Source organism: Drosophila erecta, unplaced genomic scaffold (assembly GCF_003286155.1).
Source record: "Drosophila erecta strain 14021-0224.00,06,07 unplaced genomic scaffold, DereRS2 tig00000055-arrow-pilon, whole genome shotgun sequence".
Taxonomy (NCBI): domain Eukaryota; kingdom Metazoa; phylum Arthropoda; class Insecta; order Diptera; family Drosophilidae; genus Drosophila; species Drosophila erecta.
This window is the reverse complement of record NW_020825200.1, coordinates 5,865,100-5,993,031: the sequence shown is the minus strand read 5'-3', so window position 1 is coordinate 5,993,031 and position 127,932 is coordinate 5,865,100. Positions and strand designations below refer to the sequence as shown.

Genomic DNA, 127,932 nt, shown 5'->3' with positions numbered 1-127,932 from the left:
CAATGCAATGTACCTTTAAATGATGGCGTACTTAAAACAAACTATTTTTATAAATACCGGAATGTTGATTTAATTTTTTAACTTAATAATTCCAGACTTAATAATTCCAATTTAAGTGAGATATTATTTTCACTCGTGAATATCTATATGGATTTAACATTTGTTCAAGGGTATCTCACCGCCGGGTATCTACTCCTGAAGCTCCAAGAATTTAGTTGCCCAGGACAACTGAAAAAGGCAACTTGAAAGCAACAACAAATGCAAATTGCTGGTTCGCTTACTCTCTCTCTCTCTCCTCTCTTTCCCTCTCGTGTGTTACAAATGAGTGCAATTGTTTTCCATGTGCAGCAAATTTTTTATGATTATCCCTCTTTTTTTTTTTGTTGACGGTGACTAGGAATCCCCCAGCATTCTGCCGTCAGCTTTAAGTTGTTGCGAAATTTGGATAACTAGGTGCATGGCAGGATCCGGAAAATGGAGAAGAAAGCGGAAAGGAACGGAAAGGAAAAGCTTTAGCGGAGCAGGATTAACACCTGTTTTGTGTGCAGCGCCAAGCCTCGAATTTATTGTGTTTGTTTACAAGCTTTTTGCGTGCGCAAATTTTGCGAATCGTACCAAGTTATGAGTGCCAGCGCATTTGGGCCCTCATTTCCCGGGCTCACGCAGCAGAATTTTCGCCAGCGGCACCTTAACGCAGAATTATGGTGCGCCCAGATAATGTGAAATGGAAAGTGCAGCAGACCAGGTTCTCAGGCCGCATTTCGTTTGCATTAGCAGTGACATTCTAATATGCACGAAGCCGTGGAAAAATGGAAAGTTTGCGATATCTGGGGGATTCCTGTGGCAATACCAAGCTTAACGAGATCTGGAGTTTCGGAGTTTTGCAAGTTGATAGCCACAACGCAATTCGCACAAAGGGTAAATCGCATGGCAGCTGAAAGATACCAAACTGCACTTTCCTCAGATACTCGTTTTGAAATTGTTAGGCAGAGTTTAAAGTTCTTGATTGGCTTATTTCGTCAACCTGATAATTGAAATTATTTTAACGATCGATCGGTGGACTATATTCATGCCTATTTTCAGATAGTTCGATAATTTCAAACCAAAAATGTTGATGTCTCCAGTTAAACAGCAATTCTTCTATTTTATTACATACTTTGATATTAGTTTCTAAGGAAGTGAATATATATAGCCAAATGTTTTTTAAATATTTGATAAAATAGCCATTTTCCCGCCTCCTCCGGGGATTTACTGGTGGCTACATAATTGTGGTCAGATAGCACACATCTTTGCCGTAACCGAAAAAATGAAAATGAAGCAAAATGGATGCCTGTGAAAAAACTTTCACTGGCATCTACCGCACACCCCCCTTTCACACATAACGGCCACAACAACCTTGTGAAAAAGTTGCATAACAAAATTTATGCGCGCAACTGGGCGCAGTGAAAGGAAAACTGGTGAAAAAGTAGCAGAAAAGTGGGGAACGGTTGGAAAGCGAGTCTCCCTTAGTACAACTTTTAAATAAATTTCTAAATACTCAAGTTGCGCTTTCTCCACTCGCCTCGAGACGATCGCAGGCAAACGTGGCAAAGTTTAAATGGCTGGAAAGAAATGCTCGACTTTTTCAATGATGATGATGATGATGATGGGGGTTAAGGTGCTGGGTACTGGGGAATTGGTTGGTATTCTTGCCCAGCACTTTTGACTTTTGCGGTGGCAAAGTTTTCCTCCACCTGGGCAGGAGTTTGGGCCCGAGTTCGAGTTTGGTCTCGCCTCCTCGGTGTTTGTACAAGAATTTATGTTAATAACTTTTCGTTTAAGTGTGTTGGCTTGGGTAAAGTTATGTTGCTGATAATGGCATTGATAACGTTGTAAATATCCTATACATTGGTGTTTTTACTTCACGAGTCCCGCTAACCACTTTCTGACTTCTTGGCCAGTAAAGTCAGTCGGAAACTGAAAAATCTTTGAAACATTTTTGCAACGGGTACACACTTGTGCAAAGCTCTCACTTACTTTAAGCTCACCAATTGGTAAGAAGTTTGGGAACACGTTGAGCTGAGCTTTATTGGTGGCATTTCGAGCTTTTTCAGTTCAGAGCTAAACTTTTTCAACGAAAATGTGTGGCCAACTTGGCGGATGAGTAATTTTTATGGGAGTTCGCACTTCCTTATAAACACATTTTAATTAAAACATTTTAATCATGGCCTAACATTTTTTCAAATATTTTTCAATTTACTCAGCTTCTAAAAGTGATTTTCCTTTAAAAACAAGCATTGGAACTCTATTCTTAAACTATAAAACTCATAAGTTAACTGCATCCATGTGAGTCAACTGTTTATGCTATTAGAAGCTTTCATCATACGCACTTTGCACTTGAGCCCATTCCAGTAACTCAATCTAAGCCTATGCATCCACTATGGTCAGACACGCCCCTCCGTTTCAGCCCTCATGCTTATGGGCGGAAATTACATGGCAATCAAAACATAAGCGCTAGTTGACTGCTGTTTTGGGCCCAGTGCCTATGCAAATGTCTGTGGTCAATGTGCATACCAATTTGGTGCATAACACCGCCCAGTGCAGCAAAGCGCTCCTGATACCGACTGAATCAGAGATGAGTAGCTTGTGTAGTTCACCGTGCTTTGCCATCCATCGTAATATTACTATAGTGTAATAATTAATATTATAAACAATATAATTATAGTTTTTACTTTAAGCTGTTATGCAAGCTATGAACAAGCGCAACTTGTTTAATATAAGTGCTCATTTTTTAGAGCATCACTTAATCACTTGAACACTAATTAAGAATTTTCCTAAATCGCGGAGTTCCGATTCCTTTCTAATAAGTTAACCATTAAATCATTAAATGCATTTCGACATCTCTAGGAGTGGCATCTCACAGTGGTCTGATTTGCTAAAATGCGAAAATAAAATATAATTTTACAAGATAATGCTAATAAGCACAGCTAAAATTGCCTTATTTATGTGGAAGTCCGAGCATATTTGTTACGATCATAAACTTTTGTGTAAGGTATTGAAGAAAGTCGCTCTTTGAGTGTTTAGATGCTAAGGACCACTGTGCGGTGAATGGATATCAGGCCCATAAGGACGACCCGTCATCGTCGATGGCATTTGGCTTTAATTGCCTTCGTGTATAGATGGCTCTCACATGCTTGTTATGACGTTTTGGTTTATGTGCCCCAAACCATGTTAAACTTGCCAAAACCCTCAAAACTGTTGATGTATAGGTGTGAATATGATTGGCTTATGCATGTATACAAACTCATATATGGACGTGGTAACTCTGTGGGTTTATCGCTTAAGCTGTATTAAACAAATCTCTATTTTGAAAAGTTCTAACTATATTGAAATTTGATATATGCTCATGCCCCAATACTTTACATTTTAATTGAAAGATTTTTGAGTTCTGGATCAAGTAGCATACGAGCCACTTGAAAGAATTCTTCTGTTTATATTGCTGCACCGTTGCCGTTCAATCTACAAATTACATTGTATGGTGAAACGAATCAAAAAATTTGCCATAGCACATATTTGCCTGAAAGTTTGAACAGCCAGCAAAGGCAAGTCTAAACTACGCTTCGGGTTTTAGTTTCCAGCCCCGTACTGCGGGCCAAACTACTTTTGATTACTGCTGCAAGTACAATGAAGCCTCACCCATTGGCTGCAGCAGGCAGTCGAGCATAACTTTTGACTCCATCGACTGCCAATCCTCCCCTGAAATTCGATAGTTTTGGGGGCATGGCGAAAGTTTCAGGGGAGAATGCAGGGGGCCAAGTGTGGGGTGGAGCTGCTCCGTGGAGCGCTTATGCAGCGCATTGATTAAATTTGACTTGAATTGCATTAGGCAGGCATTTGCATGGGACGGAGTGTAGCATCGTTTTAGGCGCTTTCGCCTGAAATTGGATTCTGTTAGACACACTGGCTCAATTGTTGGATGCTGCTACTGCTGCTGCTGCTGCTGCTGCTGCTGCTGCTGCAGCCACTTGTTGACATTCGGGGAATGTCGAAACTGCTTTTTGAAGGGTTTTATTTATTGGTTTAATTGAGTGCCTTGAGCAGGATGAAGTTTTTACCATTCACATTTTGTGGCACACTTTACGAGCTTTCCTTCAAAATTTTCGTATCAGCTCGTGCACGTCGGAAAGTTTCCACTTCCACTTTTGTGAGCGGGTGCTTAGTCATCTCCAAACAGCTCAATAATTTCCCCATCCACTCGCGAGCCATAAAAAAGCAGCCAGGACTTAGTTAAGATATCGTGTGTGATGCGAGTGCTGGGTAATGGTGGCCACAATGCCGTCATAACTGCGGCTCCGGTTTTTGCTCTGCCCCCGAAAGTTTTGTCTTCCAGCAGCAGTAGTTTCCGGCTTATTGTTATTTTTGTGGCCGCGTAATGTGCCACGTACATTAGGAAACGTTAAAGTGGCATAAAACCCAGAACAAGGAAACGGCGCAACAGTCAGCGACAACAATGTGACACCTGTTTTTGTCCGCCATTTTGTCAGGCTTTCTACTGCGATGCCAGATGCCAGTGTGTGTGTGAGTGTGTGTGTGTGAGTGTGACATTTATGTGCAGCTCGACATTTTATTTTCAGTTCGATGCGCGGCGAAAATTGCTCATGAAGTGCAACATGACTTGCCATTGCGACTGCAGTGCAAAAAGAGCACGATGAGTAGTGGAAATGACTTCCATCACATATAAAACCTAATTCAATGATTGGGAACATTTATTGGCAATTCAGTGGATCAGCAAACATATGCGCTGCAATTTAATAACCAGCCGCGCTATAAGCATTCCTTGAAAGGCAATTCTCGTTTTTCTTGAAGTGTAAGGGGCATCAGGTCTTGAATTTGCTTCATCTTCATTGCATATTTTCTTTATTCGCGCTTTTGGTTTGCGCTCCTCGCTGATTTTTTACGCGATTGCCAGGTTCGTTGTTTTTTGTGTTGCGGAGTTTCATCAAATAGTGGTGGATTTTTATTAAAATCCAAGTGCAAAGAGCAAGTAGGTCTGCTTGGATAACTATTACTTGCACCATTGTCCCGCGGCGGCGTAAAATCTTTGCTTAAAGTTTTCTGCTCATTTCTGCACTGGCTGCCAGCTAAGAAAAGCACCATGAAAAATACATGGCCAAAGTTTTCCCATTTCGGCGCCCCAAACAGCTAATGAAACATAATCATTATGTAATAATTAGTGGCGCACACTAAGTCACCGCCGGAAGAGGATAATCTGGCCCCCTCTTACACAAGACGGCAGTGTAAAGCCGCTTTTCCGAGAACAGGCAGAGAACCATCTCGACAAGCTAATAATGCAAACAACGTTCTTGGGAAGGGGCTCTCTGTCTGGTGGGCGTTGTGACTGGGGACTCTTGGCCTGTTGTTATGGCCAACCATTCGGGGCCGGAATTGGTCAAGCGAGTAATTATCGCAATTGTCGTTCAGCGTAACGCTTTGTTGACTCCTGAGGTGTTAACGGGCCGGAAATTCATTCGTCTTAATGATGTTAAATGGATTTGGAGAGCTCGTGTTTTTCCTCAGCTTGTCCCACGCGGCGAATACTTAATATATGACCAATGCATTGCGCATACGCCGCGTTGGACAGGCGCACAATTTGCGGTACGGCAGTTTAGCCGTAAGTGCAATTTAGTTAATTTAGCACTTAATTAACTTAAAGTTTTACAGGGAGTGAAGTGCCGGCTGGGGGAAGTTCGAAAGCAATTGAAATGCGCATTGGGGCCAGTGGCTGTCGGAAAAACTCAGCAAACAGCAAACAAAACTTTCCTTCATTTATGTATTTATTTTTTCTGGTTGGCTATTTAACTGGCTGGGCAAAGTTTTTTAAACAGCGCTGGTGTTTGCTGCTCGTTGTTCGCTGTTAGTTTTGTTGTGGGTGTTGTTTATTTGCGGTCAACAACCAGCACTGCTGCCAATACGTCTTTTTTCCCGTCAATTCTTGGTGTTATCTCCGTAGGATAAAAGAGTATAAGAGATTGAGGTTTGAAATAGAAGAAGCGATAGAATGCAGAGTATCGCTGCTCAAAGAGCTCATTTGGTGCAAGTTCAAAATATGTATCAAATATAATGGAATTACTTACAATCATTTCTCAACGTTGGGTTGTTTTTTTCGCTCATGAAAAGAGATGATTTCTTAATGGTATTCAGAAAATGGGTTAACTTAAAAGTTAACAAAGCTTTATGCTTCCAAAATAGCCCCAAATTACAAAATTAGTCCTATAATTTTAAGCCAATTTCTTTTATAAAATGCAATTTTATTCGAATGAACAATAAGAAATAGCTTGAAATGTGATACCTGAAAAAGGTGAAGGTGAAATCGGTTTTGACGTTATCAAATTAATTTAATGGATTTTTATAGCATTTTTCGGTTTTTTCTATCGTTTTTGCATATTTTGGTATTCATTGCATTTTTTCACTTGCACGTGAATTTTTGTTAAGCTAAGTATGCACGGAATCTGTGCAAAATTGTTTTGTATATCGCCGAAATGCGGCAGTTTGTGGGATTTCGTGAGCAAAAGAGAAAAATCCATTTAAATTGATTTGTGGTGAGGAATGTACACTTTGCTGGATAGAAAAGAGCAATTAAAATAAGAATTAAAATTATTTATTATTTAAAAGTATTTTCGGTGTGTGTGCTGTCGCTGCCAACTCGTAGCGCTCAATTGTGTTTTTCCTGTTCCCAGCAGAGAAAAGAAAAGCATGCCAAAGAACAGATTTCCGCCCAACAGTGCCAAGTTTCCACACTCGCTATGCTCATGTAAAAGTCTCTTGAACTCTTTTCAATATTTTTAAGATGCACATATATAAACAAATAAATAATATGTCTTGCCCAACTCTTGGTTCGATACCGAAAAAAAAAAACAAGAAAACAAAATATGCTGAATAAATGGCAAGAGCCTTTTGGCTCTGCCTTTTTGACACAGATATGAAGGGTGCGAAAGCGACTTGGATTTGCATTTAGTAATTGAATTTTGTTGTGCAATTTATTTCTGCTTATACTCGTGCCAATGCAGTCCAAAATAAATACATATAAGTTTCCATTATTCGTTAAATTTATGATATCGACTTAAATATACATATATGTATATGTTGCGGTCTAAACATGGGATTTAAAGTGACGTAGCAAGTATCCGATAGTCGAGACACTTGACTAATTGGTTAGATCATGAAGAGACTTGGGATGCAAGCCACGCTTATCAATTTTTAGCTACAATTTTATCACCTGCACATTCACATTAAATTGGCTGAAATTGGATTGCTGCACATGCATTCAACATGTTGCAATTTCAGCTCGGAGCAGTTGCTCTCTATGGCTCCGCCTCCCAAGAGACCTCAATTGAGGCCAGGATATTGGAAGCTGATTTTTACGATAATGTAGATGAAGAACTTGCCGCGGGTCAGATCGTTAAGTTCGAAAGAGTCAGGAGGTTCGACGTCCGAGGGGCTACTTTAAACTCCATTAGGTCATATTTACGGCACAAGTTCTGAAGTGGGCTGAAGTGGGATGTCCTCGTTCGAGTCGTGGGCAGAAAGTGTTAAAGCTCCCATGCAGCTAGAGCAGCAAAAGGATAATAAAAAGTTGCCGGGGCTTGCAGCTCATGATAATAAAACTGGTGGCACGTGCTGACTCCAATGGACACGCAGCCTGGTCACGAATCCCATGGTCTCGAGACACTTTTTGCTTGCTGTTGACATTCCACACCACCTCACACCCCATTTCCTTTCGCTTTTTGTATTTTTTTTCTTTTTTATCTCCCAAATAGATTTCAAGCAGCTTCAGCAATGTGAGCATTCCTCGCCTGCAGCAATTTGTTGCTGAATGATGTGTGAAGGACATAAAAATGCAGCAACGAGTGGAGCGTGTTGGGGTGCGGTGTACATTCGAGTGTATACGCGCAAAGTAGACAACTGGGGGCATGCAACGCCCTGGTTGACAAACGTGCTTATCGCTGGTAATACAAATGGGCAGCATCATTTATAAGTTCAAAATGACTGCAGCGGAACGAACCAATTATAACTCTCTGGCCAGCATTTCTTAACCAAGACAAACCATTAATAGCAATCTGGTAACTAAACGAAATGATTTATTTGAAAATTTGCGCGCAGCTGCAATTGAAGAAATTCGGATTTTCAATTATCTGTTGACACTTCTTGGTGGCGCTTGCCGAAACGAAAGTTAATTTGATTACAACTTGAAATTTCATATTCGTTGCGCCTGCACTTTCCAATTTTACTTTATCCAAGTTTTATGCATTTCACTTGCAGCCTACTTCGGTCACGCCCCCCATGTTTTGTTTACAACAACTTTGCGTCATGCCAGGTCGGTGGAAAACTTTTCCCTCTGCCGCTCGTCCTGCCTCTCGTCCTTGTCGCCGCCGCAGCTTTTCCTGCTGTCTGTCTTGACTGCACTTTGCGGGCAGACAGGGCGGATGAATAATTAAATCTTCACACAGAGAGAGAGAGAGAGAGAGGCAGAGAGAGCGGAGAAGTTTTGAGAGAGAACTCACATATCCTTGAGCTGCACTTTGTTTACGAAGCAGAATATCCTCAACTTTGTACTTTTTATCTTAATGTTTTTCCTCACCCTTGGGCTTTCTGGCAGCTGAATATTCTTTTTCCATTATTTCATCATTTGCATTTCCCATTAGTCCTCATCAGCTGTCTCACCAAGTTGAACGGCTCGATGCAAAATATTTCGAGAATTCCCTTGTTTATTACAAGTTCATTAAAGCAACAAACGCCAATTGGAAGTGCCTATTTGCCCGTGGACATCAAACAAACACGGCCAACTAGGTAAGCTGCCTGTATTTGCTTAGCCAATTAGTAAGTTTCTATCCTGACTGTGGTAGCACTGGTTCAATATAAAATATTTAAAGATTGAATTGGGTATCAAAACATGCTCTTGCTGGCCGGCGGCATAATTCTGAGCAAACATGATTTCCCGTATTGAGTCGTGAACAAAGACATTTAAATTGCAGCCGGCAACTAATTGTTTGGCATACTTTTGTCCTGTTTGGAATTGTGTTCTTTGTATGCGAGGCAAGTAGCTTTGAAAATTTACACAACAAAATATACTTAAGAGATAAACGATTTGGGAAGTGGGGGCATCATGCAAATAAAGCAGAAAGTACCCCTAACAAGATTTTCCGCACAAAGCTAAGGAGGCAACGTGGAAAAGTGGAAAAGCTGTCTACGTGTTTGGCGTCAAAAGAGCCGCGTGTGGAAGGGTCGGCGAAAGCAAAAGGAGGAAAATATTAAGTCCGAATGCGTCGCCTTTCCTTAATATTAACTTTTCTGCTCAGTTTCTTGCCTCTTCTGTTGCAAACTTTTCCAACGAACTTCGGCTCCCCCAAAAAAACAACAGCGGCGGAGATAACAAAAGGGGACTGGCAGAGTAAAAATTTCTGTTTATTTTGCCAGTCATGCATAAAATAATAAATTATTAGTTATGAACTGTAACAAGCCAACCAAAATTATGGTTGCGATGGATGTCGAATCATTTTTGGGTCCATGTGGGCGCCACAATAGCAAATAGAATTTATACCTGAAAAATTCAGTTCAACGCAAAACAATAAATAATTTGGCTTTCTAGTGTCAAAATCATGATAATTGCGTTAGATCGCTAATAGAAATTGAGTTTAAGTGCAACAATACATTGCCATATTCAAACTTTCAAATTGTATAACAAAAACAGAGATAGAAGTGAAATATGATATATTTTGTATATTATATCCGATCTGTGACACTTTATAAAACATTCAAGGGTGCCTTTTTTAACTCTAATTTATTTACCAACCATTTGGCAATTAAATCGTTTTCCGATTCTAAGAAAACACTGTGGGCGTCCATTGCAGCTGGTGTCTTATTGAAAAGTGGGAAGTTCAGCCTCCTTGGGCATTCTTTTCAATGCCGCAAAGGTGGCCACAAGGAAACCAACCGCTTATCTCCAGCGCGTCTTCCGCTTTTCGCAATGGGAAACCGAGAGGAAAATGAAATGAAAAATGACGCCGAGTGAAACTAAGACTCGGCCCAACTAATGCCATTATAAAACGAAAAGCAAAGAGCATGCCGCACAATTTGATTAAGTGCCAAAAAGTAGACTGCGACTGTTGTGTTTGAACTCTCCTCACTTCAGCCGCAAATTAACCCAAAATATCGCTTTACTTTGGCCACAGCGTTAACGAATTCAACTTGATTAGGTCGAGGGTTCTGACCGCTTTGGCATGATTTCCTATCAGACCTGAGACATGGCTAGTTAAAACAATCGATTGAAGTAACACTGTTTCTGGCAAGGACTTCAATTTGGTCCTAACTCACGGATCTTACGAACAAGGCTAAAATGAGCACAATACAAAGCTAAAATCTGTATTCTATGCCAATGGCAAACTGAGGTAAGCTACTCAGTTAAATAAAGTTTTAATGACTTACTAGTTTCAGCTCCTGGCCAAAAAGTACTTGACTTTCCTTGGTGCCGCTGAGCTGACAGCCCTCGCTGTATTAAATCGCTGGGGCACTTGGCTCGATATGAGTTAAACCAAGTGTCACTCACTTGTAACCCATCGTTGGTGGTTGCACAACCTGCGGAAATTTAATGAAATTCTTTTTCCTCACACACTCTTTGCTTGCATGCCGCTTTGTCATCATCTAGGCCATAAATCAACCGCTCACAAGCCATTAGCCTAGCTGCCGTTTGAACGCCTAAATAGCTGCCACAATTTATTTCCGCCGCGTTGTGCGAGAGCTGAAATATCGGGATCTCGATGATTTTAAATTGGCCACGCTGCGAAATTCCCTTGCTGCACTGCATCCCAGTGGATTCAAGTTCCTTCTAATAACATTAATGCGGGGATGCAGGAATAAAATTGGGCAAGGATGTGTCCAACAGAAATTCCAGCTAGCTTTTGGGCTAAGCTATTAGGCATTCTCGTCGTTCCTTGCCCCCTCTCCCTTTTGGCCATTTATGATTAACACTGAGCAAACATGCAAAGCTTCTTGTAACGGCCGTTTTTCATTAGGACACCCCCTCACAGCCCAAAACTATCAGCTGCAAGGAAGTCCTGGCGGAGGCTTTCCTACAGGCTTTCCCGGTCTGCCTGTCTAACGAGCATTTGTCATTTCTGCTCCTGACAAGCCGACCCATGCACATTGGCAAATAGTTGGCCTATTTCATTTTTTTCCAGAGCCTCGTTATGGCCGCTGTTGTAGGTGTGAAATTATAAATTGCTGAGAATTTATGAGCCCATATCCAAATGCTACCATTAGCGCAGGTGGAGCGCTCAGTCTTGAAATGCTTTATATTTTCGCTGACAACCAAGTTGGTTTTATTATATTACTAGCTGAAATATATTCGCTGATGCCCATAACAAATCAATTTATAATACAACATTCAGGAGTTTTTCCAGAGACCTAAATAAAATAATAATAAAATGAAGGGCATAACCCTATGCTCTCGTAATCACCAGTTAGCCAATGCAACACGTCCTAAAGATTTGCATAGTCTCGCATAAATTGCTTTAAATTAGAATTTTTATGCTGTTGCTGTCGCTCACGGCATTGTAAATTCCAAGCCAGCTTGTCGCCTGCTAATTGTGAAAATTATGAGCCAGTTGGCTTAAGGACGTGGTCGAAATGGGAAAACGGACCTGCAGAAATGGGAACCCTGCGTTGTTGGCCACGCTTCGGCATTTGCTTTGATGTGCGCCATGGGGAATCCCCCAAGGTGCTGAAAACAGAAGCTGTGAAAAATGCGCAGAAATAGTAGCAAATTAATAAACATGAGGGAATGTACAATGTACATGAGCAACAAAAAGCTCAATTTAAAACAAATGCAGAGACTTGGCAGTTACAGAAAGATTTATTAAACGTTTGAGTGTAGGCAAGGCATTTGATTCATAGCGTTACTAACTTTATTTACTTGTGAGCCTCACAAAGGTAAGTCTATCAATATCAGACCACATAAATAGCCGCTTATTTATGTATCAATAACTAATAGGTGGGCACGCACTGGCACACCGCCAATAATTAAGTAATCAAATTGGCATTTACCAACGAAAAACGATTAAATTGGGGCGGAAATAGTAAATACCGAACGCATAATATTTCAACGGCAATGACTGCATGATGACGATGTTCTCGAAATTATTTTCAAATGCATTCGTCTAACACTGAGCCAATTCCAAGCAATTAGAAAGCTCCTTTCTAGTCTGGACAACTGGACATCTGGACATCGGGGACAGTGGGAGAGCCTGGGGATGCCAGTTGAGCTGGCATAATTGACCAGGAGCCTTTGGTGCCAGTGCAGCTTCCGGAAAACACGTCCCCCGGGCACTCAGGACCCCTAATTAATTAATGTTCATTAGCAACTGTAATTTCTCAGTCTGAGTTACGGTTTGGATACTCGCACAAATCAAAATGCGTGCGGCTTGTCTGATTGCCGAGCAGTGCGGGGCAAACTTTTCCCATCGACTTTTCCCATCTTTCCGAACTCATTTGAGGTCGGACAAGGGCTCAGGAGTATCTAACTGAAATCAGACGCTGATAATAATGGTTAATTACGTGTTTAATTATGCATGAGATCTCTCACGCCGTCTTGTCGGACTCAGTTTGCTGAGCGGAAGTGGGCGCTCAAAGTCTCGTTAATAAATTATGTAAATTGTAGGCGCAAAAGTCCCTCTTTGACTCTGGAAAATGAAGATTTCTGCCTGGCCTTCACGGGGAAAGCGGCGGAAAATCAAGAAAATCATGGGTGGGACGCGAAGTGTCTTAAGCCGAAACGGAAGTAAGCAAATGAATGAGATGAGATGTCATATTTTAATTAAATTATGTGCAAATTATCGTTGCTAATACATTAATGCTCTAAATGGTTTGCCAGCAAGCTTCCACGTGGTATGGTTTTTAAACAGCGGGATTAGAATCAGTTTTATAAGGCTTAATACGGTGTCTATTTGACCAATTTGCAGTCGTGATAATGAGAACCACTTCGACTTGCGGCTATTTCCTAAACGGCTCTTCCAACTTTCGCCAGTTCTCTACTTTGCAATGCAGTCTTAAACTTTCGAAATATTCCCAACCACCTCTTGACCTTCATAGCTTGACATCAACCGACTTTCGCAAGTTTTGAGGGGAACTTTCGCTTTAAAGAAGTTTGCACTCATAGCTATCCCTTACCCCATTCGATGCATGACCTCCAGGTCAGAATTAGCTGAAAGAATGGAGTAAATAAGTAGGTGTATAAAAAACAAATCCAAGTAATAATCAGAACTTCAGTGGAGGCAAACTTTCTATTTAATTTTAATTAGAAAACTTTTCAGCTTAAATTCAACTTGTAAAAGACATTTACTTGCGATTTTTGGTTCCAGGCTACACAGGAATTAAAATAAAACAAAACTTTTGCTCGGCGAAACTGAATAAAGATTTTGAGGGCACAGCACAGTAAAGGAAAGTGAAAGAGAATGAAAACCTAATGCAGGACGATTTTTCACAAAAAACTGCATAGATTGTAAAAGTATACAAATTGAAAGTGGCAGAGAGAAAGTACGGATAAGTTTCGCATTGGAAGTTTAAAGATTAAACATAAAAGCTAAAGGAAAGCTGATTAAAGCCTTGAAATGCAAAAAGCTGCAGAAAACGGTACTGCCTTCAATAAAATTGTATTTAGCGTACTCATTTGAAATCCTTTTATTATATTAAGGGTAGGAAGTGAGTTATTGTAGACACCCAGACACAGTTTTATTGCATTTTTTATCTGTGGTGACGTTTGTGCTTTTGTTATATTTTTGCGACTTGGCTCTTTTTGTTTGATGAGGGTTTTATGAGCTCGCCTGAGCAGATTTTTATGAAAAAATATCTATATCGAGGATTCCGGGGCTTAAACAAAATAATTACAAAAGAAAATCCAGCTTATCTTATCACACCTGGCACCGCTCTGCGAAAACGAACTAAAATCGAGTTTTCTTTCCATTTCTATTCCGCAAAAACTATATGCCAGTTAAGCTTGATTCAATTTAACTTGACAAAAGGCAACACACAATCTGTTGTGATTGCGCATAGAAAAATATGCGGGTGCGGAGGGATTGCGAAAATGTGGAATATTCATTTGGCAGATGGACAGGTCCATGGAGTCCATGGAGTCCAGAGCTCCGGAGCTCCGGAGCTCCGCCTGGCTTTAATCACAGTCACGAGTCGAGTCGAGTCGCCCAGTTTGGCAGAGACAATCATTTGTTATTTGATTTGCACATCAGCCGGATGTGGACGCGGATACCCAAGCAGCCGGACAGCCGGGATGGCAGGCAGTCAGTCAGCCAGGATGTCAGGACATCGGGTAGCCAGGGGCCGGCGGCCACTCGGAGATCCTCGGCACAAACATTGCAATTTCCCGGCGCCACTCGATGGCCGGACATCGCTGATTGTTGCTGCTGTCCATTTTCGGTGACTCCAATTTAAAGGCCGTGTCGCCTGGCCCGCAGATACACACTCAGATGCAGATACCCGTGGCGTTGACGGAATGGATTGCAGCCGGTCGGCGGGAGAGGCTGGAGAGGCACCAGATGCCATCGCCGCGTCGACGAGGTGCTGATGAGCCGCAGCTGGAGTCCACTAAAGTCACATTTTGTGCCCAAGCGATTGGGCTTCTGTGCGAAAGTGTCCAGTTAACTTAAAATTTGTGGTCTAATTCCTATTGTCTGCGAATGGCGTGAGTTATTTGTAATATCATAAGCCACCTGGGAAAGGAGCTCGTCAAGCTCGCAACCCTTGCCGTGTTGCACTTGTCCATATCGTTGACATGTGTTGCGTACGCTCTAATTTAATTAAAATCAACTTGGGGCAGCTCCGGCAGTCGACTGCAATTCCCCGCCCATGGCCAATTTGTTACGCTTTTAATTTGTTAATTTATTTGCTGGCTGCATGGCGGGCTCGAGAGATAGGCAACAGAGTGTATCCTTTGGCCGCCTCTCTCCGCGTCCCCAGCCCTCCGGATTTTATTTGCTGGAAACATTTTTCCCAGCGCCCAGCGTTTTGTGGCCCCCCCCCCCCCCCTCCGACTGCAACAAGTGCATCAAGCCGCCGTCGACCTGCCACACATGGATGCACATCCTCGCCCACACACCCACACACCCACACAGCCGCATTCGCATTCGCAGGCACAGCAACACTCACACATAGAGAGCTAGTCCAAACACACAGATTCGCACACTTGGATTTGCAGGCGCTTATCCCGTGGTTGATTTTGTTTGTTTTAACTGCTTTCACTTTCCTATTTACCTTAGTGTGTGGTGCCAGCAATGGAAAATGAAAAATGGCAAAACGCTGTTTATTTGCTCAGCTAACAGCAGCCAGCACACACACACACACACACACATAGAAAAACACACTTTTACGGGCGTGTAGGAGCTTTAAATTTTCCACTTTTCCATTGGCTGCTCGTCCGCATCGCCGTAATAAAGTTGCATCACACTTTTATGCCGACACACAGCGTGCTTTATAAATTTTATATATTTCTTGATATATTAACTTTTAGGCCCAAGGACGGGGCGTGTCAGGGCGCTGTAATCGGATTTTGAGGCAGCCAGATACAAATCAGGTGGGATGCGCAGCTCGTAAAGTGAGATCTGAAAGCTGGGCATTATCCGCTATCACATCGAGATAAATATATATTTTAAGTAATTCCGCATCAGATCGGTTATAAAAATAGCAAATTGTAAGTTATATACGTGTTTTTAGGTTTCTGTTTTTGCTTATATATACTTTATAAGAAACTGTTGTGGTAATAACAAATATATTATTATTTTATTGTACATAGAAGATCATTCAACATTCGTTGCTACCTCACTGATGTTACCCGTTGTTTTCCAAATTAAATTATTTGCTGCATATGCCAAGACATTCGACGCCATGTGGCATGCAACATAATTTTTTATTTACCCCGCCACTTTCCCAGCGGGAAAGCAATCTTTGCTCCTGGCTGTTTGATGCGGCTTTAAGATAGAAAATCTAGAAGCCAGGATGGCTTGTCAATGCATTTTTAAGTGAAAGATACTGCCTTTGCTTAACTAAGAAGATTAGAAAGACTGTTCATTTTTTAAGATATGGCAAAAGTATATTTTACTGGCATGTATTGAAGTGAAAAGATGCGGAGCAGAGCACCTTTAAGCAAACTGAGTACAAAGAAATAGTAAACGACTGTTTGGCCATTTCAGCGAATTTTATTTACCTTGAAAAGGCATCAGCACAAAAGTCGGTTTAGCCAGATACAGGCGAAAGCCTCTCTCCATCTCAATAAAAATTCAGGAATTGACTTGTTTGCCCCAGCTAGAAAAACATAAGCAAATCCAACCAGTACAAATGATTAATGTTGGCTGTGTCAGCCGAAAAATATGTGCTGCCTGTCTGCGCTTTCCCAGATAGATGGCTTTTCCATGGCCGACGGCACGGCCCCATGGACTCCACATAGATCAATTGCGTACACATCTGCTAACTGCTAGTGCAAACAACAGCCAACTGAAAGTTGGCTAACTTATGCTGATTATAGCCCACATTGGCCGCAAGTTATTATCAAATGTCTCCCCAGAGTGATATATATCAAGGCATACGCATTCGGATATCGCCCCTTTTTCCATGTTATTGGGGCGGTCGATTTTGGTGGGCGTTCCAGCGTTTAACCCACTAATCGAGTTTTCTGCCTTGTGGCCAAGCCTTTGGTTGGCCAAATGGTTTTGGCCTATGTGTATAAGCCGCCTTTGCCAGGGGCCACGGATATCGGGGCGTGCGTAAAAACAAGTGCCATTAAATGACCTTGTTAATCATGTTCCTGTTTGCCTGTGTACATGATTTATGCTTATTTATATTTTATGAACTAAACAAAAGACGGGGAAAAGTGGTTGGTACATTTGTTTGGATTGGGTACAGCAGGGGAATAAAATGGACAAGTTCTATCCGTGTTTTTGACCAAGAAGGGCGCACAGTGTTAACGCTATGGATTCCGTAGTGCTATTATTCACTGGTATGTGAGAAATTCTCTTTTAATATTGATGTTTATATAAAAAACATTGTTAGTTCACAAGCTAAACTTGTTTGTTTTGCGTTTTTGCGTTAGATACTATACATTTTTTGCGTTTACCCAAAGATAAATATATTATTAATTGATATGCGAGAAAAAAAGAGCTTCATAAGTAAATATCTCCAGAATAAATAGAGTCAGAGCTCTTGGCCTTTACTAATTTAGCTGAAAAGTTCTGCGAACGGTAACTACCTGTATCCTCATCGAACTACTGACCAATGATTGGAACTGACGGGCTGCGAAGGGGGCGAACTTAATCAGCTCGTCACTTTCACCAGCTGAGAGAGTCGCTGCACTTAATAAACGCAATTAATCCAATTAAAATGTCATGTCCCATTAACGCGAATTAAACTGCGCGCAAATGCTCGGCAATTAAATAAATGCACTTAAACCAATGAGACGCATACATACGCAAATTGGGTGGCTGGGTGGTGGGGTGGTAATAGCCATTCATATCGATGGCTCAAAGCCGCTTGACAGCTGAAAGATGAAAGAGGGTTGCGGACTCAAAGGATCCGCCGGTGGGAGAAGGGAGGGGGTGGAGCTTGCAAATTTACACGCCGCGATAAACATCGATGAACAATTAAATGCAAGTGCAGTTGTGGCCTTGTCAAGTCGCATTTACCCACCAGCTAAGCCCCCCCGCCCGCTCATTGCCCCATCTTGACTTTATTAACATAATCGACTGTGTCAACGCGTTCGGTCAATTTCTCCTCTGGTAGCAACTAATTAAATATGGTAAAATGAAATAAATATATTTCCGATCCGAGCGGCGGTTGTGCGGGGGTTGCCCCTCGTGTGCTGGTGTTGCACAAACAGTTTTCCATTTTTCATTTTTCGTGTTTATTTATCATCATGGAATTACCATCAGAGCCGCAAAGCATGCAGCGTTCAATTAATATGCGTAAATTACACGTTGTTTGGGCTCGATACATTTATTGTTTGCGGCACGTGGCAACAGTTGGTGGCATGGAATGTTGGGTGGCACTTGCATGTGTGACTTCATTTCACCAGAGCTGTGATCGCCATTTGCGTATTCTTAAACCAATTAATTGGGGCTTCATTTTTTTCAAAATAATGAATTATGCCATTAAATGTATATATACCTTTTACGTACTTTATTGATGCAGTCGGCTTATTATTAAGACTATAAATAATCGCATCACGTCAGTTATTTGATGAGCTTAAAATAAGAAAACCAATAACCCCAAATAGCGGCTTTGCGGTTCACTATTAAGTATTTTTTGCCAATCGTACAGCACGCTTCCTATTTCAATTAAAAACCTAAAATCCTCCTAATTGAATTAAATTTGCTAGAGCAAACTATTTGCACACGCATCCCTCCAGCAAACAGTACCAAAAATCAGCCATACAAAGCCACAATCACACGCATGCAGACGCTCACAGATATAAGTCAAATACAAATATTTGAAAACCATGTTCATCATCCTGTTGACAGAGTCGTTTATAAAATAAATTTACTAAGCAACATGTTTTCATTGGATTTAAATTGTTTATGTCAACTTCAATTGGCACGAAGGATGGGTCCTGATCCTTAAAACACGCACATAAATAGGTGTGCTCCTTGTTTTAGCAGCGTACACAAAGGATGTACTATGATATATGATTAGGTATTAATAGCACATGCTTAAACTTGGCTACTTGGTAACCTTAGTTTGGTATGGGAAAAGGGGTTTAATAACTCTAGAAAGAAAGATACTCATACTCCTCAGATATGTGGATATATGATATATGGAAAGCACGTATATCACCAGATTTATGGGGGGTTAAATGTCAGTTTATTGTAATTTCTGGGCTGTCAGGACGACACCTTGACGAGCTAACACTGCATATTTTTTGTATTTGGTGGTATTGGTTGTGCCAGGCAACGACAACGGCGAAACTAACTCAAATTTATGTTATTTATTTTGTAATTTATGCTACTACACGGCTTTTGTTTCTGTCAATCAACTTGACAGGTGCTTTAATCATTTTTCCCTCATTCGTTTTCGCTCACTTGTGTCATGTGGGCTCGTATTGATTGCAGTTCGACACTTAAAAGCCTTGCAAAGACTTTTCCATAGTTATCTAAGCACTTTCACGCACTCACATTCCATTGTTTTAAGGACGACTTACAGTATCACTTGAAATTGGAATACACGCCCACAAATCGCACAAAACTGTCACGCCCACTCTTTTAAAATAATTTTTATTTATTTACATTTTATTATTTTATCCCCAATTTCTACCGATACTCAAAAATGTTGAAATTTATCGTTTGCACTTGCACTAGCTGAGTAACGGGTATCTGATAGTCGGGAAACTCGACTAGCTTGTTTTCTGTTACTCCGTGATATTATAAATACATCAAGGAAAACATGCAGAAAAATAGCTTTGAGCAGCTACTATGTGGCTTAAATTAGATATGATTTTCCTGCTTAGTAAAGGCAATAACTAGGGCACATTAGTTGGGCATTCCTCAATGGCAGGATTCGAATATTTGGAGAAATCACTGGGATGCCCCAGGTAGTCATTCCACAGGAAGTGGGCTCCAAGTTTTACATATGCACTCTTTTGTTCAATCTCTGGCCCGGATTTGGCAAATTGTTTGCAGGAGAAACAAAGGACACAGGAGGCGGCGGCCAGGACGAGGTTGAGAAGGCTGCTTATCCTTGCCCGGCAATCCAACTTCTTTCGTGTCGGAGCAATTTATGCTGCTAGCCCGACTCCTCGGGGGCAATTGTCTGACTGCTCCTCGGATGGCTGGAACCTCGCTCCTCTCCAGTCTTCCTGGCAGGCAATCTGCTGCTCGTTGTTTGCAGTTTAAAGGTTGAGAGTAGTTCAAATTGTTTGCCAGGTATTTGCACTCCAGCACTTTTCCCAGCTATTTGATCTGTGATTGAGCTGAATGAGCAAATAAACTTGTGGCCCGACTCCATTGAGCGTGCGGAGACATGGAAAGGTTAATGCGCCCAAATGGATTTGTGGCTAAACTTAAAATACAATATTTTAACGTGCTCTTAGCTGGGATAAGTTTCGAAATCATTCGGCTGCACTTTGACTTTTGAATGTGCGAATGATTGGGAGCACAGCTAAAGAAAATGGGCAATTTTCCAGTTGATAAAAAACCTTTGTCGATGTCTGCTAAAGATAGTGGATGTTCCGAAATTAATTGCTTTTGCCATTTTATTGGCCCCGTCTTAATTTGATTGACCTATCTTGTTTCGCAACTCGCTTTATTTATTGTCCTTCGGGAACGGCTACACTGTTTTATCATTTATCAAAAATTATGCGGCAAAATATCTGTGCCACGTCAACGTTTCAATAGGCGGCCAATAAAATTTATGGCCAGTGCAGTGGCCCCAATCGAACTGCAACAGCAACCAGTCCTGACCACACCAACCCGACTCCAGTGGCAACTTCGACCAGCTCGTCCTTCGATGCCGCACAATGCAGTCGGGTACATTTGTCATGGGTGTGTTGTGGCCAGACTTATTAAACGGCTTTTAAGCGCCGGCCGGGAAGATCCTTATTATGCGCAGAGTGTTTTCTATATATCGCTGCCGAGATTTATGCCCGCCCAAATGACTTTTGCGGTTGTATTTCGCAAATGATGCGGTATTTTCTGTATGAATAGAAAAGCCCCATCTTTGGGGCAGACATAAAGGGGCGCATGCCAAATTTGTCCTTAGCCACTAATGACGGAGCGGCTTTTGAAGGAAATGCACTACTTGCTTCTGAGCTGCGTTCTGCGTTCAGTGTATTGTTATTGCCAAAAGCCAGATGAAACTATCTTATAGTTGAAAGGTAATCACAATTTTATTTTCATATTAGTCTTGAGTTCCCTGGGCTAAACAGATATTTATCTACATTGGTCGCAGCCATTTCCCCAAGCTTCTTCTCCTCAGATACTTTCAGAAGAGTAAAGCACTTGAATATTCCTCAGCCTGGACTTCAAGGGCGTATTAGGCAAGTACCAAAGGATGCCACGAAAAAGAAAGTTCTACAGACATATCTAAAATAAACTGAACTGAATATATGGACAAAACAAAAATATAAGAATATCAAATTTGTCTTGCAACCACTTTGCGTATGGAACGTATTTCGCAGCAGGACTGTAAGTAGCGGGTAGCCAATAGTCGGCATGGCGACTTAGCCAGCAAAGTATATTTAAAATTTACGAGGCCAGCTCAACTAAATTCAGCAGAGCACCGCTCCGAAGGAGCAGAGCCCGAAATACAAATGGGACCCAAGCTGTTTATGTTTTTCGAACGTGTTTGGATGTCGAGCAGTTACATTTGCACGCAGCTTGTCCATTTGTAATCCCCCATCCCAAGTGGCATGGGTGTGAGTGAAAGTGGAATGTTGCCCAAATTAAGTTGTTGCCTTTGGTAAATTGTCAGTCTGCTGCGTAGACACACACACGTGTGTATGTGTGTGAAATGGGGAAAGAAGTGGAAAGTAATGTGTGAACCTGAGGAGATGGGTCGACTAAGCCGCTTTAAACTGGAGCCGGCAGCCCAGAAAAGTGTTTCCTGCCAGATAACAAACAGCTGTAATTAGTAGGGACATCGGGACGACCACAAAGAGTGCTCTGCGCATAATTAAACAGCAAATTAAGCATTATCATGGGGCGTCAAGAAACAGGCTACACTGCAATAGGCAATGGATACGCCAATCCCCAACTGAGTCGAGTGGACTTGGCCCCATTTGGGTTAGTGTAAACTCGGCCGGCCAGCAGCAGGTTACGCACAAAGGACTCAATATTAATAATGGTTAATTGGCAACAAGTGATCGGGGTCGAGTGTTGCCTAGTGACCTTCGGGGACATTTCATCATCTTAATGGCGCCCAGCCTCGGCCAGCCTCGGCCAGCAGCAAATCTGTGACAATGCACGCGTGAACCTTGACAGCCCCACTCAAATTAGAAAGCCCCCGAGAGATGGGCGTGCGCTCGAATGTCCTTCGTCCTAAGCGGCTTTGCCGCACCCCCTTTGCCACCTGTCACTGCGGTCTGGAGCCCGTCAATAGCACTTAAGCGGACACATAAGCAAGCGGACTGGGGCAGGGGTCAGAGGGTCAGGGGTCAGCAGGTTGAGCTGCCCACAAGGCTTGGCTTTTGATGGAGTCTCGTCACTGGGCTTAGCTGTGTATTTGTGTATGGCGATTGAGCAATAGTTTATAAGCCTTCGAGCGGGTAGATCTAGCAGTTCTCAAAAGAACCAAATATTTGGATATTTTTCTGTTTCTCAAATTTTAGCTTTCGCCAAATTGGCAATCCCTTTAACTATTCAGTAATTTATTTAGCTCTTTTTGATGACTTACAAACATCATCAAACTATTTTGTTTTCATGAAATAGAAGAAAGAGTAAGCTATCCCCCAGGTTCCACGGACTTAGCACCCGATTCAAGAATGGGCCATCCAACCCTTATAATCACTGTAATTAGTAATTACATCGGCCCCCTCCCACCTTGCCACATCGCCATGCCACCCCGATTCACACCTGTCCTGGCACTTATCCCTTTTAATTAGGCGCCACCAAAAGGCAAATTTTTCGAGCCCAAGGAGGCAGCCAAGTGGTAACGGCAGCTCCAAAACCCCGATCCTTCTGCCCCAACCCGACCATCCTGCCATTTCCCTATCTATCTGACTGTCTGTCTGTCTGTTTGCCTTCCTTTGGCAGATGCTTCGACTGGCAGCTCAGTGCCCGATGCCTTCGGCCCATTTCAGATTTTCATTTTAATTATTGCGAGTATTATTCTGAAAATCAAGTGAGCGGCAACTTTGGCAATTGCCACCCGCCTCCCCACGGCGTGGGGCGTGGCCGGAGTCGCTGAAGCAGCTGTTGCAGCGCCCTGCTCCCTTTTTGCCCAACTTTGCCACCTGCCAGCAGCGCTTTCTCCCTTCGGAGCTCGCTGGTGTCTGCATGTTTCCGTATCTGTGTGTTATCATATTTCACGCCTATTAGCGTTTTAATTTAATTAACATTTATGGCGACAGTTTGAGCCGGCTGCACTGGAAATACGAGCTGTTTAGAGGAGTTCGAGTTGGGAGCCTGTAAGGTGCAGTCGGGAATTCCCGTGCGCCCAAAACTTTAAGAAAAGCTTTAATCAGTTCAGCTGCATTGTTTGACTTTGAGGGTAAGCCGACTGGGAACTTGGCAACTTCATTGCCAGTCTGCCAGGGGAGCTCAAACGGTGCTATATTAGTTACCGATTCCGGAAATAATTTCACGTAACTATTTGCACGTAATGCCAGCCAGACAGCTGAGCCGCTGTGAGAGTCGGATTGCCAGGATAGCCAGGATAGCCCGGATAGCAGTCCATCCCCGTCCGCAGGACTAAATTTATTGAAGGTCCCGCCCGACATGGACATGGCCAAGGCAACTTGAGTTGGAAATTACATCCGCTTGTGCCTGCCAGTCGCACTCGCAGTTACGGCCAAGAACTTTAAAGCGATTGCTGGTGGAACTGGGGCGGAAAGTTGAAAATATTTCCGTTGCCTATTTGCCTCCCATAATGACATAATTAAATTCACACGCCCAAACGCACAGACACCGGGCGTTTTGCAATAACATTTTCAGTCCGTCGCCATGGATGCGGCTTTCCCGCCAGTTCGCTTGTTGTGGCTTAGCAAACCATCCAGTTCGACCTTAACAATCTGTCAATTGTCACGAACTGAGGGCCGTGGTTGCTTTGTGTAGTTTGAGCATATACATACATAGCTGCAAAATCGCGACATTAAATTGCTTATTTAAAGTGATAAGTGAGAATAAAAAAAAAATCTGGTGCATCGACTATAAGATACCCTGTACTATCAGTGTGCCAGTGAGGCTATAGCAGCCGGTCTGATTGCCACCTAATGTGCTTACAAGTTGCATAAAGCTCTTATAACTTATACCAATTCTGAGAAGTGGAATTGAGTAGAAATTGCATACTTAGAGGTACCCTTTAGGTTTTGCAACTTTTAAGTTCTGTCTGCATTGCTTGGTGCTCTAACCTGTGTATTTTCCCACAATAATAGTTCTCCATTTCTCAGCCGTACTGCGCCATAGGTCAGCTGCGAAGATGGAAGGGCTTTTCCCGCAAAACCCCCTATCTTGCCACGTTTTTCCGCTTTTTGTTAACAACAAAGGCAGCGGCAGCAAATGAAGAGGCTGGGAGTCGGAAAGAAAGGAAAACATTGCAAAGGAAATCGAGGAGGGCATTGTGCGAGTCGACTGAAACTGCAGTATTTTACCTTGGACTGCAGGCAAGCATGAGAATTTAATGAGCAGCCTGCAGAAGCTTTGAAGTTGAAGTTGCACTGGCAGTGCAAAGTTTGAACTGTTTAAGCCTTAATCGCGTTATTGGCAGGCGGCAGGCGGCTGGAAGGATACCAGAATGAAATCGTCTGTTTTGGGCAATTATAAATGCACTCAGGGCCCATTTTATTGCCCAATAATTGCCGGAAAGTGCATTTAATTTCAAATTTAATAATTCCCACGACCAGGCCAGCTATTTTCAATTTGGCTATTTGTGGTCTTGTGCAAATTCAGTTTTGGTCAAATTGTTAGACATATTGCATTTACACGCATTTGGCTCGGACTCTGGAGTTTAGGTTTCGGTTTCGGTTTCGCTTCGGGTTGGTTTGGTTTGCTTTGATGGCAAACAATGGAAGGCCATTTGTTGTTTGGAGCATTGAAATTTGATTTTGTGTTGTGTATGTTCAAGCTTGCATGTGTAATTGCCAGAGCCTACGGATTATGTGGTTAAGGCCAAGTAAATGTTTTTCTAAGCCTTATAAATTAATATTTAAGCATATTCATCAACTTAAATGAAAACACGAGCGGCTGGCTTCCTGGGCAGGCGGACGTCTATACAGGATGCCATTATTTGATCTGTTTACTTTTGAAAATTTTACTGCAAATATGTTTATCAGCTGAAATGAAAAACTTGGGCTTAAAATAATGTATGAAGTGTAAAATTTGTATTAGTTGAATTTGTATTCATTTAGAAGTTTGTATTAAGCTGATAGATTGTAATTTGCACAAGAATTGGCATTATCTTTCATAGCCAGGTGCCCGTTCGCAAACCTCTTAGTTCTTTTTAGGTGAAAATCTTGTTGCCAATTAGCTACCCAATAATCACCTTTAATTAATTGAATCCACCGCCGCCTGCGGTCGTCCAATCACAATCGCACTGCAGTCTCGACCTCTTTCGAGGCGACTTTCACTCCTTTGCTGTCTCTCCCTCCGATTTCCATGCTAATCACAGGCAAAACTTTCGACTGCATTTATCCTCGGACTGTCCCACCCGCTCTCTTTCAATTAATTCTGGCAACCACTAAAGGCTATACCTTGCTAATTGAGATTATCCATTATCGGGCAATCGGCATTTGAATAATTAAAACGTCAAATCTAACTAGTTTGCCAATTGCCGGACTTTAAATTGGATGCAGGGGCTGTTCGCCAAAGAAAACAATTTTTGGCTTTTTCAAATGCAAATTTCATTGCTCATACGACATGTGTTCCGTTGCCGTACGTGATGCGTTTGCTAGTGAGTGTTCGAGTTTCGGGCTCGATTTAAATTGATTTTTATTGTTGGGAAAAGATCCTGACCAGTGTGGCATATTTATTTTTGGATCGCTTGCAGCAATCGCTTGCATTTTTCCCACATAGCCGGATAGTTGGGAAAAACGAGCTAAGAAATATCTCGGCCAGATGTCAAATAGTTATTCAAACGTGACAGGCTCACTTATTATTTTCACTCAGTGCTACTGCGAAGGCTGACTAATTGATTTAGGGAGCGTCAATATTTTTTTGTCCGCGTTTTGCATATGATTTTAGCTTGCTAATCACATACTCGTATTTTCCCAGTCGCGCAATGCATATGAAATCGGACACTCCCCACCAACTTCGCTCACTGCCACATTGCTAAGCTATTGCCTTGGTTATGAAAAACTTTGCTTATGCATAAATTTTCCCCCACCGTGCGGGGAAAATTGAAATGCTTAAAAGCGCATGAAAATGTTGTTACAAGTTTGAAGTTTTTGCTGGGTCGCTTTTTATGCGTAGCACAAACTTTAAATGCACGTTAAGAGTATGTGTGTGTGTGTGTGTGTGTGCGGTAAAGAGAGGCTTGGCTATTTGTTAAGAGAATTTCTATAAAATGTTCAAGGCTTTTGTTATGGAAACTTTCACTGCGTGCCGGCGCCCAAAAACTGCATAAAACAGTGTTCCCGCAGGCCACTTCAGGTGAAAACTTTCGCTTACATCTTAAATATTTGATATGTATGCGTTGCGATCATAATTTGCATTATTTAAGCCCATCCAAAGCCGAGTAGTAAGCCGCCCAAGAAGGCCACGCACAGGCGACCGCTGGTTGCACACGCCTTCCTCGCCTTATCCCCAAGTTCCTGAATGCGATTGAGATTCACTGCCTCCAAGGACATTTCTCTGACTTGTGGCTGCCCCCGGGGCTGATCCTGGTCCATCTGTGAGAGTGTCTTGAGCACATCCAGCCTGACGAGTCCCGCCTGCCATGCCAGCTCGATCGCCAGAATGGTGCCGCCCGCGGCCACGGCCACCATCTTACTGGCCTTCAGGAGCACGAAGCCGGTGAGGAAGCCTCCGGCAGCTCCCATCCCGATCTGGCTATACGGCGACCTCTGGCTAAGGCTATTCATGGCTGAGGTCGGGTATTATAGCAGGTGACCACTGTGCTGCGCCGATTCTACATACGTACTGCTCTTCACCACTGGTAAGTCACTCATGGCAGCTGCTTTGCTTCGCCCTCCAGCTGAGGCTGTGATTTTACATACAATTTGGGTGACCCCTTGTGAAAGCTAGCTCACAGCATGCCACATGCGCCCTTCTATGCGCTTCTCACACTCCCCAGCTGCGCTCAACTGGCAAATGTCCGCCAGACCGTGAACGTCTAAGCCGACAAAAACATCAAAGTTCGAATGCGCCCATGAACGATTGGGGTGGCGTTACGGAAACGCCGAGCCTTACATTAAATGGCCTTAAATTTGGTGTAAAAGCACATTTTGAAAAGTTTTTAATTAGCCATAAACTCTGCAAATCATTCCTGCACACAATCTCTGCCCACCCATATTTACATTAAACTTTTCATGGCTAGTCGGTAAACTCTTTAGTTGATACGATGGACGCTTTTCACTGATCTGTGAAGCGTTTAAGCTGAAGGGATATACATCAACGTCTAAAATCATTCTAAAATGTTGTATTGCACAAATTTAAAAGATATAGATATACTTCAAAACGTCAATGGTGAAATCGCTGTTACATACTTGAGGAGTGTAATTCTTTCAGTGATTCATCGCCCTACCAGTATTCCAGCTGAAGGCTTAGTTGGCAGAGTTCAGGCTTACAGTTCAATTGGATGGGACCCCCGAAACGGCAGCGGGCTTTAACGATTGAATGCGTTTTGGGGTTTAGACTCACCACGGCTCTTATTTAATTTATCGTTCAATTATGCGCCCAGCCACGCCCAAACCAAATAGCTGAGGCCCCAGGAGCTGTCGAGGTGTTTTTCGCTTATCGCTAGCCGAGAATCAAATTAACAATGAGCACGCAAATTGCCACAAATGACTGCGGAACTGGACTCGAGCGGAAAAGGGAATTCAACTATTTTCCGAGCGATTATCTAGGAGGAGTAATGCAGTCTTTAAGTGCTTTTGTGCAAACAATATCTCAGTCGGACAACGGCAGTAAACACCCCTGGGTGATTCTCTGAAAGCAAACTAAAGTGTTGGAACATTTAAATTGACATTAATAGGAAAAGTAAAATGTGAAATCGTCTTGCCCAGAGGAAACGGAAAATAAAAACCACACATGAAATATAAATGAAACAGAATGCAACTTGACCATAAAATGTGAGCTCAACTGAGCGAAAAAAGGGCCAACACAAGCGGAGTAACCGACTAACAATTTCAACATCAATGCGAAACGTGTTGGCCATGTGGCGTATTCTCTTACGGCGGTGAAGTTGGCAGAAGAAATCCTGCTATTCGAAACTTTCTCCCCCTACCTTATTTTTTCCTCAGCAAGTCCTGATTTTATGTCCATTGTTTAATACAGGTGTTTGTGTAAGTACGTGAGGTGGTTAGGAAATGCTTTCGTTCGACTTGTCCCATTTTAAAATATTTGAATATTGTCATATGCGACGAACATTCGTAATAAACAGAAAATATTTGTACGTACATGTTTATTTAAAAATAAAGCGCTTAAAGACTTGGCTCTTGTTTATTTTCAGTGAAAAATAGGACAATTAGACCCGTTTAATGTCATCAATCGATGTACACGTACACTTTTTGAAATGATAAATTTTCTTTACTATGTTAGCGTCTTTTGTTAAAAAGTTAACGTCGGTTTGCAAGTTTTCGGATGGCTTGCCTTTAGACAAATTTGAATCAAATATAAGATTGTTATTGTTATAATCATATTGCATTTTGCCATAAAACAAAATTCAGAGTCGTTGGAAAGTATCCAAACTATTGAAAACTGTACAATTGAGCAATTTTTCTTTGCAATTCAATGCCGCATAAAGTTCTTCATCATTACTGGCAGAAACACTGAATTCTGCTCCTTTCAGCGAACACAAAAATATGCATCATTGCAAGATGCGCATAGCAGGCGCAACAGTACGTATACGCAATGCATATCTACCCAATTTAGAAGCCAAGTGCAGTATGCTCTTTCCAACCATATGGTTAATGTGATGTGGGATACTGGCTCCGACTGGACCCCAGAAACTTTGGGTGCTTGTACCAGCCCTCGTCCGTTGACATGTTGTAAATTTGAAAACCGTCATCCAGTGGATAAAGTGTTGCATGTTGGCTCAAAGCAAACGAATTGCTCCTCCAGCCGCTCGTTGGCTGCTTTATTTGTGTGCGGGCTTGTACAACAAATTAACTGCGGTGGGGGCGGGGGCTTGGGAGCTGGGAGGTGGGGGTTGGGGGAAAGGTGGTCTTCAGGATTGGCAACGTTGTTAGTTGCAGCTTGCGAGCGATGAACGCAGCTTTGTGGCTGCCACCGAGGAGGTCAGGGCTGCCTGGTCGACAGTTCGTTGTCGAGTTAAATGGTTTGTCTGTTTCGGAACATTAATTTAGATGCTGCAAGTTGATGCAAATAAGAGATACAATTGAAGAACACACTTGAAATGGCTTAATATTTTTATGATATGTTCGCAAAAGGCGATTAAGTGACGTTGCAGTTCCCCTACAAAATAACGAATATTTGCCAAAAGTCGTTTTTCCGCTTTTCCAACATATAATTCTCCGTTTTTTAGCCACATCTTTAAAAGTAATTGTCTGAATATGGAATGTCATACCTCGTTGAACTCGTATTAAAATTCTTAATCGAACGGTGTTCAAAAATAGTAATTCAATTTTTTTGCCATTTTTTGCAAATTTTGATGATGTTACCCCTTACAAAAAATGATAAAATCGCAAAAAAAATTATTTTTTCCAGATCCGTCAAAAAGTGATAGGGATGGTTAGCGTTGGTAATTAGCTATTCAAAACTATTATCCTTTCATCTTTTTGGTCATTTTTAAGGAAGCTATGATAAAAAAACCCCTCGAAATTATCGAATATTTGCCAAAAGTCGTTTTTCCGCTTTTCCAACATATAATTCTCCGTTTTTTAGTCACATCTTTAAAAGTAATTGTCTGAATATGGAATGTGATACCTCGTTGAACTCGTATTAAAATTCTTAATCGAACGGTGTTCAAAAATAGTAATTCAATTTTTTTGCCATTTTTTGCAAATTTTGATGATGTTACCCCTTACAAAAAATGATAAAATCGCAAAAAAAATTATTTTTTCCAGATCCGTCAAAAAGTGATAGGGATGGTTAGCGTTGGTAATTAGCTATTCAAAACTATTATCCTTTCATCTTTTTGGTCATTTTTAAGGAAGCTATGATAAAAAAACCCCTCGAAATTATCGAATATTTGCCAAAAGTCGTTTTTCCGCTTTTCCAACATATAATTCTCCGTTTTTTAGTCACATCTTTAAAAGTAATTGTCTGAATATGGAATGTGATACCTCGTAAAACTCGTATTAAAATTCTTAATCGAACGGTGTTCAAAAATAGTAATTCAATTTTTTTGCCATTTTTTGCAAATTTTGATGATGTTACCCCTTACAAAAAATGATAAAATCGCAAAAAAACTTATTTTTTCCAGATCCGTTAAAAAGTGATAGGGATGGTTAACGTTGGTAATTAGCTATTCAAAACTATTATCCTTTCATCTTTTTGGTAATTTTTATGGAAGCTATGATAAAAAATCCCCTAGAAAATATCGAATATTTGCCAAAAGTCGTTTTTCCACTTTTCCAACATATAATTCTCCGTTTTTTAGTCACATCTTTAAAAGTAATTGTCTGAATATGGAATGTCATACCTCGTTGAACTCGTATTAAAATTCTTAATCGAACGGTGTTCAAAAATAGTAATTCAATTTTTTTGCCATTTTTTGCAAATTTTGATGATGTTACCCCTTACAAAAAATGATAAAATCGCAAAAAAAATTATTTTTCCCAGATCCGTCAAAAAGTGATAGGGATGGTTAGCGTTGGTAATTAGCTATTCAAAACTATTATCCTTTCATCTTTTTGGTCATTTTTATGGAAGCTATGATAAAAAAACCCCTCGAAAATATCGAATATTTGCCAAAAGTCGTTTTTCCGCTTTTCCAACATATAATTCTCCGTTTTTTAGTCACATCTTTAAAAGTAATTGTCTGAATATGGAATGTGATACCTCGTTGAACTCGTATTAAAATTCTTAATCGAACGGTGTTCAAAAATAGTAATTCAATTTTTTTTGCCATTTTTGGCAAATTTTGATGATGTTACCCCTTACAAAAAATGATAAAATCGCAAAAAAAATTATTTTTTCCAGATCCGTCAAAAAGTGATAGGGATGGTTAGCGTTGGTAATTAGCTATTCAAAACTATTATCCTTTCATCTTTTTGGTCATTTTTATGGAAGCTATGATAAAAAATCCCCTCGAAAATATCGAATATTTGCTAAAAGTCGTTTTTCCGCTTTTCCAACATATAATTCTCCGTTTTTTAGTCACATATTTAAAAGTAATTGTCTGAATATGGAATGTCATACCTCGTTGAACTCGTATTAAAATTCTTAATCGAACGGTGTTCAAAAATAGTAATTCAATTTTTTTTGCCATTTTTTGCAAATTTTGATGATGTTACCCCTTACAAAAAATGATAAAATCGCAAAAAAAATTATTTTTTCCAGATCCGTCAAAAAGTGATAGGGATGGTTAGCGTTGGTAATTAGCTATTCAAAACTATTATCCTTTCATCTTTTTGGTCATTTTTATGGAAGCTATGATAAAAAAACCCCTCGAAAATATCGAATATTTGCCAAAAGTCGTTTTTCCGCTTTTCCAACATATAATTCTCCGTTTTTTAGTCACATCTTTAAAAGTAATTGTCTGAATATGGAATGTGATACCTCGTTGAACTCGTATTAAAATTCTTAATCGAACGGTGTTCAAAAATAGTAATTCAATTTTTTTTGCCATTTTTTGCAAATTTTGATGATGTTACCCCTTACAAAAAATGATAAAATCGCAAAAAAAATTATTTTTTCCAGATCCGTCAAAAAGTGATAGGGATGGTTAGCGTTGGTAATTAGCTATTCAAAACTATTATCCTTTCATCTTTTTGGTCATTTTTATGGAAGCTATGATAAAAAATCCCCTCGAAAATATCGAATATTTGCCAAAAGTCGTTTTTCCGCTTTTCCAACATATAATTCTCCGTTTTTTAGTCACATCTTTAAAAGTAATTGTCTGAATATGGAATGTGATACCTCGTTGAACTCGTATTAAAATTCTTAATCGAACGGTGTTCAAAAATAGTAATTCAATTTTTTTGCCATTTTTTGCAAATTTTGATGATGTTACCCCTTACAAAAAATGATAAAATCGCAAAAAAAATTATTTTTTCCAGATCCGTCAAAAAGTGATAGGGATGGTTAGCGTTGGTAATTAGCTATTCAAAACTATTATCCTTTCATCTTTTTGGTCATTTTTATGGAAGCTATGATAAAAAATCCCCTCGAAAATATCGAATATTTGCCAAAAGTCGTTTTTCCTCTTTTCCAACATATAATTCTCCGTTTTTTAGTCACATCTTTAAAAGTAATTGTCTGAATATGGAATGTCATACCTCGTTGAACTCGTATTAAAATTCTTAATCGAACTGTGTTCAAAAATGGGAATTCAATTTTTTTGAATTTTTTGCAAATTTTGATGATGTTACCCCTTACAAAAAATGATAAAATCGCAAAAAAAATTATTTTTTCCAGATCCGTCAAAAAGTGATAGGGATGGTTAGCGTTGGTAATTAGCTATTCAAAACTATTATCCTTTCATCTTTTTGGTCATTTTTATGGAAGCTATGATAAAAAATCCCCTCGAAAATATCGAATATTTGCCAAAAGTCGTTTTTCCGCTTTTCCAACATATAATTCTCCGTTTTTTAGTCACATCTTTAAAAGTAATTGTCTGAATATGGAATGTGATACCTCGTTGAACTCGTATTAAAATTCTTAATCGAACGGTGTTCAAAAATAGTAATTCAATTTTTTTGCCATTTTTTGCAAATTTTGATGATGTTACCCCTTACAAAAAATGATAAAATCGCAAAAAAAATTATTTTTTCCAGATCCGTCAAAAAGTGATAGGGATGGTTAGCGTTGGTAATTAGCTATTCAAAACTATTATCCTTTCATCTTTTTGGTCATTTTTATGGAAGCTATGATAAAAAAACCCCTCGAAAATATCGAATATTTGCCAAAAGTCGTTTTTCCGCTTTTCCAACATATAATTCTCCGTTTTTTAGTCACATCTTTAAAAGTAATTGTCTGAATATGGAATGTGATACCTCGTTGAACTCGTATTAAAATTCTTAATCGAACGGTGTTCAAAAATAGTAATTCAATTTTTTTGCCATTTTTTGCAAATTTTGATGATGTTACCCCTTACAAAAAATGATAAAATCGCAAAAAAAATTATTTTTCCCAGATCCGTCAAAAAGTGATAGGGATGGTTAGCGTTGGTAATTAGCTATTCAAAACTATTATCCTTTCATCTTTTTGGTCATTTTTATGGAAGCTATGATAAAAAAACCCCTCGAAAATATCGAATATTTGCCAAAAGTCGTTTTTCCGCTTTTCCAACATATAATTCTCCGTTTTTTAGTCACATCTTTAAAAGTAATTGTCTGAATATGGAATGTGATACCTCGTTGAACTCGTATTAAAATTCTTAATCGAACGGTGTTCAAAAATAGTAATTCAATTTTTTTGCCATTTTTTGCAAATTTTGATGATGTTACCCCTTACAAAAAATGATAAAATCGCAAAAAAAATTATTTTTTCCAGATCCGTCAAAAAGTGATAGGGATGGTTAGCGTTGGTAATTAGCTATTCAAAACTATTATCCTTTCATCTTTTTGGTCATTTTTATGGAAGCTATGATAAAAAAACCCCTCGAAAATATCGAATATTTGCCAAAAGTCGTTTTTCCGCTTTTCCAACATATAATTCTCCGTTTTTTAGTCACATCTTTAAAAGTAATTGTCTGAATATGGAATGTGATACCTCGTTGAACTCGTATTAAAATTCTTAATCGAACGGTGTTCAAAAATAGTAATTCAATTTTTTTGCCATTTTTTGCAAATTTTGATGATGTTACCCCTTACAAAAAATGATAAAATCGCAAAAAAAATTATTTTTCCCAGATCCGTCAAAAAGTGATAGGGATGGTTAGCGTTGGTAATTAGCTATTCAAAACTATTATCCTTTCATCTTTTTGGTCATTTTTATGGAAGCTATGATAAAAAAACCCCTCGAAAATATCGAATATTTGCCAAAAGTCGTTTTTTCCGCTTTTCCAACATATAATTCTCCGTTTTTTAGTCACATCTTTAAAAGTAATTGTCTGAATATGGAATGTGATACCTCGTTGAACTCGTATTAAAATTCTTAATCGAACGGTGTTCAAAAATAGTAATTCAATTTTTTTGCCATTTTTTGCAAATTTTGATGATGTTACCCCTTACAAAAAATGATAAAATCGCAAAAAAAATTATTTTTTCCAGATCCGTCAAAAAGTGATAGGGATGGTTAGCGTTGGTAATTAGCTATTCAAAACGATTATCCTTTCATCTTTTTGGTCATTTTTATGGAAGCTATGATAAAAAATCCCCTCGAAAATATCGAATATTTGCCAAAAGTCGTTTTTACCGCTTTTCCAACATATAATTCTCCGTTTTTTAGTCACATCTTTAAAAGTAATTGTCTGAATATGGAATGTGATACCTCGTTGAACTCGTATTAAAATTCTTAATCGAACGGTGTTCAAAAATAGTAATTCAATTTTTTTGCCATTTTTTGCAAATTTTGATGATGTTACCCCTTACAAAAAATGGTCAAATCGCAAAAAAAATTATTTTTTCCAGATCCGTCAAAAAGTGATAGGGATGGTTAGCGTTGGTAATTAGCTATTCAAAACTATTATCCTTTCATCTTTTTGGTCATTTTTATGGAAGCTATGATAAAAAATCCCCTCGAAAATATCGAATATTTGCCAAAAGTCGTTTTTCCGCTTTTCCAACATATAATTCTCCGTTTTATAGCCACAACTTTAAAAGTAATTGTCTGGATATGGAACAGATGTCAACAGATATATTAGATGTACTCCAGTATTTGTTCGAGGTAAACGGGAGAATGTATATAACTTAAATGGATTTTTGTGCGAGCACTGTACAAGCAATAGTCTAATACAGAAACACAAAAATAAAAAGACACTGTCTTAGAAAGTCGTATGAATAATCCCTGAAAATACCTAAACGAGTTACACAGGCCGCAAAGAAATGTGAAAAGTCCTGTGAGTCTGTGGCTCCGAAGCCTATTGCAGATGGAAATGCAGGCTCAAACGCATGGATGCCAAAACAGAAATTGTGGTAAAGAATGTTGCAGAGCTCGAAGCTAAAGGCCAAATAAATAATTATCCAGATTGCGGTGCATGCGCACTTTGGAATGGAAAACCGCAGGAATACCACCGCTGTGCCGGAGGAGTATGAATTTGGCGACTAAATCAAATTTTATTTTAATTAGTGACGCCAGCCTGCGGTTGATTCGATGTGTGTTTGTGTCCTGTGGGATTGACTTAACTAGGCTGGTTGTGCAATTAGTCCCTGCTCCTGAAGCCTTACACTTAAATTGTGCCCAGAGAGCAGGTTCTTCTTGGGCCTTCGGTTCTATGGAGCTCCTTTTGTGGCTCGTGAATTATGTAGAATGTAGAATGAGCTGGGGAACTATTTCCATCTCGGGTGATCCCGACGTTGCTCAAATGGTTTATATGAGTTTCGTGCGGACTGAGTCCTTTTGGGTCAAATTAGTGGGACACGCACCACAGCTTAATGCTGGAAGAAGGTCTCACATTTTGCATAAATGCATGGGACACCGACTTTACTTTCTTTCGGTTGCCGATTTTTTATGCATTTACTACGTGACTCCCCCGGAGAGCTTTGCAATTTGTTTCCCTCGCCCTGGCCAAGTGTGTTTAATAAATAAATTACAAAAGGCGAGAAAGGTTCTCGGAGCATAATTGCACCATTCGGACTGAAGGTGATAAAAACCAGTTGCTCATTCAATTTGCAAAGCTTTTGAAAATGCCACAGCGCAACGTTGACAACTTCTGTGAACTCAGTATTGTGCTCTTTAGCCTGACAAATAAGTTTCGTTCTAAAATAATAATTTAGGTAGACTGCCATACTGCATTGCAACAAATAAACCAATAAATTATTTGACCCATAAATTAGTTTTCAGTCTACAGTTGAGTCCTCGCATGAGAGCCGAGGTGTAATCAATTTTTCCAAAAACTTGCTGATTTTGGCTTCCCAGCTGGGAGCCTGCGGTCCTGATGCCCAAAAATATTTCATTTCACTGATTTCATTGCTGGCCACCTGGCAGAGCTGGCTGCAGTTGGCATAACGACGCCCCTTAATTAGGAGAAAATATGCGCAAATCGAAAACCAAGCAAAATGGCAAAACTGGCTAATTGGAGAATTTCAGTGATGTTTCCCTTGTTTTCCCAGCCCAACTTTAAAAGGCTCTCGCATTCGCGTGCATTCCCGCTTGGGCTTTCCGGAAATCTGGGAAAAACTGTCCCCGTCCTCAGATTAACATTTGATTAATGCATGAAGCCATGGCGATGGGCAGCTGACTGGGGTCATGTTCGGCCCAGTGATGCATTTGAATGCAGCTCACTGCCTGCTGTGTTCTATTAACACCCCACTAACAGCTAACTGCGGCTCAGCCCCATCCTCGTCTCCATCACCATGCCCATTCCCAACTCCATGCTCATTCCGGATTCGTTTAGCCTCCTCCTACCCGAAGGCATGCCATTTTTGGGGCCTTTCTCGGTGGCGCTGTCTTTAGTGTAACACATGTCGCCACTTAATGCGTTGAGTGCATACAGAATGAGACGAAATGGAAAATTCCAGCTTGGGACGGGCGTCGTGGGGCATGAAATATGGCAACAACGCGCCAGCTGGCAAAATGCAACACGACGAAGGAGGCGTCCAAGTTGTCGCATCGCACATTTCCACTGCTGACAGGGTGGCTTTCGAGATGAAAACCCGTTTCGCCGGCTATCCATTTTCAAATTGATGGCATTTTAATCGGCTCCGATACAGAGGCGACTGGGAATTTATATAACTTTAAGGCTGCCGATGGATAGATGCGTTCCATTTAATTAACTGTTCGGTTAACTGGGCTGACTTCTCGCAACTCATTTACTCTTTTGACTGGCCGCACTCGTAATGTTTGTCTTACTCTGATTTCGCAGCTTTGGTCTCGATAATTAAGAGGCCAAATTGATTAATTGCTGCAGAGTGGGTGAACTGAAGCGGCGACTCGCCAGCGGCTTGCAATTAATAAAGGGGCGAAAAAAATCTGTGGTAATTGCTGTCCATCCAATCAATGCGTTCGATAGTCCTGCGCGTCCTGCGTGTCCTGCAGTGCGGCTAAAGTGCTCAACTGCAGCTGAAATAAAGTGCAACTTAGTATTAGTGTTCAAATACAAGCTTTTATAATAAAGAGGCTGTGTAGGGTTTCGGAAAGAAATTATGGTAAGCGCACGCTTTTATTCTGTTGATTTCTGCCGCTGTTCATTCATCATCATCAAGGACTCGCCAGTCTGCCTGTCAGCACGCAGGACCATTGCGAATTCAATTATTCGAAATGCAGATCGGGCAGACACATTAAACACTGTTGGCCTTTATAAATTGGAGTGAGCTCGAATTTAGAATTGGCAGGTCAGCCAAAGGGGGCCCCATGGGGCCCAGGCATCAGGAAATTAGAAACGCATGCCACTTGGCGACCAGGACATCGGGGCACAGGCCGAAAGAGACTGCAACAATGAAACCCAGAGCCCGAATGCAAGGGTATCGTTGCATTTCCTGAGCGACTGGTGATAGGGTTGAGGTCTGAGCAGCATTGTTTGTGTTGGCCAACACGTTTGGCCCCCATTTCCGTTTATGAATTGCCGCCCGATGGACAGTTTTGGGATAACATCTGGACGGCAGTTAAGCGTTTAAGTCTACGGTGGGAAAGTGGCCTTTAAAGACCAGTGCGAGCACGAGTATCACAGAGTCAAAGACGCGCCGCATGAAATTCAATTACGAGGCAGGCCAACAATTCGACAACGACTGGGTTGCCAGAGAGGCACTCGTGTAAATTCATAAAACGAATTGGTTTATGGCCCAGCCTCCTAGAGTTGAAGGAATCTGCGACATGGAGCAACGCCCCAACCGACGACGAGTGCAACCGACAACAGAAGTCGAAGGCTCTCCACATGTCGTCCTGTTCGCCAGACTGGGGTCCTGCCAAAAACATGGAAAAGCGAAACGAAACGAAACGAAACGAATCGAATCGCAATGAAAGCCGGCAATATGTTTATGGCCAAAGTTCAAAGACTTTTGTTTGTCTTTTGATGGGGTGCAAATTGAAATTGAATTTGGCCGGGTTAAGCGCGAACCGAACACCCCCACCGCCCATCTGTGCCATAAAACTAGTGGGTGCTGTCGCAAAAAAGCAAACATTTGCAGGAAGCGCGCCCGAAATATTTCTGCCACATAAATCATAACAATGGCCATATTGTATATGTAAAACTGCATGTTACAGCGGCAACTGCTGCTGCATGCCGCTTCAGCTCGAGTGTGTGTGCGTCTGTGTGTGTGTGTGTGTGTGCCACCACAAGCAAACAAAATTCAAAATCAAATGCAATATAAATCTGGCCAGCTCTCGGAGAATTCGCGTCAGATGACTTGGGACACATTTTCAAAGCGCCAGATAACTGGAATGGACCCAAAAGCAGAGTGAATTAAGCATCACAAATTTCCATTCATTCGTATTGAAAACTGGGTAATTTGTGTTCGACTACATTGTTTTTTCGTTGACTTAAAAACTAAGTTTAAGGGACTAAGGCGAGAAAATTAATTAGAATTTTAGCCGCCTCAAAATCCTCTAAATGAAGTAAAAGAAATAGCAATTGCTTAGGCTTTGATTAACTATTGTACTGATTCTTTATAATTTTCCACTTCACATTGCAATTTCGAATAACTTCACTTGCAGTGAGGTTTCCATTTATCTGTAGACAGTTTAAATAGCTCTACTGTGAATCCCAGTGTAGAATTCCATTCCATTGTGCGGGAACTTTTTGGCTAAAAAAACTTTGCCTTACTTCACCGCAGTCCCCGACCGTCCGAGCAACTCTTGTAATAAATTGTCAATTTTTGAAATGTTTGCCATGTAGGCGAGGGCAATTTTATGGCCATTTCGGAGCTGATTTAATGCGCTAAGCGAACGGGATTAGCCGGAGTCGTAAATCTGACGTTAGATGGGGCGTTATGGTGGCAAACGTGCCGGAATCCCCAGCCCGGACAGCCGACACTCAAAGCGGCCTTTTTCATAATTAAGTGGCGCATTGTTGCAGCCCCGGGGGCTGGGATGCGTTCTCGTGTAGCATCATTAAGACACGTGGGCGGATCATCTTCCTAACAGGCACTTGAACATCACACGGCAAGCAGAAAGTGCAATTTGCGTTGACAACATAAACAGCCAGCGGCTGAAGGCAGGGGATTTTGGGAGGAGTGGGGATGGGATGGCAGGATGTTGCAACAGCAGCGACTCGAGTGTAAGCAGCGCCAAGGATAAGCCGCAGGAATAATGCTCAACATGCATAGAGTGCTGAAACGAGGAGCAACGAGGTTTCAGTATACGCTCTGTTACCCACTTGGCCCGCGGGCCCAAGCGATTTTCTTAGCCGCTTTCCGACGATGAGCCCAAGGATGAGGATGAGCAAGAGCATGATAATGGGTATGGGGCTGAAGAGGCCTGCATACGCTTAGCGCAAGGCCAAGTGGAAACTATCCAAGCAGATTTCTTTCCGCCCGAAGGCCGCAACGAATGCCATTATAAATGTCGCAAAGTTAAGCAGCAAATGCATGAAAGTCAAGTGGCGGTTTATTATTTCTACCCTAATCCTGTGCCCGTGCCCGTCCCCATCCCCCCAGCACAATTAGAAAAAGCCCGAAAGCGTACTCTGCTGTCCCTGGTCCCTGACTGCTTCATATTTCATAGCGAAATGCAAAAACGGAAGGGCCCGGCACACGGAACACGGAACACGACAAAAACTGCACCAAGTGGCTGGCACAACAGGGCAACTGTGACAAAACACAGCAAAGGACATGTGTAAAGAGCGCTTCCAGGACAACAGGCAGACTGTCAGTGGCGGGGGCGCTGCACAGTGACAAAGAACTGGGGAAAGGCATTGAAAAGTGGAGCCACAAAAACCATGAGAGGAAGCATTGGCAATCCTTTTGCACAAACTTATTATTTTTCGATTTAACTCCACTGATTATAGAGCACATCACAAACGTGAAACCAGCTCATGGCATTGTGGTAAAAGTGTAAGGCAACCCGCTCGGCGGCCAACCATCAACGTTTCCGTGTCTTGAATTTGGGGCAGGATAGTCGGAGCAAGGGATGCTGCGAGGACTACATGCCCATTCCGCCCATGCCCATGCCGCCAAGGGCGCCCATTCCGGCTGCCGCTCCGGCAGCTGCGGCATCCTCCAAAGGCAGCTCGGTGACCACAGCCTCGGCGGTGGTCAGAAGAGAGGCGACTCCGGCCGCGTCCGAGATGGCGGTGCGCACCACCTTGGTGGGATCGATGATACCGCGCTCGATCATGTTGCCGTACTCGCCCTTCAACGCATCGTAGCCATAGTCGCCGTCGAAGATCTCCACCTTGGCCACCACCATTGCGCCATCCACGCCGGCGTTCTTGGCAATCGTGAGGCAGGGCATGCGCAGGGCACGCCGGATGATCTCGATGCCCATGTTTTGGTCCTCGTTGGCGCCCTTCAGGTCGTTCAGCTTCTGGATGCAACGCAGCAGGGCGGTGCCGCCGCCGGGCACGATTCCCTCCTCCACGGCAGCGCGGGTGGCATTCAGGGCATCGATGACGCGATCCTTCTTCTCGCTAACCTCCACATCACTGGAGCCGCCCACTCGCAGCAAGGCCACGCCGGAGGAGAGGCGCGCCAGGCGCTCCTGCATTTTCTCCTTTTCGTAGGAGGAGGTGGACTCCTTGATGGCCTCGCGCAGGCCCTCGACTCTCTTATCCACATCCCCCTTCTGTCCCTTGCCCTTGAGCAGCATTGTGTCGTCCTTTGTGACCACCACCTCACCGGCACGCCCAAAGTCGCTCATCTTGATGTCCTCGAGCCGCACCAGATTGGCCTCGTCGCCGAACACGATGCCACCGGTGGCCACGGCCATGTCCGTCAGATTCTCCTTGCGATTGTCCCCAAAGCCGGGCGCCTTCACCGCGCACACCTGGAGGCCCACCTTCAGGCGGTTCACCACCAGGGTGCTGAGTGCCTCCGCCTCCAAGTCCTCGGCGATAATCACCAAGGGCTTGCGCTGCGCATTGGCCAACTCCAGGGCAGGCACGATGCTGGGTGCCGACTTGATTTTCTTCTCGCAGAAGAGGAGCAGGGCGTCCTGGAACTCCACCTTTGCTCCTTTGGAGGTGTTGATGAAGTACGGCGAAATGTAGCCGCGGTCAATCTTCATGCCCTCGATCACCTCCAGTTCGTCGCACAGGGTCTTGCCATCCTTGACCGTGATAACCCCGTCCCGACCCACCTTTTTGATGGCCTCGCTGATGAGGTTTCCCACCGACTTGTCGCCGTTCGCAGAGATGGTCGCCACCTGGCAGATCTCCTCGGGCGTGCTAACTGGCCGGGACAACCGGCGTAGATTGTCCTTGACCGTCTCGATGGCCAGCATCACTCCGCGACGTATCTCCACCGGATTGGCACCCCGTGAGATCTTCTCGAATCCCTCCTTGGCAATGGCGCGCGCCAGCACGGTGGCCGTGGTGGTGCCGTCGCCCGCCTCCTCGTTTGTATTGTTGGCCACATCCTGCACCAGCTTGGCTCCGATGTTCTGGAACTTGTCCTTCAGCGCGATCGACTTGGCCACCGTCACGCCGTCCTTGGTGATCTTGGGGGATCCCCAGCTCTGCTCAATGATCACGTTGCGTCCTTTTGGTCCCATGGTCACGGCCACAGCATCCGCCAGCACGTCCACTCCCTGCAGCATCATGGCCCTCACCTCTGGCCCGAACTTCACATCCTTGGCGTAGCTGCGGGCCCACAGGACATGACTGATCCTTGCGGTGTGCTGCACAGTGTTGGTGTAACTGGTGAACATGCGCATCATGTTGAGCTGTGGGAGGATCGGAAAGATTGATCAACTGGTAGCAGGGCGGTCCGGACCGATAATCCCACTCACTTATGTATATTTGCCTTTTCTGGTCGGAAAGCGATGTTGAAGCTAGAGCGGTCAAATGTAAAATGGGCAACTCAAATGCCAAGTGCTGCTGACAAGCTGGGCCACAGGATTCCAGCCTGCTCAGTTTCTCAAACTAATCTCAAATCAATCAAGCTCTCCATATTTGCCTAATGGGAGTTACAAACTATCAGCAGATAGTTAGCAAACAGGTACAGCCAACTGTTTTCTGCCAGAAAGTAACCTAGTTCCTAGTCATTGAATTAGAGCACCACTACACCACGCTATCGAAGTGAGTAAGGCAGACCATATCCAGTGAGCACTTACCTGGGTCGACAATTTGTAGCCGAAAAGTGAAAACCATTTAAATAGTCGTAAAAATGTGCGACGACAGCGACCGAAATACAATAAAAGCCAAAGTGGAATGGCTTTCCCTCCCCCGATTCCAAGAAACATAAGCTCTTCGCCGGAGTGGAGTATCGTTCGCTAGTCGCTGTCAGCTGCGCTTACAAACGTCGGAAAATTGAAAACTGTTAAGGCAACGAAAGGCGAGCCTTGCAGCTAAGGACGAACAGGATCAGCGGGGCGGGGGACCAGAGATTGAGAAGACAACTGGCGGTGCTTGTTCATGAAAATTTAAATTGCAAAATGGGCTCTATCGGTGGGCGGCAGCTACGTCCCCATCCATTCGCTAATATTTGTGTTTTAATTACCTGGAAAAGTGTCAGGACATTCTTGGCTGAGTCTGGAGTTCAGAGCAAATTTGCTATCAGCCTGCGACAGCACATGGCGCAATTCGATTATTTTCAGCTGCCGTTCTTTTGGTTTCACTCTGGCCAGGATTTAAATACAATCGAAGAACATGCTGGTTACAGTGAAGTTTGAGCCACAAACGAATTATCAGAATATATACATTATTTATTAGGCTCCATATTTTCCCAAAATGCAAAGTATTCATGTAAAAGTGCTGCTAAAATAAACATCATCTTCGCATCGCTATATTCGAAGTATACTTCATTTATAATTTATTCAGCTATTTTTAGGCGCCATTCTTTTTGTTTCACTTAGGCCAGGATTTAAATACAATCGAAGAACATGCAAGTTTGAGGCACGAACGAATTAGTTGGTCTAGAATATATACATAATTAATTAAGCACCATATGTTCTAAAAGTATTCTTGTAAAAGGGATCCTAGAATAAACATCAACTTCGATTCCCTGTATTCGAAGTATAGTTCATTTATAATTTACTTAGTGGCGGAGACTCTGATTGCAGCCAACGGGAGTATATTCAATTAAATACGCAATGCGAATGCGAATGCGAACCATATCGATTGTCAAATGGAGGCGCCCACGCGCAGCCTGGCTAAAACTGATGCAACTGATTTAATTACAACAGCAGCCTCAAATTGGCGGACATTAATATTACAAGAGAACACTGACCTATTAAGGCGGCCGAGAAAGTGGGGGCGGGAAATCGGAATGGCCAAGACAGGGCCACGCATCATTAGGAAAATGGCAACGAAATTGAAGAAAATTAGCGCCGACTGGAGGGCGGCAAATGAGGCGCATTTATTCGAATGTAATCCATTATGAAATCGCATAATGAAGAGATTAGCACACGCATTTGGAGCGCAATTAATAAATGACCCGAAAAAAGGCAAAGGACACAGGCTGGGCATGGGAAACTGACCTCTGGCCGTCCATTTGCGTGTGGAGCCCGCGAAGAAATCCAATAAATTAGGCAAACGGTAATCATTTGTTTCCTTTCCTTCGTATATAAGTATCAGTATATGACGCAGACAAATAAGTCAGGTGAAGTTCCATGCTCCATTGATAATTACATTGTTCGCGGAAACTTAATGGGACCATAACTCCGAGCATAATAGCTGCCAAGCAGCTGGCTGCTTATTAAGCCATTGATGCTCGGCTTTTGTGTCAACTCCTCCTAACAATGTCTCTTAAAAGTCTTTGCACTCCAATTAACTTGTCTTTTTGAATTCGACCCAGCCAGGGACCTAACCAGCCGCGATTTTCCCTTGCTTTCATGACCCCTCTAATCGATAATTAACCACAAAAACTTGGCACGCAACAGGAAAGTGGAGGGCGGTAAATGGATCGAAAGGGGCACTGAGCCTAAGTATAAAGAGGGTAATGGCACGGCACAAAGTTTAATTAAGACAAGAAAGGATTCCTTAGCCGGGAGTCTCGACTGCAAAGCACTCATTACCAGTGCAAAAGGATTTCTTGTTTCGTGTTTCATAGAATCAAGAATGTGTTATGCGAAAACCATATTTAATTCAGCCTGATTGCGAACATTTTTCATAAAAATGCAAGCAGCTGAATAAATTGCATCCGTTTTACACGCATTTGACGGATGGCCAGATACGCCTTTAATGTACGTGCTGCTGCTGGCTTTCTTAACTTAAAGTGATGGTCAAAATCTGGCCGAAGTTGAAAGGAACATTTTAAGGCGATTTTCTCATGAAGTTTATTAGTCGATTGGTCCCACAAAAAAAGGGTGAAAAGAATATTATTATTTATAGAAAGGTCGCAAGTAAAAGTAATGGTTAGGGGCAAGTAAAAAATAAAACAATAACTTATTTATTGGATCTGGTGTTTCTCGACAAATCAGCCACTTTTTCTGGATTTTCTGCATATTGTGAGATATGTTATTACTAGTTATTAAGATTGATAATATGATATGGCATCGCAGCTGGCTAAACACAGGTGTGCCTACACGGAACTGAAGACCTCCTCCTGATGCAGCTGCATGGTCCTTTGGCGTGGTCAGGGATGCACCTTCCTGGCTAGCCGCACATTCGCTCCAGGATCCACGGCCCTTTGCAGTTGGCTGCACACTTTGATTAGCCGAAACGGCTTGGCGTGGACTCGGCTGTTGGATGGTGTGGCTTTTAGCACACAGCCCCTGACCCTGAACCAACCGGCTACTCAGCTACCCAGCCCTACAAACACCCCATCATTCCAAGTCCCAACGGCTCCACGGGTTCCACCAGTTCCACCGGTACCACCGCCCGCTGTCTGGCCTGCTCACATGAGCCGGAAGCGCATTATAAAGGGCATTTCCGGTATTTAGGTTGGGTCGCTTGACTGGGGTCGTACCGTGCTTTGTATTATTAGTTCGGCGAATTCGGCGCGTTGGCTGCGAGGGAAGTCAGGTGGAAAAGGTCACACTGGGTTAGACATGGCGTGTGTGACGGCTTTTGGCATAAAAAATGTACCGAAGGGGATAACAACTTTCCACTTTGCTCCCTTGGAAAACTGGTGAAAAGTTACGCAATCAAAAATTATGCTGTCTGAGTGAATGAAAAACAAGTTCAGACTCGTGGATGCAGTGCGTTCCGAGGCAATCATAAGTCCGACACATCCCCGAAAACTTTTGTTCGATCGAAAAGTTTTGTCTTAACGCAGTCATCGCTTGCCGCCAATTTTGAAAAAAAAAAAATAAAAATTGGGCAAAGCGAAGTTTGAACTGTCCAAAAAGTGTTTCGGGATAAGCGCAAACTTTCGCACACAAACGGTTTTTGACGGTCATTTTAATAAATTGAAAACTGGCGGAAGGGATGAAGATCCTCAATCGATGGCGGGACGCGACAGACGACTCCCAATCCCACTGCCATTCCACTTTTGGTCCTTCCTGCCTGGGCAGGCTCATAAAATCTGTTTACAGGCTTATAAATAAGCGACTCGATTTGTTTTTCTTATAAAACTTTGGCTTCCTCTTCCTATATTGCCCTCAACTCGCCTGCCATCTAAGGACATAACTTATGCATGTCAAGGACCTGGAAACTAAACAAATCTCGGATCAGCCGGAATGTCTTGCTCATGGCCAAAAGTTTTTAACATTTTTATTGAGTTTGCTTTGTAATTTAAATTGTTTGTCCTCAACTTGTTGACGTGGCAGAGGACGCCTAACCGATTCGGGGGTCAAAGGATAAGCACGGCGCGGAGTCAGGAGATTTCCTACTGCCAGATGACAGCATAAACCAATGGTATTTTAGCTCTCCCAGTGACTTTCAATCAATCGCATCAGAGTTCATTGTAGCGTCTAACAAATTGTTGTCTGCCTGGTCGCCCTTTTCCCCACACATACATACACATACACATACCACATACATATACATATACGTATGCACTCTCCCATAGATGCGATGGAATAATCGAAGCTTTATCATATCCGTCAGCAGCAGCCTCGAAATGGGCAAAATGGGCAAAAGAGGAATACATCGGTATGCTGGGCCAGCTGGGATCTGGATTTTTATATTTACATATACAGGGGAAAGCGGTAGCAGTGCCACAAAGCATGCTCCTATTGTGGCACAATTGCAAACATCATCGATGACGCTTTGCCACGGGGCGTATACGTCATGTACCAGTGCACCGAGTGGTTGGCTTGGTTCAGTACTTGCATCAAACGCAAATTAGGAGGGAAGAAGGGGTAAAGCTACTCCAAAATAATGTTTTATATTTCGTTATTGAAGTTTGAACAGGTACGTTGCCTTAATTAAGAAGGCAACTGTAGGGAACTTGGCAAAATATTCGGTGTACTTTCATGCTGAGCTAGAATTTGACGGAATTCCTTGCATAGATTAGAGCTCTGCCCATCTGGCACGTAAGTACCCGTGTGCCTTTGCACTGCCGAAAGAACCACAAGTCCCACTTGCAACATTCGGATAAAAAATGTCCTTACAATTGTCTTCGTAGGACAGGCTGCACGTGTGTGGCTGCTTGTGCGAGAGGAATAACAACATAATTCATTTTGTCACTTGTATTTTCTCGTTATTAAATTGTTTTCCGAGCCACCGCCCACCGCAAGTCGGTTGCCCTTTGCTCTCGCCCCTACTTTTCGGTAGCTGGCAGTTGAAATTTATGCAAATTATAATACGCAAATACCCAAGTTATGTGTACTCGGAGACACAATAAACAAGATATGTGTGCCATGCTGGGTGCAAAAACAAAGACGCACTGCAATTCGCCCGACACAGTGTGAGAGTGTGTGGTGTGAGGTCCTGGGATCCTTGGTCCTGGCATAATAATTGCGAAAGCGACTCGAGTGCGGAGTGGGTGCTGCAAGGCAATGTGTCTGACACAATTGAAACAATTGCACTTTCCGCTGCCTTCTTCTCACTTCATTCCCGGCCCATTCTTTTCCTCGTGCCACAGAAGGCACGGCATGAAATGCCTTTTCCGACCGAAGCCGGTAATTATAAAGTACACTGCTTTTTTTTGTCTGCAGAAGGAAGTGCTGGTGCAACTAAGTAATCCTTAACTCGGCTGAAGTGTACGTTTTTATTTTCCGGTTATTTCATGTCACGTAGTCTGTCTGGGGTTAGTGGCAAGTACAGTCAATCGAATTCTCATAGTGCACTTCTTTCAGTGTACTCTAGCCGACATTAGACAACTGGCAACAAGTTCAGTCTGCGCCTAAGCCGTTTCGGAGTCTTGCTATTCAATAATCCATTGGCTGGATGCCAAACATTTGGCAACTCGGAAGCCATTGCAACGATTATGAATAATTTACTCTCTTAGTCGCAATTTTATATTGCATTTTCCCATATTTTTTGCCGCTGCTTGTGCAGTATAAAAATGCATAAATTGAAAATTAAACTTTATGGAGCTAATTGAAGGCTGGCAATTTCGGAAACTGTTGGGTCAGCTTGAATTGATAGATGGTCGGTTCACGATGGATTTTTTGGACAGAGTTTAAGTGAGGAAATTTCAAAAAAAAATTCAATTTTACTTTTTGCATCCATTAAATGAAAAATGACTGAAGCAGCAGGACCAACAAATGCAGCAGGCAAAATAGACTGGGTGTTGATTCAATTGCAGTAAACTTTTCCATTAAATGATTTCTGGCACTGAAATTTCGGGCCAAATTTAAGCATTGGCCCGCGCACAACTCTAGGTCAATTAACATTGATGGAAAACTGGGAAAGCTGGAAAAGCTGGGTACGTGCTATGGGAATGAAAGTCAATAAAATGTACAGCCATTGCAAATGTCGGGACTTCAATCAATGTGTCGATATTAAACTGGGGTGCAGTACAATTGTTCGTTGTACTTCTGCCTTCACAAGGAAAACGATTTGCTTCTTTGCGTTTGTCAATTATTTATTTATATATGTTGCATTCCTAATTACCTTTACTTAGACTCCAAAATACTCAGCTATTCTTCAGTTTTCATTCCAAATTTCAAGTCAGGACTTTTTTAAAATCTGAATCGCACAATATGTGTTTTGTATGAAGTGTGCTATTTTAGGCATTGACTGCTTTGCTTCAGACAAATAATTAAGAGGCAATTGCAATAAATCCTATAATTTATCTGATAATATGAATGTTTTTAGGATGGTTATAGAAAATTATCGAAGTACTTTTTGCACCTATGGGCGAGTACAAATTTTCAGACTCAGCCCGGAGGAATTTGCACATTTGAAAGGAAATGTAAAAAATCTTCCTAGATGTCGATGGCAAGAAAATATATTCGCGATAAATAACTCAAATCACGTTCAGTAAACGATTGCACATGCAAAAACAAAAAAGTAATGGTATTTTATTCCTTTTGTAACCCTACTGGCATTTATCGAAGTCGATGCAAAACTGCTGTTGACATCACGTTCTGCATGTAGAAAGACATTTTGTACACGTTTGCGAAGCTCATTTTTAGTCCTTAGACTTTCCGGGAATGTGTTATTGAGATTGCTGCTGATATATTCAGTTAATAGCATGTGCTTTATAGAGTACGAATATGCTCCCTTTCTAGAACAGCAAAAGGGTATACTGCATTCGTTGCAAAGCTGATCAGAACCCGAGTAAATCACATTTGCAACGCTCGAATCAATAGTTAAGCTAGTTTAGCCGTTTACCACTTTAGTTGTTGTGCACACCAGAATGCCATCGAAATTAGCCAGCTTACTTTGCCTAATAGCATTTATTTGTGAAGCAATTTCGTCAGCTGGTAATTTGTGTAGAGGCCGTTTGGAATGCCAGATGGCGCTGGAGGGCAAAAGGATCATGCGAACGGGTGTCTTTTTATGTACCAAAAAGCACCAGTTCACCTGCGTGGATAGAGTTTGCGTTTGCGGCAGACCAGAGAAGTGTAAAAAATAAATTATTCACATGACTTATGGCTTAGTACTCGTTCATGTTCGTGGTAAATTAAAAAACAATGCAATTAATAAAAAGAAACAAAGGCTTACGTGAATCTCGCACACTTTTTTCATTTTAAAGGTTCATGATACCACGTTGGGATTTTGTGGTGTACTGGCACAATTCCCGCTGCAGAAGATGCCATGCTGCATGCAGCCTTCGCTGCAGGCCTCATAATTGGGTTCGACTGCAGTCGCATGCCAAAAACAGGAGCTGAGCCAGCAGCCAAACAGTCAACAGCGTGTGCATCAGCCAAATTAACTGCAGTCAGGTGGGCGTCCTTGGACAAAGCTGCACCCAATTGGTGGGGGAGAAGAGGCTGCTGTTGCACCACCGCGTGATGCCAGCTATTGAACATGAGGGCTATTATAGCTGCAGCTGGGAATGGCGAATCAAAAATGGAAAGGGCCTGGGCTTACTTTCGCTGATCAATAGGGCCCATTTCGAATACGCCGGCTGGTTTCCCCGTTGCTAAGCCGACAAACAAACTCCGAGCTGTCGGTCAACCAAAGAGGTCTGCATTCGACCACTGCCAATTGAGCGTTCGAATTTGTTTTTTCGCCATGGCGGCCAGCGTCTCAGTGCAATCAGTTGGAATATATCCCGCTTTGAGCTGCCTGCTTTTGATGGAATGATAGAAAGTGTTGCCTTTAATGCAGTGCCTCGCTCCTTTTTCTGTATCCTGAATCCTTTCTCCAGCCCTCCGCCTTGCTCCGCCACCCACTGTGCTCTTTGGTGGCCTTATTAAGTTGGCGCCTCCATGCAACTGGCATCAGCTGGGAAAGTTTTCGCATACCTTCGATGGTCCCTTATATACGCGCTATATAGTGCGGTTCTTATATATTGAATTAAATGGGGAAACAATCAGATTCAAAGACAGCTCATGCCGTATAGTGCTAATGCATTTCTGCACATCTATCATTTAGTTAAATATTTTTCGCAGTTCATTTACGAATATTATATAAGAAGCTTGGTCCGTTTAGCCAATTGGCTCAATTGAGCAGGGTAATTCGTGATCGACTCCTGTCGAAAGCGTGCTCGCTCCAGTTTTTTGGCGTCGTCATCGTTGCAACTTCATTGTCAAAGTTGGCAAAGAGTCTTGAAGGGAAAGTTGGAGTGGGAAACTGCAAGGAAATGCACGAAAACTGCGTTCTGCAAATACGGAGAACGAGAGTGGCGAAAGGCGATGCAGCGGCCTGCCAGTTGAGCGCTAATTATATGTAAATAGCTGGAACGAAACCGCCGCTCTAGGTGCCAGATAATTGGCCCTCATGCAACTGCCAAGTATAGTTTGCAGCCGAAGTGATCAAGGGAAACAGTCTGTGAAGAAAAAAATGCTAGAATTGTCAAGGCGTGACGGAATTCAAGTGCCGACTTCTTTACGGTGAAACTGTTGGCAGGACCGCCTGGAATAATTCGAGAAATTTAAATGTGCCTGCTCTAAATGCCAGGGATTTTGACCAAGTTACCTAACTTAGCTCGTGTTACTTAACTCGTCCTAAGCAATGGCTGCTGGCTTAATTACAGAAACTTAAATTGTACCTAATGCAATAGCAATTAGCTTAAATGCTGGATAAATTCCTGTGCATTTAGGTCATTACAGAAGAAAAATTTCATAACACTTTTTGGTGTGCGTGAGAAGGCATTTTCCCCCCGGCCACTCCTTCTCCCCGGAGACAACATTCAGGACATAGAGCAGCATTACAAAATTTCCCCGAAAAATTCGTAGAAATGCCAAAATAAACGAGTGGATTCGGTGGAATGAGATGGCAAGGTATGGATGTGGAGGATGCTACCCACATGAGCGACAGTAACCAACACGTACAAAACGCATAAACATTCTTGCCTAAGTGAGTTTGTACATAAATTTGGAGCAACTTGCGTTGCAGGATGCGTTACAAGGAGACGATTTTGTGTGGCTCTCAGGATCTGTTTAAAGGGATTGAGGGGAGAGAAGGAGGCAGCACTGTAGTACGGCTAAACTTACGCAAAAATCCATGGGAAACCAAGTGAGTTTTGAAGTTTAGACGGTTGGTTCACTTTCGGTATCCTAATTTATTTATGCAGCCCCTGGCAAATGCACCTTTACTGTGGATGGATATCACTCAGCTATTCATCTTGATAGCATCCGTGCTGACTCGAAGGATGCACTTGTTTTGTTTTCGAAAACTATTTATATTACAATTTAGATTTAAGACCTTTAAATGAACAACTTGCCTTTTATTTCACTTTTAAGCCGAGTAGAAAGAATTAATACAGACTTATTCCCAAATAGCTGAATGCTATTTCCTGTTTCTGTGTTGTGTGACAGCCAATTATTTACTACCCAACTGTTTAATACCAATTACCGATTGCTGCTCTGCAGCTTGCAAGCTGCAATTGAAATTATTCAACGAATCATGGCAATATCATTGGCTGTTTGCATTATGCAAGCATTCCCGGTCCTTTGAGGCTTGATGGCATTTCCGAGCACCTACACACACGCAGCCGGAAAAGAAGCAACTTTAGTAGCATATTTCATGGCGCTGCGTCCGAAGAGAGGGAGCGCTTCGAAGAGCGCCGCTCGCCGAAGAGAGCGAGCTCGCGTAAGAGAGACCACAGCGCACATTACTGACCTACATTAAGTAAAAATTTATTTATGCCGGCTGCCAAATTGGTTCCCCAAAGCATTGGCAGGCCCCGCTGCCCCCTGGCCCCTGGCTTTATGACTATGACGGATATGATTGTTGGTCGGAGAGCTCCTTTCCCCTGCTCGTAGTTGCTACTATTACTGCCTTTGTGGTTGTTGGCTTAAATAATAATGGCTTGTAATTTGCATAAATAATGTTTGATTTTTGCATTGATGAGCGAAGAGTGTGTTGCGCGCGTGTGTGTTTGGGGAATTTTAAATGATTGAAAGCTCGGTCATCATTGGCGAATGCCGGGCTAGATGGCACGGAGTTTTTGCATTTAAATCGGTAAATTAGTGGGAAGAGCTCAAAAAATCAGCCCGCCAGGATGTGAGTCGTTTGGTCTATTGGAAAGCTTCATTGTAGGTTTAAGCCCACAAACCGGACTAATAGTTTGCTACTACGAGCGCCGACTTTGTTGCCCTAACAATGGTTTCTTATCCTGCCACAGCACTGTTAACCGGCTAACAGAGCTCGGGCTCTGTTGCTCTCTAACAGGACCTGGTTCTCTTTGCCTTTGGAGTTCGGCTAGCTTCGGCAAGTTCACGAATGCTTGCCGAACTCCACGAACTCCGTGACGAAGTGCGCTCGGCAGTCGGCACTCGTGACGAATGGCGGCGATTATCGCCCTTCGAGGACTTTGTGTAATCAGTGCGTCCTGCTAAGCAAATTAGTTTAGTATGGTTTTAGTGCGCAACGCTGACGGTCGCGCCAGTTCGCAGCTCTTAACACGTTGGTGCCGAAAGTGCCGAAAGTCGACGCGCTCGCGTTTCGTCCCTCGCTTGAATTCAATTCCGTGAGACACAGTGCTTGCGATTTCATCGGAGGACAATAGCTCAGCACTGTACGTAAGCGGAAGGAATGGCCAGAACTAAATAAATAAATAAGTGCAAGACACAACCGGAGACGCCGCTTGCCAACTTCAATTTGGTACTTCATTTTTCACAGCCCGCTTAACGCAAATTGTGCCGGTCCTGGCTGCTCGCTGTGTACTAAGGTCCTGGCTGTTTTTACCCGTGCATCCCAGTTCCCCTCCCCTGCTGATTGCATTCTTGGCGGCAAGTCGAGCGTGGCTCATTAAATGGCTGGCGAAAAAAATGAGAGTAGAGTGCGAGACCGACTTGCGGAAAAACAATCACAGCATTCCTCTCGGCTGGTAGAGCCTGCAAACGGCATTTATAGAAGGGCCCTAGCGGCGCTGCGAAATTGTGGTATTTTATTCGTAATTTCACTTTGACTGTCACGCCAATTGAATTAATTCCACCGAGGAATTTAGGATTTAATTTGACATTTAATTATTGCAATTAAAAGTGGCCCGCAAAGCGCAGCATCAACAAAAAATATCGTTTCAGAACTGGATTATGATCAAAGGGAATGAAACAATATTATGAAATTTTGTGTGAAAAAATATGAAGTACTTTTGAAAGTGGTTGACGACATAAAGCCGTGTCACATTACAGCAGCGGTTTGCCATAAAACGCGTTATAATTCTAAAAAAATAGGAACAAAAGCTTGTAATTGATAGAAGGAAACATTACAAAATTATTGCAGGCGGTGAAAAACAATAATTGTACACAATTGCATAAGAATTTAACACTTTAAGGTGTTGGAATTTACGGTACAAAGATACAAATATTTGTATTTTGATTTTTGACTTACTAACATGTAAAATACACACACTCTTATGATTGGTATATTTTAGGATACTGTTTTTTGCTTCTGCCGTAATCCAAGATAAATTTAGAGCTATTAAAAGATCCTTCTCGTTACCAAGAGGAACAACTTGAACCTCAAAACTCGGTTACACTCAATATTCGGAGATTTTTGGACCTCGACATTTGTTATTATTAGTTCCTTTTACTTCAGAAGTTATGATTAAGAATTTGATATGCAGTCTAGTAGAGCGATACCCCTGTTTAAACAATTAAGTAGAGTAAAGCCCATGGGAATGGGAAACACAATATAAGTTGTGTACAGCTAGCTAAAAGTATTCATATGTTTTAAATGATGTGCTCAACAAATGAAGTTCCCTGCAACATAATTTGTTAAGCAATGTTTATCCCTATTATATGCATTCACCACTTCTGTACATACTCATATATTTGAGAAAAGTTTGCGAAACGCCGAATACTTGGCATCAGCAAACTTTTTGATAACTTTACTTCGCTTGTAGCCCGCAAACAGTTTGGACGCATCTGAAGTGCAGGACGAACACCATCCAAGGACGAGCTTTAACTAAATTATTGGGAGCCCACGTCAAGTGTCAGACTTTGGGGGCGGAAATGGAATAACAGTTTGGCATTGTTGTGACTACAAATTTGTGGGGCGCTGCTCGTCAGCGATAATGAATAGGTGGGGAGCTTTGTGCAAAATTATCAAATAAAACGGGTAGCCAACCACACAATTACACACAATATTTTCGCACACGCACTCAGAACGGATGCCGTATAAACAACATGAACATGAATTTAGCTGCCAGGAGCACACACACACACATGCTCGTTGTGGATTGCCGTCCAATAAGCGACATAAAATATGCGAGGACTCACACACACTAGCGCACGCGAACGAACACCAACACATGCACATGCGGATGAAGCGCCCACTGTGAGTGCGGGAAATATTTTATGCACTTTATGCGGCCTGGACGCCGCTTGCTGCTGGGATCGCTAATTAGGCAATATGCACTTGATTGTGTTATAATCATTAAAACCGGAAATGCATGGCCAACCCACAAAACACAAACGAGCGCAAACGCACACACATGCGAATATGCGAAAATGCTTTCAGGTGCACCATTTTTTCGGGCAGAGCCAAAGTGTTTCACCAAAGTTTTGAATTTCCATCACAAGAGCAAAGGGGCACCGGCTGTTTTTGTTAGTTTCCCATTTCAGTCTGATTAATTATTTGGTGTACAATAATTAATTCTTTGAGGGACATGCAAGGCATCGGAAGAGTAGCTCGTGCTCCCACAAAATGACGGAAAGTCACATGAATGGCTGGGCGGAAACGGAAGTGCGGGAAAGCAAACACGTGTCGGGAAAATGTATGCTTGCAACAATGTGTGCTCGTGTATGTATGCCAATGCACTTCCGCACACCCACACACCCACACACCCATACAAACGCACAGCAGGCGCCCGTGTTGCATATGTAAAGCGGCTTGTAAGCTGGCCAATTTTTTATGCATTTATGCATTTTCCCCGCTGCAGCGGCAACCCCTCGCCCGCTGACCGTTTTTTATTAAAGTTGCCCGTTAAGAAAAGCCGAGAAACCGCAGCAACAAACAGGAACGCCCACTGTGCGAACTGCATCGCACGTCCAAACGCCTTTTTGTAGGTTAATCAAATGCAAGACGGGGAAAATGCACAAGCTGCATGGCAGTGGGAAATGCTGCTTGTGGCTAGTTAGTGTGAGCGGGCGACGGAGCAAACATTTTGCCCCATCTTTTTGTGTACGCATTTCGCATGGCTTGCTATATTAAAAGAATTTTCCCATCCGAGGAGGGACAAAGCGAGGAAAAACAAGCAAGCATCATGGCAACTGACAGCCAAGATGGACGGCGCTGTGATTTGATTTTTATTCCGAGCGATGCACAACAGCAGCTGGCAGTCAGTGGACAGATGAATTATGGCAAATGATGTAAACGCTCCCAGTGGATGTGGCTCTAATTAAACAGAGGGCCAAGAAACACTCATAATGTGCGCTTATACAAGCACTCGTTTTCGCCTTTTACAATAGATAAATGGCGTTTTCCTTTCCACAAAAGTTGCCTACCCTTGCTGGTTGCTTAAAAACAGGATAAACTATTTCTGGTTTTCCGTAACGAATGACAGTAGGTCTGCATAATAGGACGACGCTTCGAAGAGATAAATATTCCAATTCATCTGCAATCCGGGAATGTTTGGATTGGCAAAAAACGCTATCAAAGATTAAGCGTAATTTAATACATTTTCTGCATATTACCAGCAGTCAGCAAGCTGAAAAAAGAATGAAAAGCACAAAGTCCCCACCATTTCAGGTGACATAAACAAGCCCTTTATTTGGCATTCTGCTGCAGTTTTTGACACGCGAAAGTAGCAAAACGCTTTCAAAAAGAGAATGTCAAATAAAACACGAAAAGAATGTGGATAAGAGGAAAATTCGCAAAGAAAAGAAATCGAGGAAAATATGGATGCAGACGGAACTGAGCGAAAAACTAGTTTGGGGTATATGTATATTAAGCACGAAAAACTGTCACTCCTGGCTGTCTCGACTATTGGGTACCTACTTTCTGGGGATTATTATTATAACAATTACTTATTATTTCTTACTTATTCAAGTCACACGTAGCTTAATATTCATCAGAACCAAAATGGATTTCTACTCTCAGTTTAATGTAATGGGTATGCAAAAATGTGCCAAACTCTGTATACCCTTCATACCCTTTGCACAGTATACCCCACTCTTTACGATTGGCGGGCACAAAAATGCAGAGTCCAGAGGGAGATATCATTTGTTATTTCATTTCCGAAGCAAGACAGCGGAAAAGCCCGAGACAGCAGGAATGCCGTGGATTAGCAACTGCCATTGACAGTTGGAAATCATAGACGCCATTTGGCTGGCTGCAAATTGCTGGCCGCATTTCTTTGTTTGTCGTTTAACGATTGACAGCTGGCGATAAGCAGAACGAAACAAAACGAGACGGTTCGGCGACCTGGCCAAAACAAAGGCTGCCGCTCAACTAGCCAAATGGGAACAGCGGAAGGTAAGGCGACTGCCGGCCATCAAATGGAAATGTTAATGACGCACCTCATCGAGAAGGTGTCAATTGGCTTGACTTTATACTTTGCCCAAAATTGCCAAGTTTGCAGCCCATTGGCCTGCCTATTTCGCAGTCCTTTTTACCATTCTCTGCCCGGCTATTTATCATTACGATGCTGCTGGACTTGGCCGGGCCAAAATGCCTTGGGAGCAGCAGATGGGTCTCCGTGTCCCTGAGCTGCTTATCAAAGATAACTGACCGGTGAGCGGAACAATGGACGAACGTAATGCGATGGTGGACACCGGCTTGAGGGGATTTCAGTTGGGATGCTGCTACGATGACTCGAAATAGAACTTATTATTTGATTAGGATAGTCACTGTGAATGCTGTATACTAAGGAGAGAATTCCATTTTGAAAAGATTTGAACCATGATTAAATCGGATTATCATATCAAACATTTGAATGATATTTTGTACATAGTTTTATGCATCTGTGTATTTATGTTATGCAGTGTAGCTTTTACTAAAAACTGATAAGCTTGAGTTCGCAATGAACCACTCCCAGCTTTTTCCTGGCCATTTCTCCGCTCAAATGTCAAGTCACTGGTCACCTGTCCTCCTGTCATATCTAGTTAACCCCTTCCTGTTCAGGGATTTGGTGGTCGGGCTGCATGTCAACCATTTAAGCCAATTTATTAAATAAGACGTCATTTGTCACATTTCGTTCAGGGTTTCAGCACTCTCTGGTTATCTCTTTTATTAGCTCGGTTCAATCTACGCTTTTACCCTTTTTCAACGCTTTTTGTGACCGCTATCTTTATGATTTCCAGCCAACATAAGGAACAGCACAATGCCATAAATGGCCAAAAGCCACACAAAAGGTGACAAAAGCACGGCCACAGAATAATACCAACAGAATTCAGCCCGACAATATATTTTTATTAATTTCCACCTGGTCAACTGATTAGGAAACACCCAAATGGACAGCTGACAAGGATGATCAACGGTGCAAACATTGAGCTGATATTAATAATAACGAAAATGGCAGACCCTTTTGCGACCCATCGATAAAACGAAACGAAGGGACCAGTGCCGTGGAAATCGTGGCCTGGGATCTGACCGCAATTAGTTGATTGCCAGCACTCAATTTCTTTAAAGATGGAGAGTGCTTTCAGTTTCATAAGCTAGAAAACCCGCAACTCCCTCTCAGTATCTGTCTTTTGCCATCTCTGGCACTTACTATGTGCCACACTCGACGGGAAATTAAACTTGTCCAAAAGTTTAAATGCCTTTCTGCCGCTTTCCGTTGCGTTGCGCTCGACTTTTGTTTTCAAGTTTCCTTAGATTCCCCGTTGGCCTGGCCGTGTCCTCCTCCCGCCTCCTTTCAGCCAAGTTTTCCCCCTTTCCTGGGCCTTCTAATATGGCCACTCCATGGCAATTAAAGAAAGCTCTGGCCTTCGCATACACAACTTATAAAATGATACATTTTGTGGAGGCAGTGGGAACGAATGGGGAACATCCTTGAGAAGGAGCCGCCAGTACGCAACTGAAAACGACTTGCGGTTTGAAAATGTTGCATTCTGATTAAGTGGTGGCAAATGAAGCATGTCAAGTTACCCATACGCCTCGTTGGCTTGCCGCAATTGAATTAACTATTTGTATCATTCAAGGGCCTCTTAGTCGATATCGCAGCCAGTTAGTTTGACGGGTAAGCCAGTTAAGAAACGCTGGATTTGTACACTTTCTACTCAAAACGAATACTCAAATTGCATAATTGACTGGTTAATTTTGCTATTACCATAATGGCAATGGGAAAAAATGAGTAATATAAAACTTGCGTAACATATTACATTAGAAAAATATAAATGCGAGATTGTTATTATTGCAATGAAAAAGAAATCAGTTCAGAGGAATGTCAGAAAGTCCATCTCACTGCATTGACAAATCTGAAAATGTTGAAATTTTATAAATTATATACATGTTATTTATGTAATTATGTAACTATATATACAACTTATTAACAATAAGCAAAAATAGTCCAAACTGCAAATTTTGAAAGGGTATACAACGCCCAATTAAATTCGTGCATTCCGAATTTTGGTTTTGTTTTTACTTATTCATTAAAATTTGCAATATTCATGAATTAAATGCCTTGTAAAGAAATTATTTTTTAACTTTTAACTGCCATTTTGCGAGCTTTTTAACCCTTTACACCATTCGTACGCTGTTCACAGCTCTGCCCATCTCGGTTTGCCTAACATATAATCCTGCATATTTTATGAGGAGAATATCCATGGACACCAGCCGAGTTTAAGGGACTGAGTGGGTGCGTTAATAATGAAATTATATTTAATAATAAAATGAAAACCATTACTGCAGCGCACCGACCATAATACATGCATTAAAAAATTAAAAGCATGCCAATCATTTCTGATACATAGTTTACATTGTTTTTCTTGCTTCCCCTTTCAGTGGCATACATCCGGAGGGATTCGAGCGTTGCAACAAGGTCTGCAGTAATGCATTGGAAATGCTCTCCAGTTTCTCGGCCCAGAGCTGAGCAACACGGTGGCCATAAATATTTGACAATCGCGGAGAATCGAAAGTGAAGCAACTATTCTTGCGCCAGCTGCCAAGAGCCGCCGCAATCAGGAGGCAAACAATTGTGAGAAGGACGAAAAGGACTAGCAAGCGAAACGAGACGGGCGCTAGCAAATAAAAAATGAAAATTAAAATATTTCCGCTGACAGCGGATGCAGCGACAATTGCCGCGGGTCGCCGGAACAGACGGGCGGCGGGGAAGCTGCAGCGGAAGCGAGAAATGCCGGAAGTATCCTCCCGGCTAATTGTTGCCACTGCCACCGCCGCCGTCGCCGTCGCCTCGATTATCTGCCTCTCATTCTCGCTGCCCGGCTGTGGCGCCCAGGAGAGCGACGACGAGGGGGAGCTGCACCACCTGGACCAGCTGCACCACCAGCACCAGGACTTCATCATCGGCGAGTCCGAGGAGCACGATCACATCGCCCACCATCTGGGTAAGATACCTCACGTACTTATAGTTAGTTATACCTCATACACTTTAAGATGGAAACACACATTTGTAAAGATTAAGCTTTATTTCAAAGTATCTTTCTATCGTTTTTTGCTTGTCTTGTATAAACTATCTGTTATGGTACGAAACTGTGCTCCTGTTACTTAAAACTAAAATGATTTAATAGCTCTCAACCTTCTGCTTGTTGCTTCAGGCATTCAACTGTTCAATTATCCTTTGTAATTTGTTTGCATAGGTAGATTTCCCTTTTGGCCAGCCAACTGAATTGGCGTATTCCTAAACGTTTTTCCCTTTTTTTTTGATTTAGCGGCAGAGTGCCGGTCACAATGTCAACTCTGACGCCCTTGCCAAGTGGTAACAAAAAGTTTTGAGGGGCTTAGACTCGGCACCCTCGCCAAAGCTATCTGGATGTTATTTCAAGTGAATTATGGAACTGGCATCTGGCTGGGCCCAAAAAACAGCTTGGCTCATTGAGCACATATTGGGCTACTGAAGAGCAACGCTGCGGGCTGCGGGGTGCGGGGTGCGGAGTTCCAGGAGCACGTGCTTGGTTAGCTCTAGTGGCTGTTTAAGTTGTCATTGTCCGCCCAGAGTCCACAGCATAATTAAGGGCACACATGGCGTATGCGTATTCTGGCTTACTCCTGACCCGCCACGCGCCCTGGCCACCCCCACCCCCGGCCACTGCCCCCAGGCTCACAACACACACACACACACACACTTACACACAAGTGACCACTTAAGTTTTCTTTGTCTATGGCCTGTGGGCAGCAAGTCGAGTCCTGCGCCTCCACATCCCATTCCTGGCTTCCTTCGCTCCGCCAGGGCGGCTCAACAAGTGGACAAACGTTGACATTGCACACAATGTTCAACCTCTGAAAATATATTCTCTTCCGCCGCAAATGTGTGTGTGCTTGCGATTGTGGCCGTGTCTACTTATGACAAAAAGTGATTGACATTGTGATTGATGGCACTTTGGGTCGTCAGTTTCTGGGTTTATGACTTGACATGATGACCAACTATTCACAGTGTGACCCAAGAATTTTACGAAAGGATGGGACTGCCTCCACTGTTGGGGATTTACATGCGGGCTTAAAAGTGGGTTATAATTTGAAACTGTTTTTGTGAAGGAATGTGGCGAGTCCATATGATCTTCATTGTATTCCATAGTGTGGAATAACATGCAAGATATTTGCTCAAATTCCTTATTCATTTAAAACCAACTTGGCCCGAAGTGTGCTGATTAATTTAGGAATTCATCTTTAATTAACCCAAAAAGAGATAACGCAAAGCAATTGAATCAGGACCTTAAATCAATTTGCTGCTCGCTTTTATCCACTTAAAGGCACTAGCATTTACTGCAGTGAGCACCAGCTATGACGACTCGGCCTGTGACAATGAACTCCAATTAGGTTTGCAGCTCGGGGCCAAGCTGCGCTTTAGTCAAATTTAATTTTCGTATGGTTTCCCAAATCGCTTACCCCAGCCGTTTTCACCATTTCCATTTGACGTTTTCACCCGTTACGTTAGTGGGGCATATTCTAGTTCTTGGCAGTCTGGCTACAAATGGGGATCATCAATATGAATTTCTGTAACAAACACTGCGTTTAAAATACACAGTGAAAAATAGCTTGCTTCTAAGTAGAAAGTTTGCTCTGGAATAACTTCGTTGCTGGATGTGAGGTATCATGCAGTCGAGACACTCCGCGTTCTATGCAGCAATTGCCGCCGATGTGCCAGCGATTGTTTGACAATTTTTCAACAATTCCCATGGACTGCAGAAATTTTCCGCCCCCGCGCGCTGTGTCTTCTATGTCAATTCCCCTTTATTCGCACCCATTTTCCGGTTGTCTATGCCCATGTGTGTGCTTGTGTTGGTGCTCGTTTTTGTGCGTGTTGACTTTTTTCACACGCTTTCGCCTGCACCTAAAAGTATGCACGGCTTTTTTCACGCTGGCTTGCTGCAAGTCCTGGCAGTCAAGCGTATGAGCTGCCGAGTGGAGCGGTAATCAAAAGAGGATGGCGGTGGGCGTTTGGGCTGTGACTGAACAATCACGGTGGCTGTTGGCCTTTGAGGCTCTGTTGTCGTTTATTTGCCTTAGTTCTTGTAATTTGTGTTTTATGTTGGCCCGCTGTTGTTTTTCTTTCCGTTTGCTGTTGCGCTTTTGCGCTGCTGCCTCCAGGCGAGTACCTGTTAAAGCTTCTATTTTTGTGTACGCCGCCCGTTTGAAGATGCCCTTTCCCCCACCTGATCGCCTGCAAGTGCTCAGTCAAATTAAATTTACTGATTGTTGATTTTGAACATCAAAAATGCCGCTCAGCTCAATTAGCCCCAAAGTTTCCCAAGTCGAATACACAAACCGAAATTGAGAGTGAATACAGAGGGAATTAGTTTTCGGACTGCTAATTTGAAAGACTTCGCCGTTCTCGGAACTTCAGCGCTTTGTGGGCCAAGGAAATTGCAAGAAACTTGCAGCAGCGAAAGATCAGACTACTGGCTCACGTCCGGAAAGTGATGTGCTGCCAAAGTTGGCTTAGAAACTTGGCCAGCGAGAGATTGATGACCGGAATGGCCGTGAAGGTGTTGCGCTCGGATAAGGCGCATCTGGATCCGAGAGCTCTCCTCCCGCTGAGCCGTGTAAATGCGGCTAATTGGCATCATTAGCCGGGCCAAGCAAACACTGGCAAACACTGGGGAATCATAGACAAATTTGTGCAAATTTCGGCCAGTTGTTGACACCGCCGAAAATGATAATCCGCCGCTTGTCTGGCAGGCCAATAAATCATCTGGCCCGCCGGGCAGACACTGAAAGCGAATTGGCTTAAGTGCGTTAGCCAAATCAACAGCGGCTGTCTCCGGCAGCAGGTGCTCGTCTTCCCAGGCCCTTTCATCCTCCATCCCCATCCCCATTCATCATTCAGCATTCACAATCCGGCGCAAATAGCAGATAGGCGGCGTACAGAGATTGCCCAGAATACGGAGAGGGCCTAGAGCTGTCCGCGGATGTTCGAGCCTCGTTCGCGTTTTTGTTGCATAATAATTGGGGCTCTGGCAATATATATGTATGTATTTTCATTTGTTTGCCCTTGTTTTTTTAGTTCTGTTTTGGCTACGCCTTCGCCGTGTTTTGTGCTGTTCCTGCTTCCCGCAACTGCGTGTTCCTCTTCCGGTTCCGCTCAGTATCTGCCACGTTGTCTGCCAGCGACAATGTTCGGATGGCAAATTTAAGGCATATTTCTTGGCGCTGGGCCGCGGAAAAATGGCATAATAAATAAATCTACTTTGAATTAGCGCCATTTACTTTACATTTATTCTCTGCCGCCGTGCAATTTATAGCACTCAACGCACTCTTCCCTTGCCCTCCTCCCCTTCCCATTTTTTTTCCTTCCTTTAAGATATTTTTGCGTTTGTTGTTTCTGTCGTTTCAATTTGGCGGCGCGTGCTTTTTGGCTAATGAAGTTTTGAGGTTAGACAGCAGGAAAATGAGAGCAGCCTGGAGGTGTGCAGCTAAGTGGACATGAAAAGCGGCGCGCTTTAACTTACATTTAGGTAATATTCATATATTAAACGTAGACTTAAATCGGGGGAGAAATCCCCATTCGTTCTATTTTAACGCATTTATTCGCTGAGTTGAAAAAAATCTTTATGTGCGCTGGTTTCAGTGTAATATCTCATATTAAAGTGTATTAAAGAGATTAATAGCGATTCATATCAAGCTGTATGGATATGCGGACTAGAATAAATATAAATTTTGGCGTTCATTTGGGAAGCCACAAAAAGTGGTCACGATTAAATGTTGTTATTAAAAAATCATTCATTAACTACAACAACCCATGGCATGCTCATTTTAAAAGTATATATATTTATTATTTGATGTAGCCTGTTTTTTGCGAAATGGCTTATTTAATGAGCAGTTGACGATTTTTGTAAATTAATTCTCCTCTGGAAAATAACTCGTCATGGTAAAAACTTTCTGCCATTTAAGACAAGCTTGGGAAAATGTTTGAAACGGCTATCAAATATTGCACCTTAGTTAATTAAAAAAGTCTGTGTATGTGTGCTGAGTTCAACAATCCAAATAGTTTCTCTGCTCCAAGGTTTCCCTAAAAATGGCAGACAATATTTCTCTTTGAACCACGAATCCTTATCAAAGATTCAGCTGTTCTATTGCTTCTGACTCGAAATTGCCACAGAGTTGCTGGCATCCCAATCCCCAACAGCCGCGACTCCTCCGTCCGCCATCATTAGGTCGCGCTGGGAATCTTTCACGGTCACGTCGTATTGCCTGCAAATCACGTCATACCGGGCACAAGAAGAGCAACAAAGCCGGACCAGAATTGGGAACTTTTTGGGCAACTTTCGGAACACTTTCTTTCCGGTTTTTCCCCGTGCTGTCTGAAGCGCAGGCACGTAGCAGTTCCTGAAAACATTTGTTGCCCACTCGATGCGTTTTCCATGTCTGCACGTGGAGTAAAAGCCACAAGGAGCGGCAAATTCACTGCCAGGCTCCAGAGAAATGGGAAGTGGCGGGCGCCTGCAAGTATGCAACACAAAATATTACAAACAGCAGCCAGATCCAGTGGCATACAAAACTTGCTCGCCAGCAGTTGATTCTTGCCTCCTGCCCCTCCTCCGCCAACAGTTTCCCAACAATTTGCCGAGCATACGAACGAGAAATCGAATTTATTGCATACTATTGTGCGTTTGCGGCAACCACAAAATGTATTTGCATTGCCAGCCAGCTGCGACAGATGTGGGAAAAGTCGGAAAGGCCGGAAGAGCCGGAGCAGGCGTCTCCTGCCCAGTTAGCATGTGCTCTACGTTTATTAAAATGCAAACGGCTTCGACTCGTAGATGTAGTCGCAACACGAAAATTAATTGAAAACCCAGTGCCATTCCTCCGGTCTCCGGTTCAAGCGGCACTGCCTTGGCATTCAACTCGCTCTCAGTCCCCCACCCACATCCACATCCACATCCACATTCCCATTCAGAGCCAGAGCCAGAGCCACATCCACATCCACGGCGAATGGGAATCCATTTGCGCTATTGACTCGTCTGTCTGCACGCAAGGAGACACGCGTTCAAGGTCTCACCGGTTATAGATGACATTATTTTATGGCGCAGCCGGAGTGGCCGGAAAATGCGATACAATAGTATGTGTGCCAAGGTGCCGGGCGTGGAGTGGAAATGAAAATGAAAATGAGAATGGAAATCAATAACGAAATAGTCGTCACCTTGGGAAAATATAAATTTCATACGCCGAAATAACTCGTTTCTGCAAAGGCGAAAGAGCTCTTTAATAGATTTTGCCTGCAGTGTGCACGTTTATTTTTGTGCATTTTTGAAATTATAAATTTCATTTTGGCTTCGTAGTTTGTAAATATATTGGCTTGTTAATTAACTTATCCGATTTGTATTTGCACACATTTTCCGAGGGCTGCCATTCTAAGCGCGTGCTCATAAACGTAAATCTATTTACCCATTTGCTGGCATTTGCTAAATATTTTATGGCGCGTGCCGAAAATGCATTTTACCTGTTACCGGCGGGAATTGGAAACCCTCAACCCAATCGATTTGTGCTGCTGCACAAAAGTCAAATTGCAACTTCATTTTGTGGCTGTGGAAATTACCAGCTGAGCGCCAGCAAAGAAAGGCGTTGAAAAAGCGACCTTAAAATATTGGAAAAGTTCACGAAACGAGAAGTTTCCTGCCTTGGTATTCTGGGCGTGTTGGGTGCGGTTTTGGGGTTTTTAGCTGGCCAATTTGGTAGGTGCGGGGGTATCTGTTTATATTCCTTACACACTTCCCACCGCAAATTGAATTTGCACTAAGGATAACCAAGCCAATATTAACTACCTCTCTAAATGTACATTCCGTCTCTCGTTTCATTGCTCTTTCCCACTTTTCCTGCCATGCCGGCACTCGGAATGAAATCTCGCAGCGGAAATGCAAAATAAGGATGAGCTACTGGAGGACATACGCGAGGATTCGGTCGTCAATGCGATTCCCGAGAAAGGTAAGTCAGCTGCAATGCCAGCTCATCCGCCCATTGCCAATTCACACGCCTTGGATTCCCATGTACATGGCTGGCGAGGGGGGCAGGGGTTTGCAGCAGGATTTTATGTCCTGCGACGAGGCACAGGCACATTGGCTTATAATGCACGCTTTAAGGATACGATAGTGCACTTAAGTGCCTTATTGGATGAGAGGACTGGCATTGAGCATTTTCCGGACTGTTGCTGCCTAATGATTTCAAGGTTGAAACACATCACCCAATCAGAGGCTGGGTCAAATGGACTTAATTCGGTGCAAGTGAACTATTATAAATTAATTTGTGCTGTGCTTGGTTTATTGAAAGCCATTATTAATGCATCTGAGGACTTGCAAATTTAGCATTAGCCAATTAAGCCGGGTATTGATTTCAGTTTCGATACAGTTATTGTGTACGACTAGCAAGCTAGCTTTTGGTTATAATTTATTCCATATTTGTTCTGTCATTTAGTTTTAAAAGGAAATACGGTTTTCCGACACATTTCCCCTTAACGAAAAGATATTCGGCGGACAAAAGGATTAGGATGGCTTGCACATACAATCTGCATGCGTTATATAAAATAAAAAATAATTGGTGAAGCCATAATCTGCGAAAACATAACAAAATGATCTTTCCTAAGACCTGCTGATTGATTTTCTTATTACGATACTAAGAACCATTAATTGTCAGCCCATCCACCTGAGTTTGCAGCCGTGTCCTTTTTATGTCTCCTAAACTTATCCCCAGTGTCGTCACGTGCTCATTCCTTGTCTGACTCCAGCATGCCCCGCCCGCTGCCTTACCCTAAAACGGCGCCATTAAGTCAGTTGCTTTTCCCCGCGCTTTTCCGCTTTCCCGCTTTCCCCGCTCTAGTGTCTCTGAATACGAGTTGCTTGGCTCTCGTAGCAGTCTTTCTCTCGCTTTTAAATTTTATTTATTGTAAATTGTATTTGAAACGTGCTGAGGTTCCGTTTTCTCAGCAGCGAGACGGCGGACAAATGTCAAGCTTGCCCTTGGCATGGATATGGTGTGTATGCAGGATATGGGATATGGGCTATGGGATATGGGCTATGGGATATGGGAGAAAGTGAGGCAGCCTGCATGCGAGTGTGTGGGTGTATCTCGAACACATCTCGTGCGGGTGTGCTAGTGTGTCGTGCAAGTTAATAGAGTTGTTTAGCATTTAAATAGCGCCATTTACTTGTTGTTGCCTGTTCTGCCTCTGGATGTTGCCGTTGCGCTTATTAAGTTGAAATGCCAGTCAAGTCGACTTGACTTAATAAAGTTGGTTTAAAGCAGCGGAAGGAAAGTGGGAAATTGCGCCTAGTGAGCTTGAGAAAGTGCTCCATTAGGCACTGGCAACTAAGTGAGAGTAATTTATAATATCAAGCGAGGAAACTGAAATTCGACTTGCATATGAAGCCCAATGCTTTCCATGTTGTACCCAGCCAGCTGAAGGCTGGAATCCCTTAAGCTGAGTTTTTATTCAGCACACTAAGCCTCCAAAGAACATGCCCTAAACGGCGACTTACAATTTCTCTTCATACACCATAAACATTATGCTAAGCACTCAGAGCCTTGGATCCGAGGGTTCCTCTGGAATTTATCCACTTCAGATACAAAGCAAATGCCCATTAAATCCTAATTTCATATGCCCATAAATCCACTAAACAATCACACTTTCAATCCCGAAGACGAAGCGCAAAATATGTAACAAATTTCCACATATTCACACACCACCGCCTCCAAGAAAGCAGGCCATAAAAGCCCCCACACACGCAGGCATATCCTTGCTGCCTGGATGTATCAATAAGCGGAGGCAAATCAAATGAGTTGGCAAAAGGCGGCAAACGATGACAAAACAGTTTGGACAAGGACCTTCTGCTTCGCCTCCGACGAATTAAAGCCTGTGCTATCGAGCTTATTAGTGGTATCCTCCACTTCGGGCTCGCTTTCATTATTATTATCAAGTGAGGTGCACAGCAGATACTAGATGAATGCTTAGAAAAGCTCTTCACATGAAATCCGCGTTGGATAAATGGTATTTCGGTTTCTATTTCAGTAGAGGCAATTGCGCTCCTTCTTGTTTATTCTAATAACTATTTAAAAGCATTACTGTCTTAGTACTTTGTAAACAAAGTGCTTCGTGTTGAATTTATTTCGTTCAATTTAAAGGCTTATATCTGTTACACTTTCATAAATGATACCCTATGGAATATATGATCTGTGAATCGATGGTCGGAAAATTAAGAAACATCGGGCAATAGAGCTACATGTGCATGTGAGTAATTTCCGAAATAATTTTCCATGAAATGAAAGTCCGCGATCAGCACGTTGCCAACCGGCAACAACCCGAGGGCAATGAGGGTATCGTTGACAACTCGAAACGTGATGCTTGGGAAGAGATTAGGCGACAATAACGACAGGATGGGGACTCGCAAAAGGACGTTCGCCCGATGTTGCGCCTTTTGCTGCCGCAATTGAGATTTACGGCCGCATCAATAAACATCAAAAAATTCGCCCCGCCACTTTCTTGGCCATCACCCTTGCTTATCGCCTTGTTTACGCATTTTAAGTACAAGATTGTTATGTGTTGATTTGCCTTAACCGATGCGTGCCCCGCATATGAGAAAAAGCCTCCGTCTGGCAGGGTTTTCCCCGTTTTCCCCGTTTTCCTTGTTTTTATTCCATTTTATTATTTTATTCCATGGCGTATGCGAAGCGCAAACTTCGCCGAGCCTTCTGAGCATGTCAGCGACAAACAAGAACAAACACAAACAAAAAGCGGCGGCGTGAGGCGGCTAAGTTTTAAGTCCTGCCCCGCCCCAATTTTCCCCATCCAAGCAGCAAACCACAAATCTGTTGCATACTTGCGGGCGCGCCTTTAAAGTCAACGCGCTTTTCCAACGCTTCGCTGAGCATTCTGTTGCGAAGTGGGTGTGAGTGGGTGTCTGTGTGTTTGTCTCTGTGTCTGTGTGGGTGTGGGTGTGTTGGTGCGCTGGGACTTTGATTGACTGGTTGAGAACTGGCTGACAGGCCAGTCGAGTCCATGATTGTTGCCGTTGACGTGGGTTATGCTAAACACAGCGGAATGACCGCCAGCCTACTGATATCTGATCCAAGCCAGGTTGCCTAAATGAAATGAAATTAAATTAATGCGTAATATATTCATTTACATTAAATCACTTAGGCAGGTAAATGAGGGGAAAGTGGGTCTTGAAAATACCATAACCTTCCCTCATGGGGATCCCTTTTGAATTCTTCGTAACCATAATGCGCAGAGTTGGCAGTCGAATTGACTTAGAATAAAGGCTCTTAACTTAAGCATAACACACACAAGTTAAGCTCCCCTATTCTAAGACAAGTGGGACCAAAACGTTATTGATTGATCACTAACGCAAGGATGTAACCAACTAGAAGATGCTCTTTCGTCCATTCGGAACAAAGGTATATACAGATGTTTCGATCATCCAATACAGGAAACAACCTGATATGTACCTTGTTTTAGATTAGACTAAGAACAAGCAGCACTGATGCCCACATCCTCTCTTCCAGATCTTCCCAAGTTCGGAGAACTCCTGCAGAACGTGACGGTGCCCGTCAGTCGGGAGGCGGTACTCCAGTGCGTGGTCGACAATTTGCAGACCTATAAGGTGAGTGTTTAGTCCAAAAAAGGTACTGTGTTAATCAAAAATTGTGCTGCTTGGTCCAAAACTACTCATGTGTTATTTAGTATCATTTATTGTGGCATTAAGAGGACATTTTGGTCACCATTCTCACATAATCGGCTGAAACGTGGCCTAGTGGGGGTCCTAGTTTTTTGCCCTTGCGTGCCGTGCTTTTACGTTGAGTTGACCCTTTTGTTGGGCACGTTCCGGAGCCCATGGGCGTTACTTTGATTTCGTGACACACTGAAAGGTAAACAAACCGAAACGAAATAGCAAGGGTATTTTCCCATTTTGTTTGTCCGTTTTGATTATATCTGGCCAGGTTATTGGAGCCCTTGTAGTGTATTGTGTGGCCCAACGATGTTATCGTTGTCACTGTTGCGTGGGGGCAAACAAATTGAAAGATAGTTAAACTGCAGTCCGAATAGTGTGGAAGACAACAATTTTTCTACCTTATAGCTTGAGTGCCCCAAGGAGGTACTGGGATTCGAGCCGAGTCGAGTTCTTTTGATCGCCAGGAAACGAAGCCGAATGTGGCACAACCTCAGTAACCGGTGATCAATGGTAACTCGACCCATGAATCAGGTTTCCATCAGTTGAATAGGATTGATGCCACGTTTAAAGTGTCCCAGACCGTATAGCAATCAAAGCCCAAAGCTATGCAATCTGGAATACTCTGAATCTGGCACAAAAAACGCGGGCGGTGCGTTGCTCCTTGCAGTTTCTTTGAGCTATATTTCATAATACCCCCGATGACAAAGGCGCCGCAAGGAAAGCTCTTTGTCAACCCGAGTACTAAGAATATAGAACAAAGTTAAAATCAATTTAACTCGAGGCCCCATTTGCACTGGTCGCATTATCCAAAACGCTTTCCACCTCCTTGACGACACTTTTCCACATTTCCCGCCCGTGGGACTGGGAGTAATAAATGAGCTCTGGCCACGCCACTGGGGCATTAGTATTGGGACGAGGAAATCGCTGAACGATTTAGTTTTACAACTCAAATGTACCCAAATATAAAGGGCTTCTCTACTCATTTTTTGTGCATTTCTTGTTCTCCTAGATTGCGTGGCTACGTGTCGATACACAGACCATTTTAACGATACAAAATCACGTCATAACCAAAAATCATCGCATGAGCATAACTCACGCCGAGAAACGTGCCTGGATTTTGCGTATACGTGATGTGAAGGAGTCCGATAAAGGCTGGTAATGTATCCCCCTGCCCAGTTGCATACTTGCCACTAGGGGCTCCTTGAAATACACCCATACATTGCCTTGAAAATGGCAACATAATTGCAATGCTCCGCTGCCATCTGCAGATATCCATCAAATACCCAAATCTCATGCGCATCGCTTGCAGGTACATGTGCCAAATAAACACGGATCCCATGAAGAGCCAAGTCGGCTATCTGGACGTTGTCGGTGAGTATTCCACACCAAAGGTTGCGTAAGGTCCAGGTCCCCACTCCCGTTTTGGCTAACCAAATGGAGCAAATAGAGCTCGTCAATCAAAGTTGATGCATGTATATTCATTTATACATGTGTAGTTGAGTCTGAGGGGAGCTCAGATGAATTGTAATTTGCCTTGAGTGGCTGAACTCGAGCGAGCACAAAGTTGCTGTTGATAGTTTTTCGAATTGCACTAATTGCTCGGCCAAGTGGCAATTGAATGCGAAAAGTGGGTTGGGAAAGCGCAGTTGTGCAACTCCAACTATCGGGCCCTCGATTGAGTCTAATTGCGAAAAGCAGAAGCTGTTATTCGACTTAAGCCATGCTCCGTGGCGGAAAAGTTTTCACTTAACCAACACATTAGTTCGGCCCGCAAACTGTGAGGAGCGCGAGGGGTAATGAAACAATTTACATGCTACGTGCACCTGTCCCATTTACATCCGCATCCACATCCACATCTATGTCCAGGTCGTCCATGTCCTGGCGTTAATTATTCAGACGGCGTAGACGTTGGAGCGGCACCGAAAAACCTCAGAGCCTCAAACCTTGGCGGAGGATTCGCCCCGTAGGCGAATTTAAAATGAATATGCCGCCCCTTTTGCGGAGCTGGGGCTTTGTGTCCACCCGTCCCGCTTCCGGTGGCCTCGCTCCATCCGCATAAGTAACCACTCTGGTTGATTGTGTTTTCATTGATGTTGAAATTCATTAAGGACCCACTCCTTCTGCCCGATACACTGAGCGCCACGCCGCCATGGAAACAATTCACACACAGCCGCACTAAGTCCGTAAGCAAAATGGCAAGCCGCTTTAAATCAGCGCTGGTTTTCCAGCTGCCACTGACAAAGTGCTCGATATTATGGAGTTTCCCGACTGCCCACCCACTACCACCCACAACTCAGCCAACGCGATGGCAACCAACTATTATTGTTGTCAGCGGCGGTTGTAGTTTTCCACACCGCGAATAAGCAAATAAACGGCGGCGTGAAAGCGATCGGAACTCAAATCCAGTCGCTGGGATTTGGTAAGGGAAAGCTCAATGAGCGTGTTTGACAAAAAGGTTGGGAGTACGGATAATAGGCGAATTAGTGGTGACCTCATCTAGGATAACGAACAGGTACTGACTCAACCAAGCACTTAAAGCCCAAATCGTTATGTCAGCCATACTATCAAGGAATATTAAATTGCTTGTATGCTAATAGGCGGAAATAATGTATGGCATTATGGTTGTAGAGGAAATGTGTCATTCCGGTTAACGCCTATTTAGTTGACAACAGCGAACGGGTTAGAAATAAATTAAGCCAGAGCAATACATTAAATTTATCCATATGGGAAAAGGGGCTCAACGATTGGAGGCAGGTCAAATACAAGTAAACGTTATTCATTTTCTTATAGTGTAGTTTAGGTACTGCTGATACACAGGACATTTCCCTAAGCTTGGGAAACCATATTTTATTCCTCAATTTTCGTGTATAGCACAAATTTTTTATCTTCGCCCTTGGGCTAAAATATTTCTTTTGGCAAAATCACACTAATAAAATTGGCCCATTATTTACACATGAAAACATGGTCAACTAGAGCTGGCCACCAACTAAATGAACCCTCTTTCGCAAAAATCTAGCCGAAATGAATATTGGATAAAGAGGCGAAGACCACCAAAATAAGGTCAAAAAATAAGTTTTATACAAATATCAGTATTTTTGCACTTTATTTTGGCTCTGAACTTTTTGAGCTTGTTTTTCCCTGTTTGCCGGATAGTTTGTTGTTTTAAGCGATGATTGTTGTGGGGATCAGTGGGAAAGCCAGCCATTGAATAATTTATATAGACCTCACTGCTGTTTTGGCCATAGTTAAACGAGCTTAGTCGAAAAGGTGCACTTGGGCCGCAGAAATGGACGAGCTGATTTCAATAGAGCTTAAAATATGATGAATCGATGAAATGGCTGATGTTTTCGGCTGCGATTGCGGTCCTTTTTCTGAGGCTACCACAAACGTATAAAACCGATTTATTTATTTTCCAATTGCATATTAAAGCGTATTAGTTCGTAAAGTTTTCAATTGCCTAAGCTCTTATCGATAATCCTAAAATCAGTCAGGCTCATATCTGCCATTTGCCGTCAGCGCAAACCAATTGAAATTAATTTCTGTAACGTCAATTTAATCACACATCATTTCACCTGATTTCATAACTGATTTCATATCAACGCTGCCGTGCACAATAACAGCGGCGAAGAAAAGAAATTGCCAGCCACGCCCACTCAGGCCAGCCGCCCACACGGCAGCTTTTTGTGACACGAGTCGGGCTATTAAAGGAAAAGTCAACACTGGAAAAAGCAGCTGGAACTGGAGCTGGAGCGAAGCCTACATTCAATTTGTAGGACATGACGTATACGGATGTGTGTGGGCCGGGGCGAAAAGTCAAAGTACATTTTGTAAAACATGCACATCATTGTTGGCATGAAGACTTTGAAGTCACATTGTGTGTGAGTCATAAGTTGGCTTTTGGGCGGCTTTCCAGTAAAATTGAAACGTGCGACGACGTTGCAAATCAAATTCAATAAAAGGGAAAGCCAAGTGCGTTAATAGAGCCAATCATGCCGGAACCTAATTCTATTTTGGGAAAATGCTCAAGGTAGAATAACTAGATTGTTGCGTACATGCGTGTCGCCTTTGCGAATATTAAATATAAAACATTTGAAACAGCATGGTTCCATTAATTTTCCGCCACTCAGTTAAGTCCTCTAATTGTGTCCGCTTTTTTGGCAAGTGCAGAGTAGTCGGGCATACAATTATAATTAATGGAAGTGCACCGCAAAAGGTGCACAGCGACATAAAGCCCTCCAGTATTCCATGGCAGGGAACTGCAAAGTGTTCAGCTATCTTTTGGATTGCCTAGCGCAAAACTGAAATAAAATATTTTACTTAATTACAGCAAATCTTTGTTTTATCTCGAGACAGCAGCAGCACAGCAATGGCTTTCATTTGAACTCAAAGGTTGCCAAGACAATAAACCTAATTTAAGAGCCAGCCTCTTGAATAACCGGATGACAATGTTCTTACTACGTTTCTCTCTTTCACGCCACCAACTTCAACTTCAACATCAACCGCAAACAAACTGGCAATGCATCCGAACCCCCGCCGCAATTCACTCGGCCCACACTGCGTATGAATAATACGCCGCCTGCAAACTTTGTATCTCCGCATACGTGGGCGCACGTGCTCCGGCCACCACAATCCACAACAGTGCCCCCCGACATACTGGACTATCCGACCAGCACCGATATGGTAATACGTGAGGGCTCCAACGTAACCCTCAAGTGCGCCGCCACGGGATCGCCAACTCCGACGATAACCTGGCGACGCGAAGGTGGCGAACTGATACCGCTGCCAAATGGCGCCGAGGGTGAGTTGCATGTTTCCGCAGCATTAAGTTTCATTACAAAACATTTTAAAGTTACTTTCCTCTGTGCGGTAATTAACTCGAGTGTGTGTGTGCTGCTGAAGCTGCTCGAAGCAGTAACAAATCGGAGCGGCATAATTTACTTTATTGAGGTTGCTGCACGTAAAGCGGTTTGATTGCTTGCCACTTGAGTGAAATTTGGCTTGCCCTTAATAGCCGCTACATGCAGATTAATATAGGATCGAATTTGATTCGACCAGGCGATACTGTGCTCAGCCAAATTTCAAATTTATTGCCAAATTTCAAGGACTTGTTTGCCACAAGAAGCATGCAATGAGCAAAAAACGCAGGGGTGAATCTGGCAAACATGTCGACTCCGTGCAATTTGAATTTTCCATCTTTGCCTGGAATTGTCAGAAGGATTTCACTTCAGATGAGTTCCGTCGGAGTGAATGCGATTCACTGCAGGAAAAACTTGAACATTCTTTTACTTGAAATTTAGACGAAATGGAAAATAGGTTTCTGGCTTTAATTTTTGAATACGAATCGTATTGCATACCTGGCAAATTTTTAGATTATTATTATTAGGAAAGTAAGTCAGGCACCTTTGCACTCGACACAATTTTCTTGTAGTGCTGGTGGGATTTTCCCAGTTGCATAAGCAATGAGAACGCGATGATTAGCTGCCAGACTCCGTGTGTGTGTGCCCGAATATGCAGATTATCCTCGAGCTAAGGAGCACTCCCTTGGGAGTGAGTGTGAAACTAGATGACGCAGACATTCCGGCTGATAAGCAATATGGCATAGAAAAGTGATTGCCGCCATGCAGTAGAAATGCCAATGATATTAAACGCTTCCACTGCGCTATATATGTATCTAAATATCTTTGTGCGTTTCATCCGCAGCCGTCGCCTACAACGGATCCTTCCTGACCATCGCCAAAGTGAACCGCCTGAACATGGGCGCCTATCTCTGCATCGCCTCCAATGGCATCCCGCCAACAGTCAGCAAGCGCGTGATGCTCATTGTGCACTGTGAGTATTTGGGGCGGGGCGGCCCATCAATTTTAGCATATTTAAATATTTATAGTTCTGCGCCAGGCTCTGGCACCGCATCCTGCGTCCTGCGTCCTGCTCGTTGGCGGGCTGCAGGGTGCAGGATGCAGGCTCCTCCAGACGAGACCGCAGCGGAAAACACCAGACACAGTCACAGACTACCACACACACACACACAGAGTCCCACTCGAAATCTTGCCATGCTAAATATGCCCTGCATTTTAATTTTCCCCGGGAGGCGGGCGGTGGCTGGAAAATGCTGTATACTTTTAGGTGCCAGCATAAAGCAAATAATTAAGTGTGTGCTCAGCACCCCGCGCCCCGCGCCCCGCGCTCGCAGCTAGTTAGCATTTTCAGGGCACTTTGCCCGGCTCCTTGGCGCTAATTAAATAAAAATTAAAATTGCTCAACAATTTGTTAGGTAAGTTCACGGCACACATATTTAAGCCGGACCATTCGCTCCGTAGAAATCATCTCCGGTTAGTCAACCACAATTCGGTTCGGTTCGGTTCGTTTCCGCTTATATTGCAAAGCAATTTTTTGTGGCTTTGCTATAAAATTAAAAAGCAATTAGTTGGAAACAATAAATGGCAACCGCAGCGAGCAGCCAAACGGGAGCATAAAGCACTAGAAAACAATAACGATAACGAACGGAATTTCTCTATAAATGGGAATTCTTTGTTCCATCGCCCATGCAACGCCCTGGAATCGCTCAAACATTCCACACCTGACGCAACACCCCGGCCCACATATTTTCCATCACATCAGCACTTCCCCCTCTGATGGCTCTGCTGCCTTTCAGTTCCGCCCATGATTTGGATACAAAATCAATTAGTCGGCGCTGCCCTTACCCAGAACATCACCCTGGAATGCCAGTCGGAGGCGTATCCCAAGTCCATCAACTATTGGATGAAGAACGACACGATTATTGTGCCAGGTGAGTCAAGCCAATGGCGGGGTCCTTGGGATTTGGTGCTTCTGGTAAGCAATAAGCTGTGTAAAAGTATGCAACAATTTATTTTAAATCAGAACTAGGTCGTTTTCAACAGTGTGTTGGTAGCGAATCACTCAGATAATGCTACTTTCGAGCTTAATTGCATTGGTTAGTGCAGCCAAATCTAAGTGCACTTCTTGAAGAAGCCGTACATCTTTAGTATGAGCACATTAGTAGGATAGCCCGTGCACCAAAGGTATCTCATTTCCAGTTCAGTTTCAATAGTTTGCAGTTTAATGCCCAACCTCTTGTCTAGTACGTGCAATTTAATTTTCTAAGGGCCTTCAACGATGGATGAGGCCCTCCCTTCATTTAACCTCTTCAGCTCGCCCACTCATCTTCACTGGGAAATGAACTGAGTGCGATGACAAAAAACGCTATGGACTCCAAGTAAAAAGCGCTGGAAAAAATATACATCCAGACGAACACTCGAATCCGCGGTCGCCGAATAACTGCGGCGGTGGACCCACCACGTTCCACTTAACCCCCGACTGCCCAGGAAACTGGACTGGACAGGAAAAGGCATCGTCATCGGCATGGAGGCCGGCGGAAAAAGTCACAGACATGCAGACGGAACGCTTTCCTTTTTTTCATCTGCAGTTATTTTCAAGTTGTTTTTGCCAGCGCAGAAAATGGGAAAAAGTGATTGAAAATGACCTCAAGTCAGATGCAGTTGCCGGGTACTGTCCCACCGCCGTTGGATTTTAATGGAGTTTTGTGTTTTAGTTTGCAGATAGTCAGAGGATCCATAACCGCAAGAGCGAGCGCTTTAAGAGCCATCTTATTATGCGGTTAAAATGCCCCAGCTCAGCCGAACAAGTCAGCAACCAATATCCCGTGCCCGAAACCCAATTATTTCTAATCAAGAGTCGGCCCGAAATCCACATCTCTACGTCACAATGCTCAGAATGGTATTTGCTGAAGTAATCAGTCGCCTAACCGGCATGCATAACAATTACCGAACCTGTAGAAATGTAATGCTCGGCTTAGTGCTACTAAATCTAACCGACATCAAACGTAAATCAAAACCTGCATGACAAACAAAAACGGGGCAGGCAACAATGCCGAGCACCGACTTGTTTTTGTATAAATTAAAACGAGCCATTTGACAGGGGCAGCAGGTCCTAAAAGCCATCGAGGATGGCAGGATGGCAGGACCAACTTGGGTCTCGCCCAGTTGGACTCATTTGAGCCGAGCTAAGCCGCCCTGAGTTGAGCTGGGCGAATGCAAAGTTCTTTCTTGCTAAGTTAAATTACTTTGACAAGAGGCTGTGGAGGCGGGCAGAGCCAGGAGTTCAGTTCGGTTCAGTTCAGTTCAGTTCAGCTTGCTTCGGAAAGGGGTCAAAGTGCACTGTGGTTCCAGGGCGGCTCCGGAGCCCTTTCGCACCACCTAACCGCCTTCTGCTCCTCTTTCAGGCGAGCGCTTTGTGCCGGAAACCTTTGAATCGGGCTACAAAATAACCATGCGCCTGACCATTTACGAGGTGGACATCCAGGACTTCGGTGCGTATCGATGTGTGGCCAAGAACTCCCTGGGCGACACCGACGGGTCCATCAAACTGTACCGTAAGTATTGGGCTAAGTAACAATAACTACGTGCATATGTCGACAGTGGCCCATAACAATAACCATAACCGTAGGCCCAATAAACAATGGCCGTAAGTCGGGGCGCCCCTGGCAATTAGGCGCAAACTATTTGGCCGGCCCAGGCTTTTAATTAATTTAAGTCAATGACTCTGCGTGAGCCGACAGCCATGTGTGCTCGCCTGATAAATTCCCAAACAAAGGGTCAGTCGGAGTTCGGAGTTCGAAGGTGACCGTATCCATATCCCCAGTGATTGATTTACGAGCAGCAGGCTGTGCGGGGTTCTAAAATGGGGCAAATCATAGATATGCTAGCTTACTTTAAGAGGCAATTTAAAGTAAATGAACTTATTGCACACTATGGTGCAGGTGATAGGTGATTTTCAGTTTGCTGATTAGCTAAATTCCGCCGCAGATATTCCCCAGACCACCACGATGACGACAATGGCTCCGACGGCAGCGATCAACACGGTGCCCGTGGTGCTCGTCAAGTACAACAAAGGTGAGTACTCCGCCCTTGAACCCACCCGTAACCCAGCTGACACATCCACAATCGCAGAGCAACGGTACGGCAGCAGCCAGAACAGCAACAGCAATCCGTACAACTTCAATCCCGGCAACAGTCAGCAGAACTCCAAGCTGCAGCGCGGCAAGTCCAACAGCAAGGGCTCGGATCAGTCCTCGTCCGGGCTGAACAACGTCTACGTGGGGGCCACGTCCAGCCTGTGGAACTCGCAGGATCACCACTCCTCCACCTCCGCCGCGTCCTCGAGGGGAAGGGATCACCACCAGCAGCAGCAGCACCACCAGCAGCAGCAGCAAAACCACGGTGAGTTGGAGCAGGGAAAGGAGCTAAGCCACTCGGAGACGGCAATCGACGGAAAATCCTTCCCTGGGGGCGCCGTAGCACACCATAAATATTTCGCCATTTATTTTATGCTTATGACAAATCATAACGACTTTAGCCGCTTGGCTTAAGGGTCTCTGGCATGTCGTTGTCGCCACTTGTTAGATATAGATACAGATACTTTTGGCTCGGGCTGCCAGAAAGTTTGCCAGCATGCGGCAAGGATTGACTGACGGATACCCTGTACTGTGACGCTTGATATATGCAAAGCACGGGCTTTGAGGCATTGAGTAACATACCAAAATAGTGGGGATATTTATAGATAACCAAATGTATTTGTCAGAGCCATATTTTTCTTGAAGTCGAACATGCCGCGTTCAAATATTTGGGCAGCTCGTAGAAAAGTATGTTTTTCTATCCCCCCCTTGCTGTCCATTGGTATATATTCTTTTTTGGCGCGTTTCGGGGAAAATACGACTTTGTAGCATGCAATGGAAAGGTTTTCCGGGATCTCTGCTTGCTGAGTTGACAATGTGTCGGCTATAATGTGCTGCTAATGCGGACCATCGTAATGTACAATCACAATAAATAATAATGGGCTTTCTGGCATTTGTTCCCACAAAAGTGAGAGAGATATTCAGCCGGAGGTGCCAATGGAACTATCGAAACTGCGCTGGCTTAAAGGACGAGTCACAGTCTCCTTGCAGCAGCTGCCAATCGATAAGCATAAAGTTTTACACTTGCCTTCCGATTTCCTGCATTTCCCGCATTTCTTGCATTTCCCGAATTTCCCCCATTTTCCGCTGCTCCCGATCGCACAATTGGCGACAAAGCTTCTTGCCCCAGCCCCACCCCCACCCCTTTTTCGCCCGCTCCGCAAGGACGAACGCATAAAACTTTACAGGCCCTTTGCTGCGATGTGGAATTTTCTGCATACGCGCTTGACTAAAAATAAAATGCACTCGACAAAATCAAATCGAACAAATTGAATATGAGAGTGGGCTGGGGGTGGCACTGCAGAGGGGGGTGCTCCAAAAAGCGCAATATAAAAATAGCAGACAAATTGCACACAAGGCGTCAAAGCGGCAGAGCTGCCCCTGCCCCAAACTTATTCCGCCGCTTTTGGCAGCGCCAGCAAAAATGTTGCATCCCTCGCAGGGGGCAGTCCACTCGGCGGGGTGGGGCAAAGGGGGCTGCTATTTCGGAATGGTCGTGGGGGAGGGTAAATGGGAGCCATGGATGCGGGTGCCACAATGACGACAACTTCCCAGCGCTGCATGCAACGTCGTAAGCGCTGCGTTTACAGTTAGATTTATTACCTGCTAGATGTTGCACATATCGTGCCAGTAGGTGGTACACTACAGCATTGCTGCATAGCAACCCCCTTTTTGGGGGTGGTAAAATGGGAGTGGCAGTGGGAGTGGGAGCAGAAGGGGGTGTGGCTTGCTCGCTTATCGTTGCCGCGTTTTGCATATGTCGCGACTGTTTTTGCCCAGCCGCTGACACTTTAAGGCGGAACAAGCCAGCGACAAGCAAAGTTTTCACGACCAAGGCAACATTTCCACACACGGAGTGGGCGAAAGTGATGCTACTTCGGAGTCGGACAACTTTAAGGATGCCTCAGCAGAAGGAGCTGCATTCTAAGCCTGTCACTTCGCCGCACTCACAACATGGCCTTGTAATTACCCATCTTCTCGACTCAATTGTGTGCAACATACATTTCACTAGAAATTCAATGGTCACCGGACGAGTTCATCGTGTCCAGCTGTGCCGACGGCTATCCGCACGTCAATTAAATTCAATTTCCAATTATCACTGGAGTCGCCCCTGCTCCTCCGCACGTCCAGTCAGCGCTTAGTTGGCCCGAGGCCACAAAACCAGTGTCACCATTAAGTGCTGCAGATGCGCTCGGCTCGCCACTTAAACTGTCATTAAAATGTTGCAATCAACCACAGGAGCTGCTGCTCCGTTGTCGCTGTCATATTTAATTTGTGCGGCCAACAGCCAAACAATATGCCACAAATTACAAGGAAATGCAATAAAAGAAAATTGCTCTGCTCCGGCCGGGAGTTCACATGCGAAATCCGGACTGCACATGGCACGGAAACTCGGACCTTGGATGATTACTTCAGCATTCAGTGTCTGGCAATAATTTGCCTATAATTTCAGCCAAGTGAGAAACGATGAAGTAAATGAAATGCAACAGACAGCCAGATCCGAATGGCCATCGCGTGCCCCGCGATTTTATGGTTGCCACAGTCTTTTGGGGCGCAAGTGGGGCACGCCAAGGGGGCAATGCTGCACAATAAATACAGCGCATGGCAGGAGCAAGTGCGTCTCAAGTGCAGAGTGCAGCAGCCTCGGAAATCGCGGTGTGAAAACCGCTGCCAAATGGAGTTCAAGTCGAAACGTAACATAAGTAACATAAGAGAAGGCTGCCTCGACTATCAGATACCCGCTACGCAGCCAAAGAAGTGCGAGGAAAGTGCAGATATGCAAGATTTATTGCGTATCATTTTTGAATGCATAATTTGTTATGTTTGTGTGGGAGTTTCAGCTAAAGGGTTATGTACATAGTTTTACAGCCCTTCATTTTACGAGTAAAAGGTATTAAAATAATATAGAGCTGTAATATAGAGCTGTGAACGGCAGCCATCAGAAAAGTTTTACATCGGCACTTTCCGTGCTGATTTCCAGGTCATGATGGTGTCAACAGGAGTTAAACCTGTTTAACTTCAGTTGTAGTTACACGCATATTAAGACTCCCACTTTTACGATTGCCCCCGTGAGTGAATAAAGATGCGGCTGCATCAGAAGCAGACGCAGTTTAAATCTATTAGTCCAATTGCTCCCCGCGGATCGTCCGGGGAATTATGCAAAAATGACTTAAAGTTCCTAGTAGTTTAAGAGTGCTCCGTTGAGCCAAATGGTTATACTCCGGCAAACAGGGCTTTCTTTGCTTTCCTTGCCATCCTGGCACACGCCCCCGACCGTTCGGGTCTAAGCTGTTTAAAGACACCGTTGGGACCTTCCCAGCCCGCCCCCATAAACACATGCTCAAACGTCAATAAAAATCAGCCATACACACACACGCACGCACACACACACACACACAGAGAGAGAGAGAGCGCACAAACAAGGACTCGATGCGTGTTGGTGTTGGCTGCGTTCACACATGGAAATGTTTGCAGACGCCAGCAAAATAAGCAAGGCAACACCAGCCAGGAATGGCAGCGCAAAGGAGTTTTGTGGAAAGCTGCTTATGGAGAAATAAAAAAGAGAAAAAAAAGCCAGAGACACACCAACACTAACAGCAATGGGAACACCGACAGACAAATACATTGGCAGCCCGGTGCAAAGCAATTTGCGCATTTCCGTTATAAAAATAAAAGGGTTCTCGTTAAAAACAATTCGAAAAGTCCCTGGATGGACCAAAAATGAAGGACCAGCCGTCGGACCATATTTCATAGTTATGACAAAGTTCGTTCATTGCAATGAAGTTCGACTGCGCCGATTACGGTTCAAGGACCAAGAGTCCTCGTTGCCAGCAACTGCGACTGCCTCTCCATTTAAATACTTTATTTATCCACTGGAAGGACAGCCATATGTGGTAGCTATGGTAGATTGCCTGAAATACTCATTAATTTCTTACTTTCCATTTCAATCAGTTAGGCACGAAACTGAAATGCACACCACCTGGATTATGTGGTGGTTCGCAGGGCCAGCCCAAATCCCGCAAGCAATTGTTTGCCATGCACCTAATGACCAATGGCCTCACGTCAAAGTCAAACAGAGTCAAATCGAGGGGACAAAAAACGGCCAAGCGGGCCAAGCCCAACTGGCAAACAAATGTCCAATGAACCAGATTTCCGGGCAAACAAACGGCCAAAAAAGAAGGACGACTCGCAAAAAATACAAACTGCACGATAAATTGATGGCAAAAACAATAGCCGGCCCACTCCGCAGTTCCCGATCGCCATGTGTCCTGCAGGACAATCGCACACACACACACACCCAGATATTTGGTATGCAGGGCGCAAGGGTTTAACGCACTTAAGCAATAAAAATCGAAACAATTTTCGATGCTGCCAAGTGAAATTGAAACAAAATACCAGCAAGGACGATACTTTCGCTTTTCGCAGTGAGATTGGGAAAGGGAGCGGGCATAAGTGGGAGTGTAAGAAATAAGTGGGGCAGGCGAAGTTGTGTCCCTTTTATATGCAATACTTTCTGTCCTGCCAGTTGACAAACAGTTTGGTTTTGTGTATCCTGTATCCTCCTGCTCCTCCAATTCGTTCCCCTGGAACTGGAGGTCGTTTTATCTCTTTCGCATTGTCGCCTGGTACAAATGGCTGGCCATAAACGCATCCTGGGTCTATTGTTTATGCTCGTTGGCGTGTGGCAAGCGCATAATTGAAAAAGGACATTCAGCTGATGACATTCGAGTCCCAGCAATACGAAGGCCGCACCATAAAGTGGCATGTGCCAGTTGATTAAGTCAGCGCCGTAAAAGCCAAGAGTCCACAAAAGAACCATAAATATTTCAATCAATCATTGCAATCTCCTCCCCATCTCCTCCTTCCAGGATCCGATCACAGCGCCTCCTACCGCTCCGAAGGCAAGAGCCCGCACCTCACCAAGCACGACGCCAAGTCCTTGACCGATGACCTGGATCGCATGCAGGATCTGAAGGGCTGGGCCAGCCGGATGGCACCCGTTGCGCCGATCCTTGGACTTGCGCTGATCCTGGGAGTCGGCTATCTGGGGCCGTGGCCGGGCTAAAAGTGTACAAAGGGCATAAGGATATCCGGTGTTAGTCTAGCTAAGATAAACTACTTTGTAAGCAATAACCTTATAAATCGTGTTGGTCGTGGAACTATTATTTTTGTGCTATGTGGAAAGTTGCTTACTGTAAAAAGTTGTTGATGTTTAAGGTAACTTAAATTTAAAACTTAAGTCGCATTTCGATGAAACGAGTATAGATTCATGGGAACTGGGATTCGCAGCGGAAATACAAAGTATTAGAATACAAAGCTCGAGGGCTTAAACCAAAAAATGTTGTAGCTCTAGTGCACCAGTTGCTATTTATAACTTTCAAAATTGAAACACCACCATTACAAGCTCTTTAAATTTGTGGCATCATTCGATGGATAAATAAGTCGATCTTTACGACACCAAAAGTATAAATAGCAGCTGATACAACATGGAACTCGCAGCGAGATTAGATTTAAGTCGCCGGAATCAGTTGAAAAGGAATATTTTTACTATTAGCCCAGTTCTAGCTTAGTTTCGAAGCACAGCAAGCTGTATAATAACTATTACATAAACAATTTCATCTTGATTTAAGTAAAAATAAAATGCCGTCTTAAATCTTGTAAACCCTATCCCTAAACTTGTGTCGTTTCTTGCAGTTATTAACGGAAAACGAATAAGTCCTGGAAATAAAGCGATTTCAACACTTTCTGCATGTATTTTAGCTTTTTGGGTTGCTGAAACAATATGGTTGTTGTAGCAAATAAAAGAATAAACATTTTGCAGATTAGGCGGGCCAGTGGTATATTTTCAACTAAATTTTGTTATTTTTGTTTGTTTGATTTAGCTGGTTTTCCTCATTTGGAACGCCATTAATACGAGGTGCGATTCACTTCAAAATTGGCATCGGAAGCCACTCCCATAATGCAGGAGCCCCAAAGCGAATATTTACTGGACCGCAAAATGTACTATACCCAAACAAGTGAAGCCCCGCCATTGTTTACTTTGCCAGTGAATTTGTGCGCCATCGACCCACATGGAAACATTGCTCGTTTCTCATTTTTCATTTTTCGTTTTCATTAAAAAGTGAGCACAGCGAAAAAGTCTCGCGACTTTATAATTTCATTAAAAAAGCGGTGGGCACAAAGCGGAGCAGAGCAGAGCGCAGCAACTGCAAGCGCAAAACATAAAAAATAATTATTAAAATAAATTAAATGTCTGCCGCTGCCCCCCATAAACTTCGTCGAGTGGGCAATTAAAGGAGCCGCGTGTGAGACGCGGGTGTATAATGGAACGTGGCTAGTTTTTCCTCAGTAGCTGAAGAGTTAAGCGGCAGTCGAAAAAAGCGCACACACACCACACCGAAAACAAAAACCACAAAAAAAAATACAAAAAAACCAAAAAGAGCTACAAAAAATCAAATTGCTGCCATGGCATTTTGACTCGAGTTTCACACAACGCCATGGTAAATGGCAAAAAATTGGCAAGTGGCACGATTGCAGGCGACTGTCCCTTCGGTTCGACCTCCTGGCCATTGCGGCAATAAAGGCTCCAGCTCCAGTTCCAGTTAATAAAGCTAACAGAGCATGTGCCGTATGTCAAAAAAAAAATATAACAAACTATGTCGGGAGGAGGAGGGAGAGCAATCGGAAATATGCAGGCAGACTGAAGAATTACCGGAAATGAGCTCTATTATAATGCACGGCTATTTGCGGCTGCCCACTGTGTTTTTCTCATTATAAATTACGCTAAAAGCCCGTTTGATTTTCCAGGGGCCAAAACGTATGAATATTTAAACCTAGGAATACATGTTCAACATTTCGCAAAACGAAGAAAAGAATACGTGTAGCGCTTTCGTCGAACGCTTCGACTATCTGATACCCTTTGCTCTGACAAGCAAAGTGTTATTAATAGGTATATTTTAACAATTTACAGTGCGGCTTATAGGTGGTTAAATATTATACTATTTTTTGCATTTACAGCAAAGAGCCTAAGAAGTTGTGGTTCCAAAAAGCGAATATTTATTAAGGCAGGCTCCATTTTGAAAACTTTCACAGGCAAATTGTAGAATTTAAACACGATTTAAAATTTCACGGCAGGTATTTGTGTGACAAATTTATATAATGTCATCAGCAAAAGTGATAATTGAAATATGCATGGTAATCAAATATGGGCAGAGTTGTTCGACATGCCTTTTGCTGTTTTCGCTGACAAAATAATTTCTATTGTCAAGGACCTTTTTTCGCGCGCAGGACATTGATCGGCTTAATGACGTAAAGCCGCAATAAATGTTCAACATTAATATTTGACAGCATATTAAATGCGCCCAGTGCATACACTTTGCGGCTGCACTTTCATCAGGTTAAAGTTAAAGCCCACGCGGACCTCTCACAAAAAGCATTGGGCCAGTTTTTGTTTCACTTAGCCAACCGCTTCCATTGTGGATACTGGCTTCCTTTTTTCGCTTTGATACGGCATGCTTTTTGTCCTGCCCGCTTTCGTATGCAGTGCACTTCTTTGCCTTTTCCTAACTATCTTTTTGCCCAACTAGGCGCACTTTTTTCTGGAACTTTCAGGCCGCCATGAAGTGACCCAAGTCGGACCCAAGAATTTGTGCCAAATCAAATAATAAGTACTCATAACTATTTATTTGATAAGGATTTATTTTACCGCCTAGGAAACCAGTATTTTTGAAAGGGAAGGTCGGTTTTCAGTAGCTGAGGCCACAACCACCGAAAGCTTTTCGCCATTGAAGCCCGTAACCACGGGAGCTTTTTCGAACTCGAAGCGCGTAAAATCGACGTAATTCTACACGCGCTGCAGGCAAACCGAAATGCATTGCATCACTTTTACTATTTTGCTCTAACTAATGCATTGCCAAACAAACCAGTTAATACCAGTCTCTTGCAGCAAAAGGCCAAAAACTTGTGTATGGTCATGAACAGCATACTGGGTTATAGATTATGGCAAAATAATAATAAGTATTGACCACCCATCGCACCTAATCAATTGTCCATGGGTGTGCATAAAATAGGAACAGCTAATTGGGAACTAGATTGCGAGGATCATGAGCATGCTAAAAGTGAGAACAGATGGATCGAAGATCGGAAAACGCCCAGTTGAGCACTGCTGTTCCAGGCACCTAATCAACTGTCCATGGGTGTGCATAAGATGGGAACAGATAATTGGGAACTAGATTCCGAAGATCATGAGCATGCTGAAAGTGAGAACAGATGGATCGCAACTCTACCCCGCAGATAGATAGATACTTGCTTATAAGAAGCAACTCCAAGATCAGAAAACGCCCAGTTGAGCACAGCTGTTACAGGCACCTAATCAATTGTCCATGGGTGTGCATAAAATAGGAACAGATAATTGGGAACTAGCTTGCGAAAATCATGAGCATGCTAAAAGTGAGAACAGATAGATCGCAACTATACTCCGCAGATAGATAGATACTTGCTTATAAGAAGCAACTCCAAGATCAGAAAACGCCCAGTTGAGCACTGCCGTTCCAATGGACTTCACACTGCTGCTGCTCACCTCGCTGCTCAGTTTCCTGCTGGGCTATCTGCGGTACCGCTTCAGCTACTGGGAACTGCGGGGGATTCCCCAGCTGCGGGCCCACTTCCTCCTCGGGCACTGCTCCAGGCTGCAGTCGGTGCACTTGAGCGAGCTGCTCCAGGACACCTACGACGCCTTTAGGGGCAGCGCCAAGGTGGCGGGCAGCTACGTCTTCCTGCGACCCCTGGCCGTCGTCCTGGACCTGGACCTGGTCAAGGCGGTGCTCATTCGGGATTTCCACAAGTTCGTGGACCGGCGCAGCTTTCACGGCGATGCCCTCACCGCCAACCTGTTCAACCTGCAGGGCGAGGAGTGGCGTGCCCTGCGGACCAAGCTGTCGCCCACTTTCACCAGTGGCAAGATGAAGTACATGTTTGGCACTGTGGCCACGGTGGCCCAGCAGCTGGGCGCCACCTGCGAGGAACTGGTGGGCGCGCAGGTACTTACCCTGGATACCAAACTACTTTTAGTAATGCAATGCGATCTTAGGGCGCTGTTCTGGAGCTCCACGACCTGATGGCGCGCTACACCACGGACGTCATTGGAAGCTGCGCCTTTGGAACCGAGTGCAACAGCCTGCGGGAACCGCAGGCGGAATTCCGGCAGGTGGGGCGTCGCATCTTCCAGCGCCACGGCAAGGGCATACGGTGGCGCATCTTCAAGATGACCTACCTCACCTCGCTGGCCAAGCTCGGTCTACCGGTGCGCATCTTTCCCCCGGACATCTCAGAGTTCTTCAACCGCATAGTTCGCCAAACGGTGGAGCTGAGGGAGCGCGAGCACATCCGGCGGAATGACTTTATGGACCTGCTGCTGGCGCTCAGGCGGCAGGAGAACGGAGCGGGACTCACCGTGGAGCAGTTGGCCGCCCAAGCCTTTGTGTTCTTCGTGGCCGGATTCGAGACCAGCTCCAGTAACATGTCCTACGCCCTCTTCGAGCTGGCCAAAAACCAGGCGGTGCAGCAGAAGCTGCGCCTGGAGATTTGCGATGCGCTAGCCAGGCACGGGGAACTGACCTACGAGGCCATGATGGAGATGCCCTACTTGGACCAGACCGTTACAGGTAGGTACATAGGCATGCGATGGGCTGACTTTGTCTCACAGATAGAAACTCTGAAGCTGCCTTATCTATTAGCGATAAGCCATTCCAGAACAACGACATGATTAATTCTTAGTGATAGAGCTCAACATGACTGCCAAGCTATAGGAAAATTGCTGGGTGTCTGTAATACCCATAGGTTGAATGACCTCTTTCTTATAAAATGATGCATGGCACTTTGAAACTTGCAGCTTGCAGTTATATCTATTCTCGGTTAGAAATATAAATACATATATTACCCAATCGGGTATTTTTTTCGAACCCTTTTATTCCCCGAGAAACTGGCTATTAAACATTTTGATAATTCACCATTGAGAGAATCAAATATCTGGTAAACAACAGCAATGTATACAATTCGCACCCCATGGGTTCTATAACAGCTGAATCGGGAATATGTGTACCTTGATCGGGAAAACACAAACACAAACTCCCACAGTTTTATCTGATACTGCTCACTTATCAAAACGGATTGAAATAAAAGAAAGACAACTTGACACCCGCTTTTCAATGGCAGCCAAAGTATAGAAACCTGATCAGCTTACACTTACTCCTGAATCGTAATAAAATTCAGAAATATATTTGAATTTTATAAGCGAGGTTTCCATATGCAAATTTAGATATTTGTGCTCACCAAACACCATCCTCTTTCCAGAAACTCTGCGCAAGTACCCGGCCCTCAGCTCGCTCACCCGCCTCGCCACCGAGGACTACGAGATCCTCCAGCCCGATGGGGGTGAACCCGTCGTCCTGGAGAAGGGCACCAGCGTGCACATCCCGGTGCTGGCCATCCACTACGACCCCGAGGTGTACCCGGAGCCCCAGGAGTTCCGCCCGGAGCGCTTTGCGCCGGCTGCCTGCCGGCAGCGGCATCCCACCGCCTTCCTGGGCTTCGGCGACGGACCGCGCAACTGCATCGGGCTGCGGTTCGGGCGGATGCAGGTGAAGGTGGGCCTGGTGGAGCTGCTGTGCCGCTTCCGCTTCAGCCTGCCGCCCGGAGCGCCCACTCAGCTGAGGCTGCCCAAGGAGCATGTGATACTCCTGCCCAGCGAGGGCATCCGATTGCAAGTCGAGCCAGTGGATTCAGTCGAGTCGCGCCTAATGTAAACACGATTCGAAGCGGGAATAAACAACGCAGCGCAGCCCGTCATTCCGTCAGCAGAATATTCAATTAAACTCACCCGCTCCAATCGGTCGATTGAAAGCCAAACCAAAATTTATAGCAGCCGCAAAGGCCCCAACCCATCCGCCGCCCAAGGCTACTGCTCAGTTATCCCAGAATCCGACACCATGGGCATTAAATCAACACAGTCGACACAGGTGGAGCAGTTGGAGCTGCTGGAGGTGGAGGAGGTGGAGGAGTGGGATGGCATGGGTGCCGGCCAGCCATGTGAGCCGACCAAAAGCCATTGCGGTTCAGTTTGATGCACTTCTCCGATGGCCAGGAGCACACAGCACACAGCCCACAGGCCAACACCCCACCGCCGCAGTTGAGTGTGTGTGAGTTGCCTGCATAAATCCAAACATTTACAATATTTTGCTAATTAGCAAAATATGTGTGAATAATGCATTTGGCAGTGGCCGTGGAAGGAGTGGAGTCCTGCGTCCTGCAGGTGTCATATTAAATTTATGACCGGAGCTGCCCACACAATCAAGACACTCGTGCCGATGGAGAAACTGTGACAAGTGCCAGCAACGGACAGTCTCAGCATTTTGGGCATTTGGGTGATTAGTTGTGGGTAAGAGGAAGACTCACTGTCGGCATAATGAGCGGCACTAATCAATAAATGAATGAGCAGCGAGTGCAGTCGGCACTCAGAAATATTGCAATTTCGGCACAGTGGTCGCTTTGAAGTAAATGCTCCATATTATCGCAAGCACGTCCTATCCATTATACATAATCCTGCTCAGCTAAAACATATTTATTTACTTATAATGAGCAGCACTAATCAATAAGTGAATGAGGAGCGTTTGTTACTCAGAAATATAGAAATTTTGAAACAGTGAGGGGTCTTTGAAGTGCTAACTGATTGGTAAATAATAATATCAAGAATATACCATCTTTACTCACCCAAAACAACCATCTGAATAGGTATTAATATAATTTTTAGCTACTGGCACAAATTTACTTTATATCACTGTCTTGTTCACCGCAAAAAAAAACAATTTCCGATGCTCCCAAGAAACAACTTCACAATCACTGTCGACAATATCAACTGATCCAATCACCCGATTTCAATGGCAGATTCAGTCGCCTAAGTGCGTATGGGGAAATACAAACAATTATAAGAGAGTGCAAATTATGCCTAATGTGGCAAAGAGAATAAATAAAATGAAGAGCCAAATATCTGATAAGCCTAGAATTTGCAGAATAAGGTAGAATTTGCAGAGGCAACTCAATGCCCTTCCAAGAATTATATCATATATGATTTTTTTATTATCGTTGATTTTAAAATGTGTTACTACCAGTGTTTCGTAAATATAAAAGTATCTGTGGTCTATTATAATGGAATCCATATCTGTGATTGAAATCGATTTAATAAAAGACGAGCATAAAGTTGACCTGGTGCAATTACCATGAAGTAATATTTAAGCAAGCGTTCGTATTAATGTCTCTATTTAGACGCACGATCCGCATAAAGTGCCGCGTCTATTTCCATATAATCACACACTTTTATAGACTTTTAATTGGCAATTTCCTAAGCTGGTTGGCAACCTTGACGCTTCGTCTATAACTCAGCCAGAACTTTTGTCTATTAAACGGCGCCGTAAAAGCGAAAATATAGTCATAATTTATGGCAGTTAAGCAGCTAACAAACTATCCAGCAGATCCTGCCCACCACCTTGGCATGTCGAGCCCCCATCAGCGGGAGTGGGAAGATGTCCCGATGTGGTGGTGGCTTCAGGCGCGCAGGTGATTCGTCCGCCGGGTGGCAGGTGAAAGAACTGCAGCTGTCGTCGTCGCATCCAGCGAAGAACGCGGAAGCGAGTGAAAAGCAATTATCAGGTGTCAAAATTTATATTAGGGGGTTCCAAGCTCGCAAAAGGATACCAGCCAGGAAGCAAGGCAAAGGAAACAAAGCGAGAAACTTGAAAACAAGTTGCAAGTCCTCCTAGTCCTCACATACACTCAGAAAATAGTGCGATGTTCTGGTTTTGAAAAGGCCTTCGCATACTCAAGCTGATAAAACCATCAAATATTATTATTATTAGTAATATTATTACTTTATTTGTTCTTGAATAAGTTCCACTCTCTCGCTAATGCTCTTTCTTTTTTGCGAAATAGTAGGACAGTTTCTTCTAGTGTACCGCTAACCCTTTTGGCAAAAATGATTTGTGGCTCCAGTGCATTGGCACGCAATGAAAAGTTTTCGACGGCGAAATGGAGCGGGATAGATAGCGCCTTCCAGGGACGCTTTATAAAACCTTTTTATACGGCATAAAATCTGTTACTGGTGGGGTTCTACTGTTTCCACTGCTATTATTTATTGGGCGTGTGCGTGTGTTGTGCGAAATTATATGCCTGTTATAAGGAAGCGAAGGGAGGGGGCGGGGGTTGATTAGCTCCCCAAAAGCAACTAATATATATATATTATATATATATATGAGCAATTTAGAGTTGCAGGGCGGTGGCCAGGTCAAAACAGTGCCTGACACAATGTGGCACGGTTATTGAAAAGCGACTGGCTGGTGTGCGTGTGTGTGATGTTGCTGCCACGCTTGTTGCACTTGCCGCACAAAATGAAAATCTCAAATGAAAAGTTTCACCAAGCAGGAGCAATTTAATTAAATAATGTATCATACCGAACGACTTTGGGGCACTCCTGAATCGATCGCAGTCACTCTGGGCTGTTTTTTCAATATATATATTTGGGTTTACAGTTCCCGGCCCTAATATATTTAATTGCAATCAAAACTGAGTCGGATTGGAGCTGGAGAATTTTATTAAATATTATTTCATGCTGAACGACTTTGTATATTTTATATATATTTTAGTCTGCCTAGTAAGCACTAATAGTTTTAATTTCAAATGAATCTTTGTTTGAAAGAATTTCTGCATATCTACTATAAATAATGTTGTCAGCAAATTTAGGTTTATCAAAGCAGTTTTTATTGGGGCTTAGCAGCTTAAACTTCATGGAAACTATCTACAGCGACCTTTTAAAACATTGGTTTTTAACAATAAATAAAATAAAATAGTATAATGCATCAAAACTAACTGATTTGAGACGTATTATTAAGTTATCAAGCAATTGATTAAATACGAAACTGAACTGCATGAATTGTTTAGGATTTGCTTACCCACTAATTGATCAATAAACAATATTGGTTTAGATGGGTTCAGTTCCACCTACAAGCCAAAATATATAGCATTTTTCAGTGCCTATAAAAGAATCGTTTAATTTGTAGTACTTATCACAGTGAGTTCTTTAGTGACCAGTGCATAAGTAAGTGCACCCAAGGCTACTGGATTCCTACTCTGGCAGTCAAAGAGATCGGTTGTGTCGCGCGCATGCAAAAGTGATTTATTTTTTGCTTATCGGTGCATTCCCTTTTGTGCTCAAAATAGCACAAATCATTTATTTGGGCGCTGCTTTGAGCGGTGTCGGCAGTTTGACAAAAACAAAAAGTGCATCAGGTGAAGTGCATTCAAACGGTGCTTTCTGCCCTTCGGGCAAGTCATCTACCTCACCCCGCGCAGAACTGCACAAGAGGTAAACAAACTTTGCTTATCAGTAAAACCGAACTGTTTATGCTCTGTTCCGGACATTTGGGCCCGCAAATTATTTGCTGAATATTAAGACAATATAAAAACAATGAATGAAAACAGTTTCGATGACTCTCAGCTTATAAAGAAGCAGATTGATCATGAAAAAATGTTCTCAATAGCTGGAAAATTACCTAGTAAGATTAGAGACGAGTGCCGATCAGAAATTCAACGCATTACATGCAATAAGTCTCAAAGCAGTCCCACCACAACAACAGTGACATTTTCTAGTGCCAGTAGCAGCACCATATACACAATGGCAAATCCCACAATGAGCAGCATCTGTTCTGGTTCAAGTGTAGCAAACCAAGAATGTTCCCAATTGACCAGCCCCGACATTGCAGCAAAAAATCTAAGCGGTGCTGCCAGAAGATTACTGGATGATCAAAATCGGAAAGCAGGCAAGAGAAAAAATGCAAAGCCACTGTCCCCCATCCTTAAACCGAAAAGAGTGAGCAGTACCCAGGGCCCGCACTTGGTCCCCACAATTAACCAGAAGGCAAGCTCTAGTAACAGGTTTGCTATTCTCGACACGGACATCATTACTAATGAAGAAAACGGGGAAGACATGATGTCTGAGGATGCCGATGATGCTAGTGCCCGCATGGACGAATTTCAATCTGCAGAAAACAATACTGCCAATAAATCCCAGGAAACATCTAACGCCAACAATCAACTCAAAGATTTTAAAAAACCACCCCAAATTGTTGTTAATATTAGCAACTTAAATGACCTATTTGAGCTCATACAAGAAAAGGCAAGTCTAGATAACGTCGTAGTCAAAGCTAACCAAGGGGAAACAGTCAGAATATTTCCCAAAGACAGTGACACTTACAGAAAAATTGTTAGCTATATGGATGAAATTGGTATGCAGTTTCACACTTACCAAATGCTGACAGAAAAAGCACACAGAATTGTAGTAAGGGACTTACATCACAGCACACAAAACAAAGATATAACGGCCGATCTGAAATGTTTAGGCTATGAAGTACTTCACATTCACAACCCTAGTTCAAGGGTTAATAAAGATGAAAAACTCAATATTTTTTTCATTAACATTAAGCCCTGCCCTAATATTAATGAAATTTATCACGTGAAGACCCTTTGCCGACAGAAAATACGGATCGAAAGGATGCGAAAGTCTAGTGAAATTGCACAATGTCGACGTTGCCAGGAGTATGGCCATACAGCTAAATACTGCCGCAGACATCCAAATTGTGCCAGGTGTGGTGAAAATCACCAAACCACACAATGTACACGTCCTGTAGATGCTCTGCCCACATGCTATCACTGTTCTCACGATCACATGGCTAGTTATAAAGGTTGCCATAAGTACCAGGAGCTTCTCCGCAGATCTATGGGGCCTGCGAAGAAGGCGAATCACTTAAATAGGCAGAATCATGGGTTCAACCATAGAGATCAGCAACAGTTTCCTTCCGTGCAGATTAATCGCCGTAAGAGTACTAACCAGTCAACTGAAGATCAGCAACCAACACAACAACACCAAAATATGGTACAGCATCAACCATCTATAGGCCCTGGGGTAAATACAAAAGTATCCTATGCCACAGTAGCAAAAGAATACTCTAATACAACTCCCTCCAAGGATGGACCAGCTCAGCGACGTTTATATAACTTACAAACGCAACAGTTATCGCAGCAACAACGACTGAACACTCAGCAAAATAATTCACTTGACGTCCAAGCATTGTTACAACAGCAACAACAACAGTTCCAAGAATGGCAGCAGCAAATGCAACAACAACAACAACATCAGTTTCTTATGTGGTTGCAACAGCAGCAACAAGATCAGCAACATCACAGAAATCAAACCAATCAACGACTTGAAAAGCTCGAAAGAATGGTATTTGAAATAACCACCATGTTAAAGCAAGGAGCTGGGAATGAACATACCTACCAGCTTTCTAACAACGCTCCACACCCACAATGAATCCACTAAAGATTCTTATTTGGAATGCCAACGGCATTTCAAGAAAAGCTAAAGATATTGAGCTTTACGCGCACAATAATAGCGTGGACATTCTTCTTGTGACGGAACTTAGAATTAAAAGAGGGGATACTGTTAAGATATATGGTTATGCTTTCTATCCAGCATTTAGGCCATCGCAAAATAATAATAGCGTTGGTGGAGCAGCCGTGTTCGTTAGGACAACTCTTCGCCATTTCCCGCAAAGGGTCATAGAGACACGCAGCATACAAATGTCTACAGTAAAAGTAGCTACAGGACTGGGTGACGTGCAGTTCGGCGCCATTTACTGTCCTCCCAGTGTTAGTATCGACGAAAGACAATTTACTGACACAATACGCTCTTGCGGCCAACGGTATATGATTGGTGGCGACTGGAACGCCCGACACTGGCTTTGGGGCGACACCTACAATTCACCCCGGGGGCGTGAGCTAGCGGAAGCCATCTCTATCACTGGAGCTAAGATACTTGCAACTGGTTCGCCAACCAGGTATCCTTATGTACCCAGTCATACGCCTTCCTGCATTGACTTCGCGGTGCATCATGGTATACCAGATTCCCTAACAAGTATAACACAAAGTTGGGATCTGGACTCCGATCACTTGCCTTTGATCATCAGTATTGTGACAGATAGTACCCATGTGAATCCAAGTCCACGATTAGTCAACAAGCACACTGACCCGCTCGCTTTTAGTCAACAACTGGAGAGCATGATCCCGTTGAACATCACGCTAAATTCTGGTGAAGAAATTGAAATGGCTGTTGATCACCTTACGCAAAGTATTCACAGGGCTGCGACTGCATCTACGCCTTCTGTTCCTCGGACAGGCACCCCCTATGGAATATCCCTAACAAGAGAGGCTAGAGAGCTCCTGACACAGAAAAGGAGACTCAGAAGGCGAGCAATCCGATCTCAAGATCCCTGGGACCGCATCTTATGGAACCGTGCTGCAAAACAACTACGAAATGTGGTAAGAGACCTTCGAAGTATCTTTTTTGAGCAGAAGCTGGCTTCTATGGACTATACGGTGGATGCTGGGTATTCACTCTGGAAGTCCACCAAATCCCTCAAAAGACAACCGTTCAGACAGGTACCCATTAGATGCCCGGGAGGTGAACTTGCTAAAAACGAGGAGGAACAGGCCAATTCCTTTGCAAATCATTTGGAGACTAGGTTCACCCATTACCAATTCGCTACAATGGAGCAGAATCGAGAGACGCTTGACAGCCTAGAGATACCCCTACAAATGTCGCTACCAATTAAACCAATCAGGGTTGAGGAAATTGCCGAAGTCATTAAATCAATGCCAATAAAGAAGACTCCTGGCATCGACAATGTCTGTAATGCCACGTTAAAAGCGCTACCTCTCCGAGCCATCCTATACATGGCGAAAATATTTAATGCTATATTTAGGGTGCAGTCCTTCCCAAAGCAGTGGAAAATGGCAGCAATTCTCATGATACATAAGCCTGGGAAACCTGAAGAGGATCCGGAATCGTATCGGCCCATAAGTCTGCTGTCTTCGCTATCCAAGATATGGGAAAGGCTGATTGCCAACAGACTAGGTGACTTTATTAAGGAGCGCCGTATCCTCCCAGATCACCAGTTTGGATTTCGACAGGGACACAGCACTGTGGAGCAGGTTCACAGACTGGTTAAGCACATTATTCAGGCGTTTGACGACTTGGAATACTGCAATGCTGTATTTATTGACATGCAGCAAGCATTTGACAGAGTCTGGCATATCGGCCTACTCTGCAAAATAAAAAAGCTGCTTCCAGCACCATACTATGGAGTCCTGAAATCTTACCTGGAAGATAGGAAGTTCATGGTCAGGGTCAGAAGCACCTACTCAACCCCTTGCTACATGAGAGCTGGAGTTCCGCAGGGCAGCGTCCTCGGCCCGCTGCTCTACTCAATATTTACCGCGGATTTGCCTTGCCCAAATATGCACCATATGGAAGCTCCCAGGAAGGCCCTACTCGCCACTTACGCTGACGATATCGCACTGTTATACAGCTCCAGTTCTTGCACTGAGGCAGCACGTGGCCTCCAAGAGTATCTCAATACTTTGGCTGCATGGTGCAAAAGATGGAACTTAAAGGTAAATCCACATAAGACCATCAATCCTTGTTTCACCTTGAAGACTCTCATTAGGCGCACACCACCCATACAATTTGATGGCGTAACCCTAGAACAACCTCTGCAGGCTAAATACCTTGGGATCACCCTTGACAAACGGTTGACCTTTGGCCCACACTTAAAAGCTGCGGCACGGAGATGCGGTCAGAGAATGCAACAACTGCGATGGTTGATCAACAGAAGAAGCACCATGACACTTAGAGCCAAAAGGGCAGTATACGCCCACTGTATAGCCCCGATCTGGCTATATGGAGTGCAGATCTGGGGTATTGCTGCAAAATCGAACTATAAACGCATTGAGGTCTTGCAAAATCGTGCAATGCGTGCCATCACCAACTGCCCATACTATGTACGTAGCTCAACCCTTCATCGGGACCTTAATCTGCATACAGTGGAAGAACAGATCTCAAGGCACACAAGCAGATACAGTGATAGGCTTAAAAGACACCACAGCATGCTAGCAAGACGCCTACTCCCTGCCAGGCCTCTAAGAAGGCTTAAAAGAAAGGGCTTTGCCAAAACAATTGGACAGCTTTAAAGACCCCCTCGACGTTTGAGACTCTGTTGTTAGTCTTCCCACGATAAGTGAGAAGTTTGGTTATATTATTTATATGTTTAATTGCAATGTTATGGTACTAGTACTGCATGTACGGATTCGTCGCTTTATAATAATAAACATTTAAAAAAAAAAAAAAAAAAAAAAAAAAAAAAAAAAAAAAAACTTATCACAGTCGTAAGGAATGCAAGCTATAATTTCCTCTTCCACATTCAAGTGCCACGACCAATGACAATTCGTTTTTCCACCTCACACACCTACTTACTATCAGCACCCACAGCCCCTCCCCCCTTCCCGCCCCCCTTTCAGCCAACTGAAAAAGGTTAACCCTTTCCTTTGCCACGGAATTCATTCATAAATGCGAGCCAGCAGTTGCACGCGTCCAAAAGTATGCAGAGAGAATTTCCCAGGCCCCAATGCCTTTCAATCCGTGTTCAACCGAGCCGAGAGCGCTTCAATCGTGGTGAGTTTCCAGTGCACACCCCCCATTGGGCAGCACACGCACACACACACGCGCAGAGCATGTTAGGAAAAAAGGAGCACCACGAAGTGAAAAGCGCCCGCCAACAAAAAGCAAAATAAAATGTGGCCCAGCAACAACAAAAATCACAGTTGTCTGATTCGTTCGCGAGGCCGCTGCCCACCCACCGGGCGCCCACTAAAAAACACCACCCACCCACTGGGCCGCCCACGCCCACCCCCCCGAAAACGACGACGACGATTCGCCAAAGGAGCATCTTCGGCATCGCTCGGCAAATCGCTGGGAGTCGCTCCACGCGACTTTGGTGGCCCTCGGAATCGCTGGCTTCAGTACATCGACGGCGTTCGGTTCGTGCGGTTGGCTTGGTGTCCTTTGATCCTGCTGGCGACTGCGAGCAGAATCCCTAGCGGAATCGCGAGTGTTTTGCCGCCAAGTGTTGCATCCGTGTTGCAAGTGAATCGAAGTGATGCTGACTTTCTCGACAGGACTCTCATAAAATCATAACAGCCGGACAGCTCAGCCGCAGGACATGTTCCATTTGGAGTTTCACGAGAAATACAAGATAGCCTGACTTGATTGCCAAGAAAATGCTTTGAAGAAGGTTGTTATGCCGCCAGATTAGATTAAGTGCATGCAAGACGATTGAAAGCAGTCAGAGTCCTTTTTCTAATCGCTGGCTGTGAGTGAAGGCATTCGAAAATAGTTTGGCAGCGATTTCGGCCACATCGACACAACAAGTAGAACTCGCTCGCGTGCAAAGTCGCGCGCGTTTTTAGCCGCTTGTTGGCAATTTAGCCGCGACTTTGGCGACTTTGGCGACTTTGGCGACATTTGCCGTCAGCTGCGTGTTTGCTGTAATTATATTTAAAGTAAAAACAAAGCCCGAGTTATTTATGAAGCAACAACAATCGTGCCACCCTCTGCGGTCAATGCTCGTCACATGATTTGCCATTCCCAGCTGCATGCGTGTGTTCGTTTGTGTTGTTTCCTGAAATTTGCCTACAAATGTGTCTGGCGCGGCACTCGACGCTGTTTGTTACGAGTGTATCCGTATGGCAGGAGTGCACTGTTTAGGCCACATGGGCAACAATTGCATATTTTATGTTTCACGGCTGCCCGCCCGGCTGTAATTTAAAGTTCATTGATATCCATAAAGCGCAGGACAAACCCTTGGCGCTGCATGCCAATTTGCTGTCTGCCGGCCATTTGTTGCAAATATGTTGCAGCGCTTTTGGGGCGCACCGGAAATAATATGTGTGTACAGTGTACACCCCACATTCGGTGGTTTTCCCGGGGGCATTGGTGGTGCCTGTTTTCGATTTACGGCGTTTCTCCAGCATTTGCATTTTACACATACATAATTTCTGATCAGTTGTTATCTGCTCGATTGTGATTTCAGTTGCCGAAGGTATATATTATGGAAATTAAAACATGTTGACTCAAGAACGAAAGCATTTATATCGTAATGCCCTTAATCCGAATTCCCCCGCCTGCGCCAGTATCAATTGCATAAGAAGAATGCCAATTGCCACCGGAGCCACATCGAAATGGTTGGCAGGACCTCCAGTCGGCTTGACATAATGGCCGGCATGTGAGGAGCCGGATTTTTCCAGCCATTGTTGTTGCTGTTGTTAATAACAAGCGATAATAATCAACTTCCGTGCTGGAAGGTGAGCGGAGGAGAAAATTGTGAAAATTCGAGCGAAACTCCGCTTTCTAGAAGGCGCCGCCCGCCGAACGCCATGAGTTATGCAAATTTTATGCAGGGTCCGTTAACTGGGCTGTTCTGTTCTGGGCCGGATTAAAAAATGAAAAGCTAGACGGCGAATAATGCTGAAAAATGTCGAAGTCCCATCGCGATAGTGGCCCATATTTATCACGTGTTAATTAATGTTTGCGCTGGAAATTGAATTTAAAGTATAGCTCCAGAAGTCTGGTACTAGCGTATGACATTTCACTGGGCTTATACATGTCAGCATTATTGTTTTAAGGGCGAAAATGCCAAAGGCGACCCAAAACAAATAGCAGGGTGCTCGGCTGCTGAAAATTTGCTATAATTCAGCAGCTGATTATACACATTGGAGCTGTGGATAAAAAAGGGGCCTGTGCATGTCCGAAACCATAAAAATAATATATGGCTTGGACACTAGAAAGTTGCCATGAGCAGCTCTTATTATTTGTCATAAATATTTTCTTCTGACTGCTTTTTCATAAGTTGAGCAGGGAGGACTCCGAAGATCAGAAGCTACTTGTACGTAGGGTTGGAGCAAAATAATTACCGGAAAATTTGATTTTGAATGGCGATTTTTACACTGGAGCTATCCAAATTCAGCTAAACAAGCTTTCAAATCCAGCTAGACAATCTTTTAAATTACTCTTTTGTTTTGAAAATCGCTTTAATTCAATTTCGATTTAGTTTTCACTTTATTACTAAATATTTTATATTTTTTATGATTAAAGAGAAAGTGAAACACAGTGCTATCATACAGTTTTAAAAATAATAATTATAGAGTCCTGGTACAGTGAGTTAATGAAGATATTTTTCAGTGCAAGCCGTTGCATCAATCAGAAAGAGAAAGCCCTCTAGCTTGTGATAACTAATAAACATCATATTATTTTCAGTGTTGGATATTTTTCAGTGCAAGCCGTTGCATCAATCAGAAAGAGAAAGCCCTCTAGCTTGTGATAACTAATAAACACCAGTGATCTGCATCGCCATCAATATCCAATAGCACCAAAAATCCAAGAGCAAGCCACCAGTACTGAGGAGGCACTGTCGACACACTCGCCTCGATATGGCTTCGGATTGTGGTCAGGCTGTGGAAGCCTGAAGCCGGAGCCATCACCTGTCCCTGACTCCGAGTCCGACTCCTGACGTGGCCCGCATGCTCTAAATTATTAATAATATTGCCAGGCCCATTTGCTAGACATTTTTAGTGCCTACCGCCGTGGCTGTTCCACCACCACCTCCACCTCCACCTCCGCCTGCACCCCTCCCCATAACCATTTGCAGTGCTGTCGCTTGCCTGTTGTCTTTTGTAGTCTACTTTTCTGGGCATGCAATGCGGATTTAAATGTGTGTGTGAGTGTGAGTGTGTGTGTGTGTGACAAAGGACACATAGCACACATGCCGGCAACTTTGCTTTCAATTCCGCTAAATTATGAAAAAATCAATACGAACTCGAAGGGAGGGGACCAGGAATTTTAATGAAATGTCAGTTTAAAATGGTTTCTGTCAGTTTGCGGCCGCCAGAAAGTAGACTTTTATTTTTTCAAGCCCGAAATCGTTTGCATGTTGAGGCCCACGGCCGAGTCAGCTGGAAAGTTAATCAAGGTTCCCCAATCATAAGGGCGGACTTTGGAATTCATATTGATATCTGCGTCTGGCACCCTTCTATTATTGAGCCAGACCTAGTTTGAAGTGTTCCGTAAAAATAGTTTGTTCAGAAATATGGGGTTCAACCTCTGTTTGTCAATAGTAATTTAGGTAATTGATAGAACTTGACCGGAGAATTTAAGCGGTACCCTGGTATCTGGTATTTTACACCAAATTGTTATCAGCTAGAATCTTTAAGCTCCAAATAATAAATAGTTGAATGTGGAGCTTTCTTGTAGCCAAGAGCCCCTTTTCGATATATTTAAACGGAATTAACGTTTGAACCTAGCAGATGATATAATGAGCTACCCTGCTGAGCTGGCAAGCTTTGCGATTCATGGCCCAATAAACCATAATCGCAAAAGCCTGATTACAACTGCATTGGGAAACATTTGCCCGCAACAGTTTTGTCGCCCGTGTCACTTGGGCAGGCCTCTAAGACTTAACTTAACTTAACTGCGGCATAAAGGCCAACTATTTTAGACCCATCAGAGGTCCGTAAAGATGCACGATATGATGCTTTATTTACGAGCTCCCAGCGATGCGGCTGCCAACGAAACATTTCATTTCCGTTCCGTAAACAGGTTTGCCCACCGGCCACGTTTAAGAGCCGTGAAACAAAACGGAGTTGGCCAAAATGAAGTGAGCAGAGAGGCGGAGCATGCAACACCTTTTCCAGAAGATAGTTGCAGGTTGCTAGTTAATTTCTGGCAGCTGTTCGCCTGCACAATTTACACAGTCCAAACACGCAAAATAAGCCAATAGCTCTGTTCTCCAACCGGAGAAGGAAATATGCTGAGCTCGGCCGGTGGCGCAGGATACGTCCGGAATGGAGGCCGTTGGCCCTGCGGGTCGGATTTAAACTTGAAACTTTTAATTTGGCGTATTTTCAACCGGCATCGCGATTATTGTTTGCCATTGTTTCGTAGTTTTGATTCTGTTTTCAAGTACTTTTTGTTGAACTTTGCCCTGTTGCCTGTTTACACGCATAAATAGCAACAGCAATGGCCAGAAGTTGATGCCATTAGAGGCGCGCTAATGACTGCCAATTACGAGGCGCGGATATTGCCCACTCGACCCACTCCTCCATATTTTCGAGCGGTTACAGGTGCTGGGGATTATCTGGAGTTGGTGGAGCAGTTGTTTCTCTTTTTACACCTCATTATCGCGGCCTTAGATCCATTTTTGAATACAGAGTCCTAGCAGAAATAACTATATCCATTGATACATCATTTCTATTCTATTTATATAATTCATCAGTACTGATAAGAACACTTGATTTCCCAGACTAGCTTTAAAGGAAATATCCGATAAGACAACTTAATGGTTTCCGGTCATTAATCAACTCAATCAAAGAAAGTAAAGCCATATATTCAAAATGCAATCAAACTTTTGTCTATACCGTATCCAAACCTGTGTGTTAAACGTCACTCTGCTCCTAATCCTGATGAGTCAACAATGTAATCCTCAGAGAGTGGAGGTGCCAGCGGAAGTAATAGGTAAGTCACTACTGCTAGCCCTTTAAAGTCTTCAAACAAATCATAAATTAATATTATTCGACAGAGAAATACTATATGCATATTTACTAGTTGCAGCTTTTTGTTCGGCCTCATATCAATTCATGTTTTTAATTTAAGCATTTGTCAGCTAAATTGATTTGATTACTTATGAATTGAATACGTTTTTCATGCAATTTTGGTGATTTAGCGCTGTCAGAAAATTCCAAACTTTGCCGTGAGGCATTTACAAATTGATATTTGTGTAATTATTCGATATTATTAACTTCATAGTCATACGGCGATTGACGCTTTCCCGAACGCATCTAATAATATTCAGCATCTGACATAAATGTTATGTTATCTTTATTTAGCTGTCATCACATTCCACACATTGCGTTATATTCCAATTATTTGCCAATCAAGCATGATGGCGCCGCTAACACGAATATCCTTTGACTTTATTACAGTTGATCCCAAATTTAGTTCTCCAATTGTGAATATGACAGCGCCCGTGGGACGTGATGCCTTCCTCACGTGCGTTGTTCAGGACCTGGGGCCTTATAAGGTGAGTTTTGGGGTAACCAATCCGTTGATAACTGAACCTAAATTAGCAAATCAGCTTGGTCCGCATCCGCATCCTCTGCGCTCAAGCCATGGGCTCAATTACACACTCAATAAGCAGCCACAAAACCGAAACCGGCCGCATTAATATTCATTAACATTTCACCATCCCCATTGCCATCCCCATCGCCATCGCCATCGCCATCCCCATGAACCGTGTAATCTCAAAGACCAAATCTCGACACCCAAAAGCGGGCAACAAGAGTTGAATGGCAGTCGGAATGAAAGTGAAAATAAAAACATAAATAGGGATATGCCGGGCTTACTGGATGACAAAAGCGAAAATCACATAAAAAGTAATTGAAATATGAATGAGGACGTGTTAAGCGAGTCCGGACTCCGGACTCCGTACTCAGTACTCCGGATCCCAAAGTGGAGTCCTTTCCTCCCCCGGTGTCTGTGTTTTTATTTGTGTTTGCATTTGCATTCGTTTGTCTCGATGGGGGAGCCAGTGTATCCGTATCCGTATCCGCATCCAGCTTCCAGCTTCCCGCCAGGTAACAGCAAATGTACGAGTAGATCTCCATTGAAGTGGAAAGCTTTGTCCTCTCACCAACTCCGCATCCTGTTTGTGTAGAAGGGGATGAAGGGGATGTGGGATGAGGGGCACAAGGCCATCCCTCAGTCAGTGCCGTGCACAATTAAGCAATGTTCCGCTCAAAGATAATTGAGCAGGCACTTGGGTGTAATTACTTACTTTATGCTGACAGCGTTTGGGGACCCAAAACAAACCCAAATTCAATTTGAACGAAAATATTTCATTAGCCTTCGATTGAACGTCTGGATATTAGCCAGTGTTTAATTTATTTATGCGCACACTTAAATATGCGGTTTCACAAATAAGTCAAATAGTTTTACGTGTTGACATGTTGGCCTAATGGAATTGGGGAATGGGCACTGGGCACTGGGCCCCAGTTCAGTTTCACATGCGAGGGTTGATGTAAAAGGGTAAAGGATTGGCCCGCTCCTGCTACCCATATTCAAAATATTTCAGCTTTTTAACTTACAAGCTGCGTGCTTTATCGCATAATAATTTACCTGGGTAATTGTACAATTACGAGCTTTTCCATGGGACTGTGTGGCAGAGTGTGCGTGTGGGTTCAAATTTCTTGAATAGTTCTGGGAATAGATTTTTTGTGTATAATTGAGCGGCGTTGCATGCTAGTTATGTGTGTTCAATTTGGGAGTTTGATTCCTGACGACACGGTGTAATAGTAACTTTTTGCTAGATAATAATATCCCTCGAATTTGATTACAGTTATAAAACTATAGTTACATACGATACTAATGATAGTCCTGCCTCTATTTTTGGCAAAAGTTTACCTTCGTGATTATGACAACTTAAAACACCAAAAAATTTCAAGTCTACGGGGTGTGTAAGATTGAATACACATTTTTCGAAGTTCTATACTCCATAACTCAACTTATCCTATTCGGATTTTGAAGTGGCATGCCTCTAAATGTTTCTGGCGCAATCCTCTAAAAATCTGCATTCAAATTTAGAAATTTATTTTTTTTTAATTTTTTTTTAATTTTTTTGATGTTATGATGTTGTAGAAACTCAAAAAAACTAAGAAATGCTCCAAGGCTGAAGTTCTAAGCTCCATAAGTCAACTTATCTTAATCGGATTTTGAAGTGGCATACCTCTAAATGTTTCTGGCGCAATCCTCTAAAAATCTGCATTCAAATTTAGAAATTTATTTTTTTTTAATTTTTTTTAAATTTTTTTGATGTGATGATGTTGTAGAAATTCAAAAAAATGAAGAAATGCCCTAAGGCTGAAGTTCTAAACTCCATAACTCAGCTGATCTTAATCGGATTTTGAAGTGGCATACCTCTAAATGTTTCTGGCACAATTCTCTAAAAAACTGCATTCAAATTTAAAAATTTATTTTTTTTAAATTTTTTTTTATTTTTTTTGATGTGATGATGTAGAAATTCAAAAAAATGAAGAAATGCCCTAAGGCTGAAGTTCTAAACTCCATAACTCAGCTGATCTTAATCGGATTTTGAAGTGGCATACCTCTAAATGTTTCCGGCACAATTCTCTAAAAAACTGCATTCAAATTTAAAAATTTATTTTTTTTTAATTTTTTTTTATTTTTTTTTTGATGTGATGATGTAGAAATTCAAAAAAATGAAGAAATGCCCTAAGGCTGAAGTTCTAAACTCCATAACTCAGCTGATCTTAATCGGATTTTGAAGTGGCATACCTCTAAATGTTTCCGGCACTATTTTCTAAAAAACAGCATTCAAATTTAAAAATTTATTTTTTTAAAAAAATGTATTTTTTTTGATGTGATGATGTGTAGAAATTCAAAAAAATGAAGAAATACCCTAAGACTGATGTTCTAAGCCCCATAACTCAACCTATCTTAATCGGATTTTGAAGTGGCATACCTCTAAATGTTTCTGGCGCAATCCTCTAAAAATCTGCATTCAAATTTAGAAATTTATTTTTTTTAATTTTTTTGTAATTTTTTTGATGTTATGATGTGTAGAAACTCAAAAAAACTAAGAAATGCTCCAAGGCTGAAGTTCTAAGCTCCATAAGTCAACTTATCTTAATCGGATTTTGAAGTGGCATACCTCTAAATGTTTGTAACGCAATTCTCTAAAAATCTGCATTCAAATTTAGAAATTTATTTTTTTTAATTTTTTTGTAATTTTTTTGATGTAGAAACTCAAAAAAACTAAGAAATGCTCCAAGGCTGAAGTTCTAAGCTCCATAAGTCAACTTATCTTAATCGGATTTTGAAGTGGCATACCTCTAAATGTTTGTAACGCAATTCTCTAAAGATCTGCATTCAAATTTAGAAATTTATTTTTTTTAAATTTTTTTTTAATTTTTTTGATGTAGAAACTCAAAAAAACTAAGAAATGCTCCAAGGTTGAAGTTCTAAGCTCCATAAGTCAACTTACCTTAATCGGATTTTGAAGTGGCATACCTCTAAATGTTTGTAACGCAATTCTCTAAAGATCTGCATTCAAATTTAGAAATTTATTTTTTTTTAATTTTTTTGTAATTTTTTTGATGTAGAAACTCAAAAAAACTAAGAAATGCTCCAAGGCTGAAGTTCTAAGCTCCATAAGTCAACTTATCTTAATCGGATTTTGAAGTGGCATACCTCTAAATGTTTGTAACGCAATTCTCTAAAGATCTGCATTCAAATTTAGAAATTTATTTTTTTTTAATTTTTTTGTAATTTTTTTGATGTTGTAGAAACTCAAAAAAACTAAGAAATGCTCCAAGGTTGAAGTTCTAAGCTCCATAAGTCAACTTATCTTAATCGGATTTTGAAGTGGCATACCTCTAAATGTTTCTGGCGCAATCCTCTCTTTTTTTCTCCCAATTTCTACCTATATTCCAGTCTAATAGTCTGGGATCTCGACCAGTACTTTATCATGTTTTGTTTTATTTAATATATAGCCAATACCAAAAGCTTTAAATATAATAAATTTTTTGGAACACAGGTTGCGTGGCTTCGGGTCGACACACAAACAATCCTAACGATACAGAACCACGTTATAACAAAAAACCAGCGCATTGGCATCGCCAACTCGGAGCACAAAACATGGACAATGCGCATTAAGGACATTAAAGAGTCGGACAAAGGCTGGTATGCACATTAAGTGAATTCAGAGATTCGTCATAATAATTGGAAATATCTCAGGTACATGTGCCAAATAAACACGGATCCGATGAAAAGCCAAATGGGCTACCTCGATGTTGTGGGTAAGTGGACTGTGGGCGGTTTCATATTTTTCGCTCATTACGTTATGGTTGTCAAACAATCATACGCCTCGTTGCCAGGACTGGAAAACCCATTGTTCGAACCGTATGGCCAGAAACAAAAATATTAAAAAATTAAATGGGAAAAGAAGAACGGAGTTGAACAAAACGTTCCTGCACCGCCAGTTCGCAGGTCCGTGGCTTATTAAATTCCACTGGCTAATTCGGCGCCCCCGGAGTCCCCGAAATCCCCCAGCAACTCCGCCAACGGAGCGAGTGCTTAAACATGTTTAACCGTCCACTGAACCGCAGAAACTGTTGATTTTGAATTAAAACGGCAACGCAGCAGCGACAGGAGGAGGCATCGTAAGAAATGCTCCCAGCCTATGAAGTGTTCGCCGGGCACATAGGGGGCTGTCCATTTGCGGTTTGGCCCCATTCCCCATTCCCCATTGGCCACTCCTCGTTTCCCGTTCCCAGCTGCCCACTGAACTGCCTAAATACCTCTCGCTGGCAAATCTAAATCAAAGCGCTAAATATTTTAGCCACCATTGCAGTCGGCGCGGCATTCACCGGCAAACACGAAAAAGTATAATCAACTGTGTGTATTTGCACTGGATAATCAGCGGGCGCTGCACAGTGGGTCAAAGTCAATTGCACAGGTTATAATGTGATCCATAAAAAAAAATATAAAATACAAAAATGCTTTATTACAGCATATTCCATCTAAGCATTGGAAATACTTAAAAAAATCAAATTATTATTATAAATTTATTTAAAAGCGGTGTCGTAATATTTTGAATGCTTATATGAAATACTTTTGTGGCTTCTATAATTATTTTGTAGGTGTATTAAGTCATCAGTTAAACACTTTTTCGCCCACTGTAAGCCGCATGAAATGGTTTCAAGGGGAACGCGAGGGTAGGCGGAAAATCGAAAATCGGCCACGGGAAACGTTCGAGTTTCGAACAAGTGGAGGGTGGCCCGTGGACGGCGGTCGCTCCTGATGATTTTCGTGACCGAGTGCAGTTAAATAGTCGACGACAAACCGTAGCGGAAGCGGCAGAGCTCTCACCTTTTCCGATTTCCAGTGCCCGCCCTCTTGTCCACTGTGGTGTATTCCGCACACTCACGTACCCTCATTCAGGATGTGGACGCAGGACGAGCTTAAACTCACATGGCTGCCGGCAGTTGCGACATTTGCGCAGATGAAAAATTCATATTACCAGTTAGCAATTAAAGCCCTAATTCAATCTCTGACATAATATGAAACTCGTATGACAATCGTCTTGCAATGGGCAGCCATAGGGGGATTCACTTGCCATGCCCCACCTTGTTTTCTGAAGGTTCAGGATGGATTCGTGAACCCAGAGCCACAAAACCACCACGGGGCCGACCAGTTTTTTGGGGCTGCAATTTTCCCGCTCCGAGGCTAACCTTGGCCACTTAATGACCATCCAGTGGTCACCGGCCAGTGGCACACAGACTGACTCACTCGCCGCCGAGCTTAACAAGCTGTTTGTCAACACCAGCACATTTTTTGGTCATTTACCGACCACATAATTGCGGGATATTATATGCATACAATCCGGGGACCAGCCCCGTGTTCCACCACTCGCTTCTCCTGCTGTTATTACGTTTTCACGGTTCATAGGTTGTCCGCTGTGGGTGTCCGTCCGCTATGCTGTCCGTTGTCCGTTGTCCGTTGTCCTTTGTCCGTTGTCCTTACCGCAGCTACGGCTGTAATAATTTGTGTGTTTCAGGACATGCGAAAAGTTTGTCCTTAAAACAAAGGAGAACGCAAGGACCGGACTTCCCATTGCGCCAGGGCATCGAATGCAAGCGGGAGAATCCTTTGGCGGTGGCGGTGGATCCGAATGAATCACCGCCACTGCCGACCTGTACAGTCCGAGCTAATTATTTAAATGAAGAATTACAAACCTAAATTATTTAAAACGCTTTCTCTGATACCCGCCCATCTCCTTCTCCCCTTTTGTCTTCTTACATGTGGACTTTTTGCAATGTTTGCTATAAATATTATCTAACCGCGACAAACGTCTGCCGACCTCGATGGCAATCCGATGGCCGATGGCTGCAGTACCGCCGGATATCCTAGATTATCCTACGAGCACGGACATGGTCGTTCGCGAGGGCAGTAACGTGACGCTCAAATGCGCTGCTACCGGTTCGCCAGAGCCGACAATTACATGGCGACGCGAAAGTGGAGTGCCCATCGAGCTGGCCACCGGAGAGGAGGGTAAGTTGAGGCTTGTATTTTGGTATACCGACCTCCTGCACTGCAAACAATTTAAGCGCACTCTTGCCATTTTTAAAAAGCGTACACATGTGTTTATCGAAAAGGCACACCTATAATACTTCTTTCTCCATAAGGGATAGTGAACGAAACGGTTGCAGATGTATTTTCCACTAGCATAAATACATTTTTTTCAAATTCCATATAATAGTAATTAATAGGCCTTATAGAGAAAGTAATAAGAAAGTCACTGGTCAATGCTGCGCTATAATATTCTTTTTTCTATTCGTAACATTTTGCTCTTCACTTTATCATAAAACAGTCACATTTCATACCAATCAAACCTATTCGAGTTTTGGACCTTAAAGCAATGTCTTCTATACGACATCGTCGTTTTCTCGTATGGGCACACATATACCCTAACTTTGAGCCGCCTTTCATGCTGGTTCAGCTTGCTGATGGCATTTATTTCCGTTTCTCACGGTACAGCTGGGCCAGCCCCCAATTGCGCCGACCCTTCTGATTTGTAAGTACCTGTGCTGTTGTTCCCGACTCCGCTGCCTGAATGAGCCCTGCCATCCAACATTTTGGAGTACTTTTACACAAAAAGGCAGCGGCAGCCCAGTTGGCCATCAGCAGTTGTAGCTGCTGGCAGGACTCGGCCTAGAGAGTCCTGCCCAAGGCTATCGAGTGGTCGGGTGGGTGGTGCTCGCCAGCATGGCGCAAAATTGGGTGGCAATCCCAGTTCGTGGCCAAGCCACCTGCACATGCAGACTGCAGAGTGGCCAGCATGCAGAGCTGTGTTCCCTCCTGTTGGCCGTTTGCCTGTTTGGCCGTTGATGATGATGACGTCTGACTGACGGAATTAGCAAATGGTTAGGGGCCGATCATTGGTGGTGGCGAACTGGCGGCTGGAGCGGACCAGATTTGCTAATTGGCCTTGAAGTATTCGCCAGTTGAGAGGAGTTGCAAATTCAATTTTGAAAGTTTGCAGCACCAAAAAGGAGTCTGTTTGTATGCAGTTTGGTATATAAAAAGAGCATTGCGTTTTATTTTCGTAAACATATAGTTTAAAATATTAAAAGAGAGTCTATATAACATTTTCGCCGTATTATATTTATAATACTTTAAACAAGTGTGCAAACATTTGTGGTGTACGTTTTATTTTCAAAGTGGAGTTAACTTTATGTCGAAAATGTTATTGGGCCGTAATGCATTAATGTTGAAAAGGAAAACTGAAAAAAAGTGTATGCACACCATAGGCCACACAATGCAATAATATAAATGAACTGAAATCAAAGGTGCTGCAGAAAAGATCCCCGGAAAACCTGAAAACCCCCAAAACAGCAAACAGCAAACGTAAAACGGAAAAAACTCATACGGCTAAATGAGAGGATGCAAAAAAATCAGCATAAAGAGAACAAAAAGCTGGCGAAATGACCTTTTCGCCGGGGCTTAAATGGCTGCCACCCAATTCAGCCCTTTCTCGGCCAAACGAGTCTGCTTCCTGTCCGGCAACTGCACTGCCCCCGGAAAGGAGGGGTTTTCCACTTCCATTTCCCAGGACTCATTCGTGTGTGCTGTGTGCGGCAAGTCAGAGGGCTAGACAAGATTGCAAGTCGGCGGGGGCATAAAGTTTGTCGGCGATGAAGGGTTTATAATATGAAGCACTTGATATAGGTACAACCTTTAAATAAATAATGAATATCTTTAGAGAATATCTTTAGAGTTACTAATTTGTACCTAATTAGCAAGAGATCTTTTTGAAATTATGGGATCTTTCGCAATGAAGAGTATTTCCCATTCCATGTGCACTTTCTCCATTGTTTGAAGCCCCCTTTTGTTTGCCTGGACAAAGTTTGTTTCATTTGGAATTTGATTATTTCGTTACGTGTTCGTCGCTGCTCTGAAATAAAATGAAATCGGCCGAACAGAAGTAAAGTTTTATGCCGTGGCGGGCTCAAACAAAATTACACGTATTTCGTGGCTATTACCTTTAATGACCGCACTGTGAACCGTCGCAACCGCACACAAAAAAATGTAAACTGGCCGTGGAGCTCGGCTAATAAGCGACTCGGTCGGGCTAAAATGGACCCGTGGCTCAAAAGGCCAAATCAATAAACGAAAAATCAGCATATTATTATATGCACAACCTTACCCAACAATATCAAGCGCAAACTAGCCAGCACTTCCGTTTCCGGCGCACCCAAACAGAATCCCATTCATTCGTATCGCCGTCTGCGGTGCTCCCGGCCTAAACCAGCTCCAATGCCGTTTATATAATGCAATCTCGGCCCGGCCATGATAACAGGATGTTTGTGCTTGTTCGCAACACGAAAGCGTTGAGCAGCGCCAATAAAAGTCCCCAGCATCTGGTATATATAATTTTGTTGAGTTGCAAGTTGCAACCAACTTTTGTTGAATGCGCAGCACTGAAGTTGCACACATTTGCTGGCCAGCTTAGAAAAACGTTGTTATTACTGCAATAATGGCAAAGTTTTGTTCGCACTTTTGTCGTTAGGAGGTAATTACAACTGTGTATTTCCGGCTATCCAACTTGGAGCTTTTCTGTAGGAAATTAGAGCCAATAAACGAACTGAGTTATTTTCGATGTCAAGCTTCTTGGCAGGAAATAAAGTCCTTAACGCACTCAAGTTTTCTAGTGAAAAAACAATGGCAAATAATTACCGATTTGCATAAAATGAAAGTTCAATTTTGTGTTTCTCTTTCAGTTTTGAGCATCGAAGGCACCGATCTAGTAATACCGAATGTTAGGCGCCACCACATGGGAGCCTACTTGTGCATAGCCTCCAACGGAGTGCCGCCCTCGGTGAGCAAAAGGATAACACTAGTGGTGCACTGTGAGTAGCCACATTACACCGATATGGAACCATAACTATTGTTGCAACTTCGATTTAAGTCCCGCCGATGATCACTGTGCAAAACCAACTGATTGGCGCGGTGGAGGGAAAGGGCGTCACCTTGGACTGCGAGTCGGAGGCATATCCCAAGTCGATCAATTACTGGACCAGGGAACGTGGAGAGATTGTGCCACCAGGTGAGCAGTCAGAAATAATGCAAAATTATCTAGAATCCAAACTCCCATCGATTCCAAGCAAGAAAACCCGAAAGCTAAGCGAGAAATAATCCAGCAGATACATTGGTAATTGTTATAATAGCATTTAAGGATAATTTTAGCAAAAAGGCCACTTCAAAGAGATCGCAAATATGTACATAATTTTAGTGTACAATTTGTCGCATCACATAAAGTTATCTATTTAAATTGAGTGCCAACATTTTATTACCTCGCATTCGGTGAGTGCTAAGGGACATTTAAGAGGTCATAAACCGCGACGACCACATTAGCACATTAGCACTAAGCCCGAAGCCAAATCAGACTCCTGGCCGCCAGTCCCTTGGAGGAAAAGTTGGCAGCTACCGCCGCTGCTCCGTGGAGCACATGAACAGCCAACTAGCAACTAACAAACTGATGACCGCCGAGTGCAAGCTGCTCGCGACAGACGCAGACACACCGAAAAAGTTGTTAATTAGCTGATTTAGTCGCGGCACTAACACGGATGTATATGTATATGTATACTCGGTCGACAGGACCGCACGGTTGCGGTTTCATCCTGTCGGTGAAAGTGGCAATGCGATGGCTCGAGGAAGCGGCTTGGCTGCTGATTTTCTGGTTGGCTGGTTGGCTGGTTGGCTGGCTGGATTCGCAGTCGTTGTCATAACTGGAAATTAAATTAATTTACAATTTTGTTTCTGGCAGATTTTAATTGACACCAGAAAAACCGAATCAGCCCCCTGCCCCTGCCCCTTCCCCTTCCTTCCCCCCAAAACAGCCCCCTGATCTCGGCCTGCGGTGTGACATGAGTTCGTGCATAAATTTATGCCTGTCAGCAACATTGTTGAAACTTTTGGCCGCCCGTACTTACGGTCGATGTGCACGTGACATGCATTTAATTATTAAATAAGGCAACATTTCAATTAAATATTAATTAGTTTATTATTTTAATGAAATATTAACCCAGAAATCAAACGCCCTCCCCCACGCAGGTGGCAAATACTCCGCAAATGTCACGGAAATCGGCGGCTATCGCAATTCGATGCGGCTCCACATAAATCCCCTCACGCAGGCCGAATTCGGATCCTATCGTTGCGTGGCGAAGAATTCCCTGGGCGACACGGACGGCACAATTAAGCTGTATCGTAAGTAGTTCTCAGAACCCATTACCGTGCAGATGCGTTAAGGATCGGAGTTCTATCGCCCACAGGAATTCCCCCGAATGCCGTCAACTATGTGGAGAACTTTGAGGCGCGGCACAAAGGTGAGTGGCAGTATTTTCGGGGCATTACCTTATAAGTTGGTAAGACAATCGCTGGACGGGGAGGGAGTCTGGCACGCCGAATACCCTGCTTTCGAAAAGTGCCACCCAAAGTAGACGAGATGGAGCGCGCGAGAAGCAAAATTTAATAGCCACTTGGCATAAATTTAAGATGAGCTGCAAATATTCAACTTGGCGCGGACTGGCGGGGCGTGGCAGGAATCATGGGAAATATAAAGCTGTTGGAGAGCGAGTGGAGGGCGAGGAAAAAACGCATAAATAATTCATACGCCATGCAAATCCGTTTCAAATCGTCAACGCCACGGATCAGGTGAATGCTGGCAGCAGACGAGTGGTGGTATGGTTGAGGTCAGAGTGAAAGTTGCCGGAGAGGGAATGGAGTGGTGGCGAACAGCGACAAACAGCGACAGGGTATTATGAATATGCATTGTGAACTCGAATCCTTTTCGGCGGTAATTTAAAGATACACGGCTCCTAAACTCAACCGCAATTCGATCATTTCTCGTTGCGCAGGCAAAAAGCGGACGAAAAGCTCGGAGTCGCATCATCCGGCCAGGGCCCAGGAGCACAGTGGCGAGGATATGGAAAATCCGGGCAAAAGAAAAGGTAAGAGAGTAAGCGCCAAAAGATGGGAAAAGGAAATGGAAGGGCTTGCGGCGAGTGCGGCGTGCCGATTAGGGTTATGGGCCATATTTCAAGCATTTGCCCTGCGGTTTGGGTCCAGCTTAACAGGCCACTTGAGACGGAGCGAAAGCCATAAAAAAGGGGGCCAGCCAGCACCCCCCACCCCGCCACTGTTTAACAGATTTTCACACTAATTTGCAAAGCAGAAAGACCCACAAAAAGTGAGGTATGGTGGACTGAGCAGAGCGGCAAATCGTAGCATACTTTTTGGGGCAGGTAGCAGGTAAAAGTTTCACTTCCTTTGCGGGGTAATTGTATATCAATAAACACGCTCGGCTTGGCATTATGGCCATTTAATGATTTGTAAATACTTGGCCGCAATCAAATAAATTCGTTTCTGTTCGCTGCTGGCCGAAAGTTGAGTGCCGAGCTCTGCGTTTTTATCGATTTAATGGGGGGAACTTTTTTTTTGGCTTAAATTGAGTCTTTATAGTGCTTAAAGATTTGTTTTTAAGCAGCAGTAGAGATAGTAAAATGTGCTGCCCTTTTAATAATTCAATTAATCGATCACCTAAGAGTACCTGTGATTCCGGACCTAAGCCAACAGCAGGGCCGTCTATGTAACTCCTATGCAACTTAGCCATAAACCCGACCAGGCCAGCTAATCAGTTCACTCAAAAGCCTTATCCAATTTCCGCTGCTGCCGGCCATGCCATTAACATACGAGTGTCTCCTCTTCCCGCAGCCGATTTGAGTCTGAGTGCGGAGAGCATCGACAGCATTTACGGAACCTCCGCAGCTGGGACTCGGCGCCAGGAGCTCGGCGGAGTGCTGCTCCTGCTCCTGCCAGTGGCTGTGGCAGTGGCTGTGTCACTGGCGACGGCGGGAGTGATGCGGGAAGCTCAGATGACAGTGCCGCCACAAACACTGACGCATGTTTGACACAGACGCCGAGTTGACATGGACATGGACATGGAGTCAGTGCTAAATCTGGACTTGCTGCCGGAGCCGGAGGTGGAGCTGGAGTTGGAGCTGAAGTCGGAGCAAGAGCCACGGTCTGTGGCAGTGCAATGATGATTGAGTTTGTCAATGCCAAACGCTGCTTGGTGCTGATTTATGGCTCGTTGTGGCTGCTTTTAGTTAAAGTTCGTCGACGCGAAATTACATATATCAAATCCAGCTGTAGCCAGTAAGCAAACTAGGCTTCCTAATCCTGATTCCCCAATCGCGCGACTATCCAGCAGTTGGATTCTAGTTAAGGTTCGAGTTTAGCCTGCAGAGCAACCTTTGTAAAATATCGCAGATTGCACATCAAGTACGGCACATGTATATAGACGAATTGCAGGGTTTTTTGTGTATAACTCTAGCAGGTAACGAAGTCGGAGAAGGCAAGGGGCTATGTATTATAACACTTGTATAAACCAAAGGTTTGATTTAACGTTTCAATTAAAATTAGTATTTTTAGTTGGCAAACAATCCAAGCAGATGTTGCAAGCTATAATTGAGTAAATATTAACCGGTATACCCAACTATATCGCAAAACTGCAAATCAGATTTAGATATCCGCCAAAAGCTTAAGGTAAAAACAAAAATAAATGAATAAGCTCAGCAGCTGGCTGTGTTTTTAAAAACTTTAACCATTCAAAATTACTTGGTAATTACCTCGCTTCGTTGCTCCAGATATATTACGAACCCATTTAAAATGTTTAACCATATTTGCCTCGTTCAACCAAATACATATCATTTATTCAACATTCTAAAATTGAAATTAATTTAATGCGTTCCCTTGTATGATTAAACTTCAACAAGCAATCTATTAATTTCGTACATTTAAAGGTAATATAAAAAGTATAGGCAAGCCGTAAATTTAATGCGCGAATTAATCTCACGATTTAGTGCGGATAAAGCTCCATTTAATATAGCTAAATGTATATTTCCAGACAAAATTAAATTGTTAAATACAAAGTATATCAGTTATGTTGAAATCGCTATCATGTACACACACACACACACACAAATAAATTTACCAAATACCAATATTAATGAATATTTGTAAGCATCACATGTACATGAGATTGTAAGCGAATTGCCGAATGGACAGGTATATTTATAAAATAAACAAAAGTTTAAAGGGTTAAGTAAAATACGTCTTTAAATAGTAATATTTGCGATTGATCTATTCGAAAATGGATACTTGTTCTGATTTATACAATGATATTGGAAATAGCCTTTAATTTGGTAAGTAATCATACCAAAACCGTATAAAATACAGAATTTATTTGTAGCATTCCTTGGCTGAGTTATTTGCAAGACACTTTAAATCAGTCAAAGGTCTTAGGAGCATAAATTACAAATACGTCTAACTGGGCACTAAAAAACCAAATTAAAAGCGGCTACAAATTTGAAATAAAACAAAAAATTGCTTTCATTAAGAAATCTTTAAGTGCTGCCTAGCACGCAAAACCAAACCATCAAAGCAAAGCCAAAATTAGAAAATACAACTCGGAAAACTCTTCAAAAAGCTCAGGCTAATAAAAGCCCTTTCCAGTCGGTGCCAGTGTGTGTGTGTGTGTGTGTGTGTGTGTGTGTGCCAGGTCCTGGCTGTGTATGGGTGTGCGCGTGTATTACGGCTAGTTTTTATTACATTTGTTTCCAGGAATTTTCAAACATGCCAAAACAGGTGCAACCGCAGCACCATTCGGCTTACGTGAGTTGCTTGTTTCCTCCACTTTAGTGCATTTTCATGGATTTTTCTCTCGCATGGTTTTTCCAGCCCGAGTGGCGGAGTGCCATGACCCATGGGTATATCTGACAGACATTTTTGCATATAATCCATATAAATCTCAAGGTTAAAGTGTTGTAAATATGCATTTACCTCACCGGAGATTGGGTAACGTTAACCGAAGCCATTGCCCAAATGACCTAAATACCTTCGATTCTAATAATGTCAAAATGTTTTTCTGGGTTATTATGCGCCCTGGTGGCGTTGCACGTTGGCTTGCTGCGAAAAATAATGAAAATATGTATGTAATTCCCCCACATGACAGGCTTTCATTGCGAACATGGCTCTTTAACTTTTAAATATGTACTATGTGTACTCAGAGAAACGCAGGATTTAATATGAACTATACTCTATACCTTTGATCAGCGCATTTGTGTCAAAATTACAGTTAGCATAAACACTTTGTACTTTTACCCAGTTTTTGTTAGAACCAAAGTTCTATAGAAATTCGATTCCACGAGCTGGAGTAACTATAAAACGCACGATTAGTGCTCGAAACGAATTTCTGGCTTGCTTACCCTCGTTCTGTAAATTCAATTAAGTGTGCACAATTATACGAGTTTAGATACGCCACCCGGAGCAAACTTATATATTAGCATAATTACAAGTTGAAGGCAGGAGCGAAAAAAGGAATCCCGAGCAGTGGCGCCAGTTTTGGCAGCGAATGGATCTGGCAGCTTGAGTACAATTAACATTACTTAAATACACATTAAGGTTAAAGACGCGCAATTTCTTCATGTTTTGCGGCTATTTTTTCGGCGTTGAGTTGTTTATCAACCGAATTGTTTGGGGCCCCAAAAAATTGCGTGACGCACAAAAGGAAAGCATTTCAGCACACAGGACGAGGGGTGGGGGAAATCGTGTCCTGGGGAAAAAGGGGACTCAATGGCGAACAGGAAGGGCAATGAAAATAAACACAGTAATTAAGTTAATGAGCATTTTGAGATTTATTATTAATTTTCTTTTGTTCGCTCTCAATTGTGGTGCAAAATCATTCCGAAACATTTTCTGTGGTTATTTATTATAATTATTGGCAAGCTCTCGCATTTGTACTAATTTCCAGTGCTTTTTTTTTGTGTGTGTTGCTGCCTTTGATTTGCATTTAAAACGCTACGAACCCGCAAAAGTGCGCTAATCCGCATTGTGGATTTTGTTTTACAATAATTGTTTTATATTGTTTGCGGCTGCGTGCGTGCCCTTAATTGTTATTTAAATGCTTTGCAAACGCTTTTAAATATTTGCAGGCAAGAACGTTTTCTGCAAGCCTATACTGAAAATGGTTCGCTAATTTATGGCCAGTCGTAAAAATCAGGGACCGCATGAGCATTTTGTCATTGTGCCAGCCGTGATTACGCCATTGCCATATGAGAAGCAGCCCGTTTAGCAGTTGTCCCTAAGTTTTACGATTTCACATTGAGGTTTATGGCCGAGCAGCCAAAATAAAAATTACAAAAACTCGCAGAAAGGACATCAACTTGTGGCCTGTACAAAGTTGCATATGAGTAATCCATTGCGGAGCAAGTTTATCGAATTTGGTAAGTGGCAGCAAATGAAACACCCAACTACTTGTTTCCATTGACGAGCCACAAAATGCCCACTCATTTATTTATCACTTACCACACAATTAGCCCAAGGAGGCGCATTCCAGGAACATATCTTGGCCATTTTGGATTGAAAGCATTATCGGGACCTCACAAAGTAATGATAGTGCTAATGACGAGAGGCCTGCAGGCGATTAGGCGAGCTCACAGAACGTGTAAACAAATTGCCAGCCAACTAAAGGACTAATCACCTGAAAGGACCCTCCAACACACACACACACACACACACACGCACACAAATCCCCTTTGGAACCTGTCAGATGGCCCACATAATCAGGTCTGACTCGCTGCCATCGTGTAAACAAAACTACAATTAATCAAAGATTTTTACCTAACGGGACTATATTACACGAGGCTTTGGTTAATTGCATAAATAAAACTGGGCCGCTCCGGGTGGGTGGAGAAAAGCTTAATTAAGCCTGCTCCACCACCTGCCTGACTCCCCATGGACCATGGACCGGGCAAATAAATAATAAAAACCGAAATTGACACAAACGCACACAATTGTGGGCGGGTGGATGGGCGCTGAAACAAACACGGAAATGGTGCCCAGAATAAAGGGGCCGAATGGCCAACAAGGAAGTGCAGTGTCCTCAGGCTCTGGAGCACGGGTGGAGCTGGAGGAGGAGGTGGAGCTGGAGGAGGAGCTGGCGGAGCATAACCATAACACGCCCGGACCAAAGGTTATCGTTAGGGGCTCTCTTCATGCGACGCACTGAGCTGGCCTTTTATTAGCCTCCTTGAAATGGACTTGTTAAGTGGTGCCGCACTGTCCACTTGGACGACTTTGATTGCCATATTCGGAAGAGACATTTAAATAATATGAATATGAACGCAATTGTAATTAAAGCTGCTGATCTTGTGGTTTATTGAGTAACTTGCGAAGGTAAAACAAAGTGGGATCCACCGCCACTAATCAAAAGTCGTGTACAATGTGTAGTAGAATTAAAATCAGTTTGCTGGCCCAGCAACCGAGGTGATCTTGTCCTGTCTTCCTGCACGAGTCGTTCCCATTGGTTTTGCAGGCACTGCATTTCAGCGTGAATGGGCGATGGACTAACGAAGGTGAGAGTGCTCCTGGGGGAACTCTAACGACTGCGCCCCGCATCCTGGGGATCGATGTTGGACACCCACTGCACTGGGTTAATGTAGATGTTGGAAATGGTGCCGCGCAGCGTGTCGAAGCCCTGATTGAGGGGCACCGGCTTGGCCCGCTTGTCCACCTGTTTCATCCAGTTCTGCCAGGCGCCTTGGGAGCGCTGGCGGCGTTCCTCCTCCTCCTTCTGCTTGTTGCCCTGCAGTCTGCGCAGTCGTTCTCTTTCCAGCTGCTGCTGCTCCTTCTTGACGCGCTCCCACTCCTGGAGCCGCTTCTTTGCGAGCTCCGCCGGCACCTTCCTCGTAGGACCGGTGCTAGAGCCGGATATGGAACCCAAACTGGAGGTCGAGGGCGAGTAGTTGCTCGAACCTGGCGGGCTGGAGGTGGGAGCCTTCTTCTGCTGTTGCTGCTGCTCCTTGTGGCGACACCACTCCTGGAAGCGCTCCTGGGCACATTTCTGGCGCAACGCCGCCTCCGCCTCCCGCTTCTCCCGCTCCTGCTTGGCGGCCAGCAGATTCTTCTGCTTCTCGGCCGCCTTACGCGCCTTCCAGTCCTCGAAGGTCTCCTGGCCTTGGCGCTCCTTGTGCTCCTCAGTTATCTGCTTGTAGTACGTGGACGAATCCGAGACGACGCTGGCTAGTTTCAGAGAGGGCACAACGTTGCTGCGTCCATCGGAGGGCTGCAGCGCGACGCGGTACATGTCCGACCAGCTGCGCGTGGACATCGAGGAGTTGTCGTAGATGCGGTTGGTACTCCGATTGCTCAGGTCGTATGTGCGACTGGACATCTGACCCTGATCCGCCTCGCGGCACGAGGGCGAGTGCTTGCTCTTCTCCTTCAAGGAGGCCTGCTTGTGGAAGGTCCTGCCGCTCAGCCCATCCAGCTTGTCCTGCTTTAAGAAGGTCCTGGTGCTGATGCTGTCCTGCTCGTCCTGATTGAAAAATGTCCTGTTGCTAATATTGTCCAAGTTGTCGACATCCTCACCGCGCTGTGTCACCGTTGGCGTGCAGCTGTCAAAGGAGCTCAGGCTCTGCACATCGTGATCGAAGTTTATCACGGTCTCCGTATCCGTGGCAGGTGCCTCATCCCCCTTGTTCATGCCCCGTTGACCCACATCTGTTGCATCCGCTTCAGCCACACCTTTCGGCTGCCCGTCCGTGAAGCTCACCATGCCACTAAGCAAGGCATCGTTGGCCTCCTCCGCGTCCAGTTCCTTGCAGAAGCTGGCAATGGAATCCGCTTCGCTGTCCGAGATGTCGGCGTGATCCTCCAGAAAATCCTCGTATTTAAGGCTGTCCGTATCCGCCTCGATCTTAGTTTCCGGCTGGACTTCCACTGCGTCACGATCGTCTCCCTGGCCAACATACCTCACAGTGGGAGCTCCATAGGTGCGGTTTGTGTAGCCCACCACCGACTCCGAATCCTCGTCACTAATGTCCGACTGGGAAGCTGGACGTACGCTGCCCCGACTAGACACCGGCTGGCGATCCACCACCCTACCATCGCTGCTCCGACGCGCTACAAAGGCCATTCCGGCGAAGGAATGTCTGCGAAAGATCGACAAAAGTGGGGATGTGGGAATTGAATCGGGAATGGTTTCTCCCGAGTTTTCGAGGCGATATGTCGTGTCGGCTTTGTGTCTGTAGACTGCTGAAACATGAAATGTACACTCCGACGAGCAGAGCTTTATTGCCCAGATTGCTAGGGTCGCCAGATATGGGAAAGTATTTCATGTAAGTTAAGGCAAGTTTTCCATATAGCATAGCTTTTTGTAATTCATTATATTATGTCTGCAGCAGTAGAGCTTGAATGAGCATTTTCGATAGAGCATTCGGCTTAATGCGTTTAACTAAGAAACAGAAAACGAGTTGTTTTCATAAAATTTCCGCTCTGACAGGTTACAAATTTGATGATGCCACATGGACTCGTATGTGCGTCCGGACCGGGCTCGAGTCCGGTGCAAAATGAAAACATTTTAACTAATGGCAAACAATTACTTAAACAACGAGCCGAACGGCGGTGAACCGAAGGTAATTAAAACCCAACACCACACGCATCCTTATCCACGTAAACACCGCGTTCAGTGTGGGGTTTTGGGTGTTGGAGCGAAAAGTCGCCGGCTCAAAAATCGTTTGTTGTCCTGTGAGGGCGGCGGGTTCGTTTGCTGCTCTGTCTGCTCTCGGCCAGGTAATGAGCGTCTCTTTCGCTTTTAATGAGTCCTGGCACACACACACACACACACACGCAGACATACACACAAAGAGATAGTGGGCCCCCCACTCAGGTGTAATAAAAAAACTTATCGCCGCTGGCTTTTGGGGGCTTTGGGTCGCAGCGCTTGGCAAACACAATGAAATGATTTTGTACCTCGTTAATTGCTGTATCGTCGTTCACCATCGTCTTGGCTCTCAAATTAGGGCTGAAAGCTGGGTGACACAATTAAGTTGGCCCCCTTTTTTTCAACGAGCTGCCAAATGACTTGTCAAAAGTGGGCGTGGCTGGGTGTGTGATTGCGTGTGTCCGCTACAATAGGCTCAGTGCTCCATTTCCAGAATCAGGTCAAAGATAAAGCTGTTTTAAAGCCGCTGGCCGAAAATAAAAAATAGTTTAACAACGGTGAAAGTGCTCTGGCTTAAAATCAATATCGATCAATTATAGTAGGCTGCATGTCTAAGAAAACAGGATTCAACGTTTATTCAAATCAGCAGCTCGACTATCAGATACCCTCTAATTAGCTACGTGGATCGACGGTGAAAGTGTTCTGGCTTAAAATCAATATCGATCAACTTTAGTAGGCTGCATGTCTAAGAACACAGGATTCAACGTTTATTCAAATCAGCAGCTCGACTTCAGATACCCTATAATTAGCTACATGGGTCGGCGGTGAAAGTGCTCTGGCCTAAAATCAATATCGATCAATTTTAGTAGGCTGCATGTCTAAGAACACAGGATTCAATGTTTATTCAAATCAGCAGCTCGGCTATCAGATACCCTCTAATTAGTTACGTGGATCGGCGGTGAAAGTGTTCTGGCCTAAAATCAATAATGATAATTATAGTACGCTGCATGTCTAGGAACACAGGATTCAACGTTTTTTTAATACAAATCAGCAGCTCGACTATCAGATACCCTCTAATTAGCGATTCCCAAAGACCCCTGGAAAAGATCACCCCGCACTCGGTGGAGAACCTAAGTAAATAACCCATAAAGTACTTAAATGTTTTCTATTGGATTATAATGTACTGGGAATTGGCGGAGCCAACTGTTGCATTGACTGATGGAATTCCGACAAGTGGTTAAGCCATTATGAAATGTTTCAGTTACACATTTCAGGCACGCAGCCAATAAAGGTTTTATTTTGAGTTTTAATTATATTTTTATATATATTTAACCCGTGTTATTGTCACGGACGAGCCATTGATTATTGGACGATTGTGCGCTGGTTGTTGGTCTTTGGGCGTTCGTTTAATTAAAAACGTGACAATTTTACCTGTGGCCAGTGCGGCGCATATTTCATACGCCATGTGTGACCTCTGACCCAATCCCAGACTGGCCAGGCGAGTCTACTTCCATTTGAAAATATACGAAATGTTGTTTACACTAATAACGAACATTTCACGTACCGCCGCCGAATGTCGTTACATTTCACTTTCGCCAGCCACAAATTTAATTAAGTGTATGAATATGACGGCGGCGGTGGCCGTGGCCACAGGGGATTGTTTTTTAATCAATGAAGCGTCAAATTGAACTGATTAATTTTGCCTGTTTGTCAAATAAAACATTTATTTTTTTTCTTTGGCTTCAAAACAAACGGGTTTACGACACCAATTGTTTTTAAATAAATGTTTGGAATGCCTTACCTAAAATGTTTTACTGCTTACTCGTATAGATGTAACTGAAAGGTATTTAGTCATTCGGCAGCTCAAACTGTGATCTGTAGTGATTTTACCTAATTAAAACGATGAAGCTGCCAGACAGAATTGAAAACTCATTGACAATCTTTCCACCCCAATCTTGGTTCCTCCATTGACGTCGTCAATTTCTTGGCAGCTCACGCACACCACAACCGCAAACAAATCAGATAAGTAACTACCCCAAACAAAAACAGAACCTGTTAAGAGGAAAAATAAATTGCGACGACCCCTGCAAACGAACTTAGTTGGCCAATTTACCTAAGTGGCTTGGCCAGCCAAGTTTCGTCACTAAAATATTTGCCTTAATTCAGACCGACTAACATTTAAGCAGAGCTCGTAAGTTTTAAAAATATTTCTTTTGAAATTCTGAAGTGAAAGTGGGTAGCTTATGGTTCTGTGCCTTAAATTTACTATTACACCTAAAACTAAAGCGTAAAAGGTGTTATTTTCAAAACCAAGCGCTCGACTTACTAGTTTGAGTTCTGTTTAAGCAACAAACTTGCAGTCTGGTTGACATTTTTCGCTTTCGCTGTCAACAACAGCAGCAAAGGAAGTTCTCGACTACAATTATACCTGACCGTGGCTGATGATTGGCTGGCAGTCATATCATATTTAATTAAGAAACTTTCAGACAATCGCTGCTGCGGCATTTCCCTCGACTTATCAGCCGCAGTTAAGCCGAAAAATCGTATTCCACTCGCCGGATTTTGAGTGTATCGCAGAGACTCGTTTGACATAGTTTTTGTGGGCATGTCGGGTTAGAAGGCAGACACCGAGCAGACACAGTCAGCCGCAGCACACACACACCCACACCCACACCCACACCCATGTGCAAGCCGAAGGACGAAGGATAAAGGACGATGGAAGCGGAAGTGGAAGATGGTGTGAGGAAGACGGCGAGACAGCAGTTGCAGCTACAGTTGCCCCTAAGCCGTAATTGGTTGCGTCACTGCATAAGTCACGAGTTCGCTTCCAGTCCTTCGAGTCCTTGTCGTTTCCATGGCGACACCAATACAATCGCAATCGCAATCACAACACCAACACACGCAAGCACTCGCACACACAACCACCTGCACTGCATGCGGCAGTCGGAAAGTATGCTGTATTTAAATAAGATAAATGCAAGTGCCCACTAATTGAATTGCTGACAAGATTTCCCAAGCACCGACCGACAGCCCGTCCAGATGGTTGTCGTCTCCTGGAATTTCGGTAATTAATAATTTCAAGTAAGCGGAAATGTGAAACAAGCATGAAGACCGTATCAGGATCAGCAGGAGCAGCAGGAGCAGCTGAACTCGGAGCAGGAGCAAGTTTGCTCCTCGGCCGTGGAGCTCCGTCCGATTGTTGTCGAGCGAAATTGAGTCCCGTCCCGGACTCAATGTGTGTCGGTGGCTCAAAGTTTATAGTGGTTGCAAGTTTGTTCTGCCATCAGCAGTTCATGAGCGGAAAAGTAGTGTGTGTGTGACAAGTGTAGTTAAAGCAATGAATTCGAGAGAGATGGTAGAAAAGTAAGAGTTTATGCAAGAAAACTGAGGCTATTTTGTGGAATTTAACTTCCAAATGTTGGAAGAGTCCCAACCAACCGAAACCAAATTGGAAATAATATGGGCCGTTTCAATATGTCAGTGTAAACAGAACAAGCTACACACTACAATCGCCTTTTTCTTAGTTATTGCCATATTATTGCTATGTGATGTGACTACAAGTTGCAGAAAAAAGCGGCTTGAAAGATGTAGAAGTTTAGCATTGGCTTTAAGAATATTTAATATTTTTAATTTCTAATATAAACAACCCCAAACAGACAGTCGGATGATAAACCACGTGGGAGCCCCATGCCAGACGATGTTGGGATGGGTTAAAAGCCCCAATCCCGCTGGCGAACACTTTTCACTGCATTCCCGCTCCTGGAGGTTTGTTTGTGGGCCTCGTTCGGTGGGTTGGTGGGAAAAAAGAGAAAAATAAGCTGAAATAAAACTGATTTCATTACCTTGATTAGTTGGTCTCTTCAAGTCTTCCCCTGCTGTTTGTCCGTTTGTTTGCCCGACTTTTTCTGCACACACATTTCAAAATCCCACGATTCGCTTATGATGGCAGTTGGCGGAAAGACGAGGATGAGGCTGGGAGGCCAGAAGGCCAGGAGGCCAGGACGCCAGGACGAGATGGTTGGGATGGCTTGGCACTCGCCATTTTTTGGGTTCAATGCAAACATTAACCTCATTAGCATGCCGCTCTGAATGGATACGATTACTCGGCGGATGCTACCTGCCTGCCCTTCAGTTTATTTACCCCTTGGCCTTTTTATTTTTAATGGATTAATTTTAATAGCTTAAACCGATTTGCTTGTTTCCGATTGAGCTGTAAGTGCTATTCGACCGAATCTTTTGATCAACTAATTAAATAAATGATTACAATGCACACACAATGCTTTCCCTGCCCATGACGATACATGAACAGTGATTAATAAAAAGGATTAGTATTATATGGAGATAATTAAATATTACCTGACCGATTGTCTATAAACATAGGTAGGCCTGAATTATTACATGACCAAAATATTTTTACTACAACATCGACTTAGCACTCAGCACTCTCTTGAAATATCACAAGTTTCACTTGACTATTCACTATTCCGCAATTTAAGCAGCGGCACTCGGCTAATCCTCACCTTGTTGGTCCTGCCACGCCGCACTTTTCCAGCATCGAAGTTGCAAAAGGGCGGAGAAAGCAGCTTAATTAAGCATAATATGGTTCTCAGCTCGCCTGCAGGACTCCGGCAAGTTGTGCAGCTTTTTATGCTTTTTATGCTTTTCATGCTGCTGTCTAAGTAGCTGTTGGTAATTTTTCTAAGCCACACTCACAGACCGACACTTTTGCCGGGTGCCGTGGAGCTTGCACAATTTTAATTGCATTTCCGCTATTTTTGATGCCCCTTGAATTTATAATTCCATCGGACTGGCTGTGCTTTTTGAGTCCTGCTGCTCGCCGTTTCCACTGGCCACGTCCTGAGAAAAATAATTCAATTAATTACAAAGCGGACAGGTGCAAGGCAGCTACTCTTAATATTAATCATACGCACTGTAAACATCGAAAAAAGGCTATAGCAACCGCAATGGCAAAAAAAAAAAGAAAAACGGGGAAAAAACGAGGCCCTCTGACTCGCATTTGTATCTAATAAACATGTTTATTTCATTAGAGCTACACATGCGGCTATTTCATCCGCCCCTCCCACTGTCCCGCCCCCAAGGGATATCATTTGGCCCAGACCCAAGGATTTTTCCGACATGAAAAATGCGTTCGCGAAAAGTTGCCACGAGTCCGCTCACTTTATGATTGGGGATTTTTCGTGGCGCCACTAATGTGCCATAGCTGCCATACGTTTTCCTTTTTTCTCGCTTTTTTTACCACCCACCATCAACTTCTGCTGGATTTCTTGCCACCGTTGGCTTTTCCCACAGAGGCTCTGCTGTCGACATCATTACAAATAAATTGAGCGTGAAAGATACATTTCGCCAGCATTGACATGCAGCAATGATAGGCACATTTCCCTTCACTCTCCACTCTCCAGGGAATCGTCACGAAGAGGCCTCTTCTGACTGGGCTCATTTTACTTTAAAACAACCTGAGCAGTTGTGGCAAGTAGTGGCCTTAGTGTGCGAGCCATTCAAATTTAAAAAAGGTGGAAGGCTTCAGTCGAGTGTTTCGACTGTCAGATACCAATTGCTAACCTGTGCAAGTAAATTCAATTTTGGCAGGACAGACAAACGTTATATTTTTGTGAATGTATTATATATTGATAGTTCCCAAATTATTCCACAATGAATAGTTACACATTTTAATAAGTAAACGATGCCTTGTTTCAACTAAGCGACGCACATTTTCTGCAGTGTATTAAGCCAGATGAAAGGTCAAAAGGTACCAGCCAATTTGATTGCGATGGCAATCAGAATTTAAACCTGTTAGTCAAAGCCATAATAAGCTTTCATGTTATGATTAGCCTTAAAGGATTTCGAATGTCGTAAAATGATTTAATTATATAGTGTGCCCAAAAGGAGAACGAAAACCTCAATATAAATT

The 127,932-nt window shown here is 43.5% G+C and overlaps 6 protein-coding genes across 10 annotated transcripts; 3 read left to right on the top strand and 3 right to left on the bottom strand.

Moving 5' to 3' along the window:
* Nucleotides 1-26,060: 26,060 nt before the first annotated feature.
* On the bottom strand, nt 26,061-26,951 carry LOC6540803. Of its 2 annotated transcripts, none has more exons than XM_015159866.2 (2): nt 26,811-26,951; nt 26,061-26,757 (listed from the first exon to the last, which is right to left on the bottom strand). In XM_015159866.2, the coding sequence occupies exon 2, from the start codon at nt 26,753-26,755 to the stop codon at nt 26,390-26,392; it is 366 nt and encodes a 121-aa protein (XP_015015352.1). In that variant the 5' UTR covers nt 26,756-26,757; nt 26,811-26,951; the 3' UTR covers nt 26,061-26,389. The 2 variants fall into 2 exon arrangements, with proteins under 2 accessions (XP_015015352.1, XP_001968833.2); XM_001968797.3 differs by having other exon boundaries at nt 26,815-26,951.
* A 13,062-nt stretch (nt 26,952-40,013) lies between these two features.
* LOC6543172 (60 kDa heat shock protein homolog 2, mitochondrial) lies at nt 40,014-42,043 on the bottom strand. Its single transcript, XM_001968796.3, has 2 exons — nt 42,003-42,043; nt 40,014-41,936 (listed from the first exon to the last, which is right to left on the bottom strand). Exon 2 carries the CDS (start codon nt 41,928-41,930, stop codon nt 40,197-40,199), a length of 1,734 nt encoding a protein of 577 aa, XP_001968832.1. The 5' UTR covers nt 41,931-41,936; nt 42,003-42,043; the 3' UTR covers nt 40,014-40,196.
* A 10,458-nt stretch (nt 42,044-52,501) lies between these two features.
* LOC6543284 (cell adhesion molecule 2) lies at nt 52,502-83,536 on the top strand. Of its 4 annotated transcripts, none has more exons than XM_026978605.1 (14): nt 52,510-52,675; nt 58,809-58,900; nt 59,047-59,609; nt 65,569-65,643; nt 69,214-69,311; nt 70,390-70,535; nt 70,690-70,751; nt 74,020-74,178; nt 75,081-75,209; nt 76,033-76,167; nt 77,641-77,790; nt 78,224-78,310; nt 78,368-78,637; nt 83,241-83,536. In XM_026978605.1, exons 3-14 carry the CDS (start codon nt 59,297-59,299, stop codon nt 83,435-83,437), a joined length of 1,821 nt encoding a protein of 606 aa, XP_026834406.1. In that variant the 5' UTR covers nt 52,510-52,675; nt 58,809-58,900; nt 59,047-59,296; the 3' UTR covers nt 83,438-83,536. The 4 variants fall into 4 exon arrangements, with proteins under 4 accessions (XP_026834407.1, XP_026834406.1, XP_026834408.1 ...); XM_026978607.1 differs by lacking the exon at nt 52,510-52,675 and adding an exon at nt 52,687-52,761; XM_026978606.1 differs by lacking the exon at nt 58,809-58,900 and having other exon boundaries at nt 52,502-52,675.
* Nucleotides 83,537-86,904: 3,368 nt separating this feature from the next.
* Nucleotides 86,905-89,247, top strand: LOC6543184 (probable cytochrome P450 6a14). The gene is made up of 3 exons (XM_001968794.3): nt 86,905-87,410; nt 87,461-88,034; nt 88,723-89,247. Exons 1-3 carry the CDS (start codon nt 86,925-86,927, stop codon nt 89,172-89,174), a joined length of 1,512 nt encoding a protein of 503 aa, XP_001968830.1. The 5' UTR covers nt 86,905-86,924; the 3' UTR covers nt 89,175-89,247.
* Nucleotides 89,248-98,335: 9,088 nt separating this feature from the next.
* Nucleotides 98,336-116,068, top strand: LOC6543215 (limbic system-associated membrane protein). The gene is made up of 12 exons (XM_001968793.3): nt 98,336-98,603; nt 102,666-102,877; nt 103,345-103,442; nt 106,974-107,119; nt 107,174-107,235; nt 109,331-109,489; nt 112,219-112,347; nt 112,407-112,544; nt 113,552-113,704; nt 113,770-113,823; nt 114,355-114,447; nt 115,211-116,068. Exons 2-12 carry the CDS (start codon nt 102,757-102,759, stop codon nt 115,405-115,407), a joined length of 1,350 nt encoding a protein of 449 aa, XP_001968829.2. The 5' UTR covers nt 98,336-98,603; nt 102,666-102,756; the 3' UTR covers nt 115,408-116,068.
* A 3,636-nt stretch (nt 116,069-119,704) lies between these two features.
* On the bottom strand, nt 119,705-121,580 carry LOC6543368 (inner centromere protein A). Its single transcript, XM_001968791.3, has one exon. It carries the CDS (start codon nt 121,473-121,475, stop codon nt 119,937-119,939), a length of 1,539 nt encoding a protein of 512 aa, XP_001968827.1. The 5' UTR covers nt 121,476-121,580; the 3' UTR covers nt 119,705-119,936.
* Between the last annotated feature and the right edge of the window lie 6,352 nt (nt 121,581-127,932).

Coding starts and splice junctions, on each gene's coding strand:
- LOC6540803 (XM_001968797.3), bottom strand. CDS start 26,842: ATGAGTGACTTACCAGTGGTGAAGAGCA. Junction 26,758..26,814: donor CTTACCAGTGGTGAAGAGCA/GTACGTATGTAG, acceptor ACCCGACCTCAG/CCATGAATAGCCTTAGCCAG.
- LOC6543172 (XM_001968796.3), bottom strand. CDS start 41,930: ATGATGCGCATGTTCACCAGTTACACCAACACTGTGCAGCACACCGCA.
- LOC6543284 (XM_026978606.1), top strand. CDS start 59,297: ATGAAAATTAAAATATTTCCGCTGACAGCGGATGCAGCGACAATTGCC. Junction 70,752..74,019: donor CGGCTATCTGGACGTTGTCG/GTGAGTATTCCA, acceptor AATCCACAACAG/TGCCCCCCGACATACTGGAC. Junction 74,179..75,080: donor GCTGCCAAATGGCGCCGAGG/GTGAGTTGCATG, acceptor TTTCATCCGCAG/CCGTCGCCTACAACGGATCC.
- LOC6543184 (XM_001968794.3), top strand. CDS start 86,925: ATGGACTTCACACTGCTGCTGCTCACCTCGCTGCTCAGTTTCCTGCTG. Junction 87,411..87,460: donor AGGAACTGGTGGGCGCGCAG/GTACTTACCCTG, acceptor ATGCGATCTTAG/GGCGCTGTTCTGGAGCTCCA. Junction 88,035..88,722: donor CTTGGACCAGACCGTTACAG/GTAGGTACATAG, acceptor TCCTCTTTCCAG/AAACTCTGCGCAAGTACCCG.
- LOC6543215 (XM_001968793.3), top strand. CDS start 102,757: ATGCAATCAAACTTTTGTCTATACCGTATCCAAACCTGTGTGTTAAAC. Junction 103,443..106,973: donor AGGACCTGGGGCCTTATAAG/GTGAGTTTTGGG, acceptor TTTGGAACACAG/GTTGCGTGGCTTCGGGTCGA. Junction 114,448..115,210: donor AAATCCGGGCAAAAGAAAAG/GTAAGAGAGTAA, acceptor CTCTTCCCGCAG/CCGATTTGAGTCTGAGTGCG.
- LOC6543368 (XM_001968791.3), bottom strand. CDS start 121,475: ATGGCCTTTGTAGCGCGTCGGAGCAGCGATGGTAGGGTGGTGGATCGC.